The sequence below is a fragment of the Chiloscyllium plagiosum genome, unplaced genomic scaffold (genome assembly GCF_037043375.1).
Source record: "Chiloscyllium plagiosum isolate Xiang-an unplaced genomic scaffold, Cpla_swu_hap1 HiC_scaffold_3, whole genome shotgun sequence".
Lineage (NCBI taxonomy): Eukaryota > Metazoa > Chordata > Chondrichthyes > Orectolobiformes > Hemiscylliidae > Chiloscyllium > Chiloscyllium plagiosum.
Genome location: NW_028270141.1, coordinates 35,981,668 through 36,088,581, shown reverse-complemented (window position 1 = coordinate 36,088,581; position 106,914 = coordinate 35,981,668). Strand labels below are relative to the sequence as shown.

At 41.0% G+C, this 106,914-nt stretch overlaps 1 protein-coding gene and 1 long non-coding RNA gene across 6 annotated transcripts; one reads left to right on the top strand and one right to left on the bottom strand.

Annotated features, from left to right (window-relative positions):
- Positions 1-8,001: 8,001 nt before the first annotated feature.
- On the bottom strand, positions 8,002-18,157 carry LOC122542169 (uncharacterized). Its single transcript, XR_015752646.1, has 3 exons — positions 17,730-18,157; positions 12,960-13,057; positions 8,002-8,125 (listed from the first exon to the last, which is right to left on the bottom strand). It is a non-coding gene; the product is annotated as an uncharacterized LOC122542169 (long non-coding RNA).
- Positions 18,158-18,319: 162 nt separating this feature from the next.
- On the top strand, positions 18,320-86,685 carry gclc (glutamate-cysteine ligase, catalytic subunit). 5 transcript variants are annotated; one of them, XM_043679578.2, is made up of 17 exons: positions 18,320-18,465; positions 18,671-18,829; positions 31,488-31,600; positions 35,944-36,126; positions 49,166-49,279; positions 52,045-52,103; positions 57,644-57,780; positions 57,863-57,937; positions 61,064-61,180; positions 61,281-61,419; positions 64,724-64,836; positions 65,874-65,966; positions 67,593-67,697; positions 76,538-76,619; positions 77,671-77,774; positions 84,649-84,769; positions 85,862-86,685. In XM_043679578.2, exons 2-17 carry the CDS (start codon positions 18,680-18,682, stop codon positions 86,068-86,070), a joined length of 1,914 nt encoding a protein of 637 aa, XP_043535513.1. In that variant the 5' UTR covers positions 18,320-18,465; positions 18,671-18,679; the 3' UTR covers positions 86,071-86,685. The 5 variants fall into 5 exon arrangements, with proteins under 5 accessions (XP_043535513.1, XP_087834545.1, XP_043535519.1 ...); XM_043679569.2 differs by lacking the exon at positions 18,320-18,465 and adding an exon at positions 18,475-18,595; XM_087978419.1 differs by lacking the exon at positions 18,671-18,829 and having other exon boundaries at positions 18,338-18,465.
- Positions 86,686-106,914: the final 20,229 nt, after the last annotated feature.

Here is a 106,914-nt window from a genome sequence, read left to right as displayed (position 1 = left end):
GCTGGTGTATGGGAGAAGGATTCACATTTTTGGATCATTGGAATCTCTTTTGGGGTAGAAGTGACCTGTACAAGGACGGATTGAACCTAAATTGGAAGGGGACTAATATACTGGCAGGGAGATTTGATAGAACTGCTTGGGAGGACTTAAACTGGTAAGGTGGGGGGGGGGGAGACCCAGGGAGTTAGTGAGGAAAGAGATCTATCTGAGACGCGTACAGCTGAGAACAGAAGTGAGTCAAACAGTCAGGGCAGGCAGGGACAAGGTAGGACTAATAAATTAAACTGCATTTATTTCAATGCAGGTGGCCTAACAGGGAAGGCAGATGAACGCAAGGCATGGTTAGAACATGGAACTGGGATATCATGGCAATTACAGAAACATGGTTCAGGGATGGGCAGGACTGGCAGCTTAATGTTCCAGGATACAAATTCTACAGGAAAGATAGAAAGGGAGGCAAGAGAGGTGGGGGAGTGGCATTTTTGATAAGGGATAGCATTACAGCTGTGCTGAGGGAGGATATTCCTGGAAATACATCCAGGGAAGTTATTTGGGTGGAACTGAGAAATAAGAAAGGGATGATCACCTTATTGGGATTGTATTATAGACCCCTCAATAGTTAGAGGGAAATTGAGAAACAAATTTGTAAAGAGATCTCAGCTATCTGTAAGAATAATAGGGTAGTTATGGTAGAGGATCTTAACTTTCCAAACATCAACTGGGACTGCCAGTTTAGATGGAGAGGAATTTCTTAAGTGTGAACAAGACAATTTTCTGATTCAGTATGTGGATGTACCTACTAGAGAAGGTGCAAAACTTGACCTACTCTTGGGAAATAAGGCAGGGCAGGTGACTGAGGTGTCAGTGGGGAGCACTTTGGGGCTAGTGACCATAATTCTATTTGTTTTAAAATAGTGATGGAAAAGGATAGACCAGATCTAAAAGTTGAAGTTCTAAATTGGAGAAAGGCCAATGATGGTATTAGGCAAGAACTTTCAAAAGCTGATTGGAGGCAGATGTTCGCAGGTAAAGGACAGCTGGAAAATGGGAAGATGAGATAACAGGAATCCAGAGAAAGTATATTCCTGTCAGGGTGAAAGGGAAGGCTGGTAGGTATAGGGAATGCTGGATGACTAAAGAAATGGAGGATTTGGTTAAGAAAAAGGAAGCATATGTCAGGTATAGACAGGATAGATCGAGTGAATCCTTAGAGTATAAAGGAAGTAGGAGTATACTCGAGGGAAATCAGGAGGGCAAAACGGAGACATGAGATAGCTTTGGCAAATAGAATTAAGGAGAATCCAAAGGGACATGGATTGGTAAATAGTCAAGGTTTTTTGACAGGGGTGGGGGAGTCCAGAACTAGAGGGCATAGGTTTAGGGTGTGAGCGGAAAGATTTAAAGGGACCTCAGGGGCAATCTCTTTTTTTTTTTACGCAGAGTGGTGCATGTATGGAATGAGCTGCCAGAGGAAGTGGTGGAGGCTGGTATAATTACATTGAAAAGGAATCTGGAAGGGTATATGACCAAGAAGGGTTTAGAGGGATATGGGCCATGTGTTGGCAAATGAGACTAGATTATTTTAGGATATCTGGTCAGCAAGATGAGTTGGACCGAAGGGTCTGTTTCAATGCTGAACACCTCTGTGACTCCATGACGCGGAGTGCTAGTGTTGGATTGGGATGGACAAAGTTCAAAATCATACAACACCAGGTTATGGTCCAACAGATTTATCTGAAGGAACTAGCTTTCAGACCACCGCTCCTTTGTCAATAACTAGTGGGACTGGGTCTTATGATCCTACCCCACTAGTTACCTAATGAAGGAGCAGTGCTCTGAAAGCTAGTACCTCCAAATAAACCTATTGCACTATAAACTGGTGTTGTGATTTTTATCTATGATTCTATAAAGGAAGAGGATGCAAAGTGCATTGAATTGTGTCGGATGACTGTGTATGAAGCAAGAGGAGGAAAAGGGAAAAGATGCGAAAGAATATGGAGGACAAGGTCGTTCTGAAATCCAGCAGAGGGGTGCCAGTATAGAATTCAAGAAAGGAGAAGCAAAGAAAGTAGTTACTGATCATGCAGATAATAAAGTTAGTATAACAAAGCCTACTACAGCAGAAAAGGGAAGGAATGTAGAATAATTTTAAATTGACAACAAGGTTTCTTAAGTCAATGCTTTGAGGCACAAGAAGCCATTAATGCTCGGAAAAGCTGTGCAGATGACATAATCTGAATCACTTATGATTTGTGGAGGTCATGGGAAAGGAAGTCAGATAGGAGTGATTTGTAGAAATTAAGCTAAATTGGAAAAGAGCATAGCTAAGTCATGACTCACTGTGGCAGTGTACTGGAAATTGAACATTGTTATTCCCAAAGTTGTCACAGAAGCTAACAATTTTACAAAGTAGGCAAATTCCTCATTTACCTGCCTTCTAAATCCAGATTAGCAGAAAACACAGACCAAGTATTTGGCCTCATCTGCTGCCTTGGGGGTATTAACATCAACTTCACTGTTTTCCGAATTTCCCCTCTTCCCCCCCCACACCCCCCCTCCAACTTCATCCCAGATCCAACTCTCCAACTTGGTACCATCCTCCTGACCTGTCCATTTTCCTTCCCACCTATCAGCTCCACCCTCCTCACCGATCAATAACAATTATCCCCCATGTGTGTCCATTTATTGCCTTCCTAGCTACTTTCCCCCACCCTCCTATTTATCTCTCAGACCCCTTTCGCTCCACATTCCTGATAAAGGGCTTGTGACCAAAACGTTGACTTTCCTGCTCCTCAAATGCTGCCTGACCAGCTATGCTTTTCCAGCATTACACTTTTCGACTCTGACTCTGTAGCATCTGCAGTCCTCACTTCCTCCTAAAAGTTCCTTTTTACTGCAAGTATATAAATTCTCGCTGCAGGCAAAACAATTCAGTGGTGGCTATTCACAAGGGCTGCTGAGGTGATTCTTATGCTGATCAGAATGCTGTTTAGCAGCCATCCATCTCTGGAAACTTCCACTGGTTTTCATGATGCACAGTGACTAGTTCACTTATAAAAGGTTCTGATTTATCACTTAGTCACAGATTATAGTAACTGCTGAACAAAAGGAAAAATGGCTTTCTTCAACTTAAAGTGACTTTTTCTGGTGTAAAGAGAGAGTTTCTAAACTGGTGGCTGCCTGAAGGCTTCTCTCTATCTTGTGCACAGTCCCAAGCTGTTCAGCAACTAAGAAACAGTTACCTAATTATTGGCAGGCTGAAGACTTTTGCCATTGGTTTATGGACTAGTGACCAGTTACCAATCTACTACCAGCCAAAGTTCCATTTGTACACATTTCAGCTCAAGTTCATCTTTAAACTTTTCCCAATTGCTTAAACCAGCCTCTGTGTACATTGTACAGTAAACCTTTTTATTATCTGGCACCTTTGGGACCAGGTGTGTGCCAACTGATAGTAATAGAAACATAATGAAGATGGTATGCACATCACTGTTATACTTTATTTACAATATAAATCACTTAAATAACAAAGCAACTTTTCCTTAAATAATACTTAGTGGCAATGAGCCTTCTCCCTTGCACCCCTACTTGGACATTGTGGTATTTGAGGATAAATTAACTTGAAATTGAATAAACTACTGATATTTTCAATGGCCATTCGATTGAACAACTATACCTACATCAAGGTAAATAAATTTGAAAACTGTAATAATTGTACAGAATAATACAATATAATGAATGTGACATTGTACTAGAGTCATAGAGATATACAGATTGGAAACAGACCAGTCGGTCCAACCCATCCATGCCAACCAGATATCACAACCCAACCTAGTCCCACCTGCCAGCACTCGGCCCATATCCCTCCAAACCCTTCCTATTCATATATCCATCCAAATGCCTCTTAAATGTTGCAATTGTACCAGCCTCCACCACATCCTCTGGCAGCTCATTCCATACACGTACCACCCTCTGTATGAAAAAGTTGCCCCTCAGGTCTCTTTTATATCTTTCCCCTCTCACCCTAAACCTAAGCCCTCTAGTTCTGGACTCCCCAACCCCAGGGAAAAGACTTTGCCTATTTATCCTATCCATGCCCCTCAATTTTGTAAACCTCTATAAGGTCACCCCTCAGCCTCCAACGCTCCAGGGAAAACAGCCCCAGCCTGTTCAGCCTCTCCCTGTAGCTCAGATCCTCCAACCTTGGCAACATCCTTGTAAATCTTTTCTGAACCCTTTCAAGTTTCACAACATCTTTCCGATAGGAAGGAGACCAGAATTGCACGTAATATTCCAACAGTGGCCTAACCAATGTACTGTACAGCCGCAACATGACCTCCCAACTCCTGTACTCAACACTCTGACCAATAAAGGAAAGCATACCAAATGCCTTCTTCACTATCCTATCGACCTGTGACTCCACTTTCAAGGAGCTATGAACCTGCACTCCAAGGTCTCTTTGTTCAGCAACACTCCCGAGGACCTTACCATTAAGTGTATAAGTCCTGCTAAGATTTACTTTCCCAAAATGCAGCACCTTGCATTTAGCTGAATTAAACTCCATCTGCCACTTCTCAACCCATTGGCCCATCTGGTCCAGATCCTGTGGTAATCTGAGGTAACCCTCTTCGCTGTCCATTACACCTCCAATTTTGGTGTCATCTGCAAACTTACTAAACTGTACCTCTTATGCTCGCATACAAATCATTTATGTAAATGAGAAAAAGTAGAGGGCCCAGCACCGATCCTTGTGGCACTCCACTGGTCACAAGCCTCCAGTCTGAAAAACAACCCTCCACCTCTACCACCCTGTCTTCTACCTTTGAGCCAGTTCTGTATCCAAATGGCTAGTTCTCCCTGTATTCCATGAGATCTAACCTTGCTAATCAGTCTCCCATGGGGAACCTTGTCGAACGCCTTACTGAAGTCCATATAGATCACATCTACTGCTCTGCCCTCATCAATCTTCTTTGTTACTTAATCAAAAAACTCAATCAAGTTTGTGAGACATGATTTCCCAGGCACAAAGCCATGTTGACTATCCCGAATCAGTCCTTGCCTTTCCAAATACATGTACATCCTGTCCCTCAGGATTCCCTCCAAAAACTTGTCCACCACCGAGGTCAGGCACACTAGTCTATGGTTCCATGGCTTGTCCTTACCACGGTAGCCAACCTCCAGTCTTCCGGCACCTCACCTGTGACTATCGATGATACAAATATCTCAGCAAGAGGCCCAGCAATCACTTCTCTAGCTTCCACAGAGTTCTCGGGTACACCAGATCAGGGGATTTATCCACCTTTAACCGTTTCAAGACATCCAGCACTTCCTCCTCTGTAATCTGGACATTTTGCAAGATGTCACCATCTATTTCCCTACAGTCTATATCTTACATATCCTTTTCCACAGTAAATACTGATGCAAAATATTCATTTAGTATCTCCCCACAAAAGCCGCCTTGTTGATCTTTGAGGGGCCCTATTCTCTCCCTAGTTACCCTTTTGTCCTTAATATATTTGTAAAAACCCTTTGGATTCTCCTTAATTCTATTTGCCACTAACTCCTATACCTGCTCTGTTAGCGCATTCAGAAAACATACAGCAGTTGATGGACCCACTTGATGATGAAATTTCAAAACCATGTTCTTGGGAGAGTATTCTGTTACAGGACTCATGCTTCCAAGGCACCAGTTCATACACTTGTGCTTTGGTCCATTCAGACTGGCACCTCATGGGGTGATGTGGAGTCATTTGCCATATCCATGTTCTGTTCAGATGGTCATAGATACTGAACATTGTGATGTGGACCATTGAGGATCAGCAGAGAATGGGATATATGGGCAAGACTTCTACATACAATATCTATAACAATAGAAACAATGGATGAATCCAGCTCAAACAAAAGCAGCAAATCTAAGCTGAACCTTCATAAAGCATAGTTTGACCACTACTAGTGTAATATATAGATTCTGGTTATCCCATCATAGGAAGAATGAGAAGGTCCTTGAGAGGATACAGAGGTGATTTACCAGAATGGAATCCAGAGATTGGGTGCTTCTGCTTGAAGTGAAGGAAGTTGAGGAGAAATATGTTTGAGGGTTACATGTTATGTCAGGTTTAGAAGGTCAAGAAGCATATGTTATTTCCTACAACTGATTATATAGTGAATGGGGGAACAGATTTCAGATTTTACACAAAGGATTGAGGGGATTTGAGAATTCGGGCTTGGGTTACAGGTGGCTTCAGGCCACACTGACATTTTTGTGAATTTTAACAAATCACGCTTGTCAGCACAAAGATTCCCTGCAAGTAATAGTCTCTTCTTGTGTCGTAAACTTCCATAATTGTGTTCATTTCCCCCTCCTGTTGGAATACTCATTGTATTTTCTATGTTCTAGAATGCCTGTTCAATAGAACAGCTGCAGAATATCATGTAAATAAGTTTGTTACATTTTAACATCATTTGCAGAGTTGTAAATTTTGCACCTAGTTATATCCTCAAACTTTCCACGAAGTGAGATAACCCAACAATTCAAATGAAATTTGAGTTTTGAATTATTTTTGCATGTAGACAAATGAAGAATCAAATGAAGCTGTAATTGAATGCAAACCGCTATATCACGTATATCATTGACATGAGCCTCAGTGGTTAACACTGCTGCCTCACACCGCAAGGGACCTGGATTCGATTCCAACCTCGGACAACTATCTGTTTGCAGTTTGCACATTCTCCCTGTGTTTACGCAGGTTTCCTGCACGTGCTCCAGTTTCCTCCCACAGTCCAAAGATGTGCAGATTAGATGGATTAGTCATGCTAAACTGCTTATACTGTCCAGGATAGGTGGATTAGTCATGGGGAATGTAGAGTTATAGGGGAGAGGGTGGGTTTGGGTGGAATGGTCTTTGCAGGGTCAGTGAAGCTCAATGGGCTGAATGGTCTGCTTCCACAATGTAGAGATTCTATGGTTGTAATAAAGTAGTTGATGCAATTGTCTTAGATAATCTTGACCGTAAACTGACAATAAAAAAAAGTTGCCTTGCAAAAGCTTAATGTAGTCTCAAAATATGACTCAGGCTGGCTGCTAACAATTAGTAAAATCTAAAATTGTGGATAAAATTACCTGGCTTTATGATTCTTCAGGGCAGAAGTGGGTACTGCAGATTCTGGAGATTAGAGTCAAGATTAGAGTAGTGCTGGAAAAGCACAGCAGGTCAGGCAGCATCCAAAGAGCAGGAAAAATCGACATTTCAGGCAAAAACCCTTCATCAGGAACAAGCTGCCTGATGAAGGGCTTTTGCCCGAAATGTCGATCTTTCCTGCTCCTCGGATACTGGCTGATCTGCAGTGCTTTTCCAGCACCAGTCTACTATTGACTTTTATGATTCTTCAGCTAGGCATTGTTTTGTCAGTTAGCTCAATTGACTGGGCAGCTGGTTATAAACGCAAAGTGACACCAACAGCGCAGATTCAACTCCTGTACCAGCTGAAGTTAGCAGGAAGGACTGTCCTTCTCAACATCTTATCCTTGCCTGAGTCATGGAGATCCTTAAGTTAAATCACTACCAGTCATTGAGTTATACAGCACAGAAACACCCTGCACTCAACTAGTCTACATGGACCAGATTTCCTAAACTGATCTAGTCCCATTTGCCTGCATTTGACCCATATCGCTCGAAACCCATTTATTTATGTATCCATCCTGATGCATATTAAATGATATAATTGTACCCACCTCCACCACCACCAACTCTGGCAGCTTGTTCCCTCTCTCGAATCAGAGAGCAGTCCTATGGTTTTTTGGCACTAGGACAACTTTTACCATTAGGATGGCCTTTATAATGGAAGGAAATGCGAGCTGCCATTTTTAATAAGGTGGGGGCTTTAAAATCAGCCTGGAGAACTGACCGCATGATTTGTCACCACCAGCTTGCAGAATGACAGTCATTCTGCCCACAATCATGCTTGCAGGGAAATAATTCATATGTACACTGACATACTTGGATGTTCAGGTGAAAATCCTTCTCACAGTATGTTTCTCTCTCCACAGATACTGTGAGATCTACTGAGTATTCCTAGCAATTGCGTTTTCCATCTTTCAGATTTCCAGCATCCAGGCATTCTGCTTCTGTTATCACACATTAATTTGAGTTGAATATCATTACTTGATCTCTAAAATCTATATACTTGTACAGTTAACGTTCCTTTCTCTGGTTCACTTTCATCCATTAACTTCCTTCACAATGCAGGCACTTGATCCACAAAACTTAAAATTCCAATATATTAAAGCAGAAGGACAATGAAGCTTAGTCTGAATTCTAAGATTTAATGGACAAATCTGGACCAGATTTGAGGGAGTTGTTCCTTACCTGAAGAGTGATCAAAACTTTAAATATTAGATATGATGTGGAGGTGCCGGTGTTGGAGTGGGGTAGATAAAGTTAAAAATCACACAACACAAGGTTATAGTCTAACTGGTTTATTTGGAAGTAGAAGCTTTTGGAACACTGCTCCTTCATCAGGTAGCGAATGGGACAGGATCATAGAACATGGATTTATAGTAAAGGATCGATGCAAAGTAGAGGGCTAAAAGGGGTCATGAGAAATCTTTAGCAAACAGGGTGAAGGAAAATCGCAAAGCCTTTTATTCATATATAGGGAGCATGAGGGTAACTAGAGAAAGAACATAGAACATAGAACAATACAGCACAGAACAGGCCCTTCGGCCCACGATGTTGTGCCGAACATTTGTCCTAGCTTAAGCATCCATCCAAGTACCTATTCAATTGCCGCTTAAAGGTCGCCAATGATTCTGACTCTGCCACTCCCACAGGCAGCACATTCCATGCCCCCACGACTCTCTGGGTAAAGAACCTACCCCTGACATCCCCCCTATACCTCCCACCCTTCAGCTTAAATTTATGTCCTCTTGTAACACTCTGTTGTACCCAGGGAAAAAGTTTCTGACTGTCTACTCTATCTATTCCTCTGATCATCTTATAAACCTCTATCAAGTCACCCCTCATCCTTCGCCGTTCCAATGAGAAAAGGCCTAGCACTCTCACGACCTATTCTCCATTCCAGGCAACATCCTGGTAAATCTTCTCTGCACCCTCTCCAAAGCTTCCACATCTTTCCTAAAGTGAGGCGACCAGAACTGCACACAGTACTCCAAATGTGGCCTAACCAAGGTCCTGTACAGCTGCAACATCACCTCACGACTCTTGAATTCAATCCCTCTGCTAATGAACGCTAATACACCACAGGCCTTCTTACAAGCTCTATCCACCTGAGTGGCAACTTTCAAAGATCTATGAACATAGACCCCAAGATCCCTCTGCTCCTCCAACTTACTAAGAACCCCCCCGTTAACCCTGTATTCCGCATTCTTATTTGTCCTTCCAAAATGGACAACCTCACACTTGACAGGGTTGAACTCCATCTGCCACTCCTCAGCCCAGCTCGGCATCATATCTAAGTCTCTTTGCAGCCAACAACAGCCTTCCTCACAATCCACAACTCCACCAATCTTCGTATCATCTGCAAATTTACTGACCAACACTTCGACTCCCTCTTCCAAGTCATTAATAAAAATTACAAACAGCAGAGGACCCAGAACTGATCCCTGCGGAACTCCACTTGTAACTGGGCTCCAGGCTGAATATTTACCATCTACCACCACTCTGACTTCGACCGGTTAGCCAGTTTTCTATCCAATTGGCCAAATTTCCCTCTATCCCATGCCTCCTGACTTTCCGCATAAGCCTACCATGGGGAACCTTATCAAATCCATGTACACTACATCCACTGCTCTACCCTCATCCACATGCTTGGTCACCTCCTCAAAGAATTCAATAAAGCTTGTAAGGCAAGACCTACCCTTCACAAATCCGTGCTGGCTGTCCCTAATCAAGCAGTGTCTTTCCAGATACTCATAAATCCTATCCCTCAGTACCCTTTCCATTACTTTGCCTACCACCGAAGTAAGACTGACTGGCCTGTAATTCCCGGGGTTATCCCTATTCCCTTTTTTGAACAGGGGCACAACATTCGCCACTCTCCAGTCCCCTGGTACCACCCCCGTTGACAGTGAAGACGAAAAGATCATTGCCAACGGCTCTGCAATTTCTTCTCTTTCTTCCCACATAATCCTAGGATATATCCCGTCAGGCCCGGGGGACTTGTCTATCCTCAAATTGTTCAAAATGCCCAACACATCTTCCTTCCTAACAAGTATCTCTTCTAGCTTACCAGTCCGTTTCACACTCTCCTCTTCAACAATACGGTCCCTCTTGTTCGTAAACACTGAAGAAAAGTACTCATTCAAGACCTCTCCTATCTCTTCCGACTCAATACACAGTCTCCCACTACTGTCCTTGATCGGACCTACCCTCGTTCTCATCATTCTCATGTTTCTCACATACGCATAAAATGCCTTGGGGTTATCCTTGATCCTATCCGCCAAAGATTTTTCATGCACTCTCTTAGCTCTCCTAATCCCTTTCTTCAGCTCCCTTCTGGCTATCCTGTATCCCTCCAACCCTCTGTCTGAACCTTGTTTCCTCAACCTTATGTAAGCCTCCTTCTTCCTCTTTACAAGACATTCAACCTCCCTCGTCAACCAAGGTTGCCTCACACGACCATCTCTTTCCTGCCTGACAGGTACATACATATCAAGGACACGTCGTATCTGTTCCTTGAAAAAGTTCCACTTTTCCACGACATCCTTCCCTGACAGCCTATGCTCCCAACTTATGCTCCTCAGATCCTGTCTTACAGCATCGTATTTACCCTTCCCCCAATTGTAAAACCTACCCTGTTGCACGCACCTATCTCTCTCCATAACCAAGGTGAAAGTCACAGAATTGTGGTCACCATCACCAAAATGTTCACCCACTATCAAGCCCATCACTTGTCCCGGTTCGTTACCAAGTACCAAATCCAATATGGCCTCCCCTCTGGTCGGACAATCTACATACTGAGTTAGAAAAGCTTCGTGGACACACTGCACAAACACCGCCCCATCCAATCTACTTGATCTAAAGAGCTTCCAATCAATATTTGGGAAGTTGAAATTGCCCATCCCTACTACCCTGTGGCTTCTGCACTCTAGCACTGCTTACTCACAGCGCCAGAGACCCGGGTTCATTTCCCACCTCAGGCGACTGACTGTGTGGAGTTTGCACGTTTTCCCCGTGTCTGTGTGGGTTTCCTGCGGGTGCTCCGGTTTCCTCCCACAGTCCAAAGATGTGCAGGTAAGGTGAATTGGCCATGCTAAATTGCCCGTAGTGTGAGGTAAGGGGTAAATATAGGGGTATGGGTGGGTTGTGCTTCGACGGGTCGGTGTGGACTTGTTGGGCCGAAGGGCCTGTTTCCACACTGTAATGTAATGTAATCTAATCTAATCTTTCCAAAATCTGTTTCCCAATCTGTTTCTCCACATCTCTGCTGCTATTGGGGGGCCTAATGTAAACACTCAACGAGGTGACTGCTCCTTTCCTATTTCTGACTTCAGCCCATACTACCTCCAAAGGCAGATCCCCCTCGAACTGCCTTTCTGCAGCCGTTATACCATTTCCAATTAGCAACGCCACCCCCCCCCCCTCCTTTTTTTACCACCCTCCCTAATCTTACTGAAACATCTGTAACCAGGAACCTCCAACAACCATTCCTGTCCCTCTTCTATCCACGTTTCCATGATGGCCACAACATCGTAGTCCCAGGTACCGATCCACGCCTTAAGTTCACCACCTTATTTCTGATACACTCTTGAACCCATCTCTGTGTCCGCAAGTATTCTGTCAGTGCTACCTTCTCCACAGCCTCCCTACATTCTTGGACATCCTGACAAACAGCTAGCCTACTTGCTGGACTACAAGTCCAGATCCCATCCCCTTGCCAAATTAGTTTAAACCCCCCCGAAGAGTGCTAGCAAACCTACCTCCCAGGATATTGGTGCCCTTCTGGTTCAGGTGCAACCCGACCTGCTTGTACAGGTCCCACCTTCCCAGAATACAGTCCAATTGTCCCAAATACCTGAAGCCCTCCCTCCTACACCATCCTTACAGCCACGTATTCAACTGCACTCTCTCCCTATTCCTTGCCTCACTGTCACGTGGCACCGGCAACAACCCAGAGATGACGACTCTGTCCGTCCTATCTTTTAGCTTCCAGCCTAACTCCCTGAGCTCCTGAATGACTTCGCCACCCCTCTTCCTGCCTATGTCGTTGGTGCCAACATGCATGGCTGCACACCCTCCCCCTTAAGGATTCTGAAGACACGCTCAGAGACGTCTCGGACCCTAGCACCCGGGAGGCAACAAACCATCCAAGAGTCTCGCCCATGTCCACAGAACCGCCTGTCCGTCCCTCTAACTATAGAGTCTCCTATAACTAGTGCTCTCCTCCTCTCTCCCTTTCCCTTCTGAGCCTCAGAGCCGGACCTCGTGCCAGAGACCCGGTCACTGCAGCTTACCCCTGCTAAGCCTTCCCCCCCCAACAACGGTATACTTATTGTTGAGGGGAACGACCACAGGGGATCCCTGCACTGCTTGCTTCCTCCCAATCCCACCTCTAACTGTTACCCAGCTACCTCTGTTCTCTGGCATAACTATGTCCCTGTAGCTTCTATCTATCACTCTCTCAGCCTCTCGAATAATTCTCAGTTCATCCAACTCCAGCTCCAGTTCCCTAACACATTCTGTGAGGAGCAGGAGCTGACTGCATTTCCTGCAGATGAAGTCAGCAGGAGCATCGGTGGTCACCCCTACCTCAAAACATCCTGCAGGAGGAACATTCCACTGCCTGCACTGCCATTACTCTACACTTAGTCTCCAAAACAAGAACACTGAGTAGCTTACCTGTGGACTTTAAAGTTAGGTTAGAGGAGGAGGATGGGAGGGAGGCCCAACTTTGTAGGGCCTGGGATCTAGAACACACCCACTCAAATATCAATCACTTACCTTCCCGACCAGCTCTGCGCTCCAACTTCACTTCCGCCCAGCTCACGGCGCTCTCTGCTGTGAAAAGGGTTGACCCACTGAATGAAAAAGGAGCAAAGCTATGCGTGGAGAGAGAGAAAATGGGTGAGATCCTTAATGAGCACTTTGCATTGGTAGTCATCGAGGAGTGGGACGTGACAGATGTTGAGGTTAGGGATAGATGTTTGATTACTGGATGTAGGTTTGCTCGCTGAGCTGGAAGGTTTGTTTTCAGATATTTCATCACCACACTAGGTAACATCTTCAGTAAACCTCCAAATGAAACATTGGTGGTGCAGCCTGCTTTTTATTTATATGATTGAGTTTCCTTTGGTTGGTGATGTCATTTCCTGTGGTGACATAATTTCCCATGATGATGTCATTTCCTGTTCTTTTTCTCATGGAGTGTTTGATTACTCTCGGTCAAGTCGGCATAGGGAGGGAGGGAGGAAGTGTTGGGTACTCTAAAAGGCGTTAAGGTGTACAAGTCCTCAGGTGTGGATGTGATCTATCCCACGTTACTGAGGGAAACGAGAGAGGAAATAGCTGGGGCCTTAGCAGATATCTTTGCAGCATCCTTGAACATGGGTGAGGCCCCGGAGGCCTGGAAAATTGATAATGTTGTCTCCTTGATTAAGAAGGATAGCAGGGATAATCCCGGAAATTATAGACTGGTGAGCCTGACGTAGGGAAGCTGTTGGAGAAAATACTGAGGGATCGGATCTATTCCCATTTGGAAGAAAATGGGTTTATCAGTGATAGGCAACATGGTTTTGTGCAGGGAAGGGATTGGCTTACCAACTTAATAGAATGCTTTGAGGAAGTGACAAAGTTGATATATACATGGATTTCAGTAAGGCGTTTGATAAGGTTCCCCATGATAGGCAGATGGAGAAGGTGAAGTCACATGGGGTCCAGGGAGTACTGGCTAGATGGACAAAGATCTGGCTGGGCAACAGGGACAGAGATTGGTGGTGGAAGAGAATTTCTCAAAATGGAGACCTGTGACCAGTGGTATTCCACTGGGATCCATGCTGCAACCAATATTGTTTGTTGTTAGTTAAAAATCACACAACACCAGGTTATAGTCCAACAGGTTTAATTGGAAGCACACTAGCTTTCGGAGCGACTCTCCTTCATCAGGTGATTGTGTATTGTTTGTGACATACATAAATGATTTGGAGGAAGGTATAGGTGGTTTGATTCGCAAATTTACAGATGACACTAAGATTGCTGGAGTAGCAGATAGTGAAAGGGACTGTCAGAGAATACAGCAGAATATAGATAGATTGGAGAGTTGGGCAGAGAAATGGCAGATGGAATTCAATCTGGGCAAATGCAAGGTGATGCATTTTGGAAGATCCAATTCAAGAGTGAACTACAGAGGAACCTCGATTATCCGAATATCAATTATCCGAATTTCGGATTATCCGAAGGAGATCTTAAGGTCCCAATAGAAACATTACATCAAAAAGCTGTTTCAACCCTTATCGTGTCTTTTGTTTGCAGGTACAATAATTAAAAACAAACTTGTCTCACTGAAATGTTGCTGAGAACAGTCCTGGACAGTCCAGGCACCATTTCTAAGTGACTGACCTCCCGCTCTCTCTCTCTCCCCACACTTTCATGTGGTTGGAAGGGGGGGGGTTGCTCGCACGCGGTGTGCTGCTGCCTAGTCACCTGAACAGGAAGCAGACTTGACAGAAAACTCCAAGTCTCAGAGGAAATCAATTAACCGAATAATTAATTATCCGAACAAAATAGTACCCGCCTATCTCGTTCAGATACTCAAGGTTCCTCTGTATACAGTAAATGGAAAATTCCTGGGGAAAATTGATGTACAGGGAGATTTGGGTGTTTAGGTCCTTTGTTAGCTGAAGGTGGCAACACAGGTCAGTGAAGTGGTCAAGAAGTCTTATGGCATACTTTTCTTCTCCAGACAGGGTATTGAGTACAACAGTTGGCAGGTCATGTTACAGCTGAGTAAGACTTTGGTTCAGCCACATTTGGAATACTGCATACAGTTTTGGTCACCACGTTACTAAAAGAATGTGGATGCTTTAGAGTGGGTGCAGGGGAGGTTCACTAGGATGTTGCCTGGTATAGAGGGCACTAGCTATGACAAGAGGTTGAGTAGATTAGGATTATTTACATTTAGAAAGGCTGAGGTTGAGGGGGTCTACAAAATCATGACAGGTATAGACAGGGTGGATAGCTGGAAGCTTTTTCCCAAATTGGGTACTCAATTACTAGGGGTGATGAGTTCAAACTGAGGAGGGAAAAGTTCTTGACACAGAGGGTGCTGGGTGCTTGGAATGTATGGCCAGCAGAGGTGGTAGAGGCAGACATGATAACATCATTTATCCAGACAGATACATGAATGGGCAGGGACCAAAAGGATACAGACCCTTAGAAAATATGCGACAAGTTTAGATAGAGGATCTGGATCAGTGCAGACTTGGAGAGCCAAAGGGCCTGTTCCTGTGCTATAATTTTTTTTGTTCTTTGTTAAATCTAGATTGCTGTTGTCTTTAAGCAAGATTCTGCCCCATGAGATACTTGTCGAAGGAGGAGCACTCTAAAAGCTTGTAATTCCAAATAAACTTGTTGGACTCTAACCTGGTATTGTGTGATTTTTAACTACATTCAATGAACAAGTGTGTGGTAACTATCAGCATTCTGTATGAAGTTTCCATTGCTTACTGGAGATGAACACAAGCAATCTCTCTCTCTGAGATGCTACAAGGTGGGGAACATCAAATGCACGCTTACACAACTGACACTGTATTTCTGAGGTCAGGATCACAAGATCTTGTTGGGTAAGACAGGGCTTCAATCTTAACCAAATTTATACTATTATCTAACCTGGGAATGTTTAATGTGGACCGTTGATTTCTCATGATATTGTTTACAGAAAATCAAGAACAAACAAGTCTTCCTCTGAATGCTGCAGGTGTAGTTATGGAATCTGTAGTTAATGAAGTCCATCTAATGATATAAAGTGTGTAGTTGCAGGTGTGACTGTATGACAGCTTGTGTTATCATGGGAAATCGTATTGTGATGCCACTTGCATGTATGGCTATGCTGATGTAAAAATAAAAACAATGAATGGTAATTTTACTGGTTGATTTCATGGCATTGGACAGACAGCACAGTACAGAGTGACAAGTTTTTATAGGAAGTAAGAACAGCAGTCAAGCCATGATTTTCTATTGATTGAGCTGTTTTTAACACCATTTTACCTATTTCAGATTCATATCCTTCCATACACTTGGCTAATTAAAAAATGTTTTGAAATCCTCAACAACTGGTTGGAAAAGTGTTCAAGATTTTCACAACCCTTGTGTCACCAAATCCTCCTGATTTCAGGTTGACCATTCTATCTCTAAGTTTAAAATTGTAGTTACTTCTGCTGGACCTCTCCACAATGGTAAATCATTTTCTTCTCTATCTCATCAACTCATAATTATCCTGAATAAAGCGATTACATTACACCTTAATTTGTAGTTTTCACCATAGGGTTCGGAAAGGATTTACAAGGATGTTGCCAGAGTTGGATGAATTGAGCTACTGGGAGAGGTTGAATAGGCCAGGGCTGTTTTCCCTGGAGTGTCGGAGGCTGAGAGGTGACCTTATAAAGGTTTATAAGATTATGAGGGGCATGGATAGGTACAATAAACAAAGTCTCTTGGGGGATCCAGAACTAGAGGGTGAGAGGGAAAAGATATAAAAGAGATCTAAGGGGTAACTTATTCATGCAGAGGGTGGTACGTATGTGGAATGAGCTGCCAGAGGAAATGGCGATGACTTGTATGATTGCAACATTTAAAAGGCATCTGGACGGGTATATGAATAGGAAGGGAAATGGGCTGGGTACTGGCATGTGGGACTAGATTGGGTTGGGGTATCTGGTCGGCAGTGACGACTTGGACCGAAGGGTCTGTTTCCATGCTGTACATCTCTATGACTCTATAATTTAGCTCCAATGTCACTCTCATGAATCTACAGTGCAGCAAAAATAGGCAATGGCCTGAAATACGATGCTCCAGGTGGGGAAGACTCTTACATAATCTCAATGTAACTTCGACGCCTTGACCTTTACGTAATCCGAACATAATTCCTGTCCCTTTGTACTGGCGCCTCTATAGAAAGATCAAAGTTCCATTAGCTTTTTGGATTATATCTGTACCTGTGTGCTAACTTTAAGTGGTTTATGGGACTTGAACCCATACAAATTTATACACATACGCAGTTTCTGGCTTCTATAAAATACGACTTTCCTGAGGTTGAGAATTATAAAGACGTACATCAGGATTTAAATGGGGAAACTGACAGGAAAGACATTTTAAAAGCAGATGAAATCTATCCGCACTTTGTTATTAAAAATGAGATGGTTGGATTGCTTCGTTTCATTATTACTGACAGCGAAAGGTATTGACAAACATAGTTATGGGGACGAGAGGGGATAGGGATGCGTGTGAATCTTTACAATGGAGACGTTATCTAAACGGACATAAAAAGACCATTAACCATTGGAAAAGCGGCAGTAATTCACCTCCCCTAAAATATCAACATCCTTGAAATATGCACTGAGGCAACAGCGTTCAAAAGGTTGTAAAAAGGTAAAATCTCGACGACTAACAGAATCAGGTCAATCAGAATCTCATCGGGCAAATACTGCAATTTTGTGTTATGTATCTATGAATGTTGTCTTGCGACACCCGTGACGGTCACCACTCCAAAACTCTTACCTCGCACTATTAGGACTAAAGATTGTGTCGAGTTAAGCGAAAGGACGTTTATTGGTAGATAGACCGACAGAGTTGAGACCCCATGCGGGGGGGGCGGAGAGACAGAAAATGCTGAGTCACTGGGCGCGCGACAAAAACGACCGTTGGCCTCGGTGTGGCGGGCTCGAGGCAGGGGCTAGACAAAGGGCATTGTGTCAGGTGACGTTAGCAGTTGCGTGGGACCACCGGCGTGTTTTCTTTGAGGGGGGGGGAAAGAGCAGAGGCGAGGAAAGGTCGATCGCGCTCGAACCAAGTGGGTGGAGAAAAGGAGGGGACGCCTTTCGGAAGGGGGCGAGGAAAAGCAACATCTCGCAGCCGAGAAGGGGGCGGTCCGGTCTGCACGGAGAGCGGGGTCGCGTGACATGCGTGTTCGTGCTCGAGCCGAGCCACCAATAGCGTTGGAGGGGGCTGGGCTGCGGAGCGGAGGGGGCGGGCAGAATCGGGCCACGTGATGCGCCGGTGATGTTGTAGTGGAGGAGGAGGAGGAGGGGCGTTAGGGAGTGAGGTTGGAGGTGGTCCCGCTGAGGGCTTTGAGTAGCGCCTTTGGGCGGGCAGAGGCGTGGAGTCACGCAGCAGCGAGTAGGCAGCCGGTTGTCGCTGTGGTGACAATCCACCGAGTGCGGCAGTGCCTGCGGGACGGCTGAACCGACGAGCGGGGGAGCGTCCGTTGAGCTGTCTCTGGGATACCTTGAACGCGGTGAGTGCTGCTTTGCTTGAGGTGGTGGGAGTGAGTGAGCCCCCACTCCTCGCCCAAAGGTCTTTTCTGTGCTGCTGGAGATGGATGTACGTTGTCGGGGCGCTCCTTGATGGATCGAGCTGTTGAAGAGGTGGGTTATTTGTTCAGGTGCCGCGGCGTTGTTTTAAACCGGGACTAACCCCCCCCCCCCCTCCCTCCGTTCCAGTCGATAGTGATGGGTCTGCTGTCGGAAGGGTCGCCATTGAACTGGGAAGAGACGAAGAGATACGCCGATCACGTTCGCAAGCATGGCATCATCCAGTTTCTTAACATCTATCACAAAGTGAAGGACCGCCAGAAGGATGTGCTGAAGTGGGGAGACGAGGTAAAGACCTGTGTTCAGATCTCACCTTTACCCCCAGCGGGTCCTGTGTGTTTCCTTCTGGAACCATCTCCTCTCGTACAGGCTCGATCGGCCACCGGTCAAAGCGCTAGATGGGGCCGTGGGACGAGCAGTAGAAAATTCTAGACATCCAGCAATCTGTGCTCACTTGGCTTCTGAAAGGCAGTGTTGATGGTTGTGCTCTTGTGATAAGCGCCCTCCCCCTTGTATGCTCTCACATGGTTTACACTCTCACAACATCAGCTTGTCTCTGAACCGCCAGAGCCTGCCAAATCTTGCAAATTCAACATGGGTAACAAACGGCCAAAAGTGCACCTTTGATCACTGACTGAAGTAAAACTTCCTAACCGTTAACTCGTATTTAATTCGGTGACCTTCTTTATGGAAAAATGTTGAGACGGAGGGAGGTAGTGACTTAGGGGGAAAAAACACAAACTGAAACATTGAAATGAAGGCGGAAACGCTGAAATAATCACGCCTGTCAAGGGGGATACGCTGATTTTCAGTTTTTTTTTCAAAGATCATTCACTTGCTAAACGTGCTAGCATTTTCTGTTTTTTTTTATAATACATTCTGTGAATTTCTTGCAAGAATTAAAAATAGGTGAGTCATGAGGATATTTTGTGCCCAAAGAGTTGATGTCCTACAATTTGTTTCCTTCATTCAATATCCTGTGATCTCTGGTAAAAAGATAGATAAAATATAGGTTTTATGTAGTATCTTTATTTTAGCTTAATGTTTTCCAAGTCATTTTTTTATTATAGTCACTAATTTCAAAACAGCTAATTTGTGCACAGTAGGGCCCAAAAACAGTGATCAGATCATCTGCTTCAGAGTGCATATCAGTCAGAACACTGGAGATAATGGACTTAGAGTTTCTTGAATAATGTGATGAAATGTTTCATCTTAATCTAAAGAGCATATTGATCCTTTGTTTAACATCTTATTCAAAAGACTGTACCTCTGTATCACTCCCTCAGTTCTGTGATAAGGAAGAGATACACAATGCATTAAATGTCCCTTGATGATACATCTAGCCGCGTTCTGTTGTAAATGCAAAGTCTTTAGGTTGCCGTTTAGTAAACTAATGCTGATTGCTACATGTGGAAACTTGACATATTGTTGAGTGTATGATTCTGGATGTCTGATATGATGCTTTAGACTCCTGGGTATCCTGCAGGGAGTTGTACATGTATCTTGCAGGTCATTGTTTGGAAATAGTTCTGTATTGATTCTTGTGATCATGTGACTAGTTAGTTAAAATATTGTCAAAATGCTTTGTTCACTGTATAAATCAACAGTTTATAATGCAGTGGTTAGTATTGGTTGAAAAATCATGGTAATTTATGGCGCAAACAGATCATTCAGCTCATTGGGGCAATGCCAATTCCTTCTGAAGCAATCTACTTGGTCCATATATTTCCTTCAAGTGCCTGTACGTTTACTTTGAAATCATTGATAGCCTTTTCTGTTCCAAGTCAAAGCAAAGATGAGAAATATAAACCTGCCTAATCCATGAAGATTTAGCCAGAATAAATGTTTTAAAATAACTATTTTCTCTGTCTAGAGGACATAGATATAACATGATTAGGAAAATTCCCCTAAGCTTGCTAAGCACACAGCTTCTATGGTATTGTTTTTCAACCTTTTAACTCCTAATCACAATTCATTTTGTTAAAATTGCAATGTTTTCAATTTAGTTTATAATTTGTGGTATGGGTTGATATTTTTGAGGTGCATGATTATTTTTTTTATTTATGTATGTGTATACAAACATTTTCATTAAGTTAAATTTTGTGCACACTGTGCTGCATCATGGAGTGTTTGTCCACAGATCCCTGAAGGTGGGTTAATTGGTTAGTTATGAAAGCAAATAGGACACTTTTTTGTGTTCATCAGTCATGGCAAAGACTATAAGAGCAGGGAGGTCAACTTTGGTTAAGCCACAGCTAGACTACTGTGACCAGTTTGGTCATTACACAATAGAAAGAATGTTCACTGGCGAGGGTGCATAGGAGATTTACTAGGTTCAAAGTTTGGGAGAGGATTTGTAGCTCGGGTGCTCGTTGTTGTGGTTCTGTTCGCCAAGCTGGGAATTTGTGTTGCAGACGTTTTGTCCCCTGTCTAGGTGACATCCTCAGTGCTTGGGAGTCTCCTGTGAAGCGCTTCTGTGATCTTTCCTCCAGCATTTATAGTGATTTGTACCTGCCGCTTCCGGTTGTCAGTTCTAGCTGTCCGCTGCAGTGGCCAGTACGTTGGATCCAGGTCGATGTGCTTATTGATTGAATCTGTGGATGAGTGCCATGCCTCTAGGAATTCCCTGGTTGTTCTCTGTTTGGCTTGTCCTATAATAGTAGTGTTGTCCCAGTCCAACTCATGTTGCTTGTCATCTGAGTGTGTGGCTACAAATGATAGCTGGTCGTGTCGTTTCGTGGCTAGTTGGTGTTCATGGATGTAGACCGTTAGCTGTCTTCCTGTTTGTCCTATGTAGTGTTTTGTGCAGTCCTTGCATGGGATTTTGTGCACTACATTGGTTTTGCTCATGCTGGGTATCGGGTCCTTCGTCCTGGTGAGTTGTTGTCTGAGAGTGGCTGTTGGTTTGTGTGCTGTTATGAGTCCTAGTGGTCGCAGTAGTCTGGCTGTCAGTTCAGAAATGTTTTTGATGTATGGTAGTGTGGCTAGTCCTTTGGGTTGTGGCATGTCCTCATTCCGTTGTCTTTCCCATAGGCATCTGTTGATGAAATTGCGGGGGTATCCGTTTTTGGCAAATACCTTGTATAGGTGTTCTTCTTCCTCTCTTTGCAGTTCTGGTGTACTGCAGTGTGTTGTGGCCCTTTTGAACAGTGTCTTGATGCAACTTCTTTTGTGTGTGTTGGGGTGGTTGCTTTCATAAGCCACACACACAGACCAAGTCCTAAACTACGAAATTTTCAATGTATAATTTCAGTTACATTACACTGCAAATTTTTGCTATAAATTCTGTTACAATCGAGCCTTCCACTATCACCTGATGAAGGAGCATCGCTCCGAAAGCTAGTGTGCTTCCAATCAAACCTGTTGGACTATAACCTGGTGTTGTGATTTTTAATTTTGTACACCCCAGCCTAACACCGGCATCTCCAAATCATAGTTACCCATGTAATTCTGGAATTTGAAGCCATTCTATTTTTGAGCAATTTAAGTGGGAAAGCAATAATCGAATTCTTGATGACATAGACCATCAGGTAGTAAATAGAAAATTGATCAGATGCATTTAACGCATACATTTGTATGTCTGATAACAGTATGTTAGTAAATTATGGAGATGAAAGCAGGATTTTGCAGAGAAAGATTGAAAGGTCAAGTGGGCAAAACTCTGGCAAATGAAGTTGTCGGAAAATGTAAGTTTATCCATTTGTATAATCTAGGCTATCTGGTTGAATATCTTACGAATGTATAAATTAAGTGCAGGAGTAGGTCACTCAATCTCTTGAGTCTGTTGCACCTTTCAGCAAGATGACGGCTCAATTTTCAACTTTCTTGTTTACCTCCAGTAACCTTTCACCCCTTATCTACTGAGAATCTATCAACTTGTGCCTTAAAAAAAAAATCAGGTTCTGCTTCAACCATTTGAGGAGTTCTCAAAACTCATGATGCCATGGAGGAAAAACTAATCTCATCTGTCCTTATTTTTAAATGGCAAAGCACTAATTCTATATTCTCCCATAAAAGGATTCGTGGATGGACAAAAAATGCTGATCCAACCAGTGACACCCATATCCTATGAGTGTATAAGAAGAATCCGATTATCTTGTCCTCTTCTAATCTCCAATGATATATTGTTAGCCTCTCCAAACCTTTCTCTCATAACCGTCCATTCAGGTATTTGTAAATCTTCTCTGAATTGCTTTGAACACGTTATTGGTCCTTCGTTCAATGAAGAGATCAATACTTAGGTCTGAAACCAACATGCCCATTTTAAAATAGGAGACTTAACAAACAATTCAGGTCTTTTTCAATATATGATTTCAGTTATATCACACTGTAAACTTTTGCTTTAAACTGTCCTACAATCTTATACTTCATAACCACCTGATGAAGGAGCAGCACTCTAAAAGCTAGTACTTCCAAATAAACCTGTTGCACTAATACCTGGTGTTGTGAGATTTTTAACTTTGTACTGAGGTCTAGGAAGTGTAAATTAAGAATGCATAGATGTGTCTAAATTCCAGAATGGTCCACCAACTGGCATATCATGTTGAATAAACGTTTTCACTTTGTAATTTGTGATATTTTTCTTCAAAATGTGTCCTTTTTTTGTCCTAATCCTAACACTCCAGGCCAATTATGACAGTATTAGGCAAGAACTTTCAAAAGCTGATTGAGGGCAGATGTTCGCAGGTAAAGGGACGCCTTCAGAAATGAGTTGACGAGAATCCAGAGAAAGTATATTCCTGTTAGGGTGAAAGGAAAGGCTGGTAGGTGCAGGGAATGATCGATGACTAGAGAAATTGAGGGTTTGCTTAAGAAAAGGAAGGAAGTATATGTCAAGTATAGACTGGATAGATTGAGTGAATCCTTAGGGTATGAAGGTAGTAGGAGTATACTTAACAGAGCAAAAAGGGGACGAGATAACTCTGTGCCAAAGCTAAGGAGAATCCAAAGAGATTTTGCAATTACATTAAGGACAAAAGGGTAACAAGGGAGAGAATAGGGCCTCTCAAAAATCAGCAAGCTAACCTTTGTGTGGAGCCGCAGGATATGGGGGAGATACTAAACATCTATTTTGCATCAGTGTTTCCTGGGGCGAAGGTACTGGAAGATAGAGAATGTAGGGAAATAAATGGTGACACCTTGAAAAATGTCCATATTACAGAGGAGGAAGTGCTGGATGCCTTAAAACACACAAAAGGTGTATAAATCTCAAGAACCTGATCAGGTGGACCTGAGAACTATGAAAAGCTAGAGAAGAGATTGCTGGGCCTTTTACTGAACTGAGATTTTAGTATCATTGATCGTTACAGGTGAGGTGCCAGAAGACTGGAAGTTAGCTAACGTGGTGCCACTGTTTAAGAAAGGTGGTAAGGACAAGACAGGGAAGTATAGACCAATGAGCCTGACGCTGGTGGGCAAGTTGTTGGAGGGAATCCTGAGGGACAGGATGTGCATATGTTTGGAAAGGTAAGGGCTGATTAGGGATAGTCAACATGGCTTTGTGTGTGGGAAATAATGTGTCAGAAACTTGATTGGGTTTTTTTTTTGAAGCAGTAACAAAGGCGATTGAGGGCAGCACAGTAGATGTGATCTATGTGTACTTCAGTAAGGTTCCATATGGGAGACTGGTTAGCAAGGTTAGATCTCATGGACTGCAGGGAGAACTAGCCATTTGGATACAAAACTGGCTCAAAGGTAGAAGACAGAAGGTGATAGTGAAGGGTTGTTTTTCAAATTGGAGGCCTGTGACCAGTGGAGTGCCACAAGAATCGGTGCTGGGTCCACTACTTTTTGTCATTTATATAAGTGATTTGGATGCGAGCATAAGCGGCATAGCTAGTAAGTTTGCAGATGACACCAAAATTGGAGGTGTAGTGGACAGCGAAGGTTACCTCTGATTACAACAGGATCTTGACCAGGTGGGCCAATGGTCTGAGAAGTGGCAGATGGAGTTTAATTCAGATAAATGTGAGGTACTGCATTTTGGGAAAGCAAATCTTATACACTTAATGGTAAGGTCCTAGGGAGTATTGCTGAACAAAGAGACCTTGGAGTGCAGATTCATAGCTCCTTGAAAGTGGATTCGCAGGTAGATAGGATAGAGAAGAAGGTGTTTGGTATGTTTTCCTTTATTGGTCAGAGTATTGAGTATGGGAGTTGGGAGGTCATTTTGCGGCTGTACAGGGTATTAGTTAGGCAGCTTTTGGAATATTGCATGCAGTTCTGGTCTTCCTCCTATAAGAAGGATGTTGTGAAACTTGGAAGGTGTCAGAAAAGACTTACAAGGATGTTGCCAGGGTTGGAGGATTTGAGCTTTGTGGAGAGGTTGAGTAGGCTGGGGCTGTTTTCCCTGGAGCGTCTGAGGCTGGTGGGTGACCTTAGAGGTTTACAAAGTCATGAGGGGCATGGATAGGGTAAATAGACAAAGTCTTTTCCCTAGGGTGGGGGAGTCCAGAACGAGAGAGCATAGGTTTAGGGTGAGAGGGGAAAGATATAAAAGAGACCTAAGGGGCAACTTTTTCACGCAGAGGGTGGTACATGTATGGAATGAGCTGCCAGAGGGAGTGGTGGAGGCTAGTACAAATGCAACCATTTTAAAAGGCATCTGGATGGTATATGAATAGGAAGAGCTTGGAGGGATATGGGCCAGGTGCTGGCAGGTGGGACTAGGTTGGGTTGGGATATGTGGTCGGCATGGACAGGTTGGACCAAAGGGTCCGTTTCCATGCTGTACATTTGAGTCTGTGACTTCAGTGTGATGGAAAATGAATATTCCTATAAACATTGGCTACTTTTTCATATCTGCCAAACATTGGATTATCTGCTTTACCATGGGCTATTATGAAGGTATAGCTTTGAAAGTTGTTTTTTATGGAAAATGAGGATGTTCAGTATTTTCTGCATTCAGTGACACTTCTGAAACTGTTTTAGCGCCAGTCTTTAAAATGCAAGCTAAATTATTGCAGTTGAAGAGAGGATCAAGTATTATCAGTAGTTTGATAGATTTTGAGTTTTTGAATATTTTAAATAGCTGGACTGGACTAAAATGTAGTAATGCAATTTAACCCTGAAAAGTGTAAGGAGATGCATTAACAAAGCAAGGGAGTACTGAGGAGTACAGACAGTGTAGATAGGGAGATAAGTTTCACCTCAAACTTATTTCTGGTCAGTGATCCCTCTAAGGTGAGGAGCAGCAGGTTTAGATGGGATTTGAGGGAAAAATACTTCACCTAGAGGATAGTTAGTATCTGGAATGCACTACCTAAAGGTAGAGGCAGCTATTCATTTTACGTATTTCTTGTAAACAAGGCTGTGGGTCAAGTGCTTGAAACTGGGTTTGAATTAGATGGATGCTGCTGACCGGCAGACCTGAAGTGTGAGTAAAAATAAAACTAACTCTAAATGTGTTGAAGTAGTTTGTTTTGTTTATTCATGAGATTTGGGCCTTTCTAGCTGAGTGAAAATTTGTTTATTAATTGGTCATCTCTAGTTCCCTAACATCCTAATGAAATCTGTATTTTGCCACCTTTTCTGAATCGATATCAGGGCTGCTTAATGTGTGCTTAGTATTGCAAATGGTGCTCTGAGGTTAGAGATTGAAGTTTAGTTTATGTAGGTTGAGATGTGTTCATGTTTTATTTAAGTTAAGGCTTAAAGATTTTTGTTATTTATTTCTTAAAATGAAACCAAATGTTCCTTCTTAAATCTATGACCCAAAGTTCCTTCGTTGTTCCATGGTGCTGAGACAACTTCTTTTCAATCCATACTGTACATCTCTGACTCTTAATTTTCTTCTATTTTTAAATAAAACGTGTCACATCATTGAATTCCAACTGTCACTGTTAAACTTTAACGCTTCTTTTAAACTCTTCAGAAATGATATCATTTGTGCGATCATGTGCAAATTTTGACACCCTTTTCCTCTAGGTCTATATCTAATGCTCTAATCTAAATCTGATTTAGGATTGTTTGTTTATTTGATGTTTGCAAACCATACTTTCAGATAGTTGATTCTTGGGTTATCACATACATGTGGTTATAATGTCGTGGTGTGTGCAATACTTCCCTATTCAGAAAAGCAAATTTTTGTAGTTTCAAAAGTAATCACATGATATCAAACATTTGTAAATTCAGTTTATGGAATACAGACTTCTACAAACTGATTTCAAACACAGAATGGTAGAAAATGCAGCCGGTCTGGTATCATGTTTAGACAGAAACTGAGTTAAGTAAGGTATGACTGCTGGTTTACAGTTAATTTGTTCAGCCAGTTGAACACAACATCTGGACAGTTAGAACTTCAAGCTGGGCTTTCTGCCCAGGGCGTTGGCTATAAACGAGCAGGTTTGAAGCATGCAAGAGAACCAACTACTACCTTTTGGGAGGTTGTACTGAAAGGATGGGATGGGAAGATGGGGAAACTTCAAATGATGGTGAGTGAGTTGGCTGCAATAATGCAAGGTGAAAGGACAGAGAAAAGTCTAAGATGAAGAGACATTGGTGCTGTGAATGTGGCTGGAAAGGTTTTGTGTACCCCATTCCCTTTTTCAATTTCCAGTTATATAACTCTCTCAAGTTTTGGGGGAAAGGAAGCAAGTCATTTTAAACGTCTGTTGACACAGAAGGCATGATTTGCAGACAACTAGTGTGTCACAATGGAACATAGTTGCTGATTTTTCCATATTTGATGCATTAACTGTTCATCATAAACCAATGCTGTGCTATTTTAATGCTAATTCAGGGATTACTTTTAGAAGCCAGTTTATTAGCTTAAAAAAGGCCAAACTTACCATTAGATTAGCAGTGGTAATTGCTTCAGCCTTCTGAATAAGTTCATCATTCTTTGGCAAAAGGATAAACTGCATGTTTGCTTGTCATAGAGTCAGATGTACAGCATGGAAACAGACCCTTCAGTCCAATTCATTCATACCGACCAGATATCATAAATAAATCTAGTCCCATTTGCCAGCATTTGGTCCATAACTCTCTTAAACCCATCCTATTCAGATGCCTTTTAAATGTTGTATTTGTACCAGCCTCCTCCTCTTCCTCTGGCAGCGCATTCCATAAACTCACCACCCCTCTGTGTGAAAAAGTTGCCCCTTGGGTCTCTTTTTTTTTAAATGCCTTCCCCTCTCATCTTAAACCTATGCTGTCTCACTCCCCTGTCCTGCCCCCCCCAAAAAACAAGGAAAAAGACTTTGTCTATTCATCCTACCCATGCCCATCATGATTTTATATACATCTAAGGTCACCTCTCCATCTCTGACCAAACCCCCCGAGGTCTGTCCAGTCTCTTCATTCAGTTCAAACCGCCCAACTCTGGCAACATCTTTATATCTTTTCTGTACCCTCACAGTTTCACAATGTCCTTCTTGGAACAGGGACACCAGAATTGCACACAATATTCCAAAAGTGTCCTAACCAATGTCCTGTACAGTCACAACGTGACCTCCCAACTCCTATACTCGGTCTTTCCGATAAAGGAAAGCATACCAAACGTTGCCTTCATTATCCTAACTATCTGCAACTCCACTTTAAAGGAGCTATGAACCTGTACTCCAAGGTCTCTTTGTTCACTAACACTCGACAGCACTTTAGTGAAGTATATAAGTTCTGCCCTGATTTGCCTTTCCAAAATGCAGCACCTCGCATTTATCTAAATTAAACTCCATCTGTCACTCTTCAGCTCATTGGCCAATCTGAACAAGATCCCGTTGTACTCTGATGTAACCTTCATGACTGTCCACTACACCTCCAATTTTGGTGTCATCTGCAAATGTACTAATCATACCTGCTATGTTCACATCCAAATCATTTTGTATCATTGAAAAGCAGTGGACCCAGTACTGACACTTGTGGCACACCGCTAGAAACAGTTCTTGTGCAATTTGTGTTAAGTCCTTGAAAGTTGCCTTTGTTGTAATGTCATTTTGTTGGCCATCTCTCATTGCCCTGAGCTGATGACAGCACCTTTTGTGACCTATTCCATTCTATATACAGCAGTGTTAGTTTAGGTTCTTAAGATCTTGAAATGACAATCAAGAAAGAGTAATATGTTAATATCAGGACAGATGTATAACTGGGAATCTAACATCAAGAGGTGGTGCTTTTAGTGTATTGTTGCTCTTACACGTTGCAGGAAAGGCAGCTGCAGTTAACATAATCTCCGGTTATATGTATGTGTGCTTCAGTGGAACTATTGCAAATACCATTGTATAAAATTTTGGATTGTAGATCAAAACTGGAACTGGAAAACTCCAGTTTTAAAATGACTTGCTGGAACTCATTTTGAATCGTATTTACACTGTTCTATTAAAACAATGGGGACTAATTGGAACTGTGGCTGTGTTCAGGAGAGTATTGTAAAGGCTGTTTTGGTTATTTTCCCATCGGGGTAAATTGTATGGCTCATCTCTGGGATGCACACACCAAACAACCTCACTGCCCTGCAGCCAACTCCCCACTTCATCTCTCCCTCCCACTTCCCCCAAGGATATGCAAGTCCTGGGCCGCCTCCACCACCAAATCAAAGCCACCCGCCAACTGGAGGAAGAATGCCTCATCTTCCACATCTCTAACCACATGTCATCAACATCGACTTTGCCGGTTTCCAAATCTCCCCTCCCTCCACCTCATCCCAGATTCAATCCTCCAACTTGGCACCACTCTGTTGACCTGTCCTACCTGTCCATTTTCTTGCTTACCTATCTGCTCCACCCTCCTCACCGACCTATCACAATTACCTCTCACCTGCATCCACCTATCGCCATCTATCCCCCTCGTCACAGCAGCCTCACCCCCAACCTCCTACTTATCTCTCATCCCCCTTTCCCTTCCACATTCCTGATGAAGAGCTTATCCCCAAAACGTCAACCGTCCTGTTCCTCCGATGCTATCTGACCTGCTGTGCTTTTCCAGCGCCACGTTTTTCGACTCAGACTCCTGGGCAGGTGGACAGCCTGTCTGTACGTCATGCATGACCCAAGATCTGCCAGAGTTGAAAAAGACAGCATCGTGCTGTCTCTTGTGCTCTCGCTCTTGCAGGGAAGTTACAAAATTGGAACATAGCTAGTTATTCTCAAGGCCCCTAAGCAGCAACTGAGAGACTGAACAATAGTGTGCCAGCTGTCCCATGTCTACAGCAGTAAACAGCTGAAATGATTTTGGCAGGAGAAGGTTGCAGAATAGAAGGACTGAGAAGAAGCAAAGTAATATCTTGTTGAATCTCCTGCGGATTAATGCTATTGAACTGTCTTCCCCAAAGCCTTTTTCTCCACCCGTAACACTTTTGTCTGTCTCCATATGTGCAGGGCTTTGAGGAGGACTAGAGTTAAAAGTTGATGATGCATGTTTTTGTGTGTGATTACAATAGACTTCTTCATTATAGGTTTCTTGCTGGGTACAGAAACCTGATCAGTGTTTCCAATTGTCCTGTTCTATCAGACTGAAAGATTTGGGACTTTGAGTAATTTTGATTAAACCTTAAACTTAGACACCAACACTGGGAGTGATGGGACTTGAGTAACAGTGCTTATCTTGAGAGATTGAGTGCTTTTGCTGGAATTACTCTCTGGAACAAAGACAAAAGGAGCGTGGAGCTCAGTGATTGATGAACATGCCAGGCTTTTTAAAAGGCACTGGAATCTGCTAAGGCATCTTTTTATCTTTGTTTGCACTTTTTGGTCAGGAGATCACTTGATTGTCTCTGTCTCTGTAACTTAGTGTTTTTAGTGTTTACCATGTAAGTAGTCTTGTGTATTAACGTGTTTGCTAGGTTTGCACTGTGTTCTAAAGCATGCCTAATGTTGATCCTGGTACATTTGACTACAATCCTCTGAGATCTGGTTCAGTCAGTAGAATGTACTGGACAGGGAAGTTATGGATCATAATGTGTTGTCTTGAGATGTATAATCTTGGGTATTAAAATCTGAGTGCTAGTTGGCATGGTAATGTTACTAAAAACAAAATGGAGTACAGCCTCAGAATGGAGCTGGTCTTTTCTGCCAGAATTATTTGAAGCAACAACTGCTGGAGATCACAGCGAGTAAGACAGCATCCATCGAGCGAGAGCAAGGCTGATGAGTCATCTAGACTTAACATTAGCTTGTTATCTCACCATGGATACTGTCTGACTCGCTGTGATCTTCAGCATTTGTTGCTGTCAGTACAGATTCTAGCATCTCCAGTAATTTGCTCCTGTTGGTTTTGAAGCAAGTAAGCTTCAAGACCTTATCTATTTTGCAGACAACTCTGCAAGTGAATGATAAGGTTTGAAGCTTGTTTGCTCATTGATCAAGTTGAAACTTGTGTTTCTTTCTTTCTTCTGAATTCTTGAGGGTTAAGTCACTGTCTCAGTACAGGTACTACAAAGCTACTTGAAGTCCCCTCGTAAAAGTGTTTGCTTCCTGCATCTAATGTACAACAATTGAAGTGGGGCAGGAGTTGGTAATCTGGTTTCCTTAGCTTGTGTGACTTGAAGCTGAGTGGTTTCAGGAACTACTCCAATTTTTGTTTCTATACATCACTCTACCCCCATCTTTAATTTGTGGGACATTTTGAGGAGCAATCTCAATCTCCACTTCCTTTACAATTTTGGACAGATTAACCCCAAACTTAGTTTTCAATTTAATGTAAAGGAATAATTCATTTTAGGGGGGTGCAAAAAGCCCACAGACTTTGTCTTGGATTCGATAAATAGTCATGACAGTTGTTTCTTAGTACAAACAGAAGTACAGCAGTACTGGATTAATGATTAATTGCCTAAAGATCAGCAAAGTCATTGTAAGCACAGCATGATAATTTCAAACAGATGCTTATTTCTGTTTTTAGTTGATGGAAAATATTTGCACACTAGACAATTTTGAGGCCTTGTTATTCTGGTTATGTGTTCATTGTAGCACTTGTGTTAATGTTGGTGCTTACTCAATTCTGCTTCGTCCACTAGGTTGAATATATGTTGTTGTCATTTGATCATGAACATCAAAAAGTTCAAGTGTTGCTGCATGGAGAAGAAATTCTTCATGAACTTCAAAATCGGGGTGAAAAAACAAATCCCAAGTAAGTCAATTTTTTTTTAGTTCTGTAAATTGAAACATCTAGCAAATGGAAACTTTGTTTTTAATATGCCCAACTTTGTCAGGTTGAGAAATTGTAATGTAGTGAACTATATACTGTACACTAAGGAAGAAGACATCAACCAGGATCCCCTTATGGTCTTCCTTGCTGTGTATGCATATATTTTTTCCAGGTAAAAATAAGTTTCCTTGGTTGTGACACTCCTGTAGTTTGGTTACCAATCAAGAATTGACATGAATATTGACTACTTGGAGAAATTCCAAATTTTTTGTATTGTTATTTACTGAAGGAATCAAAGTTGAGACTTTTTCATGATGGTGCCACTGTTTAAGAAAGGTGGTAAGGACAAGCCAGAGAACTATGGACCAGTGAGCCTGACATCGGTGGTGGGCAAGTTGTTGGAGGGAATCCTGAGGGACAGGATGTACGTGTATTTGGAAAGGCAAGGACTGATTAGGGATAGTCAGTATGGCTTTGTGCATGGAAAATCATGTCTCACTAACTTGGTTGAACTTTTTGAAGGAATAACAGAGGATGGATGAGGGCAGAGCAGTAGATGTGATCTATATGGACTTCAGTCTGGTGTTCGACAAGGTTTCCCATGAGAGACTGATTAGCAAGGTTTGATCTCATGGAATACAGGGAGAACTCAAAGGTAGAAGACAGAGGGTGGTAGTGGAGTGTTGTTTTTCAGACTGGAGGCCTGTGACCAGTGGAGTCACACAAGGATCTGTGCTGGGTCCACTACTTTTCATTTCTATAAATTATTTGGATGTGAGCATAAGAGGTATAGTTAGTTTGCAGATTACACCAAAATTGGAGGTGTAGTGGACAGTGAAGAAGGTTACCTCCGATTACAACAGGATCTTGATCGGATGGCCAATGGGCTGAGAAGTGGCAGATGGAGTTTAATTTTGGGGAAGCAAATCTTAGCAGGACTTGTACACTTAACGCTCAGATCCTAGGGAGTGTTGCTGAACAAAGAGACCTTGGAGTGCAGGTTCATAGTTCCTTGAAAGTGGAGTTGCAGGGAGATAGGATAGTGAAGGAGGTGTTTGGTATGCTTTCCTTTATTGGTCAGAGTATTGAGTACAGGAGTTGGGATGTCATATTGCGACTGTACAGGACATTGGTTAGGCTACTGTTAGAATATTGCGTGCAATTCTGGTCTCCTTACTATTTAAAAGATGTTGTGAAACTTGAAAGAGTTCAGAAAAGGTTTACGAGAATGTTGCAGAGGTTGGAGGATTTGAGCTATAGGGAGAGGCTAGGGTTGTTTTCCCTGGAGTGTGGAGGCTGAGGGGTGACCTTATAGAGGTTTAAAAATCATGAGGGGCGAGGATACAATAAATAAACAAAGTCTTTTCCTTGGGGTGGGGGTGTCCAGAACTAGAGGGCATAGGTTTAGGGTGAGAGGGGAAAGATATAAAAGAGACCTAAGGAGCAACTTTTTCAGGTAGAGGGTGGTACATGTATGGAATGAGCTGCCAGAGGAAGTGGTGGCAGCTAGTACAATTGCGACCATTTAAAAGGCATTTGGATGGGTATACGAATAGGAAGGGTATGGAGGGCTATGGTAAAAACAATGACTGCAGATGCTGGAAACCAGTTTCTGGATTAGAGGGTGCTGGAAAAGCACAGCAGTTCAGGCAGCATCCGAGGAGCAGTAAAATCGATGTTTCGGGCAAAAGCCCTTTATCAGAAATACAGGCAGAGTGCCTGAAGGGTGGAGAGATAAATGAGAGGAGGGTGGGGGTGGGGAGAAAGTAGCAGAGAGTACAATAGGTGAGTGGGAGAGGAGATGAAGGTGATGGTTCAGGGAGGAGGATGGAGTGGAATGGTGGAAAAGAAGGTAGGCAGGTAGGACAAGTCATGGGGACAGTGCTGAGCTGGAAGTTTGGAACTGGGGCGAGGTGGGGGAAGGGGAAATGAGGAAACTGTTGAAGTCCACATTGATGCCCTGGGGTTGAAGTGTTCCGAGGCGGAAGATGAGGTGTTCTTCCTCCAGGGGTCAGGTGGTGAGGGAGCGGCGGTGAAGGAGGCCCAGGGCCTCCATGTCCTCGGCAGTGTGGGAGGGGGAGTTGAAATGTTGGGCCACAAGGCGGTGTGGTTGATTGGTGTGGGTGTCCCAGAGATGTTCCCTAAAGCGCTCTGAGGAGGTGTCCAGTCTCCCCAACATACAGGAGACTGCATCGGGAGCAATGGATACAATAAATGATATTGGTGGATGTGCAGGTAAAACTTTGGATGTGGAAGGCTCCTTTAAGGCCTTGGATGGAGGTGAGGGAGGAGGTGTGGGTGCAGAATTTGCAATTCCTAGGGTGGCAGGGGAAGGTGCCAGGACAGGAGGGTAGGTTGTAGGGGTGCGTGGACCTGACCAGGTAGTCATAGATGGAACGGTCTTTGCGGAAGGCAGAAAGGGGTGGGGAGGGAAATATATCCCTGGTGGTGGGGTCCGTTTGGCGGTGGCGGAAATGTCGGTGGATGATTTGGTTGGTAAGGTGGAAGGTGAGCACCAGGGGCGTTCTGTCCTTGTTAAGGTTGGAGGGTGGGGTCTGAGGGCGGAGGTGCAGGATGTGGACGAAATGCATTGGAGGGCATCTTTAACCACAAGGGAAGGGAAATTGCGGTCTCTAAAGAAGGAGGCCATCTGGTGTGTTCTGTGGTGGAATTGGTCCTCCTGGGAGCAGATACGGTGGAGGCGGAGGAGTTGGAATACGGGATGGCATTTTTGCAGTAGGTAGGGTGGGATGAGGCGTAATCCAGGGAGCTGTGGGAGTCGGTGGGTTTGTAAAAAATGTCAGTGTCAAGTTAGTCGTCATTAATGGAGATGGAGAGGTCCAGGAAGGGGAGGGAGTTGTCAGAGATGGTCTAGGAAAATTTAAGGTCGGGGTGGAATGTGTTGGTGAAGTTGATGAATTGCTCAACCTCCTCACGGGAGCACGAGGTGGCACCGATGCAGTCATCAATGTAGTGGAGGAAGAGGTGGGGAGTGGTGCCAGTGTAATTACGGAGGATGGACTGTTCTACGTAGCCAAGAAAGAGACAGGCATAGCTGGGGCCCATACGGGTGCCCATGACTACCCCTTTTGGTCTGGAGGAAGTGGGAGGATTCGAAGGAGAAATTAAGGGTGAGGACCAGTTCGGCCAAACGAATGAGAGTGTCGGTGGAAGGGTACTATTGGGGATGTCGGAAGAGGAAGAAATGGAGGGCTTGGAGGCCCTGGTCGTGGCGGATGGAGGTGTAGAGGGGTTGGATATCCATGGTGAAGATGAGGCGTTGGGGGCCGGGTAAACGGAAGTCTTGGAGGGTGTGGTGTCTTGAACGTATGTGGGCAGTTCCTGGACTAGGGATGATAGGACAGTGTCGAGGTAGGTAGAGATGAGTTCAGTGGGGCAGGAGCATGCTGAGACAATGGGTCGGCCAGGGTGGTCAGGCTTGTGGATCTTGGGAACGAGGTAGAACCGGGCAGTGCGGGGTTCCCAGACTATGAGGTGGAAGCTGTGGGTGGGAGATCTCCTTAGGTGATGAGGTTCTATATGGTCTGGGAGATGATGGTTTGGTGATGGGGGGGTGGGGTAATGGTCGAGGGGGCGGTAGGAAGAGGTGTCCTCAAATTGGCGTCTGGCTTCAGCGATGTAGAGGTCAGTGCGTCAGACTACCACTGCGCCTCCTTTATCTGCTGGTTTGATGGTGAGGTCTGAATTAGAGCAGAGGGAATGGAGGGCTGCGCATTGTGAGGGTGAGGTTGGAGTGGGGGAGGGGGGTAGAGAGATTGAGGTGGTTGTTTACGGTTGGAGGGGTGGGGTCTGAGGGCGGAAGCCTGGTGCTGGTAAGTGGGACTAGATTGGATTGGGATATGTGGTCGACATGGATGAGATGGACTGATGGGTCTATTTCCCTGCTGTACATCTCTATGACCCTAATAAATTATTTGTCACTTCATGTCAATGCTGTGACGATATTCAAAACTATTAGTGAATAAAATGCAACTTTCTAAGGCAGTTTATCAATGTGAATAGACCTATTTTACTAGCTGTTGAATTAACTACAAACTATGCAGTTCTTTTCAGGTGATAAATAACTCATGGTTTGCCTCTTTTTTTTTTTTCCCCCTTCTTTTCTTTCCCCCCTTCTTTTCCCTCCTCCCTCCTCCTTCCTCCTCCTCCCGATTATATTTACAATCTTTAATGATTGGCTTGAACTTACACTTTTCTAAGTCATAAATGCAGTTAACCACTCAGGTGATCATCTTCAAAAACAAAAGTGAGCTAAAGTCTATAGTCTGAGACACATTCATTTACCTTTTTTGTTTTACAAAAAGCCATCCTACTCTTTGGAGGCCTGAATATGGCAGCTACATGATTGAAGGTACTCCAGGGCAGCCATATGGAGGAACAATGGCAGATTTCAACACTGTGGAAGCAAACATGAAGTTTCGTCGACAAGAAGTGTCTTTCTTATTGAAAGCAAATGAGACTATCTGCACCATCACTGCTTTCCCCAGGTGACTGAGTTGTCTTTTTTCAAATTCATATGAAGTATAACAAAGATTATTAATAATATGGTTTGCATTATTTTCCCATTCACAAGCATTTCATAGTAATTAATGTTGAAGAGATTTTATGCTTTATTAATGAAGTGCATACCATCTGTCCAGCAAATGTCCCTTTGTATTGCACATCTTGTTTGACAACACAATACAATTTTCATAAACAGGCATTTGATTTTTTGGATGAATTTCAGTGAAGTTCTGGTAATCTGATATACATTTGCCTCTGGTCATGCCTCATTGTACAATTGAGGCACAGGATCTCTGAAGTAAACAAATGGTCTGCTTAAAATTTTTGAGGGATTTGTTTTTGGCTTATGTTTGGATCAGTTTTTCAAAGTTTTTTTATACAGCAAATTGTTTTAACTGTCACTATGATAAACCAGCAAAAATCATGTTCCTCAAATAACAGCCGTTTACTGCATTATTGCAATTCAGTTCTCAATTGAGGGTGTAAGTGAGAAGGCTCTCGGCTGATAACTTTTTAGTTAAGGCAAACTTATTTTTGTTTAAGTCATTCATGATATAAATAAATGACATAACAGTGATGTATATACCCCCAGCATTATGTTTCTATTACTTAGTGTGATTTCACATTTATTATGTGGACCTCTTGATCAACCAGAATATTTAATTACCTGCACGCGCATGGTCTCATAGGTGCTGGTTAATAAAATGTTTGCTGCATAGAAGTCATTCTCTATATGACAAACACTGTAGCCTGGCTTTGCTACTGTTTACTTATCTATTAATAAATCTGTATTAGCTTATAGCCTGAGGCAAGATCTGGTTTGCTGTGACCTTCAGAAGTCAAAGAAATTAGCAATTGTTAGTATGTTGAGTGTGTTTAATACAGTAAAATTGCAATAATTGACCAGTGATTAAAAGACACTTTTTTTTTACTTTGGAAGAGAACAAAGACACACTTAATGAAGTAGACCTTTTTTGTGTGCTGTAAAGACCATGATATTTTATTTTGCATTTTTAATTGTGGACTTAAATAGGGAATTTTTTAAAATGTGGATTACATCAGCTTTTCAAAGCATGTAACCTGATACTGCAAGTGCCATTTACACATAGCTTGCAGATGAGCTGGAATCAATGCTTGAACAAAGACGTGTACAAATGGAGTTTCAGCCCATAATGAATAACTGGTCTGTGGAGTAATTACCAATTTTTGATGACAGTGGCCTTCTGCCTGACAGTTATGTGAAGGTTTCAAGATTCCTGAACACCTTGAGGATGTGAATCATTTTGGGGGGAAGCCTTCCAATCTCCACCAGCTCTGTTGTGTGCAGCAAAACCCACTTTAAGGCTGAAGAAATCCAGTTTATTCTTCAGTTGTTATAAGCTGTGACTTTTTAAAGAATAAGTCAGACTTTTTTTTTGAAAAGTATATAACCGTCATCCTGCATCTCCTCGCAAACCAATGAAAGCATCCAGGGAAGAAGATCAAGAAACAGTAATCAGATAGCACAGGAATCAACTCGGCAGAACTTGTGATTGGAGACCACTGAATTTCTTTCCTAGTTTTCTTTTCAGTATCCCCTGTGGTCTTTTTCTTCCTTTGTGTGCAAGAGTGTTTATAAGGACTTAAAGTTTTATATGTCATGTTCATAATTGTTTACCTGTAGCTAGGGTCTGTTTATTCATACTAAATGGTTATTTAAGTACTGAAACCTGGTCAAGTTTTCTATCAACCTGAGGTCAAAAAGACAGGTACTTTGGGAAAATTTGCATACTCTTATGAAATATTTAACTTTATGACTGAGAATAGTGGGGTTTGGTTTCCAGCGTGCTGCTCCAAGGAGTAACAGCATGAGTGAAGTGTTAGCTGTGAATATGCAAATAATGGTGGTGATTGTAAGGGGTAAAATGTGATCTGATTTTTTTTTTCCCCCCACTTGCAGTCTTAAGAAGGAGAAAAAAACTATAGATTTTTGTCATGCAGATTCCGACAGGTCATTGTAATTGCTCACACTTGATTCGTGACCGAAGTTTGTTTAACTTTATGATTAATTGCAGTAACGTGCTAGGGCTACTTCGCTGTCCTATACCACTGAAAGTGGTGGAAGGATAATATATGGAAAGGTATAGGCCATTCTCTTGGTCATATATGCTCCGCCATTCAGTAAGATCGTGGCTGATCATCTGCCTCAAAGCTACTTTCCCAGGCCATTTCCTTTCAATTCCCTTGTCTCCACAAATCTATTGGATGCTTTTCATTTTGAACATACTTGATGGTTGAGCTATCACAGTCTTTTGGGGTAGAGAATTTCATAGGTTCACCTCCCTCCTGAGTGAAGTAATTCCTTTTCATCTCAATCTTGAGTAGTCTGCATGTTTTCCCGCCTGAGTTTATGTTCTTCATTCAGTAAGCAAGGAAAACCTTTAGTCTACATCCACTTTTTAACACCTTGTAGGAATTTTTAGTGCTGTCTTATCAAGGCTGTATATGTGCATTTTTGTACTCCAATTAGTTTGTATTCTAGTCCAGAATAAAATTTGTCTAATGTATTGATTTTTGCCCTTGAATGGTAGCCTTTAGTAGGTCATGAACAAGGACAACCAGGTCCTTTTTGGTCAGCCAGACTATTTAAGAAGTATTCTCTTTATTTTCTACCGCAGTTGATAACTTCTCAACTATTCATATTATATTCCAATTCCCATATTATTATCCATTTAGTTAACCTGTCTAAACCCACATAAGACCTCTTAGTCTGTCTCAAATTACATTCCCAACTAGCTTTGTGCTATTAACAAATTTGGAAATATTTCTATTGATTTCTTCACATCAAAAAACACTTATAGTTTGAGAACAGTAGTTGTTCCAGCACTGATCCTCATGGTACATTTTTAATAGGGGGAGGCAATGGTTGAGTGATGTTACCATTTCACTATTAATCCAGATGCTCAGGCAGTGTTCTGTGGAGCTGGGTTCAATCCTGCCAGAACAAATGGTGGAACTTTATTTCACTGAAAATCTGGCATTATGGTGAAAAACATTTTCATGAAACCATTGTTGATTGTTTTGGCGAGGTGGGAAGTCCACTAATATACTTTTTAGGGATGAAACTGTTGTCCTTAACTGGTTTGGTCGACATGTGACTCCAGACCCAAAAAAGTGGTTGATTCTTACTTGTCCTCAGCAAGTAACATGCTCAAAAAATTTCCAGCAGCTTTGTCAAATATAGAGTCATTGAGATGTACAGCACGGAAACAGACCCTTCTATCCAATTTGTCCATGCCAATCTGATATGCCAACCCAATCTAGTCCCACCTGCCAGCACCCGGCCCCTAACCTTCCAAACCCTTCCTATGCCTATACTCATCCAGATGCCTTTTAAATGCTGCAATCATATGAGCCTCCACCACCTCTGGTAGTTCTTGCCAGGGTTGGAGGATTTGAGCTATAGGGAGAAGTTGAATAGGCTGGGCTGTTTTTCCTGAAGTGTCGGAGACTGAGGGGTGACCTTTTATAGAAGCTTATAAAATCATGAGGGGCATGGAAAAGATGAATAAACAATAGATTTCCCCTGGGGTGGAGGAGTCCACAACTAGAGGGCATAGGTTTAGGGTGAGAGGGGAAAGATATAAAAAAGACCAATGGGGCAACTTTTTCGCAGAGAGGAATGAGCTTGATTTCCCTTTCAGGAGTCCATTTTGACTGTGCTATTTTACTATTATTTCCAAGAGACCGGTTATCACATTTTCATAAATAAAGATTTCTCCAAGATTTATAGTTCTTTTCTTGTTTTTTTTTCAAAGGAATGAGTGAGGTTATTATATACTATCAAGTGTGCAGAAACCTTTGCTTAATCTATGGAAGTTTGCAAGATAATCACCCAAGCATCCATCTCTAAGCTAGCTCTTCCCATACACAAGCTCATCTGGTCCAAGGCTTTATTTAGTGTTCAATCCAGTGAACTTCTCAATTACTATATCTTTATGAATAACTTTTTACCATTTCTTTCCACTTCCAGTCCTTTAGTTGATTAGTATTTCTGGGAGTTTTTTTTTCTGTCACCTTCTGTGAAATAATTGTTTAATTTGTCTGCTGATTTTCATGTTCTCCACTGTAAATTCTCCTGCTTTCAATTGTAGTGGGTACATATGTGTCCTTGTTAATGTCTCTTCCTTCTCACACTTAAAGCAGCATTTACAGTCTCCTTTTTATCTTGCGAGCTTCCATTCATGCTCTCTTTAAGTTGTTTATCAACTTCTTAGTTCTCTTCTGAGTTCTAAACCTCAGGCTTGCCATTTTTCTTTCTGATGTTTTTCATAAGCCACTCCTTTGACCTAATGCAGTTATTTTTGTTAGCTGCAGTAGTTGGGTGTTTGTGCTCTTGAAGTTTTACATATTGTACAATATTTATCAATATTTTCAATACCAGCTTTTTGTCTACTGTCAGACCTTTTGACTGCATTTTCCCAGTCTACCATAGCCAACTCATAACTTGGTAATTTCCCTTGTTCAGCTTTAAGCCCCTAGTTTTCAGAATGTTTTGTCACATTAAGATGCTATCATATTATGGTTACTACTTTGCAAATTTTTTTTATTGCAAAGTTATTAATTAGCCTTTTGTCAATGCATAATAACAAATCCAAAATACCCTGGCCTCTAGATGGTTCTTCAAAGTGTTGCCACAGGAGTCCCTAACATTTGATCTGATTAGGTTTACCCTATCCTTTGTAAATTTTAAATCCCCTCTGACCATACATGTATGTTACATGGATCTCATAACTCCCTGATTTTTTTTTTTCCGATTGCCATGCCATTGTTACCAGTACTGTTTGCCTGTGAGCATTTCCAACCATGTTTGCCTCTTGTAATTTCTTCACTCTCTGCCCAAAATGATTATATCTTGATCCTTCAATCCAAGATCCTTACTTACTCACGTACTGGTGTTATCATTTATTAAAAATGCTACCGCACCACCCTTTTTTCTTTGCCTATCCTTCCTAAAATAATACTTGTGTATAGACATGGTAATTGTGGGGTGGCGCAGTGGCTCAGTGGTTAGCACTGCTGCCTCAGTGCCAGGGACCCCGGTTTGATTCCAGAACTGGGCAACTATACAAGCTCCACACAGACATTCTCCCAGTGTCTGCCAGGGTTTCTGGGTGCTCTGGTTTCTTCCCACAATCCAAAGATATGCAGGTTAGGAGAATTGGCCATGCGAAGTTGTCCGTAGTGTTCAGGGATGTGTAGGTTCAGTGAATTAGACGGGAATGTAAAGTGATAGGGCATGGGAATGAGTCTGGGTGGGATGCTCTTCGGAGGGTCAGTCTGTATTTGCTGGGCTAAATGGTCTGTTTCCACACTGTAGGGCTTCTATGAAAAAGAATATCAGCAGTCTCGGTCACTCAGTCACATCTCTTTTCTCCATATGGCAATTAAATTCTATCCATTTACCTCCATTTATGCTTTCAACTCATCAACATTTGTTTCTAAATAATTCTACCTTTTTAAGCTCTGATCTTATTTGGTACTTGCCTTTTTTTGTTTTGTCTTTTTTGCTTTCTTTAAACCCTGCCCTATCGTAGTAGCATAGTTTCCTCAGGATATCAATGGTCCTACTAAGATGCACCTGTTATCTGGTATAGATTCTAGCTTATCAAAACTGAGTATTTATAAAGCTCATTTATGAGCAAAATCCAAACTTACTACTCAACATTTAAATGATGAGCTAGCTCAGTGATGAATGATTACTGCTTTGCACTCAAAACGCAGACTTTCTGTGCAATGTTGCATTGAATCTTACAGTACACTGCCCTCTTCTGGGGAGCATGGGACGTGACTGGAGCTACAGGTAAACATAAACTCTCTACTAGCTAATACTTTAACCCACTTATAAACCTCCTGCAGTACATACGTGCAGGCACAAAACTGCTACAAGGAAGTGGTGTTATGGAGAAGGGAAGAATGGGAAGGCTGTTCAATATTTCCTGCCTACAGGGTTAACTGAGACAACTTGGGATTTGTTGCTGTTTGATATTCATTTTCCAAGGATTTTCACTTTCTTTTAGAAGTCACTGATTTACATTTTAAAATGTCTGTCTGACTTGCCAAAAGCCACTGCTTACTGCAACTTAAGGGGAAATAAATAGTTTGCTTCACAGTTGATTTGCTTCTGACCAAACACACACTGGTCACCATTCCATAGGCTAATCAGTGATTTGTTGCTAGCTGAGTCTCCCTTCATACATGGTCCCTTGTTAACCTTCCCCCTATTACTTAAATTACACATCAAACAGTACTTAGCAAATAGTCGTGAGTGTGGTGCTGGAAAAGCACAGCAGGTCAGGCAGCATCCAAGGAGCAGGAGAACGAACGTTTCTGGCAAAAGCCCTTCATCAGGGAATAGAGTCATGGAATCACACAGCATGGAAACAGACCCTTTCAGTCCAACCAGTCCGTGCTGAACGTAATCCCAAACCAAACTAGCGCCACCTGCCTGCTCTTGGCCCATATCCCTCCAAACCTTTCCTGTTCACACATCCATACAAATCTTTTGGATTGTACCCACATCCACTACTTCAAAAGGAAGTTCATTCCACAGTCAAACCACCCTGCTGTGTTTATATTAAAAATAGATTGTCCCTCAGTCTGTTATTTTTGTAAAAATCCCTCACCTTTTAAAAATGCTTCCTCCATTCCCCCCCCCCCCCCCCCTCCCCCCCCCCCCCCCCCCCACCAAGCCTCCAAAAACTTAGGGAAAACACAACTACCACCAACTCTATCACCCTCCTAAACTCCAGTGGGGAAAAAAAAGTCTCAGCCTTTCTTCATAACTCAAACCTTCCATAACCTGGCAACATCCTGCTAAATGTCTTCTGAACCCTCTATGTAGCTTGATAATATTGTTCATATAACTGGATGACCAGAACTAGACACAGTATTCCAGAAGAGACCTCAAACGTCCTGTACAACTTCAACATGACTTCTCAACTCCTGTACTCAACAGACTGAAGGCGAGTGTGCCAAATGCTTTTTTTTAAACCCCCTGTCTGTATGTGACACCTACTCCAAAGAACTATGTACCTGTACCCTTAGGTGCCTGTGTTCAACAGCACTACCTAAGGTGCTACCATTAATTGTATAAGCCCTACCCTTGTTTGTAGTACCAAAATGCAATACCTCTCTTTTATCCAAATTCAACTCCATCTGCCATTTTTCAACACATTGACCCATTTGATCAAGATCTCTCTAATCCTAGAAAACCTTCTTCACTGTCTATTATGCCACCAATTTTGTCATCCGCAAACTTACTAACTATGCCTTATGTACTCTTGATCCAAATCATTATATAAATGACAAACAAAAGTGGACCCAGAGCTAATCCCTGTGGAACAGTGCAGATCATAAGCCTCCATTCCAAAAGGCAACCCTGCAGTTAAGCTAATTGGCAAGCTCACCCTGAATCCTATGTGACCTAACTTTTTACTACCATGTGGAACCTCTTGAAAGGCTTTACTAAAATCCAAGGTCGTCAACCTTTTTGGTACTTTGCTCAAAGAGCTCAATCAAGTTCGTGAGACACTATTTTCCTAGCACAAAACCATGCTGACTGTCCCTAATCTGTTTTTGTGCCTCTAAATATCCATAAATTCACCTCCAACAATTTATCCGCAACTGAAGTCAGGCTGTCAGGTTTATAGTTCCTCAGTTTCTCCTTTTATATCCTTTCTTAAACAAAAGTACAACATTAGCCACCCTCCGGTCATCAGGCACCTCACCCATAGTTATAGCTGATGCAAATATTTCTGCAACGGGTCTCATAGTTTCCTCATTTCCCACAGCATTCCGGGATACGTTAGATCAGGTCTCGGAGATTTAAGCCACTTTTACGTTCTCGAAGACTTCCCAAACATCCTCTTCTGTAATGTGAACCATTTGAAAAATAAAGTTTATTTCTTTGCATTCTCTAGACTGTATTCCTTTCTCCACAGTAAAAGCTGATGGGAAACATTCAATAGTATCTCTATCTCCTGGGTTTTAACACAAAGATGACCACCTTGATCTTTAAGAGACCTTAAGATCATGCCCTCTTTCTAGTTACCCTCTCGCTCTTAACGTACTTGTAGAATTTCTTTGGATCATCCTACTATGCCAATGTTATCCTCTGCCTTCCTGATTTCTCTCAAGAATGCCCCATACTCTCTTTATTGATTAAGAGATTCAATAGAACCAAGTTGTCTATATCTAAAATGTTCACTTTTAATCTTGACTAGAATCTCTATCTTTAGTCACCCATTGTTCCTTAAATCTTACCAGCTTTACCCTTCAGTCTAACAGGAATGAAGTGCCTCTGAACTCTTGTTACTGAACTTGTGTTACCACACTTGAACACCTCCCATTTGTCAGATGCCTTTTCACTTGCAAACTGTCTACTCCAATCAATTTTTGAAAGTTCTTGTCTTATTCCAATAAAATTTGCCTTACTCTAGTTAAAAACCTTAACTTTTATGGAAGGCTTACCCTTTTTCATAATCACCTTGAAACTAATAGAATTATGATCACTAGACCCAAGTATTCCCTTGCTGACACCTCAGTCACTTGCCCTGCTTTATTGCCCAAGTGAAGGTCTAAGCTTTCTCCTGGTAGGAGCATCCATACATTGATCAAGAACATTTTTTTTTGGTGAAAAATTTGTCAAGTGTGCTCAATCAAACCTTTAATACTATGGTAGTCCCAGTCAATATTTGGGAAACTTAAAATCCCCCATTATAACAAGCTTATTATGCTTAGATATGAGGTCTCTCTCTACATATGTTTCTCAATTTCTCTCTTACTGTTGAGTGCCTATAGTACAATCCCATCAGTGATCTTTCCTTCCTTATTTGTAAACTCTGCCCATATTTTCACTGGGCAACTTTTCAGAAATATCTTAATTAGTTACAGCAGTAATGTATTCTTTAATCAAAAGTCCATGCCCCGTCCTTTCTTGCCTGCTTTTCTATCCTTCCTATAGCATCTAAAACTCAGAACATCGAGCTGCCAGTCTTGTCCGTCTCTCAGCCAAGTTTCTGTAATAGCAATGACATCCCAATCCCATGTTCTTAAACATACCCTCGGTTCATCAGCCTTACCTGAAAGACCCCTTTATGTTAAAATAAATGCGATGTAGTTCTTCAGAGTTACTACATTCTCTCATCTTTCTTTTCTCATTGACCTGCTCTCCTCACGTTCAACCCCCTATTCCATCAATCCTTCCACTTGAATTCCTCCACTCACTCAATCAGTATAGAATGAGCAAACTTCCTTGGTAAGGTATTAGTCTCTTTGCAGGTTAGATTAGACCTGAACAGTCATTTCTATCTCTAAAGACTTTCTAATTATCCAAAAACCTAAATCCCTAAACAATGCACCAGCTCTTCAGTCATTGATTTTTTTTTTATCTCCTTTTTAACTTCCCTCATTTGAGGTTGGCATTGCAAGTAAACTGGAAAATGCTACTTTTAAGGTTCTGTTTTTAATCTTTTACCTAACCTCTTAAATTCACTCTATGTTGCTTTAATCTTTTCTGTTTGAAATGACATTTCTACCAATGTGTACAATAATTTCTGGCAACTCAATCTCACCTTTTAACAACCTAAATTTATGCTGACTGCTGCAGAATTGCCTGTCTATGTCCTCTACAGCAATAATCCTATTAAATTTTGTCAATCACTGCTTAACCTAAGAATTGTTCCAAATGTCCATAACTAGCCCTGCCATTTTCCTCAGACTATCCCCTTCAAATGTTTCAAAAACGCAATATCTATTTGATAGACAAATAGTTGCCAGAGTCTTTTGAAATACCTTCTTATCTTTCCTGACAGTCACCCATCTGTCAGATCCTGCTCGATAGTAACATTTCTAAATCAACTAGTCATTTCACTTTGTACCTTTTTTTATATGATCTTAATAACCTTAAGCCTAAACTAAAAATGTTTCAATAACACCTAAAAATAAACTACTTTGAATTATCTACAAAAATATATTTTTAAAAATCAACCACTTAGCTGATTTACTGAATAAAAACAATTCCTTTTCAATAAATTCCTCAAACAATCTTCTCACTGACCACATTTAGGGCACTCAATGAAAACACAATTCTTTTTATTTTAAAATAAAACCGTTAGCTTGTCTTCCTAAACAAAAAAGTGAAGTAATCTTTTCCACAATTCTTGTTTTAAAACTGTAATTTTCCTTGTTGAATCAAAAATACTGGTCTAAAAAGATATGGTCTTTACACTGTCCAACCCAATACTTGATGACACTAGAGACAGGTACAATGACTACATTTAAAAGGCATCTCAACAGGAACATGATTAGGAAAGGCTTAGAGGTAAACACAGGCAAATTGGTCTAGTTCAGTTTAGAAAACCTGGTTGGCATGGATGAGTTGGGCTGAAGGGCTTGTTTTTGCATTGTATACCTCTATGCTTCTGTGACATTTTGTTCTGGATTTCAATTGTCCATATAACTACAGGTAGTTCTCAGAACATGTGTTCTGGCATAGTGTTTGCTTATAATGTCACTAAAGAATTAAGAAACAGTATTTTCGAGAACACGTACCTCTGTTCGCAATAGCATGATTCCAGTGGTGATCACTTTGTATGCTTTGTTCTGCGCATGCGCTGATGTCTGCTCTGGTCTTCATGCTGTTTTGTGCATACACAGATGTCAGCTGCCAACAGAGCAGCCTTCTGAGAAATACATTGCACAGCTTTTTGTGAAAGATTCAATACTAGATTATCCCTTTTGTGAAAAATGGAGAGGCATAGTGACAACAATGTAGCAAGAAGCATCCTGGTAATAAAATGGCAGCTGGTGAACACAAGAAAGGCTATAACACTGGAAAAGAATGAGGGTGTCTACCTTTATATACCATGATGACCCACTGTCCGTGCATTAACAATATTTTTTAAGGGTCCTGTGTTAAATTTACTTGATAAATATGGTTTGTACCTCATTCAGGCTGTGCTATACTTTTATGTTAGACTTTTTTTGGTGATTTTTTTTTTTGAACGATCGAGTGTATTTTTGTTGGTCTGCCTCTAACCCCACTTTTCCCATAGGCCCCATTATTGCTTCTCTAAGTGAGGTTTTGCTAGAACACAATTATAGTGTTACAGTAGAACTATCTGTATTTACAATTGAATTATCAATAGAATGTAGTTGTACAATGTGGCCTATGGGTGGTGCTGTAGCGCACATTTCAGAAATATTGTCTTAGTTGGATAAACACAAATAATATTCCTGAAGAAGGGCTTATGCCCGAAACGTCGATTCTCCTGCTCCTTGGATGCTGCCTGACCTGCTGTGCTTTTCCAGCAACACATTTTTCAGCACAAATAATAGAATGTCACAGATCTGCTCGTAACAATTGTTATGACACTGGGTAAACTCCTCTGCTAACTAAAACCAGCAACACAGAAGATTCACCCTGTGATGTAATCTGTTAAAATCCAGGATGCAAGGAACTGTCCCAAAAGTCACTTTAAAAATTGACAACTTTAACATTCTCTATTAGGCTTAAAAGAATAACTAACAACTATTTAAAACTGTTTTCTCTCAAACATATCATTTACCTCCCCCCACCCAACAATACTAGCCCAATTTTTAAAAAAATCCTGATTTACAATTTATAGAAAAATAATCCCGTTTCAAAACCAGTCTGCTTTGCTAAGTTTCCTCTGTAGATTCTCTCTCCAGGTCAGTTTTGATGTTTTTTCTGTGTAAACTCCTTCTCCAGACAAGTACCGCTCAGAGCAGCATACATCTGTTGGTCTTTTGGCAGTTTTTTTGCGGCTCTGGCGAACTGTTTAATGTCTGATATTTATATCCCAAAACATTGGATAATTTGATTGGTTTTAATATTATTAAAGTACTAAATTCAAACTTGTTTAGAGTTTGGTATCTTGGGGCTTAATTTAAACTTGACAAGTTTTGAGAAGATTTGTAGCTCAGGTTGAGGTTCTGGATGTAGGTTTGCTCACTGAGCTGGAAGGTTCATTTCCAGACTTTTCATCACCCTACTGAAGATGGTACCTAGTAGGGTGACGAAATGTCTGTAAACAAACCTTCCAGCTCAGCGAGCAAACCTACGTCCATAATTTAAACTTGCTAAATTTGAATTTGTTTTTGTCTTCTGGCAATCCAACTCTAGCTGTTTCGACCAAATGTTAGATTGTTACCTTGTTCCGAACTCTCTGCTTCTCTAAGTCCTTGCTAGCTTTTCAACTCTCTTAAAGGTACAATACACCCATAACTACTTAATACAATGCGAATGTCTGAACAAAGAATTCATATTCAAGTTCATATCTTAGAAACATTGCTGTGGAGATTCTTCAATTGCATGCAAACTTTAGCTCTCACTGATCTCTGATCATACAAAATAGGAGCAGAATTAGGTTATTTTACCCCTTCGTGTCTGCACCATCATTCAGTAAGGTAATGGCTGATCTAGGGAGAAGAGTTTGTTTTGCCTGTACTTTTCAGCATGCCCCACATTAACCCTCCACTCATTTTTCAATCAGAAATCTGTTTGACTCTGTTCTAATTTGTCCAATGGTGCACCTTCCACTGCTGTCTATCAAATAGGATTCCAAAGACTAATGATCCTTTTCAGAGAAGAAATTCCTCCTCATCTCTGCCTTAACTGGGAGACTTGTTTTAAAACTGTGCCTCCTAATTTTGATTCCCCATGAAGGGAATATTCTCTCATCTACCATGTAAAGGTCCTCAAATTTTGAATGGTTCAATAAAATTACTCAGTAGATTTTAGAAGAATGAGCAAGGTTCATGTTTATCATACTTAACCTTTTCCTCAACACAACCTGCTTCATCCAAAAAGTCACCCTAGTGAACTGTTTCATGTGTTAAGTGGTTATGATAGGAGCAATACTATCAGTACTACTTGGTGGTAGAGAAGAGAGATTAGATGTTGTTCTGTATGTTTTTGCAAGTTTCTAAATTCATTTGAGGAAAAAAAATATTTTCCAGACTGGGATGTCATCAGTTCACACAACCTGTATATGAGCCGAAACCAGTTGAAAGTGGAGCATCTAAATCACTGTTTTTCCCTGATGAAGCAATTAACAAACATCCAAGGTTTAGGTGAGTTAGCAACTATCCTGATTGTGAACAAAATTGTGGCTATTATTGTAAATGCACTTTTAGTACAATAAGGTGATGTCAATATGTATATAGATCATACTGCATCACAGTGAAGTTTTAATTTGATAGCCTTCCTCCTTGTTTAAGCACTTGTGCAACACAGCACCACTATATGAATGTCTGAGATGGACCTCTGCCACCCACATTTGAAAGTGTGTTTACATATTTTCAATTTCAGTTAAGTTTGTTTAGAGTGCAAAAATTTTATGGCCAAGTGGTTGCCAAGTGATATCAATATTGAGGTAGCTCTGTGAAGACCAAACTGTTTAGTCACCGGTGAATTTTTCCTGTATTGTCAATTCTCAACTTTAAAACTCTGAATTGTTAAGCATGCTTTGGTACTAAACTATCTAGCTTATCTGTTTTCTCTGCATTTCAGTAATACTTTTCTTTTCTAAACAGTGCTGCAGTCTCCCATACCAGGGCAGCTTTGCTATATTTATTAGTCAAGTGTGACTTCTTTTATAGGCTGTAGTGTGGTGTTCACCTTGCATGAAAGCCCTTGGGCAAAACCATTTTTCTTTTAAAATTTGGTATTACCTGGTATGTGGAGGAAGCATCAATTAGTGCTGAATTATTATTGCTGCTTAAAATTTTGTTTAGTTGTAACAACACTGCTCTACATTACTCTTATGAGGGAAATCCGTGGTGTATTTTTGCACGTCCAGGAAGACTACAGCTTGATGTTGCTTTGGAAAGTTTTAAAATAAACCTTGTTCAGATTTTAAGGGTTATCTAACTATATTTGGGGGAGCAGTAAATCATAATGGAAAAAGATGTATTGGATATCTAATGTAAGTCGTCATTTTGCACAAATTATCTAATCTTACAGGACAGAAGGGCCTGTGTCATTCTGGTGAAGTAATTCCACTCTCCCAATTCTATAATACTCCAAATGTTAGTGTTTTCTCCCCCAAGGATTTCTCCAAACCACCTTTTTTAACCTTATTATTGAATTTTGCTTCCATTTTGACAGTGCATTTGTGAAACTTTAAAATGTAGTGAGTTCAAATACATTGGTTGCAGATCCATTGCTCAGTGGAAAGCAAATTCATAAGCTGCTTAAAAAGGTCCTCCAACATTTTTCACATTCTTAACAAATCACCTGTTCCCACTTCAGGCGACTATCTGTGTGGAGTTTGCACATTCTCCCATGTCTGTGTAGGTTTTCTCTCACAATCCAAAGATGTGCAGGTCAGGTGAATTGGCCATGCTAAATTGGCCATAATGTTAGGTGCATTAGTCGGGGATAAATACAGGTTGGGGAACGGGTCTGGGTGGGTTACTCTTCGGAGGATCAGTGTGGACTTGTTGGGCTGATGGGTCTGTTTTCTTACTGTAGGGAATCTAATTATTTCTGCTTTTTAGATTCCAGGACTGAAATAATTTTTCAGCATCTACTCCATAATGTTGACGTCTTTCCTAAATTGTGGTGCATGGAAATAAACACAATACATCTGCAGAGAGCTAACATATTCTGTGTAGAGCTTTAACCGAATTTATTTTTGTATCCTGCCTCTGGACTTCATCAAGATGACTGCTGTGTAGCAGTGCAGCATGTGGGTTCCTGCTTGGAGCTCCCCTGCGCGTCTGCTTTTGCTACTATTCCCTCCTTTCACTGCTTTGTTTGTTTTAGTTTAATTTACTGACCACATATTTAAGGTGAGTTTGCATAGTGGGAAGGGCGAGCCCAATGTGGCAGTGAAAGAGGTCCCCAATGTCGATGGCATCATCCTGAGCGGCGGTGAGAGCAGGAACATGCAGCCCAAAATGGCCAGCGGCAACAACAGGCAACTGCTCCCAAGTTGGAGGCAGTCTGGGGTAGCAAGGTGAGAGTCAATGACCTGCGGCAAGATCAGGAACATGCAGCCCAGGGCAGCAGGTGGTGTGAGCAGGAAAGTGCAGCCCGATACTGCCGGCAGCGAGATCCGGCAGCTGTTCTTGTGTTGGAGGCAGCCCGAGGGGGCAGAAGGTGAACGCCAATAAGCAGCCATAAGGCAAGAGCAGAAGCTGGCTGTAAGGCGGTGAGAGCAGGCAGCCTGGGAGTGGTGAGGACAAGGTCAGGCCCTTATGTGGGGTGAGACACCAGCATGGCTATATGCTTACGGATTTTAGTGTTGACCTTTAACTGTTTTTGTTTTTCTACTTTTTAGCAAGAAAGATTGTCACGTTTAGCTTTTTAACCTTGTTTCCTTATTTTTCTGCTTTATACCTAAGATTTTGTACCTAGGTGCCATAAATGACGATTTGTAAACTTTTCATTGTACTCATGATGACCTATGACAATGAAGTTAATTCGAATACAGTATACATATTCCCACCAATAGCTAATCTGAAGTTGGAAATATCTCTCTGATTTTAAATTGCCATATAAAGCAAATATTATCCTCTTCAATGCATTTTATTGGTCTCTGAATCATTATATTCAAAATATAGTTAATCACAATTGGAATATCTTCAGAGGGGTACAATATCATTGCCTCCTTCAAAGTCTCTATTTGATTGCTTCAAACTGAGTTCACTTTCTTAAATTGTATGCCTTTTGACTCCTGGCTTGCTTTCACTTGAACAGCATTGAAATGAGCTAATTTTTGCACTAGAATTCTATGAAATTCAAAAATACATAGTTCAGAGACTTAGTAATTTATGTACAAATATTTCATGATCCCATTTCAGTTTCATCTTTTTGGATTTGTTTTCTTCAGCACTTTGACAAGGAATATTCGGCACAGGCGTGGAGAAAAGATAGCCATTAATGTCCCAAGTAAGTAAAAATTATTAGACTGCTTTGAGGTTTTAAGAGATTCTCTTGCTTGCACTCCTGATTTTTCTTCAGGCTTGTTCTTAAAATTAATTATTTGGTTTGATGCTAAATCAATGGGGCCAACAGCTGTAAAAGATGAGAATGGAGTATCTGTTCTCAACATGCACAAGATGGCTGCTGGAATTTACCCATACACGTGTCTGTGATGTCTGCCGGCTACAAATGGAGATGTATTGTCAGTAGGCATGAATGGAATTGAGGCTTTTGCCTACGGGTAATGGGAAGCATGAGCCCATGTCTGCACTTTCATATGTATAGCTACCAAAAAGCAATTGAATGAAAAGTGTTTGGGCTGTGGGCTGAGAGGAGGGGATTAAGGCTGTTACTTGTATAGTGAGGTCTTTAAACTGTGGGTTCATAGGCAACTGGAGCAGTGTTTGACCTTTTAGTTAAACTCTAATCATTCCAATAGGGAAAATAGCACTTCGTAAGTCCCCTACAAAGTACATTCTGCTTTGGTAACCTGCAAAACAAGGCAGTCATTTGCAGTTACTTTCCCACTGCGTAAAAGTGGTTACTGAGGAAGAGACACCTTTTATGGGACACCTCACGGGTGTGTGATTATTTTTTGTTTCCACCAGCTGGTTTTAGGTGGACAGTTTGCAGCAATTAGTGTGGGAAAAGTTTGTGAGAAGATTTGTAGCTCGGGTGCTCGTTGTTATGGTTCTGTTCGCCGAGTTGGGAATTTGTGTTGCAGACGTTTCGTCCCCTGTCTAGGTGACGTCCTCAGTGCTTGGGAGCCTCCTGTGAAGCGCTTCTGTGATCTTTCCTCCGGCATTTATAGTGGTTTGAATCTGCTGCTTCCGGTTGTCAGTTCCAGCTGTCCGCTGCAGTGGTCGGTATATTGGGTCCAGGTCGATGTGCTTATTGATTTGAATCTGTGGATGAGTGCCATGCCTCTAGGAATTCCCTGGCTGTTCTCTGTTTGTTTGGCTTGTCCTATAATAGTAGTGTTGTCCCAGTCAAATTCGTGTTGCTTGTCATCTGCGTGTGTGGCTACTAATGATAGCTGGTTGTGTCGTTTCGTGGCTAGTTGGTGTTCATGGATGTGGATCGTTAGCTGTCTTCCCGTTTGTCCTATGTAGTATTTTGTGCAGTCCTTGCATGGGATTTTGTACACTACATTGGTTTTGCTTATGCTGGGTATTGTGTGGGAGGCCAGCTTCGGAGTGCACTGGAATATTAGAATCTAGCACTAAATGAGAATTTCAGCAGCAGATGAGCTAAGGCAGGGGTGAAGTTAATCAGTTTTAGACAAGATACAAATAGGTGGTCTTATTTTATGGTATGAATGTGAGATTAGTTTATCATTGGTTAGGTTTGACACTCCCAGTTGTGAGTTGACTTGAGTTATTAACTGGGGAACACTGGAAAAGTGTGGACAAAAATAATGTCTTCAATTTTCCCTATATGTTGGGGGTGGGGGGGGATCTTTTGCACATCAATCCTGGATGTTAGTTGAGCAGTCTGATTTTTAAAGACAATTGAGGAGTAATAATGTGCTAGAATATAATAGAATAGATCCTGACACCAGTTTACGACACGAGTGAGAAGAGGTGTCATTGCGAGTGATTTTCTTTTTCCCTACCCGAGCTGTGGTTGGTTGGGAGCAGCTCCACCTGGCCTTGGGATGTTAGAGAGAAATTAGACGAGGTTAAAAACGTAGATCTGAAGAGCATGCATATGCTGTATTTGGCCCTTTTGAGTCTGCTTCACCATTCAATATCATCCTGGCTGATCCTCTGTCTCAATGCTGTATTCCCACTTTGTCCCCGTACCTCTTGATATGTTCAATATTGGGCATTTAGCAGTGTCTGTTGTATTTTCTCAATGGCTTAGCCTCCACAGCCTTCTATAAATGCAAATTGAATTATTTTGACTGCACTTGTTGAGTACAGAAATGTTTCTTCACTTCATTTCTAAATGGCCTATCTTGTATCCTGAGGCTGTTACCCAGTCCTAGAAAGGTAGGAAAGGGTGAAAGAGTAGCTCTATTAATTAAAGTTTACATTGATACAATGGACATTACCGTAGTTCTGAAAATCAGGATGTAGGATCACTGTATAGAGAGAAATAGTTGTTAGGAAATCGCATGGGAATGGTTTGTGAGCTCCCTTTAATAGCAACCAGACTGTAGGATATGGTATACCAGAAGTAGTAGTGGGTTTTATGAAAAAAGTATAGCAATGATCATGTGTGACTTTAATCAAGATACAGATTAGACGAGTCAGAATAACAAAGGTAACCTATATCAAGATGTGTACAGAACAATTTCTTAAAGCAGTATATTTTAGAGCCATTCCAAAAGTAGGCTACACTGGATCTGGTACTGTGTAAAGAACTAGGATTAATTTGTGAACTAAAGATACAGGCATTATATTATAATTTGAATTCCACATTCTGTTTGACGGAAAGAAGAGTGGATTGAAGACCCTTGTTATAAACTAAAATAAGGGCAATAATGAAGGTATGAAGACAGAGCTGGCTAAAGTGAATTCGGAAATTGGATTACGGATAAGTCAGTAGACATGCAATGCCATGCATTTTAAGGAGATATGGGTAGTTTTCCGATTTAGCAGTTTGCCTTAAAAGGATCAGTGCTGAGGCTGCAACTATTAACAATTTATGTTAATCATAGAATCTATGCAGTGTGGAAAGAGGCTGTTCAGTCCAAAAAGTCCATACCAACTTTAAAGAGCATCTCACCTAGATTGTCTCCCCTAGCCTATCTCTGTAATTCTGCATTTTCCATTGCTAATCCACCAAATCTACACATTCCTGGACACTACGAGCAATTTGGAGATCATGAGAACTGCAGATACTGGATAGTCAGTGGATTAAGAGTTGAGCTGGAAAACCCACAAGTCAAGCAGCATCAGAGGAGAAGGGGAGTTGACGTTTCAGGTTGAACCTTTCATCAGGACTTTGACAAACGTCTACTGCCCTTTTCTGCTGCTTGACCTGCTGTGCTTTTTCCAGCTCAACTCTTTATCCACTATAGACAGTTTAGCATGGCAAATCCACCTAACCTGCTATCTTTGGACTGTGGGATGAAACTGGAGGACCTGGAGGAAACCCACAGTGACACTGGGAAAATGTGCAAACTCCACAAAGACAGTTGCCCTGGGTCCCTGGTGCTGTGAGGCAGCAGTGCCAACCACTGAGCCGCCAAGCTGTTTAATGATTGAAGGAAGTAAATGCTCTGATTGCTAAATTTGCTGACAAAAGGTAAGTGGGAAAGTAATTCCAGACAGAACATAAGGAGTCTGCAAAGTAATACAGAAAGTTTAGGTGAGTGGGCAAAAACCTTGACAACTAGAATGTAACGTGCGAAATATGAACTTGTGCACTTTGACAAGAAGTATGGAAACAAGGTAAGAAACCGGTTTCCAGGCAGATTTAGGGTGATTTACATATAAATCAGGTGTTTGGAGGGGTTATATCCATTATTAAAAAAAGAACAATATAGTGCAGGAATGGGCCATTCTGCCCTCCAAGCCTGTGATTTTGCCCCTTGATACAAAAACTGTGTCTTCACTTACAGGATCTGTATCCCTCAATTCCCTTGCTGTTTCATTTATTTGTCCAGCTGCTGCTTGAATGCTGTTGTTAAGACCATACCACATAGGAGTAGTAATAAGGCCATTCGGCCCATCAAGTCCACTCCACCATTTAATCATGGCTGATGGGCATTTCAACTCCACTTACCCGCACTCTCCCTGTAGCCCTTCATTCCTTGCAAGATCAAGAATTTATTAATCTCTGCCTTGAATCTCTTCCCGGCCTCCACTGCACTCCGTGACAATGAATTCCCCAGGCCCTCATTCTCCGGCTGAAGAAATATCTCCTCATTTCTGTTCTAAATTGACTTCCTTTAATTCTAAGGCTGTGCCCTTTGTGTAGAAAAGTTACCTCTCATGTCTTTTAAACTCTGCTCCCTGTCACCTGCACCTTGAACCTGTGTCCCCCAGTAATTGAACTTTCCACCCTATCCGTGCTATTCACAATCCTATAAATTTTTATCAGGTCGGCCTCACCACCAACCTCCGACATTCTAGGCACTAGTCTATCCAACCTTTTCATAGCTAAAATCCCCCATACCGGGTAATGTTCTGGTAAACATTTTCTGTGCCCTTTCTAAAGCATCCATGTCCTCCTTGTAGATACCTGCTTGACAATGTTGGCTTGAGGCTCAAAATGTTTTATTGGCAAGGATTCATACAATAATATCTGTGTGTTGCTGGCAATATGTTTCATCAGGAGCTCTGGGTGTGGGTGCCTGAGGTTGGGGGTAAGAGAAGGGACGTGTGGTTGCACTGGAGTATGTGGAAGAACTAGTGGGCAGGAAGATATTTGTGATTGGTAAAGCTTCTTTTATATTTTTGAGCCGTTTCCGGTGGTGAAATGCAGAATGTGTCACTGAAACACCAAATTGTATTTAGATGCTGTGTGGGACTCTAATCTGTCGGAAGTAAGATTCTGTCTCTTGGACAAGAATACTGTTCAACTGCTTTTCTATCCGTTCCAAACGTATGGCTAGAGAGTAGTAGAAAATCAGTAATAATGTTATGCATCATTAATTTCCACCTTGCAGCTAAATCTTTCCTGTCTGAAATTAGATAAAACTTTACCAAATATCATTTTATCTAATCATTTCTTTGAATAAGTTAAGTCTGGTCAGAGCACCAATGCCTTTTATTTTATTGAACTCCCATTGAAAAAAAAATCCAAAATGTGACATTCTACATGTTTTTGTTTTTATTTGATTCAGAAGTTGAGGGAAGTCTGATGCCATGGGTCAGGTTCCTGTAATGTCATCTCAATTCTCCTCTCAATTGTGTGATTCTTTTATGTTCCTGCAGCAGAGAACAGATTTGTTGTAGCAGGGATTCTATGTTTATCTGCCTGCCAAGCAAACAGCAGACTGAGCCAGATTGAGCCTTCAGGAACTCGCTACCTGAACTGTATTTGCATGCTGTTTCTTCACTTCACTAAATTGGGTGTTTCTTAGACATGTCTTATCCAGCAGCTCTCTCTGAATTTTGATAACTTTGAAATTTATGAACAGGTGCTTGTTAATGTCAGCTCTTGAATCAGTCTTAGATGAGTGTTTTTTTTTTACATAGGATTTATTAAAATAAATAATTTCTCATCATGAGCTTTCATGCTGGAGCATGGCAAAAATGACTGACTAGATTTTGATTGAAAGGCAAAAAGCTCTGCCATATTTTCCCCTTCCACCAAACGAAGTGCATTGCAGTCTTTTGTGGCTTATTGCTTGACTAAGATTAGCTAACTCAAATTTAATTTTGTGATGTCTACTTTATATACCTTTTTTAATGTTGCATATAACCCACTAATCCAGCAAGGATCTTCTGAATTCCAAAAATATGGATTTGAACTCAATTTCGGATGTGCATCCAATGGGATGCACATACTCCTTGGGAGTGCTGTCAGATTTAATTTCTTTTCCTTTGCAGTTTATAAGGACAGATGTATTTCCTCTCCTTTTGTTGAAAAATTTGTCAATGATGATGGTGAAACAGCGAGAGCAACAAAACCTGATCATATCTATATGGACGCTATGGGGTTTGGTATGGGCAATTGCTGTCTTCAGGTGAGTGTCCAGTTGCAAGATTTTGTTCATTTAACTTGTCATCTTTTTTGTTTTCTTATGTTTTCTGCCTCTTTTGCAATAGGTGACATTCCAAGCATGTAGCATCTCGGAAGCCAGATATCTGTATGATCAGCTCGCCACAATTTGCCCTATAGTGGTAAGTGCCATAAGACTGTTTGTTTGGTTTGAGTTTAATTCTAAATTTTAATGTTCCTGATAGTCACACTGTTGTTGATAACTGCAAATGTTCTTAATGGGGAGTGTCCTGAAGTACAGTCATAGAAAACCAACTCTAGCAGATGCGTAAACCCAGCATTGCAAATCTTGATACTTGTTTTGAGTTTGAGAGCCTCTGAATAATCTGTATGCAATAAAAACTGGAAGAACCGCAGTTGCTGTAAATCGATCAAAAACAGCAGTTGCTAGAAAAGCTCAGCAGGTTTGGCACCATCTGTGAAGAGAAATCAATTAACACTTCTGGTCGGGTGACTCTTCCACAGAACTGGTAGCAAGGAAAAAGTTGGTTTATATGCAGAAGATAGGGGATAAGGAGTAAACAATAGGTGGTGATAGAGGCCAAAGAGAGAGAAGAACAGTTGGACAGATAAAGGAGTGGATAAGGATTTGGCTCGGAGAGTGAATAGCCATTAATGGAGACTGGTAGTGGCTAACAATAGGTAATGTGTAATGGCAGACTGTGATAACAAGGCCTGGGGCTGTGCGGAGTTGGATGTGAGGACATGAGAGTTTAGACCCTAAATTTATTGAACTATATAGAGTCCTGAGGGCTGCAGGTTCCCCAAATGGAAAATGGTGTTCTTCTAGCTTGCACTGAGCTTTGCTGGAGCACTGCATCAAGCCTGAGCTAGATATTAGTTAGGCAACTGGAAGCTTAGCCATTTTAGCAGATGTTCCACAAAGTGGTCACCCAGCATATGGTTTATTCCCCAATAAAGAGGAGACCACACTGAGCAGCAAATGCAGTAGGCGAGATTGTGTCAAGTGCAAGTAAAGTGCTGCTTCAACCGGAAGGTATGCCTGGAGCTTTGGATACTGAGGAGGAAAATGGGCAGCTGTTGCATCTTCAGCGATTGCATTGGAAAGTGCCATGGTGCTGTGGGAGATTGTTGGGAGTGAAGGAAGAATGGAGTAGTATGTCCCTGCGAAAGGTGGACATGGGATGGGAGGGGAAGGGAATATGTATCTGGTGATTGCATCTCGCTGGTGATGGCGTCTCCCTGGAGGTGGTGGAAATGGCAGCTGTTGATGTTCTGGATGTGAAGAGAAATCAGAGTTAACACTTCTAGTCCGGTGACCCTTCCTCAGAACTGGTAGCTAGGAAAATGGTGGTTTTTATGCAGAAGATAGGGTGGGGGAGGGTGTAAAGGGTAAACAATAGGTTTCTCTTCACAGATGGTGCCAGTCCTGCTGAGCTTTTCCAGCAACTTCTGTTTTTGAATCTGTATGCAATATAGTTCACTGTTGCAATTACCATTTAAATAAATTAGCACCATTCCAATCAATAGTCTTCATATCTGAGCAGTGTGGATCTGGCAGCAGTCAACGGTTTATTTCTTAAAAAGTTAGCAAATTATTTTTTTGTTTTTTGCTTTGCTTTGAGTCTTTAGAATTGATAACTTGAGTTTACATAACTGAAAATTACTGTCAGAATTTCTGTTTCAATAGTCCTCCCAGTTTTTTGTTTGCCCCATTAACTGACTTGGCAAGATATTGACATTCTTGTAGGTACAGCAACCTTGCAGTCTCTTATTCAGCCTTCTCTACTTGCATGAGCTTCAACAAAGAGCTTTAACAAGATGTTTGACTTGTAGATTTGTGTGAACCTGAACTTGTCTGTTATGATTTTATAGAAAGGAAATGCAGTGAAGAGCTTTGACCATAACTTAATTTTCCTTCAAGTTGAAGAATGTTGTAATCTTGATTTTAGTGATGCACCAACTGTTCTTAATGCTATTGGGTGAGAAGAAAATCAAATCCTCAATTGTTTTGGTATAGCACATTGAGGAGTTTATAAATGTTGACTATGTTTCTGGTTTGTCCTCTATCTTCTTGGTGGGAGATAATTGCAAAATATTTTAGTTGCAATAGCTCATACTTAACACTAAGTGGTAGTATAACATCAAGCAAGAACTTGTGTTTTAAATCGATTCCTTCATGCTCTTTGTGTGTCCGATAAAATGATGGAGGTATAGGTACTGTTGGAAATATTCTGGATAAGTGAATGCAATAAGATTAACTTATTGAATCACTTTGTCATGCTGATAAAACTTAACGTAAGTATTGTTCTTGGCTTTTTACTCAACTTTTTATAACTAATATACCTTTTATGAAATGTAAAACCTTAATTTTATTTTTCATTCCTTTGTTTTGTATTACGTCAGCTTTTGTGGAATATCTTAAATATCTTTTCATAGCTTTTTTTAAACAAAACATAACTTTTGGATTCTGACCAGGGGTCAGTATGATATTGTATAGACAAGTAGAGAAGTGTGTTTATTAAAAGTGACTTTAATAGGGAGAACTAATATTTTGATAATTGTCAGGTACTTCCCTTAAGCATTCAAGGTATGTTATGGAAGACTGCACCCTCAATGTGGAGCTATTTCTGATTTCCATCTCTATCAAATGAAAGTCTAAATTAGCCTTAATATTTACTGTTGAACTACGCCAATTCGGTTCAGTTTAATAACATCACTGCTGAAAGTGACGGCCATGTCAACATTAAATGGCAGTTCATGAAAACTGTATTGTTTTACATCTTCTTTTCACAAACGAGCCTCCTCGGTCTTCTGACAAATGTTAGTTATTTGTTTTGTTGATATGCTCAAAACCACTCTTGATGATATCTAACATTTTAATATTCTTGTCTGTTAAAATTTACCTTGTGTAGAAACTAATGAAGTTATTGATTCATGTCTAAATGTGCATGAATGCTAAACCCTAGAAATTGGGTTCTGTGTTTCAATTTGATTAATCCAAACTTCTTCAAAAGTGGACAAGGAGTATTCATAATTGAGGCCATATATCAGAATCTTTAACATTCTTAATACATGGCAGAGCAATAATTAATAACAATTATGACTGACTAACTTAATGTTAACACTTGACTTGATTGTAATATTCAGATGTTTATTTTAATGTATGTAAATAAAATTTGTTATCTTCATTGCGTAAAACCAATCGACAGGCAAAAATTATAAAATATTCACTAATTAATTGCAAATTCTTCCCCCAACGCATTTAAATGCAATTTTCCTTCCAGATGGCTTTGAGTGCTGCTTCACCATTTTATAGAGGTTATGTGTCTGACATTGATTGTCGCTGGGGTGTAATTTCAGCCTCTGTAGATGACCGGACCAGGGAAGAAAGAGGTTTGGAGGTAACTAACATGAGAATTCAGAGTTAACATTTTGCTTATTAATCTGCACAGCAGGAACCTTTTGCTGGATAACCTTATACTGTGCTTATTGCATTTGCAGCCTCGCAAGCACAGCAAATACAGGATCAGTAAATCCAGGTATGACTCCATTGATAGTTACCTATCGAAATGTGGTGAAAAATATAATGACCTAGAATTAACAGTCGATGATGAAATCTACAAGCAACTTCGAGAAGGAGGTAATAAAGGATGCATTAAAATAAAATCTGGTATTACATTCTGTCATCTTCCTAAATACGAGTTGCCTTGTGTTGATATGGTGTAATTGCAGGCAATTAAGGCCTTTTATTTTATCGTAGTACAAATGTGATGCTGCCTTTTAACCCATGCAACATTTTTGTAGCAGTTATGTTCCAAGACTTAAATGTACAAGCATGCAAGATATCTACACTCATTTTTCAAGAAGCAATCACAAAGTGTGTTGTCATAGAATCATAGACTCCCTACAGTGGGGAAGCAGGCCATTTGGCCCATCGAGTCTACATTGATTCTTTGAACAACATCCCAGCAAGACTCCCACACGCATGCACGCATACAGTAACCCTGCATTTCCCATGGCCAATCCACCTAACCTGCACATCTTTGGACTGTGTGGGAGGAATCCAGAGTACATGGAGGATACCCATGCCAATACATGGAGAATGTGCAAACTCCATACATTTGGTCACTGGAGGCTAGAATCAAACACAGGCTCCTGGTGCTGAGACAGCAATACTAACCACTGAGCTACCATGCCAGGATTTGATTGTCAGTATTTGACTTTTAAAAGCAGAACAGTATCAGTTTGACTCCTCTGCTATCTGAATATTGCTGATTATGTCCTCTTCACAAACTATAATTGTACCCAGTTGAGGTGTAGCAATGAGTTGTTTAACAAATTTCCATGGACTAATCACCATAAAACAATTCCTAATTTTTAATGAACATTCTTTTATAAACCTTTGTCATCCTTCTGCATGTTTTGTGTCCATTACACCGTCAATTTAGTGAGCTTATTTCTATAAGATTTTGCTTGCAATCTCGGCATTAGTTTCTCCCAAATTGCTCTCTTATTTAAAGAAATTTTATTTGGACAGTATGAACTTGTGCAGATTATCTCATTTCCGAGGATGCCTTTGTACAATAGTACTATTAAGGTGGTTGTAAGGATTGAAAGATTTTCAAAAATAATTGCAGTAAAAAAATGGCAGAATACTTTTGTGTTTTTAAAATAGTCTTTTTGAACAGTGGATGGGGATATTTGGTGAATAGCAAGGGAGGCTGGTATTTCATGTAATTTTTATTCTGCATATTTGTGCATCTTTCCACATCCATTGATTGTTCCCCTTCTCCTCCCACGTACCCAAGCAAGCCTACGTGTGCTCACTTCCCCTTGTGCACTTGCTCACTCTTGCTCCCACCTCTTTTGCAATTTCTGCAACAAATGTGAATAATTGAATTAATTAAAACATACAATGGCATCTGAATTTCATCAGTATTCTGTAGTTCAATTTGTCCCCAACTTCTCCTTTTACTTTACCACCTGAATATTGTGTTTGACCTGGACTTTTTCATGTACTTTAAGGTGGTACATCATTCAATCTGCAAAACCTTATACTATAAGTAACTGTCATTCCATTGCTTCACTTGGTCATTACTATTTCTGAAATGTTATAAGTATGGATCATAAGATACAGGAGCAGAATTAGGCCATTCTGCTCCATCAGTCGCTCATGGCTGTTAAGTTTCTCAATCCCATTCTCCTGTGTTCTCCCTGAAACCCTTCATCCCCTTACTAATCACAAACCTGTCTATCTCTGTCTTAAACACACTCAATGACTTGGTCTCCACAGCCTTTTTCAACACTGAGTTTTACAGATTCACCGTCCTATCACAGAAGAAATTTCTCTCCATGTCAATTCTAATGATACGTCACTTCATTCTGAGGCTGTGCCCTTTTTAGATCCTAATTTCTCCTAATAGTGAAAACAACATTTTCTCCAGTGTCCAGGCGCCTCAGATTTTCTGAGTTTCAATCCATTCTCTCTCTCATTTGTCTCAACTGCCAGTCCTGAACTGCTGCTCATATGACAAACCCATCATCCCTGGGATAATTCTTGTAAGCCACCTCTGGAACTCCTCCATTGGCAGAACATCCTGCAACATGGGGCCCAAAACTGCTCGTGATATTCCAAATGCAATCTGACCAGAGCCTTATACCGCCTAAATTTCTGTTCTTTGTACTCTGGCCCTCTTGAAATGAATGCTAACATTGCATTTGCCCCTCTAACTGCCAGCTGCTCTGTATGTTAATTTTAAGTGAATCCTGAACAAAGAATCCTAAGTCCCTTCGTGCTTCATTTTCAAACCCTTTCTGTATATTAGAAAATAGTCTACACCTCTATTCTTTCCACCAGAGTGCATAACCTCTCACTTTCCCACATTTGTATTCCAATCTTGGAATTTGCTGCTAATTGATTTTCCCAGTTCCCTTTCTCTTTGAAGTCCCTAACTGTAATAGTGCCTTTCTTACATATCTTTTCTATCTCATGACTTATTTTCTTCCCCATATCCTGACTGCTGCTAGGAGGCTTGTATGTAATTCCCATCAGGGTCTTTTTTTTTTTTTTTGCTATCCCTCAACTCTACCAATGCAGATTCTACACCTTCTGACTCTAACCACTTATCGCTATTCATTATAATTTTATTTCTCATTAACAAAGCAACCCCATTCCCTCTGCCATGTCCTTTTTGATAGGATGCAAATGCTTTGATGTTTAGTTCCCAGCCCTGATCTCCTTGCAGCCTCATCTCTTTGCCCACATTTGTATCTGCCGATTTCAATCTGCACTACAAGTCCATTACCTTGTTTTGTAAGCTGTGTGCATTTTAAGTGCAACACCCTTTAGTCTACAATAACTGGCCCCCTTCTCATAGTTGTCCCTTATTTGCTGTGCCTGAAGTTTGAGACTTTCCATACTGTCTTATTACTTGTTCTGGAAACTTTAACATTTGCTGAACCCTCATCTTGGCCTTCTACCCTCCCTGGTTTAACTGTGCCCCTTTTCCCCTAGTAGGACAAGCCAACCAGAGACACGCAAGTGTGTCCCTGGAAGCCTGGTTTTCAATCAAAGGCCATCGACAGACAGAGACCCAGTAGCAGAAAAAACCTGAAAGTGGCACACACTTTGACAGACCAAACCTCTCAAAAAGCCAAGCAGGACAGAACGGCGCTTCATAGAAGTCACTCTGTTACTGAGTATGGTTAAGAAATGTCTGCACGATTACCCAGCAGCTCACTGAGCTAACCAACTACCTCATCGACAACCTGAGCTACAGATCTTCGTGGGAAGCTTGTGTTTTTGCTTAATTAGCCCCTCACTGCACTTACTGTCAGTGGTTGCCAAATATCGGACAAAAAAAACTGATCATGATCATGTGTTAATCTTAATGCTTGATCTTGTGTACCGAAGAAATATTTTTGAACTTTGAAATGTTTTTCAGGTATTGATCATCTTCTGGCGCAACATATAGCTCATCTTTTTATTCGTGATCCTTTGACACTGTATGCAGAAAAGATAAATCTGGATGATGCAAATGAGTCTGACCACTTTGAGGTAACCTACAATATTAACACTAGCAACATGTTAGGTGATGAGACATCTTTGAATTGCTATGGTTAAACTACTGAGACTGTTCTGTAGGTGACCAGAAGTGCTCAGACTTGTCCTGGCCTTTTACTTGTCCTGGTTTTTACATTGATTTACTTAGTTTTCATAGCAGATCTAAAACTTTATAGGAATCTAACTTTTGGCAAATCCATTGAACTGTCAAAGCATTGCATCCTGAAAACACTATTCAGCATCCAACCCCAGTACAGCAGTGTTCACCGGTGAGGATATTTAGCATTTTCGTGCAGTGAGGAAGCAAAGAGCATTGTTGGGGGTGGAAAAAGTGGTGAGCACTAAACCAAGAAATGCTGGCCATGGCATAGGTAATCATTTCAGGTATAACTTGTTTTAAAACAAAGTTGTCCTGTGATTCAACTCTTAAAAAGTATGACCACATAATTTAACACACTCTTTGCGATGTTTAAAGTAAAATATCACTTTGACTATTAATATTAGAGTAGTCCTAGTAAAAGCTTATTTTTTTGGCATTGATTTTGTGCATTAACCAGAAAGAACTCAACTGAAGTTAGATTAGATTACCCACAGTGTGGAAACAGGCCCTTCGGCCTGACAAGACCACACTGACCCTCCACAGAATAACCCACCCAGACCCATTTCTTATACTTACTCCTGACTACTGCACTTAAGACTGTGGACAATTTAGCATGGCCAACTCACCTGACCTGCACATCTTTGGACTGTGGAAGGAAACTGGAGCACCCGGAGGAAATCCAGGCAACACTGGGAGAATGTGCAAACTCCACACAAACCGTCATCTGAGGCATGAATTGAACCCAGGTCCCTGGTGCTGTGAGGCAGCAGTGCTAGCCACTGAGCCACCGAGCCGATCGAGATTCAGTCTTGAGTATTTAATCAGTCAACAGACATCTTGTTGAATAAAATGTTTTGAAAATATCATAGGAATTGTATGTTTTAGGAAAACTAACTTAAAAATAATTCCTTGTGCATATGACTACCTATAGAACATACAATCCACAAATTGGCAAACCATGCGATTCAAGCCACCACCCCCAAATTCTGAAATTGGATGGAGAGTGGAGTTTCGACCTATGGAGGTAAGTGCTGTAATCATAACAAAATAATTGTATTTAGTTTCAATACAGATCATCAAGGCAATTTTCTTGTGTTATACATATTTTAAAAAAACTCTGGTTCTTTAATGTCCTTGAGGCCCCAGCATTGGGCCCCAGGCATTTCAAGTGAAGGCAACACGTTTTTGAGGCACATGTTGTAGATTCAAATTGAGTGTCACATTTTGCTTCTGTAGCAGTAACAAAATAATACTAGGTAGTTTTGGTTTTGCACTGGAAAAGACATCCAATTAAAAGTCAGTTAGTCTTAATGTAAATAACTACCGGGCAGAGTGCTTACTCCACATTAGAGGTGACCCAGATTGCATTAATGACCATACTATAGATTTTAAGCCTTATTCCATAATTCTGATAGATGCACGAATCAGAACCCTTTCATAGATAATTGGAGGAACCAGAGATGGGCAAATTGCCAACGTATTTCATTTTTATTTGGATCTCCATTTTGTTTGCTTAGCTGGCAAAAAGAAACAGCTGTTTTATCAGATGCCTTGTAGTATTGACACTCCTATCTATGATTCTTCCCAAATTATTGCTTTATTGGGGGGGTGTTAAGTAATTGAGTACTCTTTGATCAAAGTTTTGGCTATTGTGTCTGCTCCTGTTCATTAGAACAATTGAAAATAATTTCAACTATCCTGCCATCTTCAGAGCTCTCGGGACTTATTTTTATATTTCTGTTGAAGTACCAAGTTATTGAAAATTCTGATCCTCCCAACTCCTCTCTTTATCCTAATTCTCATATACTAGTGTTATTTAACTAGTTGTTACTAGATCTGTCTCATCAACTTGTTCAGATATATACGACTACTTTATCTGAAACTAGACAGGACTTGATCCTAGCCCTCCCACCACCAAAGTGCCTGTATTTCTGAATCAATTACATGCAAAGCCCATCAGGGGCAGTACAATAACAACAAAAGTGAGGATAAGGAAGGGGAGAGTTAAGAGCTGTCAGAGGAAGTGGTAGAAGTGGGTACAATTGCAACATTTAAAAGACTCTTGTACAGATACATTGATAAGAAAAGTTTTTAGAGGGATATAGACCAAACACAGGTAAATGGAACTAGTTCAGTTTGGCATATCTGGTTGGCATGGATGAGCTGGACTGAAGGGTCTATTTCCATGCTGTATGTCTCTGACTCTATAAATAGTTCTGTGTAACTAGTGTTTTCCCCCAATTAGTTTACTATCTCTGTTGAATTAGTAACCATTAGCTCAAGCCCTCTAAAAGCATTTTATATGGACATCTATCATACTACACTATCAACTCAATGACTTGGACGTATTGAGTATCAGTGTTACTTCCTTTTATAGCTGGCACTGAACCTTAGAATGCATGTGCTCTTTTTTTCTGTCCCCTGGATGAATTATATGTTTTGCTTATTAGGAAATTCTGAATTCCTTCATGTATTGCTGTATCTGCATTGACATTTTCCAACAATAATCCCTGGCATATGTAAATTGCTGCATTACCCCATATTAATAATAACAATGTGCTTATCGCTAGAGTTTCAGGCAAACTGGCATCCCTTAAAAATAAATATAGTTGTTTACAGGAATCTCTTTTTTTTAACATTCCATTTGCAGGTCCAATTGACAGACTTTGAGAATTCTGCATATGTGGTCTTTGTTGTGCTGTTGACCAGAGTAATCCTTTCATACAAGTTGGATTTTCTTATTCCACTCTCAAAAGTAAGTAGTTCCTCCAACATATTGGTCTATAAAGTATATTAATTATATTTATAAGCAAGCACAAGATTATGAACAAACTAGACTCTTGTTAGACTTGTCCGTTTGCATCCAGCATTTTTAAGTGGAAAAAAGCACCTAAGAGATGAGAAAATTGGACAATGACCTACATGCAGCATATCCTGTTACATGTGACATTGTCTTTCTGCAGAGGATTGAATTTTCCTTTGCGAACTGACCAAAGGGGGTGTCTATGCATATTTATTATATTATAATAACAATATAAAATCAGATTATCTTTCAGCATGATAAATGTTATTAGAATTTGCTGCAGCTTAACTGATGGTTGCTTTTATTTTATTTAACCCACCACCTACATAGAATTTAGGATGCATGTTTTAATATTCTCATTCATTTACATAACAGCTGTATGAAGTGTAGCTATCCACTGTCACTATTGGAGAGCTCAGTGATTCAGTTTCTACTGTTTTCTGGGGAAGATAATTTTTCAGTCTAACAATCCTTTGGAAACCAGTCCATCTCCATCTTTTAAGAGGTTTTAAAACCTCTTATTTTTAAAATCTGTCTCCCAAACTGCCAGCATATCAGATAAAACAGCTTCTTGGTGTCCCCCTCCTGTCAAGTCCCCTTAACCTTGTATGTTGAAATAAGTTCATCAGTAACAGCTGTGAGGCAAGCAACCTATCCGTGGCAGGACTGTGAGTAATCATCTGCCTGTTACATATGTGTCTGATCAAAGATAGTAAAAAAAGGAAATTGAGAAAGTTTTCTTTGAAGTGCTATTGTTGTCAGTTTCAAGAACATTGATCTATTAGGATTCGGAGAAACATGGTGATGATTCTTCATGTAATTTGGAGATAAATTTGAAGAATGACATTTTTAGGATGTTGAGATACATTATATTGAGGAAGTGCTTTTAATTTGAACTCTGAACTAGAAATGAGGTGAAGAGTTCACAAATAATGAATCTCAAAATTGGAGACCAAATCAACTTTTGCCTGAGTCTTGGAATTGGCAATACTCATTGATTTTTAAAATAAATTGCTTGTATGGTCTATTTCTCTTCAGAATCTGGTTGAATGCAGAGAAAGTACAGATCAAATACTGCTGAAAGTTTTTATGAAAATTGTACATTTTAGAAGGAAAATACAATCAGTTCTGATGTAACACGATAATTCTGTTCTTGTGCAATCTTGCACTGTAAGAAAATCACACAGTAGCCATGCCATTTAAACTAATGGGGATGGAATTGCATTATAACCAATACAGGTAGTGAGAGTTGTGTACTACAAATAATGGTCTAAATTCTTCAATTTGCATTGAAGAAGCACATGTTAAAGCAGAACTGACTGTGGTTAAGATTAAGTTGGGTAAATTAGTTAAATTTTCTTCTCTTGCCAAAGATAATAGAAAAGGTTTTTGGAACTTTCAGAAGCTGAAGGACTCTGGATATTTATCACTCTACATTCAATTGTTCTAATCTGAATTCTATCATGTTTCTATTGTAATTTCTAGGAATGCAGCTTCCATGTTGTGTTGCTTAAATGTGAAATTTTTCAAATGTATTTTTGGCAAGTTTTCAATTCCAAGATACTAGTTGTACCAGTGAATATAAATTTCGCTTCCACTTAGATTCAGCCATTCAGAATATTGAATGACAATCTTCACAGTGAGCAGAATTATGGTGGTCGGTCAGGGTGCACTGGATTACTTAAGCCAAGAGGTGATGTGTTGATGCATTGGTATGTTTTCAGCAGCAACTGAAGTGAGGCATTGGTAATGTCGGGTGTTGGTACAGAATGGGAATGCATGAGTTTATGTCGGGTATGTTCAGACTGATTTCACCTTTCTAAGTGCTTACCAGGGAGATAAATGGAGTTAAGGACAGGAGAGAGAAACTTGTGATTGGGAATAAAAATATTTGTTTCTGTTTTTCCAGTATTTAAGGGTCATTTAAGATACTTTTCAGATATGCACATGAATGTGCAAGGAATGGAGGACAGTGGACCATGGGCAGGCAGAAGGGATTAGTTTAATTTGGCATCATGTTCAGCACAACATTTGTGGTTGAAGGGCCCGTTCCTGTGCTTTGTTCTATTTAATTAGAGAATAAGGCTTAGCAACAGAATTAGGCCGTTTGGCCCACTGTTTTCTACCTTTGAGCCAGAGTCGGAGGGTGGTGAGAGGCCTAAGGGGGCAACATCTTCACGCAGAGGGTGGTACGTGTATGGAATGAGCTGCCAGAGGAAGTGGTGGAGGCTGGTACAATTGCGACTTTTAAAGGCATCTGGGTATATGAATAAGAAGGGTTTGTAGGGATATTGCCCAGGTGCTGGCAGGTGGGACTAGATTGGATTGGGATATCTGTTCGGCATGGATGAGTTGGACCAAAAGGTCTGTTTCATGCTGTACATATCTGACTCTGTGCCTATGTTTTTCAACTCCATTCCCCTGCCTTCTCCTCAGCCTGTGATCCCCTTACTAATCAAGAATCTCTGAATCCCTGACGTGGCCTCCACAGGAATGAGTTCTACAGATTCAACACCCTCTGGCTGAAAAGATTCCTCCTCGTCCTCGTCCTCCGTCTTCTGCTAGTCTCCTACTAGCAGAAATGTCATCTTCATTATTTTCCAGCCTCTTTCTTTTGTGTTTTTAATCCTAAAACTGTAAAGACAATAGGAGCAGAAATTAGGCCATTCAGCCCATTGGGTCTCCTCTGCCATTCAATTATGACTGAGTTTCTCAACCCCATTCTCCCACTTTCTCCCCATAACCCTTGAACCTCTTGAAGATGTTTTTCCTTCTCTCCAATCTAAAAGGTCTTCATTTTACTCCTAAGGCAGTGCCCTGGGGTCATAGTTTCTCATACCGATGGAAATATCTACTCTGTCCAGGTCATTCTGTATATTTCAATTAATCCCCCTGCCATCCTTCTCCACTCCATAGAGTATAAACAGTGTCCTGAAATGTTCCTCATATGTTAAGCTTTTCTTTCTTGAGAACATTCTCATGAACCTAAAAAAAATCTCCCTACCCTCATCCTTCTATACTCCATTGAGGTGCAGACCAAGAATCAACAGCTTCTCATATGACAGCCCTTCATTCCTGGGATCATTCTTATAAACCTCCTCTGGCCCACCTCTTGCCAGCAAATTCTTTCTTTACAACATCCAAAACTGTTCTTGAATATTCGGTATGCAGTCTGACCAGAGCCTTTTATATCGCCAGAGCAATATATTTCTGCTCCTGTATTCTAGCACTCTTGAACTGAATGCTAATATTACATTTGCCTATAGTTTATCAGTTGTTTATTTGAGAGGGAAACAGTATCTAAAGAGAGATCTTGCTAATATGAGCTATCTGGGAGCCAGGTAGGAAAGTTGGGTAATCAGTTTAATAGGAACAGGGTCAGAAATGGAGGAACTGGTGGATTTAATTGACAAGATCTAGTACATGGGGAAAATCGGAAGAACCTAGAGAATTCAGCATTAAGGTTTGCCATGTTGAGCAGAGGCAGCTGAATGGAGTAACTAAGTCGTTGGTGAGCTCCTAGAGGTTAAAAGGGCAGGGGAGAGTTGTCATTTAAGAGAACTTGTTTCTCTTGACTGAGAACCATGTTCTTAAACATTCTATTGTAATATTCACTTAATATCTAAATGGGCTTCTTAGAATTTTCCCCAGCTAGTTATAAATTGCTAGAATAGAGAAGGATGTTAATCTACGTTCATATTACTGTTTTAATTTATTAGTAGAGTAGAGCAGTGCTTTTGGTAGAGAGCTCTGGCAGATTTCTGACAGAAGCTCATCAAAAACACAGCAAATTTAGATCCATTGCAACATCTGTCATAGCCGTCTGTTAACTAAATAGTTGCTAATTTAGGTTCAATAAATATGTTAACTATGACATTCAAGCCTTGCTGTTCAGGAATCTGGTGTTTTCTGCAGGACAAGAGTTTGAAGCAGTCAGAAAAGATATTCATGGACTTTCATTATAATATCTAGCTCTCCTTTTTGAACTCCTAGTATCTACTTTTAAACAGGACAGGTGGCCTCATCTAATGTAAACATTGGATGTGTCAAAAAGTAACACCAGTGTCTACTCTCTATTTGAAGTTTTTTTAACTCCATGGTAATTTTGTTTTTAATTTTGTAGTTTTGGTTAGTTGAACATCCCTTTCTTTTTAAGAAAAGGACTTTGAACAAAAATTCATTTTTGCCCTCTAAAGGGGCACTGAGGTCCTTGTTACCACACTCCGGATTGAACCTGTGTTGATCTTTTATAGCTGATCACCTGTTTCTTTAATCATACAATGAGAGAGAGATTGATATTTCACTTCTGCTTATGAAATTCCTCCCTCTCTATAAAGAGTCTGTTGCTGAAGTCTAAGCTCAAGGGCAAATTGTTGACTTGATTAGGAAATTAGCTCAGTGGCAGAAGATCAGATTTTTTTTGTTCATGGCACGTGGGTGTTGCTGACTAGACCAGCATTTTGTTACCCATCTTTAATTGTTCTGGGGGAGGTGCATTTTTGAGCTGTACATCTGGTCCCATTGAATTTCTAACCCCATAGGTGATAGAGGCTGCACCTTTAGAAGAAGCCTTTGTGTTTAAGTGTAGTACATTTTGTAAATGGTACCCACTCCTGCAACTCTGCACTGTGAGGATGGTGATGGGTGCTAAACAAGCTTTGCTTTTTGCCCTGTTTATTGTCTACTTTGAGTATTCTTGGCAACTGCATCCATCCTGACTTCTCCCTGGTAGATGATGGACAGGTTTGGGAGCCTAGCCTCTGACCTTCTCTAGGAATCACGGTATTTATATGCCGTGTCAAGTTGTTTCTATTGAATGAGACCCCACCCCCCCCCCAAAAAAGATGGATTCAGTGATGGTAATCCCATTGAATGCCAAGCAGTAATGGTTAGCTTCTCCCTTATTGAAGATTAGGCATTGGCTAGTGTTTGTGGTGTGGATTTAACTTGTTACTTACCCCAACCCATACTTTGATGTTGTCAAGGACATGGACTGCTTTAGTATTTGAGCAGTCACAATGCTGTTGAACGTTATGCAATCAGTAACTTTCACCAATTTGGTCCTTATGGTGGACGGAACATCATTGAAGCAGCTGTAAATGAGTATAGGACACCACCTTGAGGAGCTCTGCAGAGATGTCCTAGGGCTGAAATGATTGATCACAACAACAATATCCTCCTTCCTTTTGTGCTAGGTATGACTCCAATCAGTGTATATTTAATCCTGATTTCCATTGATTTTTGGTTTTGCTAGGGTTCCTTCTGCCGATACAAAATTCAATGTGACTTTAAAGGGGCAGTGTGACTTTTGCTCAAGAGTTCAGCTGTTTTGTTCATGTTTGGAACAAGGCTGTAATGAGGGCGTAAGTTTCTGTGTTAATGAGCAGTTTATATCTGTGCAAGTGTCACTTGATAACACTGATCCTCTCTCATCTCCCGCTTTGATTAAGAGTAGATTGGGGCAGTAATTGGCAAGATTGCCTTTGTCATACTACTTGTGTACATGGGCAATTTTCCATTGTCAAGTAGATGCTAGTATTGTGGCTATCCTGAAACCGTTTGGCTTGAGTCCATTTAAGTTCTGGACCAAGGATTCAGTACAATTTTCTGCAATGTTTCCAGGACCAATGGCTTTTGTAGTAGTCTTCAGCCATTTCTGGAGTGAATTGACTTAGTTGAAGACTGCCATCTGTAAGGCTGGCAGCCTCCTCAAGGAAGCAGAGATGGATCATCCACTCAATGTCTGGCTGAAGATGGATGCCAATCCTTTGGCTCTATATATCCTCGTGCTGGGTTCCCCATCATTGAAGGTGGGGATATTTATTGATTGTGGGATCAAAGTTCTCACAAACTTTGATCGCTTAGCTCTACCTATTGCATACGACTTCCACTGTTTGGTATGCAAGTAGACCTGTATTATAGCTGCTTCAGGAAATACCTCCATGTTTCAATATGCCTAGTGATGCTTTTGGCATGCCTTGCTACTACAGTCTTCTTTGAATCAAGATTGATCTCTCTGCTCGATAATGGTAAACTTGGGGATATGATGGACTATGAGATGGCAGATTGTGTACTTGAATTCTACTGTAACTGATGGGGTGCTCTGTTTTGAGTTACTCAATATGTTCCAAGTCTGTCCCGTTTATCAAGATGGTAACGCTACACAATATGATGGAGGGTACTCCTTGCGTCTAGCCATCATTAAAATGTCATAGATTGTGAAAATAAAATTTCAAATATAATGGTGGTCTTTATTCATGAAAGAATTACAAAAGGTTAGATGTCAATAAAGTAATTCAAAGGCCTGTTTAGACCATACTTAGAGCAATGGTTCCATCTGGATATTTAGGAGAGATATCTTGGCTTGGAAGAAGCCAGCAGAGATTTATTAGAATGATACCAGAACTCCAAAGCTTGCTTCTGAGGAAAGATGAGACATGATCTGAATTATGAACAGAAAATGCTGGAAATACTCAGCATGGAGTAACATTTCTGGAAAGAAAACAAATTAATGTTTCAGATCAACACATGAGCGTTTTGATTTTAGATGTCTGTCATTGCAGTATTTTGCTTTAACAGAGCCTCTGGGTGCAATCCTTGGAATTTAACTGAAGTGAATTGATTTTTTTTTATATATGATGTTAAGGGGAACTGCAGATTAAGATCTAATTCTTATGTGGACTTTATTTAAAATGTAGCCATACTTCTCAGGAGGAAATCTAAGAAACACTATAAATGTTAAATGTGGTAATCTTTTGGTACATTCTTTTTAGCTAGCAACAAATGAGTCTGTTGGTAATTTTTAAGGTGGATATATGGGATTGGATTAGAAATCGTATGTTCTGAATGAATAATGGCAGAGGCTTGCAAAGCTAAATGTTCCACTGTTGTCCCTAAGTTCCCATGCCCCAAATCAACGATATGAGGAGCATTGCCGCGGTAAAAATTCAAATGACCTGATAGCTGACACTTTCTCATGCAGACACAAAAGAAAACACTAAGTGTGGAATACTTACTAACTGTGGCAGCCGCTGAGAAAGTGTGATATTTCTGGTCTCTGACCTTTTCAGGTCACAGACCTTTTTATTTGTACTGCAGGCTTCCGAGTGGCCACCAGGGTCAGGAATATTGAGATATCTTTACTACATTTGTCTCCTCCTAACCATTTGAGTGCATAAATGTTATTTAAGCTAAATATGTTGGTGTAATATGTCATTGCGCAGATAATACACATAGGTTTTATATTGGAACATAAGAACTGGGAACAGGAATAAGCAATTCAGCTCCTTTCATCTACTCTGCCATTTTAATGCATTCATGGCTAATCTCATCTTGGCTTCAACTAAACTTTGCTGTCTAGAATCAATCACATGAGTCTCCTCTGAAATGCTTTCAAATCAGCTACAGTGGGCGGCACGGTGGCACAGTGGTTAGCACTGCTGCCTCACAGCGCCAGAGACCCGGGTTCAATTCCCGACTCAGGCGACTGACTGTGTGGAGTTTGCACATTCTCCCCGTGTCTGCGTGGGTTTCCTCCGGGTGCTCCGGTTTCCCCCCACAGTCCAAAGATGTGCGGGTCAGGTGAATTGGCCATGCTAAATTGCCCGTAGTGTTAGGTTAAAGGGGTAAATGTAGGGGTATGGGTGGGTTGCGCTTCGGCGGGTCGGTGTGGACTTGTTGGGCCGAAGGGCCTGTTTCCACACTGTAAGTAATCTAATCTAATCTAATCTCTGCATGAGGGGACCAAAGTTCTAATGCCTTGTGCATTTGCAGCAACACTTTCCTACTTTTAATACTTTTCGTTCAGCAATAAATGCCAAAATTCCATTTGACTTCCTTTATTACCGTCTGGATTTGCATACTAGTTTTCTACGATTCATGTACAAAGCCATCCAGATTCTTCTGCACCAAAGCATACTGAAGTTTCTCTCCAGTTAGATAATCTGTTTTTTTAAATTCCTTTTGATCAAAATGGATTGCCTTGCACTTTTCCATGTTTAAAATGAGAGCAGAGTTGTTAGAGCACTGTTGGAGTTTCATGGTAGCCATTGCTGCCTCTAAGCTCGCAACGCCACGTAGAATCCTGACCTCCATTTTGGGAAGCCCTGTTACCCAGAGCCATGTACCAGATTCACTGATTATGTAGATAAAAGTATTTGAAACTTTTGTACTTGCACTCACTAAGTGTTTAAGACCTACAATCGGGCGCAACTAGGAAAACTAGTGATTAGTTTGATATTGGGTGTGGCCAATTTTGTGGTTGTATAACTGTTTACATTAGGTGTACAATAGTACAAAAATTCTTTCACTCTTAAAATTTTGCAAAGTTTTGGCTAGTTTCAGGGAAGCAATGTTGGAAAATTAACAATGCTACAGAATCTTTTAATTGAACAAAAGTTTTATGCTGCATGTTCTGTTCAACGAGCTGTTTTGTAGGAGATGCAACAAAAGTGTCAGCATTCAATCATTCTGGGCCAGCTAATTTGCTTGTCTCCTCTTTTTCTTTCTCCTTTCAGTTTTGGTAGTTTTGCCTTGTGAAATTCAAGCTTTTGTGTCTTGTCCACCATTCTAGCAGGTTTTGTTTTTGTTCATCTGTATGAAGTTATTGGTATGGAACGTATAGTGAAGACACAGTGACAAGTACAGAACTTTCAAAGATGACTACAATTTTGAAAGTAACTTGATAATTTGAATGGGGGGGTGCATTCAACTCTGTCAGAGCACTTCGAAATCAGAATTTGATTTAAACTAGTAACTAAATGTTAAAATCTTAAACATTTGTATTGGCCTAGGTGGATGAGAACTTAATTGTGGCTCAAAAGCGTGATGCTGTACGCCAAGGGATGTTCTACTTCAGGAAAGATATTTATAAAGGTAAGTGCTGGGAATCTTGATGTGTTTCAGTCAGTAGTGTAATACGTTCTAGAAGTCACCTGAATTATTTTAAAGTCTAAGTTATTGGAATGTACTATCTAAAAGTAAGTTATTTGCACATTATGAAAGTCAGATTAGTGCCCCTAATAAAAGGGAAATAGTATGGACGCAGGAAATCTGAAACAAACACCGAACACTGTAGAAACTCAGGTCTAGTAGCATCTGTGGTGAAAGAAACAACGTTTCAAGTCCAGTATGATGATACTTCAGAACTGAGTTAGAATTTGGTTCGTTTATTTCATACATCTGTTGGCTAAAATTTGAAGGCAGCACATCAATAAGCCTGGTAAAAATTCCACCTGTGAATCCCATTTTGTTTTTAACAATATTATGAGATGATGCTATATAGGTCATTCTGCTATAATGTGCGTTTTGTTAATGCGAATTCGCTATAACGCGATTGACGAATTGTGGGCACCGTCTCTAAAATGCAAGCTTTTAAAGCGTGTATTGGTTATGACGTGGTTCTGGTCCCATTAGTTTAATGGTGCTGCTACTACGTGGTTTCCTTAACACGGGATTGTATGAGAACAGAATTACCATGTTATAGCAGAACTGACTGTACACCTATACCATTAGAGAAAATGTAATTGTAAAATTTCATCTTTATTTTGTCTGAAATGCCGAATGTTATGAATTGATTGCATATGAACAAAACAACTTTCTTGTACTGAGTTTAAAGAAGCAAAGCAAACTGGATTTGAGAAGTTAGATACTCTGAAATAGTTAATCTGACTAACATACTGTGTGATTCATATCTCCATTGCATGTAATTTGCAGCGTATAGAATTCTAAGGAAAAGATTACAAGTAAATTGTGAACCTAAAACATGGAATTGTGTTGCTGCCTGCCTAACTGATACATTATTTTGCTTCCTTCAGTTTCAATAATACTTGAACTTGTGTTGAAATATGCTATAAAGCTGCATTTATTTTTCAGTTAAGGTTAATTGGATGTGTATTTTCCTAATTCTATGGCTCTGTCACCCTAGCTGGCAACCCAGTTGTCGATGGCTGTGCTTGTACACAAAATGGGATTGATTTGGATTCGGAAGAATATGCATTAATGAGCATAGATACCATTATTAATGGAAAGGTAGGTATAAATGCTCCTTGCATTAGTCTGTTATGATTTGCAGAAATGTTGCCATTCAGAATGTAATTTAAAACTAGCTTTAGCTTTATGCTTCAGAACCCAGACTGTGGTTGGGTCTCGCTTGTTGGTTTTTTTTTCAAAACTGAGGTAATTGGTTGATTTCTCCACCTGCCAATCTTCTCTTATCTATTTGATAAGTGGTAAGGCTTGAATCTGTGCGTGGTTCTTACTTCACACTACTTGTATGTGAAAGTTTTTTTTTAAATTATTTGCTTGTGGAATATGGTCTTTGCAGGCTAAGCCAGAATTTGTTGTCTATCCCTAATTATCCTTGAAGTGGTGATAAAGTGTCTTATTGAACCAAAGCAGTCCTTGTGCTGTAGGTAGAACCACAATGCTGTCGGATGGGAATTCCAGGATTTTGAAACAGTGATCGTGAAAGAACAGCAATATATTTTCAAATCAGGATGTTGAGCACCTTTTTGAGGGGAGTTTGCTGGTGCTGGTGTTCCCATGTATTTGTTGCCATTGTTCTTCTAGCTGGAAGTGGTCATAGTTCTGGAAGATCCAGTCCAGTGATCTTCAGTGAAGTTTTGCAGTGCAACTTGTAGATTGTCAGTAGCAGCACTGCATATAGAGTGGTGAAGTGACATGTGCCACATCCAGAAATAATTGAGCAAGTTGCACTGACCTGGATGTTATGTTTTTTGAGTCCTGTTGGACCTACATTCATCTAGGCAAGTGGGAGTATTCCATCACACTCCTAACTTGTGCCTTGTAGATGGTCGACAGACTTTGGGGAGTCAGGAGGGTTAAAATCATTTCCTCCCTTCCTGATGAAGAGCTTTTGCCCGAAACGTCGATTTTCCTCCTCAGATGCTGCCTGACCTGTGCTTTTCCAGTACCACTATGATCTAGACTTTGGGCAGTCAGGAGGTGAGTTAATCACTGTAAGATTCCTAGCCTCTGACCTGCACTTGTGGCCACTGTTTATATAACAAGACCAGTTCAGTTCCTGGTCAACGGTAACTGTCAGGATGTTGATTTAGCGGTAGATTCAGTGATCATAATGCCAGTGAGTGTCAAGGGGCAATGGTTATATTATCTCTTTATTGGAGCTTTTTGTTTCCATGTGCCACTTTTCAGCCCAAGTCCTAGCTATTATCCATGTCTTGTTGAAGATGGTTAGGCCTTATACACTGCTTTTGAGGAACTCCTGCATTGATTTCCTGGAGCTGAGCTGACAGACTTCCAATGACCACAATCATCTTCCAGTGTGCCAGGTGTGACTCCAGTCAGCAAAGAGTTGACTCCAGTTTTGCTTCGGTTCCTTACTGCCGCACTAGGTCTAATGTGACCTTGGTCAAGGGCTGTCACTCTTAGCTCACTTCTGGAAGCTAGCTCTTTTGTCCATATTTGAATCAAGGTATATATTGATGAGGTCAGAAGCTGAGTGGCCCTGGTGGAACCCAAACTGGTGTCAATGAGCAGCTGTTGCTTGATAGCACTGTTTAAAAATACCTTCCATCATTGAGAGTATACTGGAGCAGTAATTGGCTAGGTTGGATTTATTATGCTTTCTGTGTACAAGATGTACCTGGGCAATTTTCTACAATTTCAGGTAGGTGACAATCTTTAACTTTTACTGGAACAGCTCTGGTAGGGTTATACAGGTTATGGAGCACAAGTCTTCAGTACGGTTATAGAATATTGTCAGGGCCATAGCCTCTATTATCTAATCCTCCATCCATATCTTGATATGGTATGAAGTGAATGGAATTGGTAAAAGATTGGCATGTGAGATGCTGGGGACCTCGGTGGTGGGGGGTCGCAAGGACGAGTTGGATCATCCACTTACCTCTTCTGACTGAAAATTTGCTGAAGCATTCGCAACTTGCCTTTTTCATTGATTTGCTGGACTCTCCCATTATTGAGGATAGAGATATTTGTGGGTGCCTTCCTCCTCCAGGGAGTTGTTTGTTTGTCCACCATTATTCACGATTGGATAGAGCAGGACTGCAGAGTTCAGATCTGATCTGTCAGTTGTCGGATTACTTAGTTCTGCCTGTCGCTACACTTCTGCTGTTTTGACATGCAAGTAGTCCTATTGTGGACCTCATTTTTTTGGTGTGCCTGATAATGCTCCTGGAATGCCCTCCTGCACTGTTTTTGAACCAGGTTTGATTCTCTGGCTTAATGGTAATAAGAGTTGAAGATATGCTGTGTCATGAATTTGCAGATTGTGTTGGAGTACATTTGCTGCTGATAATTCACTGTGCTTCATGGAGGCACAGTCTTGACTTGCTAGATCTGTTTGAAGTCTGTCGCATTTAGTGTAGTAATCATGCCATGCAACGCATTGTAAGGTATTATTAGCATGAAGTCAGAGCTTTGTCTCAGAGGTCTGTATAGTCGTTGTTCTTGCCAATACAGTCATGGACAGATGCATCTGCGGCAGGCAGATTGGTGAAGAGGAGGTCAAATGTATGTTTCCATCTTATTGGTTCCCTCACCACCTGCTGCAGACCCAGTCTAGCAACTTGTTCTTTTAAGACCTAGCCAACCTGATCTATAGTGCTGCTACTGAGCCTCTTGATGATGGACATTGAAATATCCCCAACCAAAGTACATTCTGTGCCCTTGCCATCCTCCGATATCCTCAATATCAAATACTGTGCTTCGTCTGAGTGTTGTGACCAGCAAGAGGAGGATGGTACAAGACCCGAAGGTTCCTTCCCCATGTCTCCCCTAATGGCTTGAGACCACATGGAGTCAATGTGGATGATTTCCCCAGGGCAACTGCCTCTTGACTGTTTTTGTTTGCCACTGTGCCACCACCTTTGCTGGGTCTGCCCTCCCAGTGGGAAAGGACATTTCCTAAGATGGTGTCTGGGACATTGGCTGGAAGGTATAATTTTCAGAGTATGACTGTCAGGCTGCTGTTTTGTCTAGTCTGAGACAATTCTCCCAGTTTTGGCACTAGACCCCAGATATTAATAAGGAGCACTTTGCAGAGTCGACAGGGCTGTTTTTGCTGTGGGTGTTTCTGGTGCCTAGTTCAGTGTTAGCTGCTCAGTCCAGTTTTGGTCCTCTTTAGAAAATCTCAAAAGGGAAAAAAATTGTGATAAGGCTAGGCTTGCTAAGCTTTTGAGGACAGTGGAGAGTCAACTGCATTGAATTACATTCACAGAACAGGAGTACTTCGCAATCTATCACTTGATATTTTTAGTGCTGTTTCTACTGTTACTACTTAATTGTTTGTAAAACATCCTTGACTGTGCATTGAGATTTCTAGTAAAGCAAAGGTACTACAGTTTTATTTTAGAATGTAGGTAAACATAGTCTCAGAAAGGAGCATCACTAATCATAATTCCCATTCTCTGACCAAACTCTGACCAAACTTTGTACATGCATACAAATATAGTACCGCTTAGTGGGCACAGAGATTCAGCTGCTTCAATTGAGAAAATTATATATTTTTCAGAATTTGGTTTGTCTGTGAACAAGCTGCTTTCAGGAATCATAGAATTCCTACTGTGTGGAAACAGGCCCTTCGGCCCAACAAGTGCACACTGACCCTCTGAAGAGTAACACACCCAGACCCATTCCCCTACATTTACCCCTGACTAATGCACCTAACCTACACATCTCTGAACACTCTGGGACAATTTAGCATGGCTAATTCACCTAACTTGCACTTCTTTTGGATTGTGGGAGGATACCGGAACACCCACAGGAAATCCACGCAGGTACTGGGAGAACGTGCAAACTCAACACAGTCACCCAGGGCTGGAACTGAACCCAGCACTGTGGGACAGCGGTGCTAACCATTTGAGTCACTGTGTCCCCATGCAGTGAATTTTTTTTCTGCTGAATTCTTCATGTCCTTAAAATGAAATATTCAACGCTATGACGTAGCAACTCTGAGGCCAAAAATCAGTTGGAATAGGACTGAATAGGTGGAATGACAAATGTTAAAAGAATATGGTATGTGACACTAATTGAATGGATTTTTAAAGGTGTGCAGGAAATAGGAATACTGGAGTTTAAAAAAAACTCCATGGAGTGCAGAGCATTGGAAGTTATTGTGTCAAAGCTGCTGCTTTAACAAAATTATGCAGTCCTTGGCTTCTTTTTTGAGAGGCTGTAAAAGAGAGAAACTCAGACTCTGGGGTTGAAGGGTTTTAGGGTCAGTATGATTATAGCTAACAGATACTGCCTCAGCCAGAAGGTTTAAGTTTTAAAAAAAAAACACTTGTACAAGGAAAATAGTGGCCAGTTCTCCCAGCTCAGCTTTTCTCTGGTTTGGTTTTTAACAGTAGTGTTGTGAAGCTGCTGGACCCAAAGAAGCAAGTCCATGCTGACTCTATCTCTGGGTCTGTCTCCTCTCCTATAAGACCCTGTTTGATTTTGCCATTTGTGCCAAGGGTGTTTACAGAGATTTGTTGCAAGTATTGGGAATAGCATTCTTAACTTGTATGATCTGTTGGGTTTCTGGATAGGTTAAGTTATGCTGTATTGTATTCTCTTTTTTTTTTTGTTTCATTCGGTAATCTTGTAAATAAATTGTTTTGTTTAAAACTATATAGTTTGACCAGCTGCATCCCTCCTGGAATATCTGTGTTACACCTGCTTAAACAACTACCAAAGTTAGGGTCTTGGGCTACTTTCTTGAAATGTTCTGAGTGGTCTATAACATTACTGCTGCCAGGAGCTCCATAGCTCAATGTTGAAATAATGTTTTTAAATATGGAGCTTAGAGAAGATTGTTGAAATGGCAAAAGCAGTTGTTAAATATTTTAATTTGTACTGACTAGAAAATGAAAACACATTAAAGTCATGAAGCCCATAACATTCTAGAATGTATCCAGAATATTTTGAACCAGGGTATTCTAGATTTACTAATGAGCTGGGAATAATTAATATGAAAGTAGGAGAGAATCTAGTGTACAGGGTCATAACCTGATAGGATTTTTTATCTTAGTATTCTCAAATTTAAGTAAGGCTCACTTCAATGAGGTGAAGAGTAGGCTGCGCAAATTGAACTAAAGTAACTGCAGAAATGTTAAAGGCATTAAAAGCTATTTAATGCAAACCAATTACAATCCTAAGATCAAGTATAAAATATCTAATTTGTACAACTGATTAACCATCATTACATTTCAGAAAAAGATTATTAAATTAAAGGCGATAACTTCATAAATGCCAAAAAAATCTAGTTAATCTGAGGAAATAATAAAAGTCAAGAAGTATATGATGGTAAAGATACGGGTTCATTAGTTGAAAGCATATGATACTCTATTGATTAATGTAATTATTACGATTGTTTACAATATTGTCATTTGAGAAAATAGACTGTAAAATCAATTAAATTTTTAGTTTTTGGAAAATTTGACTTGTTTTTATTCAATACATTAACAAGTCATGTGATAAAACTAAACAATTAGCAACCCACCAGGAAAGTTTAATAGATTAGATTCCCTACAGTTTGGAAGCAGACCATTTGGCTCCACGCTGACCCTCCAAAGAGTAACCCACCCAGACCCATTCTCCTACATTTAACCCTGACTAATGCACCTAACACTATGGGCAATTTAGCATGGCCAATTCACCTGACCTGCATATTTTTGGACTCCGGCAGGAAACTGGAGCACCCGGAGGAAATCCATGCCGACACGGAGAATGTGCAAACTCCACACAGGCAATCACCCAAGGCTGAAATCGAACCTGGGTCCCTGGCATTGTGAGGCAGCAGTGCCAACCACTGAACCACTGTGCTGCCCACTATTGCTAAGGTTTTAGCTGTGTTATTTACAGTGCAGAGAAAAGTGGGCCAGAAGCAAGAAAGAAAAGATCCATGATAGCAAAGGTCATGTCTTGTAGCAATTTCCAAACAGCCATGGGGTAAAATTCCTGAAGCTTAGCCATCATAGGGAATAAAGCTTTGCTCCAGAAACACAAAGCTGTAAATGTGTCAGGGAACTAAACCCCATGTTTATTACACAAGTACTTTGTATCTGTTTTTAAGAGGGAATGTGATAAAATACTAGTGATAAATGAGACTAAACATTAATTTGAGGAATTTTCTGGATTCAATGAGTAGTAAGTGATGAAGAAACAAAATCAAATTAGCTAAACCCTCAACACCTTATGGTTTCCACCATGGGGTATTAAAGAGGTAGTTAAAAGAATTTCAGAAAAATATTTCTCAGTTTGGATGCTGCATCTCAAGAAGGATATGTTCAAGGGAATGTGCTACAGATTCACTGAAATGATGCAGGAGCTTCTGTTAAATTTGAGAACAATTTGAATAACTTGTATTCTTTAGTAAAGCAAGTGTTAATTTAGCTTCATAATGTTAAATGAATTTGATTGGATAACTACAAAAACAACACGACAATAACAAAGTTAGAGCATTTTGTTTGTGAAATTGGGAAGCACACTAGATTCGACAGAAGCAGAAACTTGGAACTCTTCCCACACCATGGACAGTAGATAATTGAAACTTTCAAAGCAGAGGTTTTTATTTTGTAAAAAAGTATCATTAGGATATGAGGCAATAATAAAAATTAAATTAAGGTATCAATCATCTGTAACCTAAGTAAATAGTTGTACATAACCAAGCAAGGCTTTTTATTTTCCAACTATCTAATCATAGTGATGTTCATCAATGGATATAAGCTGTGTAAATTGTTGATGCAGGCATTACAAACACTTCCATTAACATGCCAAATATAACTGAAAAGTTCACTTTTATTAAAGAAATTTGTCTTTATATGGCATCTTTGGAATGCAGACTCTTCACAGTTCAATTTGTAATTTGATGAAATGCTGAGATTCATGAGACTTTCCCAATTCTGATTTTGGTTTGCAGGAAGGAGTTTTTCCAGGTTTAATTCCAATTATAAACAGTTACCTTGAAAACATGGAAGTAGATGTGGATACACGGTGCAGCATTTTAAACTACCTCAAACTCATCAGAAAGCGAGCTTCAGGTGAAGTTTTAACTTTTTTAATGTAACATTTTGTTTAATGTATTGGTGTACTGTAACTGGAATTGAGGTCAGCGCAAAAAGGTCTAATTATATTTATCTGTACATTTCTGCTTGTTGAGTTTATAGCACTTGTCATTTTTTTGGGCTATTCTGTTGTAAAATAAAAATTGAAAAATATCTGCACTCTATTGGCTTCTTGAGCAAATTCAATTTTAATTCTGTTCATTTATTATAAGTGGCAGGATGGGGGGAGGTGGAAAGAAACATTTAAGGTACATTTGAAGTGCCACTTTTAAGGTATTTCTGTATCAACACCTGAAAAGATACAGTAAATGATAGACCATGATGGAATCATACATCATAGTTTGATATGAATTATTTTGACTCTCAAGCACCTAGCATGTAAGGCACCTGATCGATCCATGTGGTTTTTTTTTCTTTCAGTTTTTGCATTATATTTGTGTTGTTCTTCCATTACAGCAAAGCCTTGTATGTGAATTTAGACTGGCATATTTGTGGAGTTGGGGGATATGTGGTTGTCTCCAAACTGTAGGGGTATTGGGAGGGCAGGGAGAAAGAGGAAATCTGAAGAGAATTGCTTCTTTAAAAAAGTCATCAATTATGAGAAGGCAAAACCTAATTTCTGAAAATTTGTGGTATGTGGGGTGGCTCTGACCAAGCCAGCATTTGTTGCCTGCCCCTAATTGTCCCTGGACTGAGTAGCGTACTGGGCCTTTGATAGGGCACTTGCATGTCAACCACATTGCTAGGGGTCTGGAGACTCCTCTCGACCAGACTAGGTAAAGCTGGCAAATTTCCATCCCTAAAGGATATTCGTGATGCAGTTGGGTTTTTGCAAAAATCATTAATTTTTATGGCTGTCATTACTGACACTAGCTTTTTTGTGTGGAATTATTATTGGAATTTAATTTTCACAAGCTGCCATGCTAGAATTGGAAACCAGGTCCCCAGGTTAGCTAGATTTAAGTGTCCAGTGACACTTTTCGTTATGTTGCTATCTCCGTACATCTCTCATGGTTCAAAGGATGAAAAATCCATACTTGCACTGAAATTGTTTGATTTTTTTTGCAGGCGAACTGATGACTGCAGCGTGTTGGTTGAGGAAGTTTGTTTCTGATCATCCTGACTATAAGCAAGATAGTGTTGTGACTGAAAAAATCAACTATGATCTAATGATGAACTGTGACCAAATTGCAAAGGGGTTATGTGACTGCCCAAAATTAATTGGAGTACCAATCAGCAAACCAAAATACTCTGATGGCAAGCACAACACCGTTTGATATAATGGCATTGTGTACCTTTAATGTTTATCATACAGATTTTGCATGGAAAAGAGACCACGAATGTGCACAAACTAATGAACAGGGCCAACTATTTAAATCAAATCTTTATTTTATTGATTGTTTAAATCAGTGCAGATTTGTGCATTGCAGTTGTCAGATGACCTGTAAGCTACATGTACATATATTGTTTTTAGATTAACAATGTATTTTTAATACACTCTAACATGGGTTGTTGCACAAAATTCTGCTGTAGATACAAATGGAGAAATGTACTTTGTATATATAACTTTCTTACCACAAATTTCATTGCATTTTATTCATTGTAAATGTACTGAATAAATTGCTTAGATCATGTAAGAATAAATGAACTCTAGATGTTTATATTGAAAGTTGTTGTTGATTTGACTAAAAGAAATTACTAACTTTGTTGTGTCCACATTGTGTAAAATATCTGCATTGTGGTTTACATTTTGTAAGGACTTTGTCAAAGTTTAAATTGATTGCATTGTTTCATAAGTGAGTTCAGTAGATATTCATGGTTTTCACAGTGAGAAAATGAAATGAATCAAGGAGGTGGAATTGTAATTATAATAAATTCATTCTGGAAATTGATTGGACTAAATGCTGTATTAACATACACAAACCTTTTTGGTAGATATTGCTTACTGCTGAACTTAATCTGCTTACTCCGAACTCAATTTGTAACCACTTGAGAACTGCTGGTAACTAGATTTTGTTTACATGTTAAATTTCTGCCTGCCTCAGCACCTAATTTTCTGTGGTATTAACTACCTTTTGCCTTTGCTGCTACATCACAGAAATCTGTCTTTGCTGCTTTAGTTTGACTAAAGCTAGTTTTCTTGTCCGAATAATCCATCAGCTTTCAGTTGATTCTATACTACCTATCTCTTTAGAAATCTTATTGTTGAGATTTGGGAGCAGAAGTAGACCATTCAGTCCATCACATCTGCTGCATCACTTAGTGAATTGGTAATAACTGCTTTTCCGGTGACCACTCATCTAATTAAGTCTGCATCAGGCTGGAAAGTATTTTTTTTAAACTTACGGCTCTTCACGATTTTTGCTTATATGAAGGGGTTACTTAGTCCAGTTAGCTTTTCAGCTTTTGAGGGGTGACCTTCAAGCCTCATATAAAGTATTCAACTGAGGACATTGATGTATTTTGTTATGAGGCTTCAGAATCGAAGGCAACAGTACCATTTTACTACTTAGTCTTTGAAAATCTGAGTAGAAATTGCAACTAATTTGGGTGTATCTAACAATGATTGTTCTAACATTCTTGAATCTTTTCTGAATTTGATGGCAAATTTGAACTCTTGTGGGTTTACATGATTCTTGTCCATTATCTACATCTAATATAATTGGGATAAAGGGGATTGAATTGCGTATCAGGCTTTCTAGATAAGATACTGATGAACAATGATTAATTTTGATTTTTCTTAAAGTGTCCTAAACTTTGATGATTCCAAGCCCCATGACAGTTGATGTAGTTTGGCAAATTTCAGCCTTGCTTTCTCCAATTGCAAGGAGAAAGTGAGGATTGCAGATAGAACAGTACAGCACAGAACAGGCCCTTCAGCCCACGATGTTGGGCTGACCACTAATCCTAATGTATGCACCCTCAAATTTCTGTGACCATATGCATGTCCAGTAGTCTCTTAAATGTTCCCAATGACTTTGCTTCCACAACTGCTGCTGGCAACGCATTCTATGCTCTCTCAATTCTGTGTAAAGAACCCGCCTCTGACATCCCCTCTATACTTTCCTCCAACCAGCTTAAAACTATGACCCCTCGTGTTAGTCATTTCTGCCCTGGGAAATAGTCTCTGGCTATTGACTCTATCTATGCCTCTCATTATCTTGTATACCTCAATTAGGTCCCCTCTCCTCCTTTTCTCCAATGAAAAAAGTCTGAGCTCAGTCAACCTCTCTTCATAAGATAAGCCCTCCAGTCCAGGCAGCATCCTGGTAAACCTCCTCTGAACCCTCTCCAAAGCATCCACATCTTTCCTATAATAGGGTGACCAGAACTGGATGCAGTATTCCAAGTGCGGTCTAACCAAAGTTTTATAGAGCTGCAACAAGATCTCACGACTCTTAAACTCAATTCCCCTGTTAATGAAAGCCAAAACACCATATGCTTTCTTAACAACCCTGTCCACTTGGGTGGCCATTTTAAGGGATCTATATATCTGCACACAAAGATCCCTCTGTTCCTCCACACTGCCAAGAATTCTATCCTTAATCCTGTACACAGCTTTCAAATTCGACCTTCCAAAATGCATCACCTCGCATTTATCCAGGTTGAACTCCATTTGCCACCTCTCAGCCCATCTCTGCATCCTGTCAATGTCCTGCTGCAACCTACAACAGCCCTCTATACTGTCAACAGCACCTCCAACCTTTGTCGTCTGCAAATTTGCTGATCCATCCTTCAATCCTTATCCAAATCATTAATAAAAAATTACAAACAGTAGAGGCCCAAGGACAGAGCCCTGTGGAACATCACTCACCACAGACTTCCAGGCAGAATATTTTCCTTCTACTGCCACTCGCTGTCTTCTGTTGGCCAGCTAATTCTGTATCCAGACAGCTAAGTTCCCCTGTATCCCATTCCTCCTGACCTTCTGAATGAGCCTACCATGGAGAACCTTATCAAATGCCTTGCTGGAGATTGAGTCAAGAGTGTGGTGCTAGAAAACTACAGTAGGTCAGGCAGCAACCAAGGAGCAGGAGAGTTGACATTTCATCAGATCCATTTACAGATAACTGCAGATTGGTTTTGCTCTGTACACTCATACAGAAACTACAAGTATTCTTTCTGTTATTAGATGCGTTGGCTTGCATTGTTCATTTTGTACTACATTTTTAACCTGGGGTTCATAAAATGTTGTGCTTCACAGGAGCGCTGTAAAACAAAGCACCTCCTTCCATGGCTTCAGATCATATTGACATCAGGCTATCAAAATCTGAGGCTTTGAGGTGTATCTTACAGCTCATTTTTCCTGGGCAGCTGAAGGTGCATCAACCAGAGCAATTAAAATTTGAGGCTGCTCAAGAAGCCAATTTCAGGATTGTGGAAGGGCTAGGTGCAGGAAGGATTTGAAAGTGAGGATGAGAATTTTAAAGTCAAGATGTTGCTTGATCAGGACCCTTGTAGGTCTAGACAATGCATCATTGGCCAGTAACAGACATCATACCACTAAATTCAGCAAACTTGGATTGAGATAGCAGCTCAGGTCAGTGCAGTGACCTAGGTTAATGCAGCACGTTTGTGTACAGCAGAAGTTCATTAACCTTCTCGCTGCCCTGCTGCTAAATGTTACCATCTTTTGTCCTGTTACTTCCCCTCAGGGCTACTACTCACTGCACACACACCAATCAAGAATCATGACTTACAACATAAATGCACTGAATGGCTCTCACCACAACCTCAAGCTACTAATCCTTTTGCCCTTTATTTGTTCACTGGGCCTCCTTATCACATTCACCTGTTCACAGGTCATCACTAATTGATCTTTTTTTCACTATAACCATGCTCAGTCCTCCCATTGTATTATTGCAAGGACAATCTAGCCTATCACACTGGACTAATGTCTCCACAGCAACCTGACTAATTGAACCTGATGTGCAGAATTGACTATAGAGTGGAATGAATGAGGCCTTGGACTGACTTTGGTGGTACTGTAATCATAGTCCCTGCTGATTCTGCTAGGAGCTGTTTCCGTTTGACAATCAGACATGGCCATTTAGTTGAAGCGCACGCTGACATATAAGCTGCTGACACATCTTGTATGATTTTGACTGGTGTGCTAAATAGCAATAAGGGGAAGTGGTTGCAAAGTGAAAGTGTGACTGGACTAATAAACCAGAAGGAGAAAGTGAGGACTGGAGATCAGAGCTGAGAATGTGTTGCTGGAAAAGCGCAGCAGGTCAGGCAGCATCCAAGGAGCAGGAGAATCGACGTTTCGGGCATAAGCTCTTCTTCAGGAATGAGGAAAGTGTGTCCAGCAGGCTAAGATAAAAGATAGGGAGGAGGGACTTGGGGGAGGGGCGTTGGAAATGCGATAGGTGGAAGGAGATGCTCTTTCTCCAACCGTCGTGTTGCTATGGTCTGGCGATGGAGGAGTCCAAGGGCCTGCATGTCCTTGGAGTGGGAGGGGAAGTTGAAGTGTTGAGCCACGGGGTGGTTGGGTTGGTTGGTCCGGGTGTCCCAGAGGTGTTCTCTGAAACATTCCGCAAGTAGCGGCGCATGGCTGCAAGCGTGGATGTGTGTGGAGGTGCAGGTGAATTTGTGGCAGATATGGAAGTATCCCTTGGGGGCCTTGGAGGGAAGTAAGGGGGGAGGTGTGGGCGCAAGTTTTGCATTTCTTGCGGTTGCAGGGGAAGGTGCCGGGAGTGGAGGTTGGGTTGGTGGGGGATGTGGACCTGACGAGGGAGTCACGGAGGGAGTGGTCTTTTCGGAACACTGAAAGGGGAGCGGAGGGAAATATATCCCTGGTGGTGGGGTCCATTTGGAAGTGGCGGAAATGACAGTGGATGATACGCTGTATATGGAGGTTGGTGGGGTGGTAGGTGAGGACCAGTGAGGTTCTGTCCTGGTGGCGGTTGGAGGGGCGGGGCTGTAGGGCGGAGGAGCAGGAAGTAGAGGAGGTGCGGTGGAGAGCATCGTCGACCACATCTGGGGGGAAATTGCGGTCTTTGAAGAAGGAGGCCATCTGGGTTGTACGGTATTGGAACTGGTCCTCCTGGGAGCAGATGCGGCGGAGACGAAGGAATTGGGAATATGGGATGGTGTTTTTACAGGGGGCAGGGTGGGAGGAGGTGTAGTCTAGGTAGCTGTGGGAGTTGGTCGGTTTATAGTAAATGTCCGTGTTGATTCGGTCGCCCGAGATAGAAATAGAAAGGTCTAGGAAGGGTAGGGAGGAGTCTGAGACGGTCCAAGTGAATTTGAGGTCAGGTTGGAAGGGTGTTGGTAACTTGGATGAACTGTTCAACCTCCTCGTGGGAGCATGAGGCAGCACGATACAGTCATCGATGTAGCGGAGGAAAAGGTGGGGGGTGGTGCCAGTGTAGCTGCGGAAGATGGACTGTTGCACATATCCTACGAAGAGGCAGGCATAGCTGGGGCCCATGCGGGTGTGCCCATGGCTACTCCTTTGGTTTGAAATTGTTTACAAGGGGTTCTCTTCCTGCTCCTGCACCATTACCCCAGTGGTCTTTGAGAATCTACCCTCTAGTTTCTGAACATTACCCCAGTGACATCATCCATAAGCATAGCGTTCATGTCCATCGATGACCTCACCCAAGTTTGACAATTCCCCCACTGTTTGAATTGCTTCTACAGCATTTAGTAGAATTTTCCTCCAATATCGGGAAGACTGAAGTCCCATGGATCTGAAATCACATGTAGACTCAAGGGGGTAAGGAAGGCAAATTTCCCTCCATAAAGGGAAACAGTGAACTCGATGAGTTCATACACAAATCAACAGTTGTTCATTTTTACCAGATTTTTAACGAAATTCTAGACATGGTCGACGATGCCCTCCACCGCATCTCCTCCACTTCCCGCTTCTCCGCCCTTGAGCCCCGCCCCTCCACCTATCTCATTTCCAACGCCCCTCCCCCAAGTCCCTCCTCCTACCTTTTATCTTAGCCTGCTGGACACACTTTCCTCAGCCCGAAACGTCGATTCTCCTGCTCCTTGGATGCTGCCTGACCTGCGCTTTTCCAGCAACACATTTTCAGCTAATAAACCAGAAGCTCAGGCAAATGTTTCAAATCCCACCATGGTAGGTATTGATGCTTGAATTTCGTTAAAAATCTGGTAAAAATGAACAACTGTTGATTGTTGTATGAACTCATCGAGTTCACTGTTTCCCTTTATGGAGGGAAATTTGCCTTCCTTACCCCTTTGAGTCTACATGTGATTTCAGATCCATGGGACTTCAGTCTTCCCGATATTGGAGGAAAATTCTGCTAAATGCTGTAGAAGCAATTCAAACAGTGGGGGAATTGTCAAACTTGGGTGAGGTCATCGATGGACATGAACGCTATGCTTATGGATGATGTCACTGGGGTAATGTTCAGAAACTAGAGGGTAGATCCTCAAAGACCACTGGGGTAATGGTGCAGGAGCAGGAAGAGAACCCCTTGTAAACAATTCCTTATCTTCACTTTACGTGACTAGAAATGGAACCACTGATATATAAACTAGTTGATTTGTTCACCATGCACTTTACAACTCTCTCTCGTTAGGCTTATTTACATTGAATTTATTTATACTGGTGTACTACCATAAACTAATTCATTGTGGCTCTTGTGAAGTTTAACACGGCAGCAGGGCTACAGGTGGGCTCATGCCCAGGCCTCAAACACTCCTGCATGCTTTCTTTGTTTTTCTTTCTTTTTACTTCTCTTTTTCTTTTGTTTACTTTTGTTTTTCTTTGAAACCTTTAGCAGTGGGTTAGTCAGAGAAACTAGTATGTCAGCAACAGTGGGCTGTATGCAGAGTGACAGCTCCTGGTGGTCAGAGACAGTAGTAGATATGCTTCCTCACGGCAACTGGAAACAGTTGCGGCAGTGACAGCAGGGATGTCCTCCAAGCGTTCGGAGCTGATGGCAGCAGCGGCCAGGGACTTCTTGTTGCAGTAGGCCCAGGATGGCGTCTTATGGTGATGGTGAGGTGTGGCATCATCAAGGTGACAGCGGAGCCAAGAACTCCAGGTTGTGGGGTGACTGTGGGTTCATCACAGCAACCGGCATTGGCGTGATTGACCCAAAGGTGAAGCAGTGGTGTCTCATATATTGGTGGCTCTGGCGCAGGCAGTGGAGGAGGGGTGAGGCTACAGGTGTCAATGAGCCAGCTCAAGACTCCCTTTTAGTTAAATCTTATCCTTTTTACTTTTAAACTATTCAAAATGACGCTGGTTGGTGGCAGCTGTTGAAGCTTTTCACTGTATTTTACTGTTCTAGTCACTGTAAAATGCAACTGACAATAAATGTATTGTCAAAAAAAACTTGCCTTTCACATCTCCTTTAAACTTAGCCCCTTTTACCTTAAGTCTATGTCCCTTCGTAATTGACATTTTTACCCTGGGAAAAAGATTCCATTCTGTGACAATGTGAACTTACCAACTTTAATAACAGTTCATGGATTGAAAGCATTAGCAATTACTCTTTCTAGAATAAACTGTTTCTCAAGATGGAAGTGACAAAGACAAGTTGTTACACAGAGACTGAAAACAATTAGACACGTATTTGTGAGATTACATAAGCAAAACTGCTTTGACACCTGCTTGATAAGCTGGATGCTTTATCACCACAAGTAGGAGGATTGTCCTGCAGAAGAATTTAAGGAGTTAATCACAGGGAAGTTGTGTCTTTGAACAGACAGTTAAAGCCAAATTCTCCGAAAGAATAATCAATGTTGGGGATGAAAGAATCTATTGAATCGTCAAAAATCTCATACCACAAACCATAACTAGTCAGTGGCAAATCTTCAGAGATCAAAATTGCATCCGGATTGAACCCTGGACATTTCCAGACCTAGACACTTAGTGAAATGGAACTGCAGGAGACGGGGAAGATAATGAGTATTTTGCATCAGTATTTACAGTGGCGAAGGATATGGAAGCTAGAGAACTTGGGGAAATATATAGCTACATTTCTAAAAATGTCCATATGACAGAGGAGAAGGTGCTGGATGTCTTAAAAAGCATAAAGGTGGATTAAACCCTGTGATATGACCAAGCATACCCTAGAATTTTGTGGAAAACTAGGGAAGTAATTAATGGGCCTCTTGCTGAGATATTTGTATCATCGATAGCCTTAAGTGAGGTGCCGGAAGACTGGAGGATGGCTATTGTGTTGTCATTATTAAAGAAAAGTGATGAGGAAAAGCCAGGGAACTGTAGACCGGTGAGCCAGACATTTGTGCTGGGCAAATTGTTGGAGGAGATCCTGAGGGACAGGATTTACATGTATTTGGAAAGGCAAGGACTGATTAGGGATAGTCAACATGGCTTTGTGCAATGGCAATTGTGTCTCTAACTGAATTGAGCTTTTGAGGAAGTATCAAAGAGGGTTGATGAGGGTAGAGCAGGGATATGATCTATATGAACTTCAGTAAGGTGTTTGACAAGATTCCACATGGTAGACTGGTTAGCAAGGTTAGTTCACATGGAATACAGGGAGAACTAGCCATCTGGACACAGAACTGACTAGAAGGTAGGAGACAGAGTTGCTTTTCAGACTGGAGGCCTGTGACCAGTGGTCTGCCACAAGATTCGATGCTGGGTCCCCTGCTTTTTGTCATTTATATAAATGATTTGGATGTGAACATGCGTGTATGGTTAGTACACTTGCAGATGATGCCAAAATTGCAATGGACAGTGGAGAAGGATACCTCAGAGTACAACGTGATCGAGATCAGATGGGCCAGTGGATCGAGGAATGACAGGTGGAGTTTAATTTATATACATGTGAGCTGCTGTATTTTGGAAAGTCAAATCAGGGCAGGATTTATATACTTAAGAGTAAGGTCCTGAGGAGATTAGTGAAGAAGGCATTTGGTATGCTTGCCTTTCTTGGTCAAAGCATTGTGTTTAGAAGTTGGGAAGTCATGTTGCAGCTGTAAGGGACATTGGTTAGGCCACTTTTGGAAAACTGCATTGAATTCTGGTCTCCCTGTTATAAGAAGGATGTTGTGAACATGAAAGGATTTAGAAAAAGGTTTAAAAGGACATTGCCAGGGTTGGAGGATTTGAGCTACAGGGAGAGGCTGAATAGGCTGGGGCTATTTTCCCTAGAGCGTCAGAGGCTGAAGGGTGACCTTATTGAAGTTTATCAAATCTTAAGGGGTGCAGATAGGGTGAATAGCCAAGGTCTTTTCTCCAGGGTAGTGGAGTCCAAAACTAGAGAGCATAAATTGAAGGTGAGAAAGGAAAAATTTAAAAGGGACCTTAAGGGCAATGTTTTCATGCAGAGGGTGGTGCGTATGGAATGAACTGCCAGAGGAAGTGGTGGAGGCTAGTATAATTACAATTAGAGGCATCTAGACGGGTAGATGAATAGAGGGATATGAACCAAATGCTGGCAAATGGGACTAGATTAATTTAAGATATCTGGTTGGCATGGACGAGTTGGACCGAAAGGTCTGTTTCCATGCTGTACAGCTCTATTACTCTATTAATAGGGTAGCCAAGCTGGGTTGTGAGGCTTAACCTGCTTACTTGAGAGGTCTTATTATGTTGCTACATGTAAAAAAGTTTAAATCTTTGTTTCCATACTTGGTTTGTCTGTGAGAATTTCTTAATAATTAGCCAAATTAAAGGTGACTTATGGTAATGTACCCACAACAATTCTATCATGCCCCTCCTAATTTTGTAGACTTCTATCAGGTCAGCCCTCATCTTTCAATATTCAAGTGAAAAAGAAACTAAGTTTATCTAATCTCTCCTCAAAGCTAATACCCTCCGAATATGACAACTTCCTGGTAAACTGTTTCTGTATCCTCTCCAAAGCCTTCACGTTCTTCTAATAATAAACATGGTGACTAGAGCTGTGTACAATATTCCAAATGTAGCCTAACTAAAGTTCAATACAGCTGCAATATGACTTGCCAATTTTTAAATTCCATGCACCGACCGATGAAGGCAAATATGCTAAATGCCTTCTCGATCACCTTATCCACTTGTAATGTCACTTTCAGGGAATTATGCACCTATTTGCCTAGATCCATCTGTATGTTGATGCTACTACAATTCAGCCATTTACCGTATACAGAGGAATCTCGGTTATCCGACTGGGCAGGGAGTATTTGTTTGGATAATCAAATGCCAGATAACACAGTTTAAAAAGAATCAGGACCTTGCGATCCTGTTCGGATAATCAGAAATTCGGATAATCAAATGCCCGATAATCCAGGTTCCTCTGTACTTCAATTCTGCATTAGACCTTCCAAAATGCAACACATCGCATTTGTCTGGATTAAACTCCATTTGCTGTTTCTCTGCCCAAGTCTTCAGCCTATCTATATTCTGCTGTATCCTCTAGCAATCCTCCTTACAAATCTGCAGCTCCCCAGTCTTTGTAGCATCTGCAAACGTATTGATAAGAGCATTTACATTTTCCTCCAAATCATTTACCTGTATATACTCATGTAAAAGTTTAATATTTTAGACTATTTTATAAGATTAAGTTTATGGGGTTGACTATTACATGGATACTACTTTTGAGGGGCTGAAATTCATGCCCCTCAAAATTAATACAGTATCATTAGTAAAAGCCCAATTGATCTCCAAATGAATTTATTTTAAATCATGAATTGCAGCAATTACCAGATAGAGACAATAGAAACAAAAATGAATTAGTAATTATTCCATCTGCTTTGTTTTTCGTATTATTCTCCCTTTTTTAAAGAAAAACATACTTGGAGCAGCGATGACATCATTGATGAACAGAATGGGAAGGCCAGCAAACTGGAGGTCCTGGAGCAGAGCGGGAAGGCCATACAAAAGGTAAATACTAATTATACTCATTTTTGTGCTTGTTCGATAATGAATTTAAGAAATCTGTAGCCTAACTTTAGCGTACATCAAAACACATAACAGCCTGAAAAAATTTAATTTGGATTGGTATATGAATAGGAAGGGTTTTGAGGGATATGGGCCAAGTGCTGGCAAATGGGGCTCGTTAAGGTTAGGATATCTGGTCAGCATGGACTAGTTGGACCAAATGGTCTGTTTCCGTGCTGTGGTTAGGATATCTGGTCAGCATGGATGAGTTGGACTAAAGGATCTTTTTCCGTGTTGTACATCTCCATGACAGTATGACTGTATTTCCTCAGAACCTTTACGTACAGAACAATGGCTTGACTCACAAATGTTGATCTGTTATCTGTGATGAACTAAGGGTTATTTTTACATGAGATATATGGAAAATTCCAGACTTTTTGGCCAAAAATAGGGGATCAACCTTTACAAGAGATTGACTTTTGCTCGTGTACATGCAGCATATATATATTACAAGCAACAGGGGACGCAGCACTGATCCCTGTGTGTCACCACTGGTCACAGATTGCCAATCTGAAAAGCACCTTTCTGCCACTACATTCAGTCTTCTATGACCAAGCCAGTTCTATATCCATCTTACCAGTTCAATGTGGACACCATGTGACTTCATGTTTTGTATCATCCTGCCGTGAAGGACCTTGTCAAATGCCTTGCTAAAGTACGTTTAGACAACATCTACCACCCTGATCTCATCAGTTATCTTTATCACTTCCTCAAAAAACTCAATCAAATTTGTGATACATGACCTCCCATACACAAAGCTATGCTGTCTATTACTAAAAAGTTCATATTTTCCCCAAATGTGAGTAAATCCTACATCAAAGAGTCTTCTCTAATAATTTCCCTACAACTGAAGTAAGGTTCACCGACCTGTAATTTCTTGGATTACTTCAGTTGCCCTTCTTAAACAGAAGGTCAATGTTGGCTATTCTCCAATGGGACCTATCCTGTGACTAAAGAGGTTCCAAAGATTTCATACAAGGCCTCAGCAAATTCTTTACCTGCCTCCCTCAGCATTCTGGGATAGATCCTATCAGGTCCTGGGCCCTTGTCCACCTTTCCAAAATACCTAACACAATCCTTTTATATATTCACATACCTTAGAATATCAACATCCCCCTCCTGAGACTCACAATTCACCATCTCCCTCATGATGCAAAGTACTCCACCCAATACCTCCACGAACATGCATAAATTCTCTCCTTTGTCCTTGAGTACTCTTTCTCTAGTAACCTCTTGCTCCTCAAATACGTATAAATGCCTTAATCCTGTTTGCCAAAGACTCTTCATGGCCACTTTCAAACCCCCTGATTTCTTGAGTTCTTTCCTGCAATCTTTGTTTTCTTCAAGAGCTCTAATTCAGCTTCCTACATCTTACGTATGCATCCCTTTTCTTCTTGACGAAGCTGTCAATTTCTCTTGTTATCCAAGGTCCCCAAATCTTATCATCCTTTTCCTTCATTTTCATAGGAATTCTAATCAACTGGCCTTTAAAAGATTCCCATATGCCAGATGTGGATTTACATTCAAACAGCTACCCCAATCTACTTTCCCCAGTTCCTGCTTAATATTGTGGTAGTTAGTCTTCCATCAATTTAGTACTTTCACCCAAGGACTGGTCTTATCCTTATCCTTTATCTTAAGTAATTAAAAATTTATAGAATTATGGTCACAGTTCCCAAACTGCTCCCCCACTGAAACTTCAATCATCTAGCCAGGCTCATTCCCCAATACCAGATCTAGTATGACAGCTAGTCAGACTATTTACACGTTCTTTCAAAAGACCTTCCTGGATACACCAACAAATTTACCCCCATCTCAGCCACTGTTACAGAGTCCCAGTCAATAAAGAGGAAGTTAAAATCACCCACCCCAGCAACCCTGTTGTTTTCCCATTTTTCCACATCATTCCTCGTGTGATAGAGGAATGATGTGGAAAAATGGGAAAGCAACAGGGTTGCTGGGGTGGGTGATTTTAACTTCCTCTTTATTGACTGGGACTCTGTAACAGTGGCTGAGATGGGGGTAAATTTGTTGGTGTATCCAGGAAGGTCTTTTGAAAGAACGTGTAAATAGTCTGACTAGCTGTCATACTAGATCTGGTATTGGGGAAGTATCTGGCAGTAGGGAGGCCTGTAGGAAGGTACAATACCATTAGTCTGATTGCACCTTTCCTATTCCCGAGCTCTATGCAGATGGCCTAGCTGGATGAACTGACCCAGGTGTCCTCCTTCAGTACAGCTGTGATAATCTCTCTAATCAGTAATGCAACTCCCCAACTACTTTTACATCCCTCTCTGTCTTGCCTGAAACCTTTAAATCCTGGAAAGTTAAGTTGCCAGTCTTGACCCTCTCTCAACCGAGTCTCTGCAAAGCTACAAAATCATTGTTACCTGCATTAATCCAAGCTTCATGTTCATCTGCTTTACTTGGCATACTCCTCACATTAAAACAAATGCACCTCAGACCACTAATCCTGCCATGTTCAGTAACCGCTCCCTAGTTGTTCTTCCTGTAAGTCTCACTAGCCTTAATTGCTGACTCTCCCCCAGTCATTTTACTTGCTGACCTATTGCTCTGGTCCGCATCCCTCTGCTGTAATAGTTTAAATCCTCCTGAGTGGCACTAGCAAACCTCCCTGCCAGGATATCGGTGCCTCTATAGTTTAGGTGCAACCTGTCCTTCTTATACAGGTCCCACCTGCCCCAGAATACATCCCAATGACCCACATGTCTGAAACCCTCCCTCCTTCAGATCTTTAGCCACATTTGTAACTGTATTGTCTTCCTATTCCTAGCCTCACTGGTGCATGGTAATAATTAGAACTGCCTCCCTAAATCCCTTAACTGTCTTTGCAGGATCTCATCCCTTTTTCTGCTTATCTCATTTGTACCAATATTGACCACACCTTCTGGCTGTCAACCTCCCACTTCAAAATATCCTGTGCCCAGACAGAGACAGCATTAATCTTGGCACCAGGGAGGCAACACACCAGAAATGCCTGTCTGTGCCTGTGACGAGAGTTCCCGAAGACTACTGCTCAGACTACCTGCTGTACGGTGCTAGTCATATGATGTACATCCACTGACCAGGATATTGCTTTCCTGGGTATACTGTTTGAGAGGGGAATGGCCACAGGGTGACTTTTGCATGGCCTGACCGCACTTACTCCACTACCTAGTGGCCACCCAACTCTTCTCTGTCTGTGTAACCCTTACCAGTGCTGTGACCAACTCATTAAGTGTTGTATTCATGATGTTGCAGCCTCACAGATGCTCCATAGTGAGTCTATCTGCAGCTCCAAGCCCTCCATGTGGCAATTCAGGAACTGCAGCAGCATACATGGTGACCACGGACACCAGAAGGTCCCTGACTTCCCACATATTACAGGAGGAATATTCCACAGGGCCAGGTTCTCCCCATCAGAATAGTTTGACATTTCACATTTTGTAGTTTCTTGAACGGGGAGCTGAATCTGAAGAAATCTACAAAGCACTTGACTTTGAAATCACAATGGATTTGATTGAAATTAATGCGGATGAAGTGGATGAAACAGCTCCTCCTCATTTTCTCAGCCAATGATACTCAGGAATAAGTTTGAGTTGCAGAATGTACCATGCTGGAACCCTGAAGGTGACATTTTGTCCACAAAGATTAGTCTTTATCAAGTGAAGTTTAATAACCCATAGCACTTCAACTTCCTTATGTGCTGAACCATGAAGCACAGATAATACGTTTAACAATAGCTTTTCAAAATATAAACACAGATTGTACATCATTCGGATGAGCAAGATATGAAAAGAAATCAGTTTGGTATTTGAATTTAAAGTTTTTCATCAAATATTTCCCTTTTGGGACATGAGGAGGGGGAATATGCAAACACATTTCTAAGAGTTGTAATTAAAACCTTAAAAAATACTCTTTTAGTAAGTTTGCAGATGACACCAAAATTGGAGGTGTAGTGGACAGCAAAGAAGGTTACTTCAGATATTGATCAGATGGGCCAATGGGCTGAGGAATGGCAGGTGGAGTTTAATTTAGATAAATGCGAGGTGCGACATTTTAGAAAGGCAAGTCAGAGCAGGACTTATACACTTAATGGTAAGGTCCTGGGGAGTGTTACTGAACAAAAAGACCTTGGAGTGTAGGTTCATAATTCATTGAAAGTAGAGTCACAGGTAGATAGGATAGTGAAGAAGGTGTTTGGTATGCTTTCCTTTATTGAACGGAGCATTAGATATAGGAGTTGGGAGGTCATGTTGCAGCTGTGAAGGACATTGATCAGGCCACTTTTGGAATATTGTGTGCAATTCTGGTCTCCCTCCTATTGAAAGGGTTCAGAAAAGATTTACAAAGATATTGCCAGGGTCAGACCATTTGAGTTACAGGGAAAAGCTGAATAGGCTGGGGCTGTTTTCCCTGGAGTGTCGGAGGCTGAGGGGTGACCTTATAGAAGTTTATAAAATCATGAGGAGCATGGATAGAGGAAATAGACAAGGTCTTTGTCCTGGGCTGGGGGAGTCCAGAACTAGAGGGCATAGGTTTAGGGTGAGAGGGGAAAGATATGAAAAGGACCTAAGAGGCAACGTTTTCACGTAGAGGGTGGTGCATGTATGGAATGAGTTGCCAGAGGAAATGGTGGAGGCTGGTACAATTGCAACATTTAAAAGGCATCTGGGTGGGTATATGAATAGAAAGGATATTCAAAGGATATGGGCCAAGTGCTGGCAATGGGACTAGATTAGGTTAGGATACCTGGTTGGCATGGACGAGTTGGATTGAAAGGTCTGTTTCCATGCTGTACATCTCCATGAAGGTCTTTCGGTTAGCTGTAATTGATAAACATGAGCTTGTTTTGTTGAATTCCTGCACCATCCTTAACTTGCCTAGTTCCCATATCCCCTGACATTTTTTTCACCATTTGAAATATTATTCATCACATGAACAGGTCCAGAATTTGAGCCTTGCCCTCACTCAAAACCTGAACACTCAGCATTAATGCCTCCATTTCAACACCTAATCCTTTCCCCCTAATTCAGTACTTACTTGGAAACTGAATTATCTTAACACTTGTAGTTCTAAAGAAAGGTTTACTCAGCTGAAAATGTTGCCTCTACTTTATTCTAATCTGAGCATTTTTTCACATTTCCGGCTTTTTTTTTCAAAATTCCACATCTGTGGTATTTTGCTTCATGGAAAATTATTGTTTAAAAGGGGTAAAATTTAAGGGCAATGGGTGAATAACCTAAAAATGTAGTTCTGAAGAGAGGGAGGAAATGGAACATTTTGAAAGAGCTGTATGTCTGGTGGATGCCATAAACAGAAGAGGTTGCCAAGCTGTTGGGCTTCTCCAGCATTAAGTCCTTCTGAGTACCAGTTTGCTTTTAGATTTGAACTTATACAATGCGCAGTACAACAAGTAAGAAAACCAAACTAACTGTGAAATCCAGATATATTTGAAGTGATCAGTTATCATTAATTCCATCATAACATTTATCTCACAACAAACACCATTAAAATCTTGAACTGGCCATTATCACTTTGCTCTGCATCAGTGGTGCTGGAAGAGCACAGCAATTCAGGCAGCATCCGCCGAGCAGCAAAATCGACGTTTCGGGCAAAAGCCCTTCATCAGGAAACTGTTTTGGGAGCTTGCTTTGTGCAGCTTGGCTGCCACATATAGATTGCCTCAGAGGTTACATTTCAAAAGTAGTTAGTTGTAAAATGCTTTGGAACCCAATGATTCATGATTAGTGTTATGAAAAGCCAAGTCTTATGTCTAATTTTAACCTTGAATTCCAGGTAACCTTCAGTTCTATTACAGATACTCAAATAATGATGATTTCATTGGTCCTTCATTTTGTTAAATTGACTTTTTGGAACTTTGCTGTGAAGAGATTAGGGACATTGTTGGTTACCACTTTAACACCTTTGAATGAAATGATGTGGAAGGCTGGAGGTGACTATTAACTTTATCTGGCAAATGTGTACTGCCAAAAGCAATGACCTACATAAGAAATATAATAACAGAAGGGGATAAGGCTGGAACAATACTGATGCATCTGGATAATTATAATGGCTTGCTTTAGAAAATCCTCTGTTGGCTTTTCACAATTTTGAATGAAAGCGGATTGACTTGATCCAGTTGTCGACAGAAAACCCAAGAAGCGGATGTCCATGTCACATTGATTTTGATCAATTTTTAGTCATTTGTGTTATTCTCCCCTATTTGCAGCAAAACTCTCTGAATCCAAATCTGTCTTGGCATTCACCCGAACCATATCAAACATTAAGAGGATGAACGTGGTTATCCTTATCTCAAAAGACAAGCAATACTTTTGTAGCATTTCTGCAGAAAAGTTTGATTTCTAGTCTGCGACAGTTATAATCTGCACTATTTCCCAGGTCCAGGGAGAATGACCATGATTAGGGTGGACAATAAGAACCATTTACAGCTGAGGAACTTGCCTCAGGTGGGAGAGAGAAATTATTGAAATATTTTGCCACAGTGCAAGTTTTGAACAAATCTTTAATTATTTAAGTTCTCCCAGATAATGAGTGGTTCCTCATGGAGTTTCTGTAGTTTGGGTCTGTCACATAGGCTAGGTTTTCTTATGGAGTGGACATTTTCTTGTACATAATGTTGCTAGGTTTTAACAGCTAATGAATTTTTTGCATGATGTATTCCTATCGTTGACCTTCCATGTAATACCCATAGATGTAGTATATCACCACCATCACTTTCATCAGAAAATGCAAGACATTTCATCGGTGAAGAGATTGGGCCCTACCTGTTTAGGTCTGTTAGATTGTTCCTATATCTTAGTAGTTTAAAATCATCCATTCTGCTTTATTCACCTCCATGCAAGGACATCTGGTATTAATGAAACCATCTTTTCTGATTAGCATTCATTTGTCAAGCATTGTCTCAGTATCCTCAGAATGTGTTACTCTTCTTTCTGCATCATCACTTGAGCTATGCAGAGATGTATCTGATTCTCCTGAACTGCTCCAAAAGATGGCACCAAGGTAATTCAGCTGAGGTGTTGCATTTCAAACCTGGGCCTAATTCCACACCCTACCTGTGCATGACCAATATCTAGATCTTTCCTGTGCCAGTCTTTCCCGGGTGAACCAGAATTTTTGACTACTACCCTTTTCAGCTTTTCCATCCCGACTGCCTGACCTGACAGTCAGTGGGAACCATCTCCTTGTGCAGTCTACAAGGGGCCAACGGGACTTATGTTTTCAACTATTTTTGAGATGCTGGAAAAATACTGAAGATACTATGAAATGGTGGTGCAGCATGTAACCAGAATATCATTAACATCAGGCACTTGGTCTCACTTGTGGGCCATCAGAACAGGATCCTGAGACTGGGGCTAGGACCTTCACCATCAGACACTGGGGTACATGAGATCAGTGCCACGGAAGTTGAGATAGATTGTCAACCAGGAAACTTGCAACGGGCAAAAGGTTATGAGACACGATTGTTGAATATGTCTAAAGTAGTTTAACTAATAGATTCACTCATTAGTTTGCATATATCTAAGTTAGGTTAAGCTAATAACTTTGCCTTATATCAAAGTGCACATGCTTAATTGTAATCATTTTGATCAGACCTTAAAGAACCCATTCGGACTTTCAGCCTAACAATACAGAAGGCAGAAAGAAGAAAATGACAGGCCAGTCAGCTTAACATCCGATATCAAGAAAATGTTCAAATATTTATAGCAGTTATAGCAAGACACCAAGAAAATCTAAAAGCAATCAAACAGTGTCATCGTCGTTTTGTGAAAGGGAAATCATGCTTGATTAGCTTATTAGAGTTATTTAAAGAAATAAGAAACAACACAATGTGGTAGTGGTAAGGAGCATCCCAAGGCTTTTTATACAAAGGAGTTGGGAGGTCATGTTGTGGCTGTACAGGACATTGGTTAGGACACTTCTGGAATATTGTGTGCAATTCTGGTCTCCTTCCTCCTTCATATCGGAAGGATGTTGTGAAATTTGAACGGGTTCAGAAAATATTTACAAGAATGTTGCCAGATTTGGAGGGTTTGAGCTATAGGGAGAGTCTGAATAGGTTGGGGTGTTGGAGGTTGAGGGGTGATCTTATAGAGGTTTATAAAATCATGAGGGGCATGGATAGGATAAATAGACAAGGTCTGTTCCCTGGGGTGGGGGAGTCCAGAACTAGAGGGCATAGGTTTAGAGTGAGAGGGAAAGATTTAAAAGGGACCTAAGGGGAAATTGTTTCATGCAGAGGGTGGTGTGTGTATGGAATGAGTTGCCGGAGGAAGTGTTGGAGGCTGGTACAACTACAACATTTAAAAGGCATCTGGAAGGACATATGAATAGGGAGGGTTTGGAGGGATATGGGCAAGGTACTGGCAGGTGGGACTAGATTGGGTTGGGATATCTGGCTGGCATGGACAAGTTTGACTGAATGGCCTGTTTCCGTGCTGTACATCTTTATGACGCTATGACTCTATATATAAAAAGCATGAGGGTAGCCAGGAAAAGGGTTGGTCCACTCAAGGACAAAGGAGGAATCTATGTGTGGAGCCAGAAGAGGTAGGTGAGATCCTAAACGAATACGTTGTGTTGATATTCACCAAAGAGAAGGAATTGGTGGAGGATGATCTCAGGTAACGGAATGTTCAGTTTCTAAGCCAAGTTACTATTAAAATAGAAGAGGTGTTGTCTGTCTTAAAAAGTATTAAGGTTGATAAATAGCTCGGTCCTGATGGGATCTAAGACAGAATATTGAGGGAGGCAAGAGAACAAATTACTTGATCATTGACAGACATCTTTGTATCCTCTTTGGCCACAGGTGAGCTCTCAGAGGACTGGAGAATAGCCAGTGTTGTCCCATTGTTTAAGAAGAGTAGCAGGGATAATCCAGGAAATTACAGGCCTGTCTCATGTCGATGATAGGGAAATTATTGGAAAAGATTCTCAGGGACAAGATCTATATGCATTTAGAAGCAAATGGACTTATTATCATTAGATTGCATGGTTTTGTGTACGAAGGTTGTGCCTCACTAACTTGATCGAGTTTTTTGTGGAGGGATGAAGATGATTGATGAGGGAAAAGTGGTTGATGTTGTCTACACGGACTTCAGTAAAACCTTTGACCAGATCCGTCATGGCAGACTGGTACAAAAGGTGAAGTCGCATGGTATCAGGGCTGAGCTGGTAAGATGGATACAGAACTGGCTTAGTCATAGGAGACAGAGGGTAGCGGTGGAAGGATGCTTTTCGGAATGGAGGGTTGCAACTAGTGGATTGTGACTGTGACACAAGGATCAGTGCTGGGACCTCTGTGTAAATAAACTACATAAATGATTTGGAGGTGAACGTAGCTGGTCTAATTAGTAAGTTTGCAGATCATACAAAGATTGGTGGAGTTGCAGATAGTGAGGAGGATTGTCAGGGGATCGAGCAGGATACAGATCAGTTGGAGGCATGGGCAGAAAAATGGCAGATGGAGATTAATCCGGACAAATGTGAGACAATGCATTTAGAAGATCAAGTATGGGTGGAAATTATACAGTGAATAGCAGAACCCTTAAGAGTATTGATATGAAGAGGGTTCTGGATGTGAAGGTCCACAAATTACTGAAGGTGGCAGGTAGTTAAGATAGTAAAAAAGGCCTATGGCATGCTTGCCTTCATTGGAAGGGGTATTGAGTATAATGATAGACAAGTTTGCTGCAGCTTTATAAAACTTTAGTTAGGCCACACTTAGAATATTGTGCATAGCTCTGGTCACCACACTACCAGAAGGATGTGGATGCTTTGGAAAGGATTCAGAAAAGGTTGACCAGGATCTTAGCTACCAAGAAAGGTTGGTTAGACTGGGTTTGTTTCTACTGGAATGCAGGAGGTTGAGGGGCGACCTAATAGAAGTTTATAACTTTGTGAATGGCATGGATAGGGTGGAAAGTCTGAGGCTTTTTCCCTGGGTGGAGGTATCAATTATTGGGGGACACGATTCAAGGTGTGAGGAGGAATGTTTAAAAGATATGTGCAAGGCAGGTTTTTCACACAAAGGGTGGTGAGTACCCAGAACACATTGCCAGAGGAGTTGGTGGAAGCAGATATAATAGCAGCATTTAAGAAGTACCTGGATGAGTACATGAATAAGAATGGAATACAGAGATACAATCATGGAAGTGAAGACAGTTTTAGTATGAAAGGGCAAAATGCATTGGTGCAGCCTTGGAGGGCCGAAGGGCCT

What these genes read in the sequence shown, in the direction of transcription:
- gclc (XM_043679569.2), top strand. Translation starts at nt 18,575, where the DNA reads ATGGATCGAGCTGTTGAAGAG. An exon ending in ATGAGTCTGACCACTTTGAG is followed by an intron (nt 64,837 to 65,873) that starts GTAACCTACAAT and finishes GACTACCTATAG; the next exon opens with AACATACAATCCACAAATTG. An exon ending in TTCTTATTCCACTCTCAAAA is followed by an intron (nt 67,698 to 76,537) that starts GTAAGTAGTTCC and finishes GTATTGGCCTAG; the next exon opens with GTGGATGAGAACTTAATTGT.